This window comes from Pseudophryne corroboree, chromosome 10 (genome assembly GCF_028390025.1).
Source record: "Pseudophryne corroboree isolate aPseCor3 chromosome 10, aPseCor3.hap2, whole genome shotgun sequence".
Taxonomy (NCBI): domain Eukaryota; kingdom Metazoa; phylum Chordata; class Amphibia; order Anura; family Myobatrachidae; genus Pseudophryne; species Pseudophryne corroboree.
Window position 1 is genome coordinate 370,246,271 of NC_086453.1, and position 119,556 is coordinate 370,365,826.

Sequence of the window (119,556 nt, forward strand, 5' to 3'; positions counted from 1 at the left end):
TACTGAGGCTGTAGTGATGTGATTGGTGGGAGCACAGATAGACAGTAATACTGAGGAGGAGATGATGAGATAAGTGCTGTGCACACTATACTGAGGCTGTAGTGATGTGATTGGTGGGAGCACAGATAGACAGTAATACTGAGGGGGAGATGATGAGATAAGTGCTGTGCACACTATACTGAGGCTGTAGTGATGTGATTGGTGGGAGCACAGATAGACAGTAATACTGAGGAGGAGATGATGAGATAAGTGCTGTGCACACTATACTGAGGCTGTAGTGATGTGATTGGTGGGAGCACAGATAGACAGTAATACTGAGGAGGAGATGATGAGATAAGTGCTGTGCACACTATACTGAGGCTGTAGTGATGTGATTGGTGGGAGCACAGATAGACAGTAATACTGAGGGGGAGATGATGAGATAAGTGCTGTGCACACTATACTGAGGCTGTAGTGATGTGATTGGTGGGAGCACAGATAGACAGTAATACTGAGGAGGAGATGATGAGATAAGTGCTGTGCACACTATACTGAGGCTGTAGTGATGTGATTGGTGGGAGCACAGATAGACAGTAATACTGAGGAGGAGATGATGAGATAAGTGCTGTGCACACTATACTGAGGCTGTAGTGATGTGATTGGTGGGAGCACAGATAGACAGTAATACTGAGGGGGAGATGATGAGATAAGTGCTGTGCACACTATACTGAGGCTGTAGTGATGTGATTGGTGGGAGCACAGATAGACAGTAATACTGAGGGGGAGATGATCAGATAAGTGCTGTGCACACTATACTGAGGCTGTAGTGATGTGATTGGTGGGAGCACAGATAGACAGTAATACTGAGGAGGAGATGATCAGATAAGTGCTGTGCACACTATACTGAGGCTGTAGTGATGTGATTGGTGGGAGCACAGATAGACAGTAATACTGAGGAGGAGATGATGAGATAAGTGCTGTGCACACTATACTGAGGCTGTAGTGATGTGATTGGTGGGAGCACAGATAGACAGTAATACTGAGGAGGAGATGATGAGATAAGTGCTGTGCACACTATACTGAGGCTGTAGTGATGTGATTGGTGGGAGCACAGATAGACAGTAATACTGAGGGGGAGATGATGAGATAAGTGCTGTGCACACTATACTGAGGCTGTAGTGATGTGATTGGTGGGAGCACAGATAGACAGTAATACTGAGGAGGAGATGATGAGATAAGTGCTGTGCACACTATACTGAGGCTGTAGTGATGTGATTGGTGGGAGCACAGATAGACAGTAATACTGAGGGGGAGATGATGAGATAAGTGCTGTGCACACTATACTGAGGCTGTAGTGATGTGATTGGTGGGAGCACAGATAGACAGTAATACTGAGGAGGAGATGATGAGATAAGTGCTGTGCACACTATACTGAGGCTGTAGTGATGTGATTGGTGGGAGCACAGATAGACAGTAATACTGTGAAATTATATTCTCACCGGGGTGGAAGCATCAAACTAGTGCTGGATTAACAGAGTGGCCTGGGTGGTTACTGGCCAATAGGGGGAGACAGGAGCGACGCAGACTGCAACAAGTGACATTGACACTGTGAGTGGGAGGAGCTAAGTGGGAGGAGCAAGGAGGAGGAACAAGAAGGTCGCGGGTGGCACCATTGGTTTGACATCGGCATAGCCGATGCTCCTTCAAAGATCCTGTTCCAGTCTGCAGGTTCCAAGATTTGATGCCACATAGAGGTTAGTAGCAGTGGGTATACATAATGTGGGGCGTGAAGGATCTACCAGGGGGTTACAATGGTTTAAGAGAGGTGAGGGCCCGAGCATTGTTCCCTGGGCCATCTTTACTGCGCATGCACAGAGCACTGGGAAAATGTCCATTGGTTGTATGTTAGTTCATTGAATTTAAGGTAGTAGCACTACTTGCACTTTATATACAATATATATATATATATATATATATATATATATATTATGTAAATTTTTTCTATATAAAAGTCTACCATTTATTCAAATGATATGTGATTGATTTTAAATCTATTATATTCTGTTTATAGCGCTACTTTATATAGTTGTTATCGGTTGTATTTTTGGGGGGATTGATGAACCCCTTTCTAAGTAGCTGATTTGGACAAACATAACACATCAGCGCCTGTTAGAACTTTGATTGGTATCTTCTATTTCCTTCTGTCAGAGAACCCTGAGGGTTCCCCAAATGCCGGAAGGGCCGGCGACGGTCACGCAGCGGATCCGGCGTCTACGGACGCAGGGAGGGATCACAAAAGCACTCTTTTTACGCAAGACGCCTCCTGAGGCTTCTGCGCATTTTTTGGGTGGCCGCTGCTGCGTACAAAGACTCGGCAGCGGTGCCATTTGCGTCCACCTCTGAAATCAGCCCCTTATTTCCACTTTCCATTGTGTTAAATTGGACGATGACATTTTTATTTGCGTTGGAGACAGAATCATCGTGTTTTATTCAGACAAAAGAAAGCAAAAATCCGTTATTTCCCCGTTTATTGGTAAAACACAATGCTGCAAGCATTCACCCCCCGCAGTGCGGAAGCAGTAAACCACGTGTGAGCCGTAACAATGACACTTGCCTTGTACCTAAAGAGAGAGTGCTATTATTCGCCGAGCGCAACAAGAACAGCCACAAAAGCAGAAGCAGCGCTGTCTTCAATGACGAGTTTGCGACACGGCAGCGGCAGGCTGGGTCCAGCCATTATTAATTGTTAATGCATTTTGCATTAACCCTGGGAGATGTCAGCTCCTGCGGTTACAGGATTAAAAAATGCTTTCCAGCGTGTTGCTAAAATGGTTTCAGACCAGCAGGACACTATTACCTTCTAAGTAATACACTGCCACTTAAATGGCAATTTAAAATTAGGCCATTAACAATTTGAGGCAATTACAAGGCTCTTTCAATAATATTATTTTACATTTTGAATTAACTCTCAAAATTAGATTAGACATAAATACTCTGCAGATTTCATCTGATACGGGGTTTGTGTGACAGATCCAGTACTATTAGGGGGTTTTAGTATTATTATTTTTTCTTGAATATACATAAATAAACTAAAAATAAGTGTAAAGTAAATGGAAATTTACAATTAAGCTCAGCTTTTCTTTCTTTTATAGGATAAAACTAGGGAGTTCAAAAAGTCCCTCCGCAGTAAACAATCTTTCAACACTTACAGGCATATTCAATTAGCCGCAAGGGTTACCTCGCAGCTAATTGTCGAGTAATTACCCAGTGGCACAGGGTAAAGCTATTCATAAAATAGCATTTTTCCCATGCCTATAACCCACTGATTTTGGTAAACTGCAGAAACAATGGGTTTTTCACGCGCGTGAACCCCGATTGTGCCCTTTTCTCGCTGGCTTTGCCTCACAGCTCCTGTAGCTGAAAGGAAAAGTACACCATCGGGAATTCACGTGCGCGTGAATTCTCCTACTTAAATCACGCTGCCTCCGATAATTAGATAAATATGTAACAAATTCTCTTTTATTTCATGTAAACATCGTGTATAAAAACAATGATGGCGTCATATTACTTGGCACACATTCTCTGCGTGGTGCCTGGCTTAGCACACAGTCACTGCGGAGGGACTTTTTGAACTCCCTTTTTTGTGATTCTTGTTTTGTGATTCTTCTTTAGGTTACTTTCACCAAAATGAATTTGGCCCATAAAATAGACCCATTGTGTGACTGCTAATATTTACATTGATACTGAATGTCTGTACTGTACAATGTGTGTCTGTTTTCTCTTAGGGGGTCATTCCGAGTTGATCACTCGCTAGCTACTTTTTGCAGCGCTGCGAACAGATAGTTGCCACCTATGGGGGAGTGTATTTTCGCTTTGCAAGTGTGCAAACGCTTGAGCAGCCGAGCGCTACAGAAAAGTTTTGTGCAGTTTCTGAGTAGGTCTGAGCTTACTTAGCCGCTGCGATCACTTCAGCCTGTCCGGTCCCGGAATTAACGTCAGACACCCGCCCTGCAAACGCTTGGACACGCCTGCGTTTTTCCTGCCACTTCCAGAAAACGGTCAGTTGCCACCCACAAACGCCTTCTTCCTGTCAATCTCCTTGCGATCGGCTGTGCGAATGGATTCTTTGTTAAATCCATCGCACAGCAATGATCCGCTTTGTACCCATACGACGCGCCTGCGCATTGCGGTACATACGCATGCGCAGTAGTGACTTGATCGCAGCGCAGCAAAAAAACCTAGCGTGCAGTCAGGTCGGAATGACCCCCTTAGTTACTCTATAGTTACTCTATAATAACTCTTTGTACTTTACTTTTAATGAACTCTTAACATACAGTAAAATGTAAAAAGGCAGGAATCCGGGTGGAAGATAGACAGTAAATAGACAGATCAACAGCGGAAGGTTGACAGTCAATAAGTCGACAGGGTCAATATATCGACAGGATCAAAAGGTCGACATGCAAATGGTCGACACAGAAAAGGTCGCCACATTAGTCATGATTTTTTTTAGTCTACTCAGTCCTGTGGTGCACCACCAAGTACTTCTCACATAGAATACGGGGCGTGCTTGCCCCATATTAATAATATTGGTTGGTTACCTGGATGTGATCACAAATATAGGAATTACTCCCTCTCTTGGCAAGTTTCAGTCTCCGTTGAGTCGGACTGCTGTGCTTGCAGGTGACCGTCACCAATCCCAAACCTCATGCGCGCAGAGTACATGGGGAGGCAGCAGCCTAGGCGTTACCAACACATATCCCCGGACATATAACTGCCCACAGCGCAAATATTACTGCGCATATACAGGATCTGTTATACAATGAATGGAAACCAGTAACAAGTCTATCAGTGTTTAATAATCGTTGTTGATGTTATAAAGTGTAATAATAACTTACAAAGCATACGTATCTACAAACATGCAGACAAGTCAATGTAAGTGGCTAGCAGTTACTATAATGTTTAGGCGCTGCCACAGTCACCTTGTGCGTAACTAACTATATACAAAGCATCATGACGGTGCATCGGTCACAATCCTCCTACAGGGCTCCGGGACTGACAAAATAGGTAGGGCCCCTCCCTCCCCCCCAAAAATATTCTGCTGCACGTACTGCTCCACCGCTACATGATGTCATACACCGTGACGTAACATATAGGGGGTGGTCTTCAGTATGCCGGCTGTTGGGATCCTGGCGCACAGTATACCGGCGCCGGAATCCCGACAGCCGGCATACTGACACTTATTCTCCCTCGTGGGGGTCCACGACCCACCTGGAGGGAGAATAAAGTGGCGCGCGTAGCAAGGGGCTCCTTTGCGCTCGCCACACTGTCGGTATGCCGGCAGTCGGGCTCCCGGCGCCGGTATGCTGGTCGCCGGGAGCCCGACCGCCGGCATACCATACTACACCCCATATAGGTGGAGTGTTGCAGAGCTACAGGAACGGTTCACAGAGAGCTGATACGCAGATATGGCTTGTTTTAAGAAGTTCTCCCTGCGCATCAGACTACTGTTGACTCACAGACTGGTGCAGCTCTACAGATGGCAGTAGGAGCCAGAAGTGGGCCCCCCTCTCTGCATGGGTTCTGGACACCAGTCCCCTCAGTCCCCCCCCTGGTGGCTGCCCTGCCCTCCTATATAGTGCTGCGCTGATTGTAGGCCGAGCAGAAGATACAGTAGGTGAGTCTCAAACACGCTACCGCTAATATGTCACCACCGATGTACAAATCTCCGGCATGCTGACAGATCTCCATGGTAAAAGTCTCCGATGTCAGCAGCTGGGCCGCGTCAGGCTGTCATGTGACCCTATATCATAAGGCTTTATGCACATATTATATAGGAGCTATTTGATATGAAGGGCTCTGAGAGAAGCCACCGCCGCTTTCTCTTTCTCGTGTCTGGCCTGCAGCTCTTCCAGTAGTTTTATCTGCGGGAAGAGGGAGTCGTGGCTCATGGCTCGCCTCTCCGGTACCTCTGCTCTCATTTCGTCCGGCGCTTTAGGCGAAGGCTGCGGCCGCGGAACCTTCTTGGCATATTCCAGGCTCTGTGAAGAGACCGACAAACCCAAAATAAGAGCGCTGTAAGAGACACACTCTCTGTATGGTGTCAGATATGTAACGGCCAAGCTAAACTGATGGGATGAGATCGGAAATTCTGGCGGCTGGGATCACGAAGGTCAGTGGGAGGCTGTCAGTGTACGGTTTAGAATATAGTGTTAGCTACGCTCCCTGCCAGTCTGATGTACCAACTATTCACATGGCTGTTTCTCGCCAATTTGTCTCGCAGTGCGAGATGCCCCCCCCCCCCCATAGATATAAAAATAAAGAGCGCGCGCTCCCGGCAAGGCAGAGGTCCTCTTCCATCCTGCTCTTCGGCCTGCGCCTGCCCGCCTCTCCGTCCTCCTAACTTGCCCACCATGTCCTGGCTCCCACACCTCCCCGTCATCAGTACTCCGCTTGGGGACGGAGTTTCGTTTAATGACGCGTTTGCGTCGTGAAGTCACGACGCAAATGTGTCATTACACAAAACTCCACCCCCTGAGCGGAGTAGTAATAAGGGGGAGGAGGGGGGAGCACAAACTGATCCAGCAAGAGCCGCGGCGGGTGCCCCGTGCGAATGCATGCCTCGCCCACCCAAGAAATGGCTCTGACTATACAGACATGACTGTGACACCAGTGGGAGTGGGAGGCTGTCAGTGTACGGTTTAGAGTATAGTGTTAGCTACGCTCCCTGCCAGTCTGATACCGATGACCCCGCCCTGACTACACAGACATGACTGTGACACCAGTGGGAGTGGGAGTCCCATTATTATCAGTATAGCAGGGAGAGGGGATGACACAATTCCGCACCTTTTGCCGCTTTCCTTGATGCTTCTCATTCTGTACAACCGGCATTTCCCGAGCCTTGATTGGTCGGCTCCTGTTACGCTCCTGAATCAGTTTCGCGTATTCCTTTTGTTGTCTGAGCTGTTCTTTCTGAAGGCAATAATGAAATGTGAAGTAATATTAGTGTGACACGTCCCACATGCGGCCTCATTACTCAATAACTGCAGCATAACATCTTTCTTATAATGAACTGAGGGGGACATTTACTAAGCAGTGATAAGAGCGGAGAAGTGAGCCAGTGGAGAAATTTCCTCATCAACCAATCAGCAGCTCTGTATAATTTTATAGTATGCAATTTATAGATGTTACTTCAGTGCTAATTGGTTGCCATGGGAAACTTCTCCGCTGGCTCACTTCTCCCCTCTTATCACTGCTTAGTAAATGTACTCCTGAATCTGCAGACTTGGGGCGTAATTCAGCATGACTTGTAGAAAACACAAAACTACAACTCCTTTCTCTAGCATGAGGGGGGCCGCCCAGCACGGGACAAGGCCGTCCTACATGCCGAGTCCTCCCCCCCACCCCTTCCCCGCTGAAATGCGAGTGCATCGCTATACAGCGATGCGCTTGCATTTTATGGGTTACGCCCTGCCTAGCTGTGAAGGCAGTTGCTGGGCAGCCATGACCGCGTCCCTCACAACGCTGCACGATGCTCCTAAAAACGCTGCTGCAACTCCCCGTCTGTGCTAGGACATAGACTGCGCTTGCGTGGTTCTGGAATATGATGAGCTACCGGAAGAGGAGAGTTATCAGGGAATGCTTGAAGGTTTGGAGACTAGAGGAAAGTCTTGTTGTGCGAGGAAGGTTAAAGCGCGTGGGGCATTCCTGTGAATTAAAGGGGGTGAGCAATAAGGAGGTAGTCAGTGACATATGGATGGGGCGGAGCAGTGTAATGGAGGTAGTCAGTGATATATGGATGGGGCGGAGCAGTGTAATGGAGGTAGTCAGTGATATATGGATGGGGCGGAGTAGTGTAATGGAGGTAGTCAGTGATATATGGATGAGGCGGAGCAGTGTAATGGAGGTAGTCGGTGATATATGGATGAGGCGGAGCAGTGTAATGGAGGTAGTCAGTGATATATGGATGAGGTGGAGCAGTGTGATGGAGGTAGTCAGTGATATATGGATGGGGCGGAGTAGTGTAATGGAGGTAGTCAGTGATATATGGATGAGGTGGAGCAGTGTAATGGAGGTAGTCAGTGATATATGGATGAGGTGGAGCAGTGTAATGGAGGTAGTCAGTGATATATGGATGAGGTGGAGCAGTGTAATGGAGGTAGTCAGTGATATATGGATGAGGTGGAGCAGTGTAATGGAGGTAGTCAGTGATATATGGATGGGGCGGAGTAGTGTAATGGAGGTAGTCAGTGATATATGGATGGGGCGGAGCAGTGTAATGGAGGTAGTCAGTGATATATGGATGGGGCGGAGCAGTGTAATGGAGGTAGTCAGTGATATATGGATGGGGCGGAGCAGTGTAATGGAGGTAGTCAGTGATATATGGATGGGGCGGAGCAGTGTAATGGAGGTAGTCAGTGATATATGGATGGGGCGGAGCAGTGTAATGGAGGTAGTCAGTGATATATGGATGGGGCGGAGCAGTGTAATGGAGGTAGTCAGTGATATATGGATGGGGTGGAGCAGTGTAATGGAGGTAGTCAGTGATATATGGATGGGGCGGAGCAGTGTAATGGAGGTAGTCAGTGATATATGGATGAGGTGGAGCAGTGTAATGGAGGTAGTCAGTGATATATGGATGGGGTGGAGCAGTGTAATGGAGGTAGTCAGTGATATATGGATGGGGCAGAGCAGTGTAGTGGAGGTAGTCAGTGATATATGGATGAGGTGGAGCAGTGTAATGGAGGTAGTCAGTGATATATGGATGAGGTGGAGCAGTGTAATGGAGGTAGTCAGTGATATATGGATGGGGCGGAGCAGTGTGATGGAGGTAGTCAGTGACATATGGATGGGGCGGAGCAGTGTGATGGAGGTAGTCAGTGATATATGGATGGGGCGGAGCAGTGTAATGGAGGTAGTCAGTGATATATGGATGGGGCGGAGTAGTGTAATGGAGGTAGTCAGTGATATATGGATGGGGCGGAGCAGTGTGATGGAGGTAGTCAGTGATATATGGATGAGGTGGAGCAGTGTGATGGAGGTAGTCAGTGACATATTGATGGGGCGGAGCAGTGTAATGGAGGTAGTCAGTGATATATGGATGGGGCGGAGTAGTGTGATGGAGGTAGCCAGTGATATATGGATGGGGCGGAGCAGTGTAATGGAGGTAGTCAGTGATTTATGGATGGAGCGGAGCAGTGTAATGGAGGTAGTCAGTGATATATGGATGAGGCGGAGCAGTGTAATGGAGGTAGTCAGTGATATATGGATGAGGCGGAGCAGTGTAATGGAGGTAGTCAGTGATATATGGATGGGGCGGAGCAGTGTAATGGAGGTAGTCAGTGATATATGGATGAGGTGGAGCAGTGTAATGGAGGTAGTCAGTGATATATGGATGGGGCGGAGCAGTGTAATGGAGGTAGTCAGTGATATATGGATGGGGCGGAGCAGTGTAATGGAGGTAGTCAGTGATATATGGATGGGGCGGAGCAGTGTAATGGAGGTAGTCAGTGATATATGGATGAGGTGGAGCAGTGTAATGGAGGTAGTCAGTGATATATGGATGAGGTGGAGCAGTGTAGTGGAGGTAGTCAGTGATATATGGATGGTGTGGAGCAGTGTAATGGAGGTAGTCAGTGATATATGGATGGGGCGGAGCAGTGTAATGGAGGTAGTCAGTGACATATGGATGGAGCGGAGCAGTGTAATGGAGGTAGTCAGTGATATATGGATGAGGTGGAGCAGTGTAGTGGAGGTAGTCAGTGATATATGGATGGTGTAGAGCAGTGTAATGGAGGTAGTCAGTGATATATGGATGGAGTGGAGCAGTGTAATGGAGGTACTCAGTGATATATGGATGAGGTGGAGCAGTGTAATGGAGGTAGTCAGTGATATATGGATGGGGCGGAGCAGTGTAATGGAGGTAGTCAGTGATATATGGATGGGGCGGAGCAGTGTGATGGAGGTAGTCAGTGATATATGGATGGGGCGGAGCAGTGTAATGGAGGTAGTCAGTGATATATGGATGAGGTGGAGCAGTGTGATGGAGGTAGTCAGTGATATATGGATGGAGCGGAGCAGTGTGATGGAGGTAGTCAGTGATATATGGATGGAGTGGAACAGTGTAATGGAGGTAGTCAGTGATATATGGATGGGGCGGAGCAGTGTAATGGAGGTAGTCAGTGATATATGGATGGGGCGGAGCAGTGTAATGGAGGTAGTCAGTGATATATGGATGGTGTGGAGCAGTGTGATGGAGGTAGTCAGTGATATATGGATGGAGTGGAGCAGTGTAATGGAGGTAGTCAGTGATATATGGATGAGGTGGAGCAGTGTAATGGAGGTAGTCAGTGATATATGGATGAAGTGGAGCAGTGTAATGGAGGTAGTCAGTGATATATGGATGGGGCGGAGCAGTGTGATGGAGGTAGTCAGTGATATATGGATGGGGCGGAGCAGTGTAATGGAGGTAGTCAGTGATATATGGATGAGGTGGAGCAGTGTAATGGAGGTAGTCAGTGATATATGGATGGGGCGGAGCAGTGTAATGGAGGTAGTCAGTGATATATGGATGGGGTGGAGCAGTGTAATGGAGGTAGTCAGTGATATATGGATGGGGCGGAGCAGTGTAATGGAGGTAGTCAGTGATATATGGATGGGGCGGAGCAGTGTAATGGAGGTAGTCAGTGATATATGGATGAGGTGGAGCAGTGTAATGGAGGTAGTCAGTGATATATGGATGGGGCGGAGCAGTGTAATGGAGGTAGTCAGTGATATATGGATGGGGCGGAGCAGTGTAATGGAGGTAGTCAGTGATATATGAATGGGGCGGAGCAGTGTGATGGAGGTAGTCAGTGATATATGGATGGGGCGGAGCAGTGTGATGGAGGTAGTCAGTGATATATGGATGGGGCGGAGCAGTGTAATGGAGGTAGTCAGTGATATATGGATGGGGCGGAGCAGTGTAATGGAGGTAGTCAGTGATATATGGATGGGGCGGAGTAGTGTAATGGAGGTAGTCAGTGATATATGGATGAGGTGGAGCAGTGTGATGGAGGTAGTCAGTGATATATGGATGGGGCGGAGTAGTGTAATGGAGGTAGTCAGTGATATATGGATGAGGTGGAGCAGTGTAATGGAGGTAGTCAGTGATATATGGATGGGGCGGAGCAGTGTAATGGAGGTAGTCAGTGATATATGGATGGGGCGGAGCAGTGTAAATAAGATTTTACTTACCGATAAATCTATTTCTCGTAGTCCGTAGTGGATGCTGGGGACTCCGTCAGGACCATGGGGATTAGCGGCTCCGCAGGAGACAGGGCACAAAAATAAAGCTTTAGGATCAGGTGGTGTGCACTGGCTCCTCCCCCTATGACCCTCCTCCAAGCCTCAGTTAGGATACTGTGCCCGGACGAGCGTACACAATAAGGAAGGATTTTGAATCCCGGGTAAGACTCATACCAGCCACACCAATCACACCGTACAACTTGTGATCTGAACCCAGTTAACAGTATGACAACGTAGGAGCCTCTGAACAGACGGCTCACAACAATAACAACCCGATTTTTTTATTTTTTTTGTAACAATAACTTTGTACAAGTATTGCAGACAATCCGCACTTGGGATGGGCGCCCAGCATCCACTACGGACTACGAGAAATAGATTTATCGGTAAGTAAAATCTTATTTTCTCTAACGTCCTAGTGGATGCTGGGGACTCGGTCAGGACCATGGGGATTATACCAAAGCTCCCAAACGGGCGGGAGAGTGCGGATGACTCTGCAGCACCGAATGAGAGAACTCCAGGTCCTCTTTAGCCAGGGTATCAAATTTGTAGAATTTTACAAGCGTGTTCTCCCCCCGACCACGTAGTTGCTCGGCAGAGTTGTAATGCCGAGACCCCTCGGGCAGCCGCCCAGGATGAGCTCGCCTTCCTTGTGGAATGGGCATTTACATATTTTGGCTGTGGCAGGCCTGCCACATAATGTGCAAGCTGAATTGTACTACTCATCCAACTAGCAATCGTCTGCTTAGAAGCAAGAGCACCCAGTTTGTTGGGTGCATACAGGATAACAGCAAGTCAGTTTTCCTGACTCCAGCCGTCCTGGAAACCGATATTTTCAGGGCCCTGACAACATCTAGCAACTTGGAGTCCTCCAAGTCCCTAGTAGCCGCAGGTACCACAATAAGCTGGTTCAGGTGAAACGCTGACACCACCTTAGGGAGAAACTGGGGACGAGTCCGCAGCTCTGCCCTGTCCGAATGGACAATCAGATATGGGCTTTTTTGTGAGACAAAGCCGCCAATTCTGACACTCGCCTGGCCGAGGCCAGGGCCAACATCATGGTCACTTTCCATGTGAGATATTTAAAATCCACAGATTTGAGCGGTTTAAACCAATGTGATTTGAGGAATCCCAGCACTACGTTGAGATCCCACAGTGCCACTGGAGGCACAAAAGGGGGTTGTATATGCAGTACTCCCTTGACAAACTTCTGGACTTCAGGAACTGAAGCCAATTCTTTCTGGAAGAAAATTGACAGGGCCGAAATTTGAACCTTAATGGACCCCAATCAGAGGTCCATAGACAGTGACACTCCTGTTTGCAGGAAATGCAGGAATCGACCGAGTTGAAATTTCTTCGTGGAGCCTTCCTGGCCTCACACCACGCAACATATTTTCGCCACATGTGGTGATAATGTTGTGCGGTCACGTCCTTCCTGGCTTTGACCATGGTAGGAAAGACCTCTTCCGGAATGCCTTTTTCCCTTAGGATCCGGCGTTCAACCGCCATGCCGTCAAACGCAGCCGCGGTAAGTCTTGGAACAGACATGGTACGTGCTGAAGCAAGTCCCTTCTTAGCGGCAGAGGTCATGAGTTCTCTGTGAGTATCTCTTGAAGTTCCGGGTACCAAGTCCTTCTTGGCCAATCCGGAGCCACGAGTATAGTTCTTACTCCTCTACGTCTTATAATTCTCAATACCTTGGGTATGAGAAGCAGAGGAGGAAACACATACACCGACTGGTACGCCCACGGTGTTACCAGAACGTCCACAGCTATTGCCTGAAAGTCTCTTGACCTGGCGCAATACCTGTCCAGTTTTTTGTTCAGGCTGGACGCCATCATGTACACCTTTGGTCTTTCCCAACGGTTCACAATCATGTGGAAAACTTCCCGATAAAGTCCCCACTCTCCCGGGTGGAGGTCGTGCCTGCTGAGGAAGTCTGCTTCCCAGTTGTCCACTCCCGGAATGAACACTGCTGACAGTGCTATCTCATGATTTTCTGCCCAGCGAAAAATCCTTGCAGTTTTTGCCATTGCCCTCCTGCTTCTTGTGCCGCCCTGTCTGTTTACGTGGGCGACTGCCGTGATGTTGTCCCACTGGATCAATACCGGCTGACCTTGAAGCAGAGGTCTTGCTAAGCTTAGAGCATCATAAATTGCCCTTAGCTCCAGTATATTTATGTGGAGAAAAGTCTCCAGACTTGATCACACTCCCTGGAAATTTTTTCCCTGTGTGACTGCTCCCCAGCCTCTCAGGCTGGCCTCCGTGGTCACCAGCATCCAATCCTGAATGCCGAATCTGCGGCCCTCTAGAAGATGAGCACTCTGTAACCACCACAGGAGAGACACCCTTGTCCTTGGAGATAGGGTTATCCGCCTATGCATCTGAAGATGCGATCCGGACCATTTGTCCAGCAGATACCACTGAAAAGTTCTTGCATGGAATCTGCCGAATGGAATCGCTTCGTAATAAGCCACCATTTTTCCCAGGACTCTTGTGCAATGATACACTGACACTTTTCCTGGTTTTAGGAGGTTCCTGACTAGCTCGGATAACTCCCTGGCTTTCTCCTCCGGGAGAAACACCTTTTTCTGGACTGTGTCCAGAATCATCCCTAGGAACAGCAGACGTGTCGTCGGAAACAACTGCGGTTTTGGAATATTTAGAATCCACCCGTGCTGTCGTAGAACTACTTGAGATAGTGCTACTCCGACCTCCAACTGTTCTCTGGACCTTGCTCTTATCAGGAGGTCGTCCATTTTCTTCGAAGAAGAATCATCATTTCGGGCATTACCTTGGTAAAGACCCGGAGTGCCGTGGACAATCCAAACGGCAGCGTCTGAAACTGATAGTGACAGTTCTGTACCACGAACCTGAGATACCCTTGGTGAGAAGGGCAAATTGGGACATGGAGGTAAGCATCCCTGATGTCCCGGGACACCATATAGTCCCCTTCTTCCTGGTTCGCTATCACTGCTCTGAGTGACTCCATCTTGATTTGAATCTTTGTAAGTGTTCAAATATTTCAGATTTAGAATAGGTCTCACCGAGCCTTCTGGTTTCAGTACCACAATATAGTGTGGAATAATACCCCTTTCCTTGTTGTAGGAGGGGTACTTTGATTATCACCTGCTGGGAATACAGCTTGTGAATTGTTTCCAATACTGGCTCCCTGTCGGAGGGAGACGTTGGTAAAGCAGACTTCAGGAACCTGCGAGGGGAAACGTCTCGACTTTCCAATCTGTACCCCTGGGATACTACTTGTAGGATCCAGGGGTTCTGTACGGCTCCAGCGTCATGCTGAGAACTTGGCAGAAGCGGCGGAAGGCTTCTGTTCCTGGGAATGGGCTGCCTGCTGCAGTCTTCTTCCCTTTCCTCTTTTCCTGGGCAGATATGCTTATGGGGACGAAAGGACTGAGGCTGAAAAGACGGTGTCTTTTTCTGCATAGATGTGACTTAGGGTAAAAAACGGTGGATTTCCCAGCAGTTGCCGTGGCCACCAGGTCCGATGGACCGACCCCAAATAACTCCTCCCCTTTATACGGCAATACATCTTTGTGCCGTTTGGAATCTGCATCACCTGACCACTGTCGTGTCCATAAACATCTTTTGGCAGATATGGACATCGCACTTACTCTTGATGCCAGAGTGCAAATATCCCTCTGTGCATCTCGCATATATAGAAATGCATTCTTTAAATGCTCTATAGTAAATAAAATACTGTCCCTGTCAAGGGTATCAATATTTCTCTAACGTCCTAGTGGATGCTGGGGACTCCATCAGGACCATGGGGATTAGCGGGCTCCGCAGGAGACAGGGCACATCTAAAAAGCCTTTTAGGTCACATGGTGTGTACTGGCTCCTCCCCCTATGACCCTCCTCCAAGCCTCAGTTAGGTTTTTGTGCCCGTCCGAGAGGGTGCAATCTAGGTGGCTCTCTTAAAGAGCTAGTTAGAAAGTTTTTTTTTTTTTTAGGTTTCTAATCAGTGTCTCCTGCTGGCGACAGGAGCACTGCAACGAGGGACTTAGGGGAGAGACTTGCAACTCACCTGCCTGCAGGAGGATTGAAGTCTTAGGCTACTGGACACTGAGCTCCAGAGGGAGTCGGAACACAGGTCAGCCTGGGGTTCGTCCCGGAGCCGCGCCGCCGATCCCCCTTACAGACGCTGAAGAACGGCAGAACGGAGGTCCGGAAACAGGCGGCAGAAGACTTCAGTCTTCATAGAGGTAGCGCACAGCACTGCAGCTGTGCGCCATTGTTGCTACACGGCTCACGGATCTCGGTCACGGAGGGTGCAGGGCGCTGCTGGGGGCGCCCTGGGCAGCAATATAGAGTACCTTAGAGGCAAATAAATACATCACATATAGCCATTAAGGCTATATGTATGTATTTAACCCAGGCCAGTTTATTAAAAAAACCGGGAGAAAAGCCGCCGAAAAAGGGGCGGAGCTTATTCTCCTCAGCACTCGGCGCCATTTTCCTGCACGGCTCCGCTGGTGAGGAAGGCTCCCACGACTCTCCCCTGCACTGCACTACAGAAACAGGGTAACAAAGAGAGGGGGGGCATAAATTGGCGATATAATTATATATTGAGAGCGCATATATAGAAACAACACCTTCTAGGGTTGTTATATACAGTATAGCGCTTTTGGTGTGTGCTGGCAAACTCTCCCTCTGTCTCCCCAAAGGGCTAGGAGGGTCCTGTCTTCAATAGAGCATTCACTGTGTGGCTGCTGTGTGTGTCGGTACGTGTGTGTCGACATGTATGAGGACGAAGTTGGTGTGGAGGCAGAGCAATTGCCGATGATGGTAATGTCACCCCCTAGGGAGTCGACACCGGAATGGATGGCTTTGGTTATGGAATTACGTGATAATGTCAGCACATTACAAAAGTCAGTTGACGAAATGAGACGCCCGGCAAACCAGTTAGTACCGGTTCAGGCATCTCAGACACCGTCAGGGGCTGTAAAACGTCCCTTACCTCAGTCAGTCGACACGGGTACCGACACAGATGAATCTAGTGTCGACGGTGAGGAAGTAAACGTATTTTCCAATAGGGCCACACGTTATATGATCACGGCAATGAAGGAGGCTTTGCAGCTCTCTGATACTACTGGTACCTCAAAAAGGGGTATTATGTGGGGGGTTAAAAAACTGCCTGTATTTTTCCCAGAATCAGAGGAATTGAATGATGTGTGTGATGAAGCGTGGGTTACCCCCGATAGAAAATTGCCAATTTCAAAGAAGTTATTGGCATTATACCCTTTCCCACCAGAGGTTAGGGCGCGCTGGGAAACACCCCCTAGGGTGGATAAGGCGCTCACACGTTTATCAAAGCAAGTGGCGTTGCCGTCTCCTGATACGGCCGCCCTCAAGGATCCAGCAGATAGGAGGCTGGAAACTACACTGAAGAGTATATACACGCATACTGGTGTTATACTGCGACCGGCAATAGCCTCAGCCTGGATGTGCAGTGCTGGGGTAGTGTGGTTGGATTCTCTGACTGAAAATATTGATACCCTGGATAGGGACAGTATTTTATTGACTCTAGAGCAATTAAAGGATGCTTTTCTTTATATGCGAGATGCTCAGAGAGATGTTTGTACTCTAGCATCAAGAGTAAGCGCAATGTCCATATCTGCCAGAAGAAGTTTATGGACGCGACAGTGGTCAGGTGATGCGGATTCCAAGAGGCATATGGAAGTATTGCCAAACAAGGGAGAGGAATTGTTTGGGGTCGGTCTTTCGGACTTGGTGGCCACGGCAACTGCCGGCAAATCCACTTTTTTACCTCAGACTCCTTCCCAACAGAAAAAGACACCGTCTTTTCAGCCGCAGTCCTTTCGCTCCTATAAAAAGCGACCAAAAGGACAGTCTTATCTGCCGCGAGGCAGAGGAAAGGGTAAGAAAGGGCAGCAAGCAGCCCCTACCCAGGAACAGAAGCCCGCCCCGGTTTCTACAAAGCCATCAGCATGACGCTGGGGCTGTACAAGTGGACTTAGGAACGGTGGGGGGTCGGCTCAAAAATTTCAGCAATCAATGGGATCACTCACAAGTAGACCCGTGGGTCCTGCAGATAATATCTCAGGGGTACATGCTGGAGTTCAAAAGGTCTCCTCCTCGCCGGTTCCTAAAGTCTGCTTTACCAACGTCTCCCTCAGAAAGGACGTTGGTTTTGGAAGCCATTCACAAGCTGTATTCTCAGCAGGTGATAGTCAAGGTACCCCTCCTACAACAGGGAAAGGGGTATTATTCCACACTATTTGTGGTACCGAAACCGGACGGTTCGGTAAGACCTATTCTAAATCTGAAATCCTTGAACCTGTATATACAGAAATTCAAGTTCAAGATGGAGTCACTCAGAGCAGTGATAGCAAACCTGGAAGAGGGGGACTTCATGGTGTCCTTGGACATAAAAGATGCTTATCTACATGTCCCAATTTACCCTTCACACCAAGGGTATCTCAGGTTCGTGATACAAGACTGTCATTATCAGTTTCAAACGCTGCCGTTTGGTTTGTCCACGGCTCCTCGGGTCTTTACCAAGGTAATGACCGAAATGATGGTTCTTCTACGAAGAAAAGGCGTATTAATTATCCCGTACTTGGACGATCTCCTAATAAGGGCAAAGTCCAGAGAACAGCTGGAAGCCAGTGTGGCACTATCACAAGTAGTGCTTCGGCAACATGGGTGGATTCTAAATCTTCCAACATCTCAATTGACTCCGACAACACATCTGTTGTTTTTGGGCATGATTCTGGACACGGTTCAGAAAAAGGTATTTCTCCCAGAGGAGAAGGCAAAGGAGCTATCCGAACTTGTCAGGAACCTCCTAAAACCAGGAACTGTGTCAGTACATCAATGCACGAGAGTCCTGGGAAAAATGGTGGCTTCGTACGAAGCGATTCCTTTCGGCAGATTCCATACAGGACTGGGTCCTGGTGACTACGGATGCCAGCCTACGAGGTTGGGGAGCAGTCACAAAGGGAAGAAACTTCCAGGGTGTGTGGTCAAACCTGGAAAAGTCTCTTCACATAAATATACTGGAGCTAAGAGCGATATACAATGCCCTAAGCCAAGCAAGACCTCTGCTTCAGGATCAGCCGGTGCTGATCCAGTCCGACAACATCACGGCAGTCGCCCACGTCAACCGACAAGGCGGCACGAGAAGCAGAAGTGCAATGACGGAAACTGCACGGATTCTGCGCTGGGCGGAGAATCATGTCGTAGCACTGTCAGCAGTGTTCATCCCGGGAGTGGACAACTGGAAGCAGACTTCCTCAGCAGACACGACCTTCACCCGGGAGAGTGGGGACTTCATCCAGAAGTTTTCAACATGATGGTGAACCGTTGGGAAAAACCAAAGGTGGACGTGATGGCGTCTCGCCTCAACAAAAAGTTGGACAGGTATTGCGTCAGGTCAAGAGACCCACAGGCAATAGCTGTGGACGCTCTGGTAACACCATGGGTGTACCAGTCAGTATATGTGTTCCCTCCTCTGCCTCTCATACCAAAGGTACTGAGAATTATACGGAAAAGAGGAGTAAGAACAATACTGGTAGCTCCGGACTGGCCAAGAAGAACTTGGTATCCAGAACTTCAAGAGATGCTCACGGAGGATCCGTGGCCTCTACCTCTAAGAAGGGACCTGCTTCAACAGGGACCTTGTATGTTCCAAGACTTACCGCGACTGCGTTTGACGGCATGGCGGTTGAACGCCGGATTCTAAAAGAAAAGGGCATTCCTGAGGAAGTTATTCCGACTTTAATTAAAGCCAGGAAAGATGTGACCGCACAACATTATCACCGTATTTGGAGAAAATATGTTGCGTGGTGTGAGGCCAAGAAGGCTCCAACGGAAGAATTTCAATTGGGTCGATTCTTACATTTCCTGCAAGCAGGATTGTCTATGGGCCTAAAATTGGGGTCCATTAAAGTTCAAATTTCGGCCTTATCAATTTTCTTCCAGAAAGAATTGGCGTCAGTGCCTGAAGTACAAACTTTTGTCAAAGGTGTACTACATATACAACCCCCAATAGTGCCTCCAGTGGCACCGTGGGATTTGAACGTGGTTCTAAATTTTCTCAAATCTCATTGGTTTGAGCCTTTAAAATCGGTAGATTTAAAATACCTTACATGGAAGGTAACCATGCTATTGGCCCTGGCTTCAGCCAGGAGAGTGTCAGAGTTGGCGGCTTTGTCGTACAAAAGCCCATATCTGATATTCCATTCGGACAGGGCAGAATTGAGGACACGTCCTCAATTTCTCCCTAAGGTGGTGTCAGCGTTTCACCTGAACCAGCCTATTGTGGTGCCTGCGGCTACTAGCGATTTGGAGGACTCCAAGTTACTGGACGTTGTCAGAGCATTGAAAATATATATTTCAAGGACAGCTGGAGTCAGAAAATCTGACTCGTTGTTTATATTGTATGCACCCAACAAGATGGGTGCTCCTGCGTCTAAGCAGACGATTGCTCGTTGGATCTGTAGCACAATCCAACTGGCACATTCTGTGGCAGGCCTGCCACAGCCTAAATCTGTAAAGGCCCACTCCACAAGGAAAGTGGGCTCATCCTGGGCGGCTGCCCGAGGGGTCTCGGCATTACAACTTTGCCGAGCAGCTACGTGGTCAGGGGAGAACACGTTTGTAAAATTTTACAAATTTGATACTCTGGCTAAGGAGGACCGGGAGTTCTCTCATTCGGTGCTGCAGAGTCATCCGCACTCTCCCGCCCGTTTGGGAGCTTTGGTATAATCCCCATGGTCCTGACGGAGTCCCCAGCATCCACTAGGACGTTAGAGAAAATAAGATTTTACTTACCGATAAATCTATTTCTCGTAGTCCGTAGTGGATGCTGGGCGCCCATCCCAAGTGCGGATTGTCTGCAATGTTTGTACATAGTTATTGTTACAAAAATCGGGTTATTACTATTGTTGTGAGCCATCTTTTTAGAGGCTACTTCGTTTTGTTATCATACTGTTAACTGGGTTCAGATCACAAGTTGTACGGTGTGATTGGTGTGGCTGGTATGAGTCTTACCCGGGATTCAAGATCCTTCCTTATTGTGTACGCTCGTCCGGGCACAGTACCTAACTGAGGCTTGGAGGAGGGTCATAGGGGGAGGAGCCAGTACACACCATGTGACCTAAAAGGCTTTTTAGATGTGCCCTGTCTCCTGCGGAGCCCGCTAATCCCCATGGTCCTGACGGAGTCCCCAGCATCCACTACGGACTACGAGAAATAGATTTATCGGTAAGTAAAATCTTATTTTTCAGTCAGGGAATCCGACCAAGCCACCCCCGCGCTGCACATCCAGGCTGAGGCGATCGCTGGTCGCAGTATAACACCAGTATGTGTGTATATACTTTTTAGGATATTTTCCAGCCTCCTATCAGCTGGCTCCTTGAGGGCGGCCGTATCTGGAGACGGTACCGCCACTTGTTTTGATAAGCGTGTGAGCGCCTTATCCACCCTAAGGGGTGTTTCCCAACGCGCCCTAACTTCTGGCGGGAAAGGGTATACCGCCAATAATTTTCTATCGGGGGAACCCCGCGCCTCGTCACACACTTCATTTAATTTATCTGATTCAGGAAAAACTATAGGTAGTTTTTCCACATCCCACATAATACCCTTTTTTGTGGTACTTGTAGTATCAGAAATATGTAACACCTCCTTCATTGCCCTTAACAAGTAACGTGTGGCCCTAAAGGAAAATACGTTTGTTTCTTCACCGTCGACACTGGAGTCAGTGTCCGTGTCTGTGTCGACCGACTGAGGTAAAATGGGCATTATAACGTCCCAGACGGTGTTTTAGACGCCTGGACAGATACTAATATGTTTGCCGGCCGTCTCATGTCGTCAATCGACTTGCAGCGTGTTGACATTATCACGTAATTCCTTAAATAAGCCATCTATTCCGGTGTCGACTCCCTAGAGAGTGACATCACCATTACAGGCAATTTGCTCCGCCTCCCAACATCGTCCTCATACATGTCGACACACACGTACCGACACACAGCACACACACAGGGAATGCTCTGATAGAGGACAGGACCCACTAGCCCTTTGGGGAGACAGAGGGAGAGTTTGCCAGCACACACCAAAAACGCTATAATTATACAGGGACAACCTTTATATAAGTGCTTTTCCCTTATAGCATTTTAATATATGTAGTCATATCGCCAAATAAGTGCCCCCCCTCTCTGTTTTAACCCTGTTTCTGTAGTGCAGTGCAGGGGAGAGCCTGGGAGCCTTCCCACCAGCATTTCTGTGAGGGAAAATGGCGCTGTGTGCTGAGGAGAATAGGCCCCGCCCCCTTTTCGGCGGGCTTCTTCTCCCGTTTTTCTGAGACCTGGCAGGGGTTAAATACATCCATATAGCCCCCAGGGGCTATATGTGATGTATTTTTAGCCATAAAAAAGGTATTATACATTGCTGCCCAGGGCGCCCCCCCAGCGCCCTGCACCCTCCGTGACCGCTGTGTGAAGTGTGCTGACAACAATAGCGCACAGCTGCAGTGCTGTGCGCTACCTCAGGAAGACTGAAAAGTCTTCTGCCGCCTGCATCTGGACCTCTTCCATCTTCGGCATCTGCAAGGGGGGTCGGCGGCGCGGCTCCGGGACGAACCCCAGGGTGAGACCTGTGTTCCGACTCCCTCTGGAGCTAATGGTGTCCAGTAGCCTAAGAAGCCAATCCATCCTGCACGCAGGTGAGTTCACTTCTCTCCCCTAAGTCCCTCGATGCAGTGAGCCTGTTGCCAGCAGGACTCACTGAAAATAAAAAACCTAAAAACTTTTTCTAAGCAGCTCTTTAGGAGAGCCACCTAGATTGCACCCTGCTCGGACGGGCACAAAAACCTAACTGAGGCTTGGAGGAGGGTCATAGGGGGAGGAGCCAGTGCACACCACCTGATCCTAAAGCTTTATTTTTGTGCCCTGTCTCCTGCGGAGCCGCTAATCCCCATGGTCCTGACGGAGTCCCCAGCATCCACTAGGACGTTAGAGAAATGGAGGTAGTCAGTGACATATGGATGGGGCGGAGCAGTGTAATGGAGGTAGTCAGTGATATATGGATGAAGTGGAGCAGTGTAATGGAGGTAGTCAGTGATATATGGATGGGGCGGAGTAGTGTAATGGAGGTAGTCAGTGATATATGGATGAGGTGGAGCAGTGTAATGGAGGTAGTCAGTGATATATGGATGGGGCGGAACAGTGTAATGGAGGTAGTCAGTGATATATGGATGGGGCGGAGCAGTGTAATGGAGGTAGTCAGTGATATATGGATGAGGTGGAGCAGTGTAATGGAGGTAGTCAGTGACATATGGATGAGGTGGAGCAGTGTAATGGAGGTAGTCAGTGATATATGGATGGGGCGGAGCAGTGTAATAGAGGTAGTCAGTGATATATGGATGGGGCGGAGCAGTGTAATGGAGGTAGTCAGTGATATATGGATGGGGCGGAGTAGTGTAATGGAGGTAGTCAGTGATATATGGATGAGGTGGAACAGTGTAATGGAGGTAGTCAGTGATATATGGATGAGGTGGAGCAGTGTAATGGAGGTAGTCAGTGATATATGGATGGGGCGGAGTAGTGTAATGGAGGTAGTCAGTGATATATGGATGAGGTGGAGCAGTGTAATGGAGGTAGTCAGTGATATATGGATGAGGTGGAGCAGTGTAATGGAGGTAGTCAGTGACATATGGATGAGGTGGAGCAGTGTGATGGAGGTAGTCAGTGATATATGGATGAGGTGGAGCAGTGTAATGGAGGTAGTCAGTGATATATGGATGGGGCGGAGCAGTGTAATGGAGGTAGTCAGTGATATATGGATGAGGTGGAGCAGTGTGATGGAGGTAGTCAGTGATATATGGATGAGGTGGAGCAGTGTAATGGAGGTAGTCAGTGATATATGGATGGGGCGGAGCAGTGTAATGGAGGTAGTCAGTGATATATGGATGGGGCGGAGCAGTGTAATGGAGGTAGTCAGTGATATATGGATGGGGCGGAGTAGTGTAATGGAGGTAGTCAGTGATATATGGATGAGGTGGAGCAGTGTAATGGAGGTAGTCAGTGATATATGGATGAGGTGGAGCAGTGTGATGGAGGTAGTCAGTGATATATGGATGGGGTGGAGCAGTGTAATGGAGGTAGTCAGTGATATATGGATGAGGTGGAGCAGTGTAATGGAGGTAGTCAGTGATATATGGATGAGGTGGAGCAGTGTAATGGAGGTAGTCAGTGATATATGGATGGGGCGGAGCAGTGTAATGGAGGTAGTCAGTGATATATGGATGGAGCGGAGCAGTGTAAAGGAGGTAGTCAGTGATATATGGATGGGGCGGAGTAGTGTAATGGAGGTAGTCAGTGATATATGGATGAGGTGGAGCAGTGTAATGGAGGTAGTCAGTGATATATGGTATGGATGAGGTGGAACAGTGTAATGGAGGTAGTCAGTGATATATGGATGAGGCGGAGCAGTGTAATAGAGGTAGTCAGTGATATATGGATGGGGCGGAGCAGTGTAATGGAGGTAGTCAGTGATATATGGATGAGGTGGAACAGTGTAATGGAGGTAGTCAGTGATATATGGATGGGGCGGAGCAGTGTAATGGAGGTAGTCAGTGATATATGGATGGGGTGGAGCAGTGTGATGGAGGTAGTCAGTGATATATGGATGGAGCGGAGCAGTGTAATGGAGGTAGTCAGTGATATATGGATGAGGCGGAGCAGTGTAATGGAGGTAGTCAGTGATATATGGATGGAGCGGAGCAGTGTAATGGAGGTAGTCAGTGATATATGGATGGGGCGGAGCAGTGTAATGGAGGTAGTCAGTGATATATGGATGGGGCGGAGCAGTGTAATGGAGGTAGTCAGTGATATATGGATGAAGTGGAGCAGTGTAATGGAGGTAGTCAGTGATATATGGATGGGGCGGAGCAGTGTAATGGAGGTAGTCAGTGATATATGGATGGGGCGGAGCAGTGTAATGGAGGTAGTCAGTGATATATGGATGAGGTGGAGCAGTGTAAAGGAGGTAGTCAGTGATATATGGATGGGGCGGAGTAGTGTAATGGAGGTAGTCAGTGATATATGGATGGGGCGGAGCAGTGTAATGGAGGTAGTCAGTGATATATGGATGAGGTGGAGCAGTGTAATGGAGGTAGTCAGTGATATATGGATGGGGCGGAGCAGTGTAATGGAGGTAGTCAGTGACATATGGATGGGGCGGAGCAGTGTGATGGAGGTAGTCAGTGATATATGGATGGGGCGGAGCAGTGTGATGGAGGTAGTCAGTGATATATGGATGGAGTGGAGCAGTGTAATGGAGGTAGTCAGTGATATATGGATGAGGTGGAGCAGTGTAATGGAGGTAGTCAGTGATATATGGATGAGGTGGAGCAGTGTAATGGAGGTAGTCAGTGATATATGGATGAGGTGGAGCAGTGTAATGGAGGTAGAAAAGTCAGTGATATAAGGATGAGGTGGAGCAGTGTAATGGAGGTAGTCAGTGATATATGGATGGGGCGGAGCAGTGTAATGGAGGTAGTCAGTGATATATGGATGGGGCAGAGCAGTGTAATGGAGGTAGTCAGTGATATATGGATGGGGCGGAGCAGTGTAATGGAGGTAGTCAGTGATATATGGATGAGGTGGAGCAGTGTAATGGAGGTAGTCAGTGATATATGGATGGGGCGGAGCAGTGTGATGGAGGTAGTCAGTGATATATGGATGGAGTGGAGCAGTGTAATTGAGGTAGTCAGTGATATATGGATGGAGTGGAGCAGTGTAGTGGAGGTAGTCAGTGATATATGGATGAAGTGGAGCAGTGTAATGGAGGTAGTCAGTGATATATGGATGGGGCGGAGCAGTGTAATGGAGGTAGTCAGTGACATATGGATGGGGCAGAGCAGTGTAATGGAGGTAGTCAGTGATATATGGATGAAGTGGAGCAGTGTAATGGAGGTAGTCAGTGATATATGGATGGGGCGGAGTAGTGTAATGGAGGTAGTCAGTGATATATGGATGAGGTGGAGCAGTGTAATGGAGGTAGTCAGTGATATATGGATGAGGTGGAGCAGTGTAATGGAGGTAGTCAGTGACATATGGATGAGGTGGAGCAGTGTAATGGAGGTAGTCAGTGATATATGGATGGGGCGGAGCAGTGTGATGGAGGTAGTCAGTGATATATGGATGGAGCGGAGCTGTGTAATGGAGGTAGTCAGTGATATATGGATGGGGCGGAGTAGTGTAATGGAGGTAGTCAGTGATATATGGATGAGGTGGAACAGTGTAATGGAGGTAGTCAGTGATATATGGATGAGGCGGAGCAGTGTAAAAGAGGTAGTCAGTGATATATGGATGGGGCGGAGCAGTGTAATGGAGGTAGTCAGTGATATATGGATGAGGTGGAACAGTGTAATGGAGGTAGTCAGTGATATATGGATGGGGCGGAGCAGTGTAATGGTGGTAGTCAGTGATATATGAATGGGGCGGAGCAGTGTGATGGAGGTAGTCAGTGATATATGGATGGAGCGGAGCAGTGTAATGGAGGTAGTCAGTGATATATGGATGGGGCGGAGCAGTGTAATGGAGGTAGTCAGTGATATATGGATGGGGCGGAGCAGTGTAATGGAGGTAGTCAGTGATATATGGATGAAGTGGAGCAGTGTAATGGAGGTAGTCAGTGATATATGGATGGGGCGGAGCAGTGTAATGGAGGTAGTCAGTGACATATGGATGGGGCGGGGCAGTGTGATGGAGGTAGTCAGTGATATATGGATGGGGCGGAGCAGTGTGATGGAGGTAGTCAGTGATATATGGATGGAGTGGAGCAGTGTAATGGAGGTAGTCAGTGATATATGGATGAGGTGGAGCAGTGTAATGGAGGTAGTCAGTGATATATGGATGAGGTGGAGCAGTGTAATGGAGGTAGTCAGTGATATATGGATGGGGCGGAGCAGTGTAATGGAGGTAGTCAGTGATATATGGATGGGGCAGAGCAGTGTAATGGAGGTAGTCAGTGATATATGGATGGGGCGGAGCAGTGTAATGGAGGTAGTCAGTGATATATGGATGAGGTGGAGCAGTGTAATGGAGGTAGTCAGTGATATATGGATGGGGCGGAGCAGTGTGATGGAGGTAGTCAGTGATATATGGATGGAGTGGAGCAGTGTAATGGAGGTAGTCAGTGATATATGGATGAGGCGGAGCAGTGTAATGGAGGTAGTCAGTGACATATGGATGGGGCGGAGCAGTGTAATGGAGGTAGTCAGTGATATATGGATGGGGCGGAGTAGTGTAATGGAGGTAGTCAGTGATATATGGATGGGGCAGAGCAGTGTAGTGGAGGTAGTCAGTGATATATGGATGAGGTGGAGCAGTGTAGTGGAGGTAGTCAGTGATATATGGATGAAGTGGAGCAGTGTAATGGAGGTAGTCAGTGATATATGGATGGGGCGGAGCAGTGTAATGGAGGTAGTCAGTGACATATGGATGGGGCGGAGCAGTGTAATGGAGGTAGTCAGTGATATATGGATGAAGTGGAGCAGTGTAATGGAGGTAGTCAGTGATATATGGATGGGGCGGAGTAGTGTAATGGAGGTAGTCAGTGATATATGGATGAGGTGGAGCAGTGTAATGGAGGTAGTCAGTGATATATGGATGGGGCGGAGCAGTGTAATGGAGGTAGTCAGTGACATATGGATGAGGTGGAGCAGTGTAATGGAGGTAGTCAGTGATATATGGATGAGGTGGAGCAGTGTAATGGAGGTAGTCAGTGATATATGGATGAGGTGGAGCAGTGTAATGGAGGTAGTCAGTGACATATGGATGAGGTGGAGCAGTGTTATGGAGGTAGTCAGTGATATATGGATGGGGCGGAGCAGTGTGATGGAGGTAGTCAGTGATATATGGATGGAGCGGAGCAGTGTAATGGAGGTAGTCAGTGATATATGGATGGGGCGGAGTAGTTTAATGGAGGTAGTCAGTGATATATGGATGAGGTGGAACAGTGTAATGGAGGTAGTCAGTGATATATGGATGAGGCGGAGCAGTGTAATAGAGGTAGTCAGTGATATATGGATGGGGCGGAGCAGTGTAATGGAGGTAGTCAGTGATATATGGATGAGGTGGAACAGTGTAATGGAGGTAGTCAGTGATATATGGATGGGGCAGAGCAGTGTAATGGAGGTAGTCAGTGATATATGGATGGGGCGGAGCAGTGTGATGGAGGTAGTCAGTGATATATGGATGGAGCGGAGCAGTGTAATGGAGGTAGTCAGTGATATATGGATGAGGCGGAGCAGTGTAATGGAGGTAGTCAGTGATATATGGATGGAGCGGAGCAGTGTAATGGAGGTAGTCAGTGATATATGGATGGGGCGGAGCAGTGTAATGGAGGTAGTCAGTGATATATGGATGGGGCGGAGCAGTGTAATGGAGGTAGTCAGTGATATATGGATGAAGTGGAACAGTGTAATGGAGGTAGTCAGTGATATATGGATGGGGCGGAGTAGTGTAATGGAGGTAGTCAGTGATATATGGATGGGGCGGAGCAGTGTAATGGAGGTAGTCAGTGATATATCGATGAGGTGGAGCAGTGTAATGGAGGTAGTCAGTGATATATGGATGGGGCGGAGCAGTGTAATGGAGGTAGTCAGTGACATATGGATGGGGCGGAGCAGTGTGATGGAGGTAGTCAGTGATATATGGATGGGGCGGAGCAGTGTGATGGAGGTAGTCAGTGATATATGGATGGAGTGGAGCAGTGTAATGGAGGTAGTCAGTGATATATGGATGAGGTGGAGCAGTGTAATGGAGGTAGTCAGTGATATATGGATGAGGTGGAGCAGTGTAATGGAGGTAGTCAGTGATATATGGATGGGGCGGAGCAGTGTAATGGAGGTAGTCAGTGATATATGGATGGGGCAGAGCAGTGTAATGGAGGTAGTCAGTGATATATGGATGGGGCGGAGCAGTGTAATGGAGGTAGTCAGTGATATATGGATGAGGTGGAGCAGTGTAATGGAGGTAGTCATCGATATATGGATGGGGCGGAGCAGTGTGATGGAGGTAGTCAGTGATATATGGATGGAGTGGAGCAGTGTAATGGAGGTAGTCAGTGATATATGGATGGGGCGGAGCAGTGTAATGGAGGTAGTCAGTGATATATGGATGGGGCAGAGCAGTGTAGTGGAGGTAGTCAGTGATATATGGATGAAGTGGAGCAGTGTAATGGAGGTAGTCAGTGATATATGGATGGGGCGGAGCAGTGTAATGGAGGTAGTCAGTGACATATGGATGGGGCGGAGCAGTGTAATGGAGGTAGTCAGTGATATATGGATGAAGTGGAGCAGTGTAATGGAGGTAGTCAGTGATATATGGATGGGGCGGAGTAGTGTAATGGAGGTAGTCAGTGATATATGGATGAGGTGGAGCAGTGTAATGGAGGTAGTCAGTGATATATGGATGAGGTGGAGCAGTGTAATGGAGGTAGTCAGTGACATATGGATGAGGTGGAGCAGTGTAATGGAGGTAGTCAGTGATATATGGATGGGGCGGAGCAGTGTGATGGAGGTAGTCAGTGATATATGGATGGAGCGGAGCAGTGTAATGGAGGTAGTCAGTGATATATGGATGGGGCGGAGTAGTGTAATGGAGGTAGTCAGTGATATATGGATGAGGTGGAACAGTGTAATGGAGGTAGTCAGTGATATATGGATGAGGCGGAGCAGTGTAATAGAGGTAGTCAGTGATATATGGATGGGGCGGAGCAGTGTAATGGAGGTAGTCAGTGATATATGGATGGAGCGGAGTAGTGTAATGGAGGTAGTCAGTGATATATGGATGGGGCGGAGCAGTGTAACGGAGGTAGTCAGTGATATATGAATGGGGCGGAGCAGTGTAATGGAGGTAGTCAGTGATATATGGATGGGGCGGAGCAGTGTAATGGAGGTAGTCAGTGATATATGGATGGGGCGGAGTAGTGTAATGGAGGTAGTCAGTGATATATGGATGGGGCGGAGCAGTGTAACGGAGGTAGGCAGTGATATATGAATGGGGCGGAGCAGTGTAATGGAGGTAGTCAGTGATATATGGATGGGGCGGAGCAGTGTAATGGAGGAAGTCAGTGATATATGGATGAGGTGGAGCAGTGTAATGGAGGTAGTCAGTGATATATGGATGGGGCGGAGCAGTGTAATGGAGGTAGTCAGTGACATATGGATGGGGCGGAGCAGTGTGATGGAGGTAGTCAGTGATATATGAATGGGGCGGAGCAGTGTGATGGAGGTAGTCAGTGATATATGGATGGAGTGGAGCAGTGTAATGGAGGTAGTCAGTGATATATGGATGAGGTGGAGCAGTGTAATGGAGGTAGTCAGTGATATATGGATGAGGTGGAGCAGTGTAATGGAGGTAGTCAGTGATATATGGATGGGGCGGAGCAGTGTAATGGAGGTAGTCAGTGATATATGGATGGGGCAGAGCAGTGTAATGGAGGTAGTCAGTGATATATGGATGGGGCGGAGCAGTGTAATGGAGGTAGTCAGTGATATATGGATGAGGTGGAGCAGTGTAATGGAGGTAGTCAGTGATATATGGATGGGGCGGAGCAGTGTGATGGAGGTAGTCAGTGATATATGGATGGAGTGGAGCAGTGTAATGGAGGTAGTCAGTGATATATGGATGGGGCGGAGCAGTGTAATGGAGGTAGTCAGTGATATATGGATGGGGCAGAGCAGTGTAGTGGAGGTAGTCAGTGATATATGGATGAAGTGGAGCAGTGTAATGGAGGTAATCAGTGATATATGGATGGGGCGGAGCAGTGTAATGGAGGTAGTCAGTGACATATGGATGGGGCGGAGCAGTGTAATGGAGGTAGTCAGTGATATATGGATGAAGTGGAGCAGTGTAATGGAGGTAGTCAGTGATATATGGATGGGGCGGGGTAGTGTAATGGAGGTAGTCAGTGATATATGGATGAGGTGGAGCAGTGTAATGGAGGTAGTCAGTGATATATGGATGAGGTGGAGCAGTGTAATGGAGGTAGTCAGTGATATATGATGGGGCGGAGCAGTGTGATGGAGGTAGTCAGTGATATATGGATGGAGCGGAGCAGTGTAATGGAGGTAGTCAGTGATATATGGATGGGGCGGAGCAGTGTAATGGAGGTAGTCAGTGATATATGGATGAAGTGGAGCAGTGTAATGGAGGTAGTCAGTGATATATGGATGGGGCGGAGTAGTGTAATGGAGGTAGTCAGTGATATATGGATGGGGCGGAGCAGTGTAATGGAGGTAGTCAGTGATATATGGATGGGGCGGAGTAGTGTAATGGAGGTAGTCAGTGATATATGGATGGGGCGGAGCAGTGTAATGGAGGTAGTCAGTGACATATGGATGGGGCGGAGCAGTGTGATGGAGGTAGTCAGTGATATATGGATGGGGCAGAGCAGTGTAATGGAGTTAGTCAGTGACATATGGATGGGATGGAGCAGTGTAATGGAGGTAGTCAGTGATATATGGATGGGGTGGAGCAGTGTAATGGAGGTAGTCAGTGATATATGGATGGGGCGGAGCAGTGTAATAGAGGTAGTCAGTGATATATGGATGAGGCGGAGCAGTGTAATGGAGGTAGTCAGTGATATATGGATGGGGCGGAGCAGTGTGATGGAGGTAGTCAGTGATATATGGATGAGGTGGAGCAGTGTAATGGAGGCAGTCAGTGATATATGGATGGGGCGGAGCAGTGTAATGAAGGTAGTCAGTGATATATGGATGAGGTGGAGCAGTGTAATGGAGATAGTCAGTGATATATGGATGAGGTGGAGCAGTGTAATGGAGGTATTCAGTGACATATGGATGAGGTGGAGCAGTGCAATGGAGGTAGTCAGTGATATATGGATGGGGCGGAGTAGTGTAATGGAGGTAGTCAGTGATATATGGATGAGGTGGAGCAGTGTAATGGAGGTAGTCAGTGATATATGGATGGGGCGGAGTAGTGTAATGGAGGTAGTCAGTGATATATGGATGAGGTGGAGCAGTGTAATGGAGGTAGTCAGTGATATATGGATGGGGCGGAGCAGTGTGATGGAGGTAGTCAGTGATATATGGATGGGGCGGAGCAGTGTAATGGAGGTAGTCAGTGATATATGGATGGGGCGGAGTAGTGTAATGGAGGTAGTCAGTGATATATGGATGAGGCGGAGCAGTGTAATGGAGGTAGTCAGTGACATATGGATGGGGCGGAGCAGTGTAATGGAGGTAGTCAGTGATATATGGATGAGGTGGAGCAGTGTGATGGAGGTAGTCAGTGATATATGGATTGGGCGGAGCAGTGTAATGGAGGTAGTCAGTGATATATGGATGGGGCGGAGCAGTGTAATGGAGGTAGTCAGTGATATATGGATGGGGCGGAGCAGTGTGATGGAGGTAGTCAGTGATATATGGATGGGGCGGAGCAGTGTAATGGAGGTAGTCAGTGATATATGGATGGGGCGGAGTAGTGTAATGGAGGTAGTCAGTGATATATGGATGAGGCGGAGCAGTGTAATGGAGGTAGTCAGTGATATATGGATGGGGCGGAGCAGTGTGATGGAGGTAGTCAGTTATATATGGATGGGGCGGAGCAGTGTAGTGGAGGTAGTCAGTGATATATGGATGAGGTGGAGCAGTGTAATGGAGGTAGTCAGTGATATATGGATGGGGCGGAGCAGTGTAATGGAGGTAGTCAGTGATATATGGATGGGGCGGAGCAGTGTAATGGAGGTAGTCAGTGATATATGGATGGGGCGGAGCAGTGTGATGGAGGTAGTCAGTGATATATGGATGGGGCGGAGCAGTGTAATGGAGGTAGTCAGTGATATATGGATGGGGCGGAGTAGTGTAATGGAGGTAGTCAGTGATATATGGATGAGGCGGAGCAGTGTAATGGAGGTAGTCAGTGACATATGGATGGGGCGGAGCAGTATAATGGAGGTAGTCAGTGATATATGGATGAGGTGGAGCAGTGTAATGGAGGTAGTCAGTGATATATGGATGGGGTGGAGCAGTGTAATGGAGGTAGTCAGTGATATATGGATGGGGCGGAGCAGTGTAATGGAGGTAGTCAGTGACATATGGATGGGGCGGAGCAGTGTAATGGAGGTAGTCAGTGATATATGGATGAGGTGGAGCAGTGTGATGGAGGTAGTCAGTGATATATGGATGGGGCGGAGTAGTGTGATGGAGGTAGCCAGTGATATATGGATGGGGCGGAGCAGTGTGATGGAGGTAGTCAGTGATATATGGATGGGGCGGAGCAGTGTAATGGAGGTAGTCAGTGATATATGGATGGGGCGGAGCAGTGTAATGGAGGTAGTCAGTGATATATGGATGGGGCGGAGCAGTGTGATGGAGGTAGTCAGTGATATATGGATGGGGCGGTGCAGTGTAATGGAGGTAGTCAGTGATATATGGATGGGGCGGAACAGTGTAATGGAGGTAGTCAGTGACATATGGATGGGGCGGAGCAGTGTAATGGAGGTAGTCAGTTATATATGGATGGGGCGGAGCAGTGTAGTGGAGGTAGTCAGTGATATATGGATGAGGTGGAGCAGTGTAATGGAGGTAGTCAGTGATATATGGATGAAGTGGAGCAGTGTAATGGAGGTAGTCAGTGATATATGCATGGGGCGGAGCAGTGTAATGGAGGTAGTCAGTGATATATGGATGGAGTGGGGCAGTGTAATGGAGGTAGTCAGTGATATATGGATGGGGCGGAGCAGTGTGATGGAGGTAGTCAGTGATATATGGATGGGGCGGAGCAGTGTGATGGAGGTAGTCAGTGATATATGGATGAGGTGGAGCAGTGTGATGGAGGTAGTCAGTGACATATTGATGGGGCGGAGCAGTGTAATGGAGGTAGTCAGTGATATATGGATGGGGCGGAGCAGTGTAATGGAGGTAGTCAGTGATATATGGATGAGGTGGAGCAGTGTGATGGAGGTAGTCAGTGATATATGGATGGGGCGGAGCAGTGTGATGGAGGTAGTCAGTGATATATGGATGGGGCGGAGCAGTGTAATGGAGGTAGTCAGTGATATATGGATGAGGTGGAGCAGTGTGATGGAGGTAGTCAGTGACATATGGATGGGGCGGAGCAGTGTAATGGAGGTAGTCAGTGACATATGGATGGGGCGGAGCAGTGTAATGGAGGTAGTCAGTGATATATGGATGAGGCGGAGCAGTGTAATGGAGGTAGTCAGTGATATATGGATGGGGCGGAGCAGTGTAATGGAGGTAGTCAGTGATATATGGATGAGGTGGAGCAGTGTGATGGAGGTAGTCAGTGACATATGGATGGGGTGGAGCAGTGTAATGGAGGTAGTCAGTGATATATGGATGGGGCGGAGCAGTGTGATGGAGGTAGTCAGTGATATATGGATGGGGCGGAGCAGTGTAATGGAGGTAGTCAGTGATATATGGATGAGGTGGAGCAGTGTAATGGAGGTAGTCAGTGATATATGGATGAGGTGGAGCAGTGTAATGGAGGTAGTCAGTGATATATGGATGGGGCGGAGTAGTGTAATGGAGGTAGTCAGTGATATATGGATGGGGCGGAGCAGTGTAATGGAGGTAGTCAGTGATATATGGATGGGGCGGAGCAGTGTAATGGAGGTAGTCAGTGATATATGGATGAGGTGGAGCAGTGTGATGGAGGTAGTCAGTGATATATGGATGAGGTGGAGCAGTGTAATGGAGGTAGTCAGTGATATATGGATGAGGTGGAGCAGTGTAGTGGAGGTAGTCAGTGATATATGGATGAGGTGGAGCAGTGTGATGGAGGTAGTCAGTGATATATGGATGAGGTGGAGCAGTGTAATGGAGGTAGTCAGTGATATCTGTATCTGGATGAGGTGGAGCAGCGTAATGGAGGTAGTCAGTGATATATAGATGAGGTGGAGCAGCGTAATGGAGGTAGTCAGTGATATATGGATGGGGCGGAGCAGTGTAATAGAGGTAGTCAGTGATATATGGATGAGGTGGAGCAGTGTAATGGAGGTAGTCAGTGATATATAGATGGGGCGGAGCAGTGTAATGGAGGTAGTCAGTGACATATGGATGGGGCGGAGCAGTGTAATGGAGGTAGTCAGTGACATATGGATGGGGCGGAGCAGTGTAATAGAGGTAGTCAGTGATATATGGATGGGGCGGAGCAGTGCAATGGAGGTAGTCAGTGATATATGGATGAGGTGGAGCAGTGTAATGGAGGTAGTCAGTGATATATGGATGAGGTGGAGCAGTGTGATGGAGGTAGTCAGTGATATATGGATGAGGTGGAGCAGTGTAATGGAGGTAGTCAGTGATATATGGATGAGGTGGAGCAGTGTAATGGAGGTAGTCAGTGATATATGGATGGGGCGGAGCAGTGTGATGGAGGTAGTCAGTGACATATGGATGGGGCGGAGCAGTGTAATGGAGGTAGTCAGTGACATATGGATGGGGCGGAGCAGTGTAATAGAGGTAGTCAGTGATATATGGATGGGGCGGAGCAGTGCAATGGAGGTAGTCAGTGATATATGGATGAGGTGGAGCAGTGTAATGGAGGTAGTCAGTGATATATGGATGGGGCGGAGCAGTGCAATGGAGGTAGTCAGTGATATATGGATGAGGCGGAGCAGTGTAATGGAGGTAGTCAGTGATATATGGATGGGGCGGAGCAGTGTAATGGAGGTAGTCAGTGACATATGGATGGGGCGGAGTAGTGTAATGGAGGTAGTCAGTGATATATGGATGAGGTGGAGCAGTGTAATGGAGGTAGTCAGTGATATATGGATGGGGCAGAGCAGTGTAATGGAGGTAGTCAGTGATATATGGATGGGGCGGAGCAGTGTAATGGAGGTAGTCAGTGATATATGGATGGGGTGGAGCAGTGTAATGGAGGTAGTCAGTGATATATGGATGGGGCGGAGCAGTGTAATGGAGGTAGTCAGTGATATATGGATGGGGCGGAGCAGTGTAATGGAGGTAGTCAGTGATATATGGATGGGGCGGAGCAGTGTAATGGAGGTAGTCAGTGACATATGGATGGGGCGGAACAGTGTAATGGAGGTAGTCAGTGATATATGGATGGGGCGGAGCAGTGTAATGGAGGTAGTCAGTGACATATGGATGGGGCGGAGCAGTGTAATGGAGGTAGTCAGTGATATATGGATGAGGTGGAGCAGTGTAATGGAGGTAGTCAGTGATATATGGAGTGGGCGGAGCAGTGTAATGGAGGTAGTCAGTGATATATGGATGAGGTTGAGCAGTGTAATGGAGGTAGTCAGTGATATATGGATGGTGTGGAGCAGTGTAATGGAGGTAGTCAGTGATATATGGATGGGGCGGAGCAGTGTGATGGAGGTAGTCAGTGATATATGGATGGGGCGGAGCAGTGTAATGGAGGTAGTGACACACGGGTGGGGCGGTGCAGTGTAATGGAGGTAGTGACACACGGGTGGGGCGGTGCAGTGTAATAGAGGTAGTGACACACGGGTGGGGCGGTGCAGTATAATAGAGGTAGTGACACACGGGTGGGGCGGTGCAGTGTAATGGAGGTAGTGACACACGGGTGGGGCGGTGCAGTGTAATGGAGGTAGTGACACACGGGTGGGGCGGTGCAGTGTAATGGAGGTAGTGACACACGGGTGGGGCGGTGCAGTGTAATGGAGGTAGTGACACACGGGTGGGGCGGTGCAGTGTAATGGAGGTAGTGACACACGGGTGGGGCGGAGCAGAGTAATGGAGGTAGTGACACATGGGTGGGGCGGAGCAGTGTAATAAAGGTAGTGACACACTGGTGGGGCGGAGCAGTGTAATGGAGGTAGTGACACACGGGTGGGGCGGTGCAGTGTAATGGAGGTAGTCAGTGATATATGGATGGGGCGGAGCAGTGTAATGGAGGTAGTCAGTGATATATGGATGGGGCGGAGCAGTGTAATAGAGGTAGTGACACACGGGTGGGGCGGAGCAGTGTAATAGAGGTAGTGAGTGATATATGGATGGGGCGGAGCAGTGTAATGGAGGTAGTCAGTGATATATGGATGGGGAGGAGCAGTGTAATGGAGGTAGTTAGTGATATATGGATGGGGCGGAGCAGTGTAATGGAGGTAGTGACACACGGGTGGGGCGGTGCAGTGTAATAGAGGTAGTGACACACGGGTGGGGCGGAGCAGTGTAATGGAGGTAGTGACACACGGGTGGGGCGGAGCAGTATAATGGAGGTAGTGACACACGGATGGGGCGGTGCAGTGTAATAGAGGTAGTGACACACGGGTGGGGCGGTGCAGTGTAATGGAGGTAGTGACACACGGGTGGGGCGGAGCAGTGTAATGGAGGTAGTGACACACGGGTGGGGCGGAGCAGTGTAATGGAGGTAGTGACACACGGATGGGGCGGTGCAGTGTAATGGAGGTAGTGACACACGGGTGGGGCGGTGCAGTGTAATAGAGGTAGTGACGCACGGGTGGGGCGGAGCAGTGTAATGGAGGTAGTGACACACGGATGGGGCGGTGCAGTGTAATGGAGGTAGTGACACACGGGTGGGGCGGAGCAGTGTAATGGAGGTAGTGACACACGGGTGGGGCGGAGCAGTGTAATGGAGGTAGTGACACACGGATGGGGCGGTGCAGTGTAATGGAGGTAGTGACACACGGGTGGGGCGGTGCAGTGTAATAGAGGTAGTGACGCACGGGTGGGGCGGTGCAGTGTAATAGAGGTAGTGACACACGGGTGGGGCGGTGCAGTGTAATGGAGGCACTCAGTTGTATATGGGTAGTGTGTAGAAGAAATAGAGCAATATAATGGAGATATTATAGTTTATATTATGTTCTATGAGGCGCAGTAATAATGAATATACTTACTTTCTCTTGGCTCATTGTATACGTGGGTCCAATCCCTCCTAATTTGACCTCTTGTTTCAAATAACCTATTAACATCTGCAATAAATCAGGGAAGAGACCATTACTCTGTGTGATGATAGAGGAACCGGAATATCTGCAGTGCTGCTGTATGACACCGCGCCAGCTCCTAATTCACCATTACACACTATAATCACCCTCTCTTCGATAACACAGCTGCGCTCTCCTCCCCAGCGCCAGACCCCACGGAGCTCCTGGGGCGATCTTTATATGGCCACAGACTGACACGCTATATAATGTACAGTATATAGAACTGGCGCAATAACCATAATACTGTATTATGCCACACGTCAGGGTTTCCAGTGCTAACAACACACAGTATCCACCTTATAGCACAACTCCTTGTATAGGATGCAGGATCAGAGGCTTATATCCTAGGAGATTGCAGTGAGGTATTAATAAAACAATAGTGACTAATGGCTCAGTGAGTATAAAAATAAAATTAATTCTTTAATCATTTAATTTCAGCAAAACAGCGTATTTCCCCGGCTCCCGGCGCAGTGATATGACCTTTCCTCTCATTAGCTATACAAAAGCATTATGCTCGGTAAATGACATTTTATCTCAATGGGAACAAAGTATTTCTCCGTCTTTACCAGGTTGTTCTACAGATATTCATGTTCGGCACACAATCGTTTCCTATTCATTATTCCCAGCTCGGTTATTCGCTGTAGTCTCTCCGTGCTGAGCGTAAAAGGCTCACCGCCGCGCAGAACAAGAAATCCATTGAAAAGCAGCAACAATTTATAACCTGGAACAAGGTTCTCCGCCAGTGGCCGATCAATAGGTGGATGAAAGGCCTGTAGGTTAGCGCACACACGCGGATGAGTAATGCCTGGAGACAAACAGCAAATCTGCCTGTAATAGCATACTTCATCCAAACACTATTGACACTGCGGAGCACTTACATCTGTTTAATCATGTGATACATTTTAATAAAGTGTAATTAATTAGGGGTGGTGGTGGGGGGGGGGTTGCTGGAGGGTTAGTTAAATTCAAAGGACTTTGGGTGTTAGAAGAATTGCAGAGAGATGCTACAGTGTTCTGCCAATAATCTGTATCGAAAAGCCAAATGATTAAGGGAAATGGTAATAATTGGGGATCCTGTATATCGGGGGTGAGGATAGGCTATAGAAGGGGTTCAGTATGATTTCCCAATGGACGGGATGTCGACAGCAGTATCCTGTCCATCAGAATCCCAACAGCCCCCTCTAAAGTACCCTGACCCTCCTCTGCCCCCTACCCTAACCCTTCCTTGTGGGTGCCTAGACCTAACCCTCCCTTCCCCGGCTGCCTAAACCTAACCCTCCCTTCCCCGGCTGCCTAAACCTAACCCTCCCTTCCCCGGCTGCCTAAACCTAACCCTCCCTTCCCCGGCTGCCTAAACCTAACCCTCCCTTCCCTGGCTGCATAAAACTACCCCCCCCTGCTTGGTGCCTAACCCTAACCACCACCCCCTTCTCCTGCCTAAACCTAACCCCCCCCCCCCCCAATGCGGAAGGACGCCAGCGCGTCCCACTGGATGGACGTTCGGGATTCGGCTGGTTGGTATTGTGACGCCAGTATCCCATACAGCGTCGGCATCTAGACGCCAGGGTCAAAGTGTCCTTCGGGATCCCGGCCGTCTGGAAGCTAACTGCTTCCCTGTAGAATCTAGCACATGTGAAAGCTTCGTAAATATCGAGGTTCAGATGGGTGACTTGTATGGTGTCCATTAGCTTTCATTATAGGGGAAACATTGATCTCTGCCTCTAGGAAATAAGAGGGGTGGTCTTCTCCAACGCCGCTGATAAGGTGGCGGGATTCCGGGACCTATTTACATGTCATTGATTATCACTCTATAACTAGTTTTTTAGAGTAATGCTTTGTGTACGTTAGGAGCAAATAATGAGCAGTATATGTTTAAAGGTACGCACAAGGTATATTGTGGACAGTGTCGAATTGGGGCATAAAGGGCCCACCGGGGGGAGTGCGGTGGTAAGGGGCCATGCTATGCTAGGAGTGTGGCCGGTTGCCACGGGGATAGACCAGTCACACAGAGGCTTGGACAGCCATTACAGACCTTGTATCTGATGCTCTAGTAGAGTAACAATGTATAACATCTGGGACCTGACATTAGAGGAAGGGGTGGGGGCCCTCAGGCAGTGGGGCCCATCTGCGATTTCCCCTGTACCCCTGTGGGCCAGCCCAACCCTGAGTGTGGATATTTGGATAAGTAGTACTGTATATGAACTCATTTCTCCGAGCAGGGCCTTCCGACCTCTCTGTCTGTTATCGTGCAGTCTCGTCCTATTACTGTTCTGTTCCCAGTTGTGAAACGCAACAGAATATTCTGGTCGCTATATACATGAATGTAAATGAATAAATAAAATGCTCTCGCCACATACACGATGCGGTATGTTAGTGACGCATATTGGGGGTCCTTTCTGCTTAGTAAATGTCCCCCTTAGGAACAAAATCACGATGCAGATTGGTATCAATAACCTACCGCATTATTGGGGAACTTCAGCAGAAATTATCTAGTACTGTACGACCTACTGACAGCAGCACCTACCTGTACAATGGGGGTCATTCCGAGTTGATCGCTCGCAAGCGGATTTTAGCAGATTTGCTCACGCTAAGCCGCCGCCTACTGGGAGTGAATCTTAGCATCTTAAAATTGCGAACGATGTATTCGCAATATTGCGATTACACACCTCGTAGCAGTTTCTGAGTAGCTTCAGACTTACTCGGCATCTGCGATCAGTTCAGTGCTTGTCGTTCCTGGTTTGACGTCACAAACACACCCAGCGTTCGCCCAGACACTCCTCCGTTTCTCCAGCCACTCCTGCGTTTTTTCCGGAAACGGTAGCGTTTTTTCCCACACGCCCATAAAACGGCCTGTTTCCGCCCAGTAACACCCACTTCCTGTCAATCACATTACGATCTCCAGAACGATGAAAAAGCCGTGAGTAAAATTCCTAACTGCATAGCAAATTTACTTGGCGCAGTCGCAGTGCGAACATTGCGCATGCGCATTAAGCGGAAAATCGCTGCGATGCGAAGATTTTTACCGAGCGAACAACTCGGAATGACCCCCAATATCTACTCTAGGTCCTGGTCAGTCTTATTTAAAGATGAAAAGTAAAAATCCATTCTGCCATCAAAATTGTGGTGTACAGGAAGGTTCCAGATCTGACACACCGCAGAATCTCTCACCTTATCCTGTTCTCAGACTACGGTGCGTGACTCTAGGATTGTCCTCCTGGAATATTTCAGGGTGGTGATTACTGTTTGCGGCAATGACGTTAAGTGCGATTGAGACGTGCGGGAGATTAGATGCACGGCCTAGCTGCCGTTGTACGCAGAGCAGCGATCAGGCTAAAAATCGTCATTTCTGCGCATGCGTATGCACCGCAATGCGCACGCGCGACGTACGGGTACAAAGGCATTTGTTGTACTGCACAGGTTCTAGCGAAGTTTTCAAGCGCACTGACGGTCGCAAGAAGATTGACAGGAAGGGGGCGTTACTGGGTGTCAACTGACCATTTTCAGGGAGGGTTTGCAAAAACGCGGGCATGTCTGAAAAAAACGCAAGCATGGCTGGGCGTTCGCTGGGCGGGTGTGTGACGTCAAATCCGGACACGAATAGGCTGAAGTGATCGCAAGCGCTGAGTAGGTTTGAAGCTACTCAGAAACTGCACAAAATTATTTTGTAGCCGCTCTGCGATCCTTTCGTTCGCACTTCTGCTAAGCTAAAATACACTCCCAGTGGGCGGCGGCATAGCATTTGCACGGCTGCTAAAAACTGCTAGCGAGCGATCAACTCGGAATGACCCCCAGAGAGACAGCCCTTGCTGCTGGGCGCTGAGCTCTCAGGCTGTCAGGGGGCGGAGCCAAGCTCAGGTAGACTTTAGAGACAGAAGGCCCACACTCCGGAGGAGCAGAGGTGACAGGAAGTGTGTAAGTCTGTCTCTCTCTTCCAGCTCTCTCCTTCATCTCTACCTCTGTATAACACTCTCCCCTCTCTCTTATCTTTCTTATCTCTCCTTCTGTGTAACACTCCCCCTACCTTATCTCTCCCCCTGTGTAACTCTCCCCCTACCTTATCTCTCCCCCTTTGTAACTCTCCCCCTACCTTATCTCTCCCCCTGTGTAACTCTCACCCCTACCTTATCTCTCCCCTTGTATAACTCTCCCCCTACCTTATCTCTCCCCCGTGTAACACTCCCCCCTATCTTATCTCTCCACCTGTGTAACTCTCCCCCTACCTTATCTATCCTCCTGTGTAACTCTCCCCCCTACCTTATCTCTCCCCCTGTGTAACTCTCCCCCTACCTTATCTCTCCCCCTGTGTAACACTCTCCCCTATCTTATCTCTCACCCTGTGTAACTCTCCCCCTACCTTATCTATCCTGTGTAACTCTCCCCCCTACCTTATCTCTCCCCCTGTGTAACACTCCCCCCTACCTTATCTCTCCCCTGTGTAACTCTCTCCCCTACCTTATCTCTCCCCTTGTATAACTCTCCCCCTACCTTATCTCTCCCCCTGTGTAACACTCTCCCCTATTTTATCTCTCACCCTGGGTAACTCTCCCCCTACCTTATCTCTCCCCCTGTGTAACTCTCCCCCTACCTTATCTCTCCCCCTGTGTAACTCTCCCCATACCTTATCTCTCCCCCTGTGTAACTCTCCCCTACCTTATCTCTCCCCCTGTGTAACACTCCCCCCTACCTTATCTCTCCCCTTGTGTAACTCTCCCCCTACCTTATCTCTCCCCCTGTGTAACTCTCCCCTACCTTTTCTCTCCCCCTGTGTAACACTCCCCCCTACCTTATCTCTCCCCCTGTGTAACTCTCCCCCTCCCTTATCTATCCTCCTGTGTAACTCTCCCCCTACCTTATCTCTCCCCCTGTGTAACTCTCCCCCTACCTTATCTCTCCCCCTGTGTAACTCTCCCCCTACCTTATCTATCCTCCTGTGTAACTCTCCCCCCTACCTTATCTCTCCCCCTGTGTAACTCTCCCCCCACCTTATCTCTCCCCCTGTGTAACTCTCCCCCTACCCTATCTATCCTCCTGTGTAACTCTTCCCCCTACCTTATCTCTCCCCCTGTGTAACTCTCTCCCCTACCTTATCTCTCCCATTGTATAACTCTCCCCTACCTTATCTCTCCCCCGTGTAACACTCCCCCCATCTTATCTCTCCCCCTGTGTAACACTCTCCCCTATCTTATCTCTCACCCTGTGTAACTCTCCCCCTACCTTATCTATCCTCATGTGTAACTCCCCCCCTACCCTATCTCTCCCCATGTGTAACTCTCCCCCTACCTTATCTCTCCCCCTGTGTAACTCTCCCCCTACCTTATCTCTCCCCCTTTGTAACTCTCCCCCTACCTTATCTCTCCCCCTGTGTAACTCTCTCCCCTACCTTATCTCTCCCCTTGCATAACTCTCCCCCTACCTTATCTCTCCCCCGTGTAACACTCCCCCCTATCTTATCTCTCCACCTGTGTAACTCTCCCCCTACCTTATCTCTCCCCCTGTGTAACTCTCCCTCTACCTTATCTCTCCCCCTGTGTAACACTCTCCCCTATCTTATCTCTCACCCTGTGTAACTCTCCCCCTACCTTATCTCTCCCCCTGTGTAACACTCTCCCCTATTTTATCTCTCACCCTGGGTAACTCTCCCCCTACCTTATCTCTCCCCCTGTGTAACTCTCCTCCTACCTTATCTCTCCCCCTGTGTAACTCTCCCCATACCTTATCTCTCCCCCTGTGTAACTCTCCCCTACCTTATCTCTCCCCCTGTGTAACACTCCCCCCTACCTTATCTCTCCCCTTGTGTAACTCTCCCCCTACCTTATCTCTCCCCCTGTGTAACTCTCCCCCTACCTTATCTCTCCCTCTGTGTAACTCTTCCCTACCTTATCTCTCCCCCTGTGTAACTCTTCCCTACCTTATCTCTCCCCCTGTGTAACTCTCCCCCCTACCTTATCTCTCCCTCTGTGTAACTCTTCCCTACCTTATCTCTCCCCCTGTGTAACTCTTCCCTACCTTATCTCTCCCCCTGTGTAACTCTCCCCCCTACCTTATCTCTACCCCTGTTTAAGTCTCCCCTACCTCATCTCTCCCCCTGTGTAACTCTCCCCTACCTTATCTCTCCCCCCTGTGTAACTCTCCCCCCTACCTTATCTCTTCCCCTGTGTAACTCTCCCCTACCTTATCTCTCCCCCTGTGTAACACTCTCCCCTATTTTTTCTCTCACCCTGGGTAACTCTCCCCCTACCTTATCTCTCCCCCTGTGTAACTCTCCTCCTACCTTATCTCTCCCCCTGTGTAACTCTCCCCTACCTTATCTCTCCCCCTGTGTAACACTCCCCCCTACCTTATCTCTCCCCTTGTGTTACTCTCCCCCTACCTTATCTCTCCCCCTGTGTAACTCTCCCCCTACCTTATCTCTCCCTCTGTGTAACTCTTCCCTACCTTATCTCTCCCCCTGTGTAACTCTTCCCTACCTTATCTCTCCCCCTGTGTAACTCTCCCCCCTACCTTATCTCTCCCTCTGTGTAACTCTTCCCTACCTTATCTCTCCCCCTGTGTAACTCTTCCCTACCTTATCTCTCCCCCTGTGTAACTCTCCCCCCTACCTTATCTCTACCCCTGTTTAAGTCTCCCCTACCTCATCTCTCCCCCTGTGTAACTCTCCCCTACCTTATCTCTCCCCCCTGTGTAACTCTCCCCCCTACCTTATCTCTTCCCCTGTGTAACTCTCCCCTACCTTATCTCTCCCCCTGTGTAACTCTCCCCCTACCTTATCTCTCCCTCTGTGTAACTCTTCCCTACCTTATCTCTCCCCCTGTGTAACTCTTCCCTACCTTATCTCTCCCCCTGTGTAACTCTCCCCCCTACCTTATCTCTCCCTCTGTGTAACTCTTCCCTACCTTATCTCTCCCCCTGTGTAACTCTTCCCTACCTTATCTCTCCCCCTGTGTAACTCTCCCCCCTACCTTATCTCTACCCCTGTTTAAGTCTCCCCTACCTCATCTCTCCCCCTGTGTAACTCTCCCCTACCTTATCTCTCCCCCCTGTGTAACTCTCCCCCCTACCTTATCTCTTCCCCTGTGTAACTCTCCCCTACCTTATCTCTCCCCCTGTGTAACACTCTCCCCTATTTTTTCTCTCACCCTGGGTAACTCTCCCCCTACCTTATCTCTCCCCCTGTGTAACTCTCCTCCTACCTTATCTCTCCCCCTGTGTAACTCTCCCCTACCTTATCTCTCCCCCTGTGTAACACTCCCCCCTACCTTATCTCTCCCCTTGTGTAACTCTCCCCCTACCTTATCTCTCCCCCTGTGTAACTCTCCCCCTACCTTATCTCTCCCTCTGTGTAACTCTTCCCTACCTTATCTCTCCCCCTGTGTAACTCTTCCCTACCTTATCTCTCCCCCTGTGTAACTCTCCCCCCTACCTTATCTCTCCCTCTGTGTAACTCTTCCCTACCTTATCTCTCCCCCTGTGTAACTCTTCCCTACCTTATCTCTCCCCCTGTGTAACTCTCCCCCCTACCTTATCTCTACCCCTGTTTAAGTCTCCCCTACCTCATCTCTCCCCCTGTGTAACTCTCCCCTACCTTATCTCTCCCCCCTGTGTAACTCTCCCCCCTACCTTATCTCTTCCCCTGTGTAACTCTCCCCTACCTTATCTCTCCCCCTGTGTAACACTCTCCCCTATTTTTTCTCTCACCCTGGGTAACTCTCCCCCTACCTTATCTCTCCCCCTGTGTAACTCTCCTCCTACCTTATCTCTCCCCCCTGTGTAACTCTCCCCCCTACCTTATCTCTTCCCCTGTGTAAAGGGGGGTACTCACGGGAGAGATGTGTGCTGAGCGATCTTAACACAGACCGCTCAGCACACATCTCTCACCCCGCTCAGCACAGCGCGATGTGCTGAGCAGGGGGAAAGCCGACGGGGGGCCGCTCACTTCACACAACGGTGAAGTGAGCGACCCGCTAGATTGAGCCTGCATGCAGCTCAATCTAGCATCGGCGATAGCGATGCGCGGGGCCGCGCATCGCTATCGCTGGAGGGCATACACACGGCAGATCCGTGCTTAAAATCTAAGCAATCTAGCAAGATTGCTTAGATTTTAAGCACGGATCTCTCCGTGTGTACCCCCCTTAACTCTCCCCTACCTTATCTCTCCCCCTGTGTAAAGGGGGGTACACACGGAGCGATAATCTAAGCAATCTGACTAGATTGCTTAGATTTTCAGCAGCATCGCTCCGTGTGTAGCCCCCTCAGCGATAGCGATGCGCAGCCCCGCACATCGCTATCACTGCTGCTAGATTGGCCTGCATGCAGGCCAATCTAGCGGGTCGCTCACTTCACCCGCTGGGTGAAATGAGCAGCCCCCCCATATTCCCCCGCACGCTCAGCACAGATCGCGCTGAGCGCCGGGAGAGATGTGTGCTGAGCGGTTCGCTCAGCACACATCTCTCCCAAATCGGGCCGTGAGTACTGGCCTTTACTCTCCCCTACCTTATAGAGATGAGCGGGTTCGGTTTCTCTGAATCCGAACCCGCACGAACTTCACTTTTTTTTTCACGGGTCCGAGCGACTCGGATCTTCCCGCCTTGCTCGGTTAACACGAGCGCGCCCTAACGTAATCATGACGCTGTCGGATTCTCGCGAGACTCGGATTCTATATAAGGAGCCGCGCGTCGCCGCCATTTTCACACGTGCATTGAGATTGATAGGGAGAGGACGTGGCTGGCGTCCTCTCCATTTAGATTAGAAGAGAGAGAGAGAGAGAGATTGACCTGATTTACTGGAGCTTAGGAGTACTGTAGAAGTGTAGAGAGTGCAGAGTTTACTAGTGACTGACCACAGTGACCACCAGACAGTGCAGTTTTATTTAATATATCCGTTCTCTGCCTGAAAAAAACGATACACACAGTGACTCAGTCACATACCATATCTGTGTGCACTGCTCAGCCCAGTGTGCTGCATCATCTATGTATATATATCTGACTGTGCTCAGCTCACACAGCTTATAATTGTGGGGGAGACTGGGGAGCACTGCAGTGCCAGTTATAGGTTATAGCAGGAGCCAGGAGTACAAGACAGTCACATACCATATCTGTGTGCACTGCTCAGCCCAGTGTGCTGCATCATCTATGTATATATATCTGACTGTGCTCAGCTCACACAGCTTATAATTGTGGGGGAGACTGGGGAGCACTGCAGTGCCAGTTATAGGTTATAGCAGGAGCCAGGAGTACATATTATATTAAAATTAAACAGTGCACACTTTTGCTGCAGGAGTGCCACTGCCAGTGTGACTGACCAGTGACCTGACCACACTGACCACCAGTATAGTTAGTAGTATACTATATTGTGTGATTGCCTGAAAAAGTTAAACACTCGTCGTGTGACTTCACTTGTGTGGTGTTTTTTTTTTTATTCTATAAAAAACTCATTCTGCTGACAGACAGTGTCCAGCAGGTCCGTCATTATATAATATATACCTGTCCGGCTGCAGTAGTGATATATATATATTTTTTATATCATTATTTATCATCCAGTCGCAGCAGACACAGTACGGTAGTTCACGGCTGTAGCTACCTCTGTGTCGGCACTCGGCAGTCCGTCCATAATTGTATACCACCTACCCGTGGTTTTTTTTTCTTTCTTCTTTATACATACATACTACTACTACATCTCTTTATCAACCAGTCTATATTAGCAGCAGACACAGTACAGTACGGTAGTCCACGGCTGTAGCTACCTCTGTGTCGGCACTCGGCAGTCCGTCCATAATTGTATACCACCTACCCGTGGTTTTTTTTTCTTTCTTCTTTATACATACATACTACTACTATTACATCTCTTTATCAACCAGTCTATATTAGCAGCAGACACAGTACAGTACGGTAGTCCACGGCTGTAGCTACCTCTGTGTCGGCACTGGGCAGTCCGTCCATAATTGTATACCACCTACCCGTGGTTTTTTTTTCTTTCTTCTTAATACATACATACTACTACTACATCTCTTTATCAACCAGTCTATATTAGCAGCAGACACAGTACAGTACGGTAGTCCACGGCTGTAGCTACCTCTGTGTCGGCACTGGGCAGTCCGTCCATAATTGTATACCACCTACCCGTGGTTTTTTTTTCTTTCTTCTTTATACATACATACTACTACTACATCTCTTTATCAACCAGTCTATATTAGCAGCAGACACAGTACAGTACGGTAGTCCACGGCTGTAGCTACCTCTGTGTCGGCACTCGGCAGTCCGTCCATAATTGTATACCACCTACCCGTGGTTTTTTTTTCTTTCTTCTTTATACATACATACTACTACTACATCTCTTTATCAACCAGTCTATATTAGCAGCAGACACAGTACAGTACGGTAGTCCACGGCTGTAGCTACCTCTGTGTCGGCACTGGGCAGTCCGTCCATAATTGTATACCACCTACCCGTGTTTTTTTTTTCTTTCTTCTTTATACATACATACTACTACTACATCTCTTTATCAACCAGTCTATATTAGCAGCAGACACAGTACAGTACGGTAGTCCACGGCTGTAGCTACCTCTGTGTCGGCACTCGGCAGTCCATCCATAATTGTATACTAGTATCCATCCATCTCCATTGTTTACCTGAGGTGCCTTTTAGTTGTGCCTATTAAAATATGGAGAACAAAAATGTTGAGGTTCCAAAATTAGGGAAAGATCAAGATCCACTTCCACCTCGTGCTGAAGCTGCTGCCACTAGTCATGGCCGAGACGATGAAATGCCAGCAACGTCGTCTGCCAAGGCCGATGCCCAATGTCATAGTACAGAGCATGTCAAATCCAAAACACCAAATATCAGTAAAAAAAGGACTCCAAAACCTAAAATAAAATTGTCGGAGGAGAAGCGTAAACTTGCCAATATGCCATTTACCACACGGAGTGGCAAGGAACGGCTGAGGCCCTGGCCTATGTTCATGGCTAGTGGTTCAGCTTCACATGAGGATGGAGGCACTCAGCCTCTCGCTAGAAAAATGAAAAGACTCAAGCTGGCAAAAGCAGCACAGCAAAGAACTGTGCATTCTTCGAAATCCCAAATCCACAAGGAGAGTCCAATTGTGTCGGTTGCGATGCCTGACCTTCCCAACACTGGACGTGAAGAGCATGCGCCTTCCACCATTTGCACGCCCCCTGCAAGTGCTGGAAGGAGCACCCGCAGTCCAGTTCCTGATAGTCAGATTGAAGATGTCAGTGTTGAAGTACACCAGGATGAGGAGGATATGGGTGTTGCTGGCGCTGGGGAGGAAATTGACCAGGAGGATTCTGATGGTGAGGTGGTTTGTTTAAGTCAGGCACCCGGGGAGACACCTGTTGTCCGTGGGAGGAATAGGGCCGTTGACATGCCTGGTGAAAATACCAAAAAAATCAGCTCTTCGGTGTGGAAGTATTTCACCAGAAATGCGGACAACAGGTGTCAAGCCGTGTGTTCCCTTTGTCAAGCTGTAATAAGTAGGGGTAAGGACGTTAACCACCTCGGAACATCCTCCCTTATACGTCACCTGCAGCGCATTCATAATAAGTCAGTGACAAGTTCAAAAACTTGGGCCGACAGCGGAAGCAGTCCACTGACCAGTAAATCCCTTCCTCTTGTAACCAAGCTCACGCAAACCACCCCACCAACTCCCTCAGTGTCAATTTCCTCCTTCCCCAGGAATGCCAATAGTCCTGCAGGCCATGTCACTGGCAATTCTGACGAGTCCTCTCCTGCCTGGGATTCCTCCGATGCATCCTTGCGTGTAACGCCTACTGCTGCTGGCGCTGCTGTTGTTGCTGCTGGGAGTCGATGGTCATCCCAGAGGGGAAGTCATAAGCCCACTTGTACTACTTCCAGTAAGCAATTGACTGTCCAACAGTCCTTTGCGAGGAAGATGAAATATCACAGCAGTCATCCTGTTGCAAAGCGGATAACTGAGTCCTTGACAACTATGTTGGTGTTAGACGTGCGTCCGGTATCCGCCGTTAGTTCACAGGGAACTAGACAATTTATTGAGGCAGTGTGCCCCCGTTACCAAATACCATCTAGGTTCCACTTCTGTAGGCAGGCGATACCGAGAATGTACACGGACGTCAGAAAAAATAAGAATTTACTTACCGATAATTCTATTTCTCGGAGTCCGTAGTGGATGCTGGGGTTCCTGAAAGGACCATGGGGAACAGCGGCTCCGCAGGAGACAGGGCACAAAAAAGCAAAGCCTTACTAGGTCAGGTGGTGTGCACTGGCTCCTCCCCCTATGACCCTCCTCCAGACTCCAGTTAGGTACTGTGCCCGGACGAGCATACACAATAAGGGAGGCATTTTGAATCCCGGGTAAGACTCATACCAGCCACACCAATCACACCGTACAACTTGTGATCTAAACCCAGTTAACAGTATGACAACAGAAAGGGCCTCTTAAAGATGGCTCCTTAACAATAACCCGAATTAGTTAACAATAACTATGTACAAGTATTGCAGATAATCCGCACTTGGGATGGGCGCCCAGCATCCACTACGGACTCCGAGAAATAGAATTATCGGTAAGTAAATTCTTATTTTCTCTATCGTCCTAAGTGGATGCTGGGGTTCCTGAAAGGACCATGGGGATTATACCAAAGCTCCCAAACGGGCGGGAGAGTGCGGATGACTCTGCAGCACCGAATGAGAGAACTCCAGGTCCTCCTTTGCCAGGGTATCAAATTTGTAAAATTTTACAAACGTGTTCTCCCCCGACCACGTAGCTGCTCGGCAGAGTTGTAATGCCGAGACCCCTCGGGCAGCCGCCCAAGATGAGCCCACCTTCCTTGTGGAGTGGGCTTTTACAGTTTTAGGCTGTGGCAGGCCTGCCACAGAATGTGCAAGTTGAATTGTGTTACAAATCCAACGAGCAATCGACTGCTTAGAAGCAGGTGCGCCCAACTTGTTGGGTGCATACAATATAAACAGCGAGTCAGATTTTCTGACTCCAGCCGTCCTTGCAATGTATATTTTTAAGGCTCTGACAACGTCCAACAACTTGGAGTCCTCCAAGTCGCTAGTGGCCGCAGGCACCACAATAGGTTGGTTCAGATGAAATGCTGATACCACTTTAGGGAGAAAATGCGGACGAGTCCGCAGTTCTGCCCTATCCGAATGGAAGATTAGATAAGGACTTTTATAAGATAAAGCCGCCAATTCAGATACTCTCCTGGCAGAGGCCAGGGCTAGTAACATAGTCACTTTCAATGTGAGATATTTCAAATCCACCTTTTTCAATGGTTCAAACCAATGGGATTTGAGGAAATCTAAAACTACATTTAGATCCCACGGTGCCACCGGAGGCACCACAGGAGGCTGTATATGCAGTACTCCCTTGACAAAAGTCTGGACCTCAGGGACAGAGGCCAATTCTTTTTGGAAGAATATTGACAGGGCCGAAATTTGAACCTTAATGGATCCCAATTTGAGACCCATAGATAATCCTGATTGCAGGAAATGTAGGAAACGACCCAGTTGGAATTCCTCCGTCGGAACCCTCCGATCCTCGCACCACGCTACATATTTTCGCCAAATGCGGTGATAATGTTTCACGGTGACTTCCTTCCGTGCCTTAATCAAGGTAGGAATGACTTCTTCTGGAATGCCTTTCCCTTTTAGGATCTGGCGTTCAACCGCCATGCCGTCAAACGCAGCCGCGGTAAGTCTTGAAAAAGACAGGGACCCTGCTGTAGCAGGTCCCTTCTCAGAGGTAGAGGCCACGGTTCGTCCGTGAGCATCTCTTGAAGTTCCGGATACCAAGTCCTTCTCGGCCAATCCGGAACCACTAGTATTGTTCTTACTCTTCTTTGCCGTATGATCTTCAATACCTTTGGTATGAGCGGCAGAGGAGGAAACACATACACTGACTGGTACACCCAAGGAGTTACCAGTGCGTCCACAGCTATTGCCTGTGGATCTCTTGACCTGGCGCAATATTTGTCCAGTTTCTTGTTGAGGCGAGACGCCATCATGTCTACAATTGGTCTTTCCCAACGGTCTATTAACATGTTGAAGACTTCTGGATGTAGACCCCACTCTCCCGGATGAAGATCGTGTCTGCTGAGGAAGTCTGCTTCCCAGTTGTCCACGCCCGGGATGAACACTGCTGACAGTGCTATCACGTGATTCTCCGCCCAGCGAAGAATCTTGGCAGCTTCTGCCATTGCACTCCTGCTTCTTGTGCCGCCCTTCCTGTTTACATGGGCGACCGCCGTGATGTTGTCCGACTGAATCAACACCGGCTTTCCTTGCAGGAGAAGTTCCGCCTGGCTTAGAGCATTGTAGATTGCTCTTAGTTCCAGAATGTTTATGTGAAGAGACTTTTCCAGACTCGTCCATACTCCCTGGAAGTTTCTTCCTTGTGTGACTGCTCCCCCAGCCTCTCAGGCTGGCGTCCGTGGTCACCAGGATCCAATCCTGAATGCCGAATCTGCGGCCTTCTAATAGGTGAGCCTTCTGCAACCACCACAGAAGTGACACCCTTGTCTTTGGTGACAGGGTTATTCGCAGGTGCATCTGCAGATGCGACCCTGACCATTTGTCCAACAGATCCCTTTGGAATATTCTTGCATGGAATCTGCCGAATGGAATTGCTTCGTAAGAAGCCACCATTTTTCCCAGGACTCTTGTGCATTGATGTACTGACACTTTTCCTGGTTTTAGGAGGTTCCTGACCAGATCGGATAACTCCTTGGCTTTTTCCTCTGGAAGGAAAACCTTTTTCTGAACCGTGTCCAGAATCATTCCTAGGAACAGCAGACGAGTTGTCGGGATTAAATGGGATTTTGGAATATTCAGAATCCACCCGTGTTGTCTTAGCACCTCTTGAGATAGTGCTAAAGCTGTCTCCAGCTGTTCTCTGGACCTTGCCCTTATTAGGAGATCGTCCAAGTATGGGATAACTAATACGCCTTTTCTTCGAAGAAGAATCATCATCTCGGCCATTACCTTGGTAAAGACCCGAGGCGCCGTGGACAATCCGAACGGCAGCGTCTGAAACTGATAGTGACAGTTTTGAACAATGAACCTGAGGTACCCCTGGTGTGCGGGGTAAATCGGAACGTGTAGATACGCATCCTTGATGTCCAAGGATACCATAAAGTCCCCTTCTTCCAGGTTCGCTATCACTGCTCTGAGTGACTCCATCTTGAACTTGAACTTTTTTATGTAGAGGTTCAAGGACTTCAGATTTAGAATAGGCCTTACCGAGCCATCCGGCTTCGGTACCACAAATAGAGTGGAATAATACCCCTTTCCTTGTTGTAATAGGGGTACTTTGACTATCACCTGCTGAGCGTACAGCTTGTGAATGGCTTCCAACACCCTCTCCCTTTCGGAAGAGACGGTTGGTAAGGCAGACTTCAGGAAACGATGAGGAGGATCCGTCTCTAATTCCAACCTGTACCCCTGAGATATTATCTGCAGGATCCAGGGGTCTACCTGCGAGTGAGCCCACTGCGCGCTGTAATTTTTGAGACGGCCCCCCACTGTCCCCGAGTCCGCTTGAGAGGCCCCAGCGTCATGCTGAGGTTTTTGCAGGAGCCGGGGAGGGCTTCTGTTCCTGGGAAGGAGCTGCCTGTTGGTGTCTCTTCCCTCTTCCTCTGCCTCGTGGCAGGTACGACAAGCCCTTTGCTCTCTTATTTTTGTAGGAGCGAAAAGGCTGTGGTTGAAAGTTCGGTGCCTTTCTCTGTTGGGGAGTGACTTGAGGTAAAAAAGTGGATTTCCCGGCAGTAGCCGTGGCCACCAAGTCTGATAGACCAACTCCAAATAACTCCTCCCCTTTATACGGCAAAACCTCCATGTGACGTTTTGAATCCGCATCGCCTGTCCACTGTCGTGTCCATAAGGCTCTTCTGGCTGAAATGGACATAGCACTCACCCGAGATGCCAGTGTGCAAATATCCCTCTGTGCATCACGCATATAGATAAATGCATCCTTTATTTGTTCTAACGACAGTAAAACATTGTCCCTATCTAGGGTATCAATATTTTCAATCAGGGATTCTGACCAAACTACTCCAGCACTGCACATCCAGGCAGTTGCTATAGCTGGTCGTAGTATAACACCTGCATGTGTGTATATATTCTTTTGAATAACTTCCATCTTTCTATCTGATGGATCCTTAAGTGCGGCCGTCTCAGGAGAGGGTAACGCCACTTGTTTGGATAAGCGTGTGAGCGCCTTGTCCACCTTAGGGGGTGTTTCCCAGCGCGCCCTAACCTCTGGCGGGAAAGGGTATAATGCCAATAACTTTTTTGAAATTATCAACTTTTTATCAGGAGCAACCCACGCTTCATCACACACGTCATTTAATTCTTCTGATTCAGGAAAAACTGTTTGTAGTTTTTTCACACCATACATAATACCCTGTTTTACGGTATCTGTAGTATCAGCTAAATGTAACGTCTCCTTCATTGCCAAAATCATATAACGTGTGGCCCTACTGGAAAATACGTTTGAATTTCTACCGTCGTCACTGGAATCAGTGCCCGTGTCTGGGTCTGTGTCGACCGACTGAGGCAAAGGGCGTTTTACAGCCCCTGACGGTGTTTGAGGCGCCTGGACAGGCATTAATTGATTGTCCGGCCGCCTCATGTCCTCAACTGACTGTTTAAGGGAAGATAAACCATCACGTAATTCCACAAATAAAGGCATCCATTCTGGTGTCGACCCCCTGGGGGGTGACATCTGCATATTTGGCAATTGCTCCGCCTCCACACCAATATCGTCCTCATACATGTCGACACCACGTACCGACACACACCGCAAACTCACAGGGAATGCTCTAATGAAGACAGGACCCACTAGCCCTTTTGGGGAGACAGAGGGAGAGTCTGCCAGCACACACCACAAAGCGCTATATATACAAGGGATATCCTTATATTAAGTGCTCCCTTATAGCTGCTTTAATATATATATATATATAGCCATTAATGTGCCCCCCCTCTCTGTTTTACCCTGTTTCTGTAGTGCAGTGCAGGGGAGAGACCTGGGAGCCGTTCTGACCAGCGGAGCTGTGACAGAAAATGGCGCCGTGTGCTGAGGAGATAGGCCCCGCCCCTTTTTCGGCGGGTTCTTCTCCCGCTATTTTTCCAGTCAGGCAGGGGTTAAATATCTCCATATAGCCCCTATGGGCTATATGTGAGGTATTTTTAGCCTTGTATAAGGTTTATATTTGCCTCTCAGAGCGCCCCCCCCCAGCGCTCTGCACCCTCAGTGACTGCCCAGTGAAGTGTGCTGAGAGGAAAATGGCGCACAGCTGCAGTGCTGTGCGCTACCTTATGAAGACTGAGGAGTCTTCAGCCGCCGGTTTCCGGACCTCTTCACGCTTCAGCATCTGCAAGGGGGTCGGCGGCGCGGCTCCGGGACCGGACTCCACGGCTGGGCCTGTGTTCGATCCCTCTGGAGCTAATGGTGTCCAGTAGCCAAGCAGCAAATCCACTCTGCATGCAGGTGAGTTTACTACTTTCCCCCTAAGTCCCACGTTGCAGTGATCCTGTTGCCAGCAGGACTCACTGTAAAGAAAAAAACCTAAACTAAACTTTCTCTAAGCAGCTCTTTAGGAGAGCCACCTAGATTGCACCCTTCTCGTTCGGGCACAAAATCTAACTGGAGTCTGGAGGAGGGTCATAGGGGGAGGAGCCAGTGCACACCACCTGACCTAGTAAGGCTTTGCTTTTTTGTGCCCTGTCTCCTGCGGAGCCGCTGTTCCCCATGGTCCTTTCAGGAACCCCAGCATCCACTTAGGACGATAGAGAAAGACTCACCAGTGTCCTAAAAAATGCAGTTGTACCCAATGTCCACTTAACCACGGACATGTGGACAAGTGGAGCAGGGCAGGGTCAGGACTATATGACTGTGACAGCCCACTGGGTAGATGTATGGACTCCCGCCGCAAGAACAGCAGCGGCGGCACCAGTAGCAGCATCTCGCAAACGCCAACTCTTTCCTAGGCAGGCTACGCTTTGTATCACCGCTTTCCAGAATACGCACACAGCTGAAAACCTCTTACGGCAACTGAGGAAGATCATCGCAGAATGGCTTACCCCAATTGGACTCTCCTGTGGATTTGTGGCATCGGACAACGCCAGCAATATTGTGTGTGCATTAAATATGGGCAAATTCCAGCACGTCCCATGTTTTGCACATACCTTGAATTTGGTGGTGCAGAATTTTTTAAAAAACGACAGGGGCGTGCAAGAGATGCTGTCGGTGGCCAGAAGAATTTCGGGACACTTTCGGCGTACAGGCACCACGTACAGAAGACTGGAGCACCACCAAAAACTACTGAACCTGCCCTGCCATCATCTGAAGCAAGAAGTGGTAACGAGGTGGAATTCAACCCTCTATATGCTTCAGAGGTTGGAGGAGCAGCAAAAGGCCATTCAAGCCTATACAATTGAGCACGATATAGGAGGTGGAATGCACCTGTCTCAAGTGCAGTGGAGAATGATTTCAACGTTGTGCAAGGTTCTGATGCCCTTTGAACTTGCCACACGTGAAGTCAGTTCAGACACTGCCAGCCTGAGTCAGGTCATTCCCCTCATCAGGCTTTTGCAGAAGAAGCTGGAGGCATTGAAGAAGGAGCTAAAAGGGAGCGATTCCGCTAGGCATGTGGGACTTGTGGATGCAGCCCTTAATTCGCTTAACAAGGATTCACGGGTGGTCAATCTGTTGAAATCAGAGCACTACATTTTGGCCACCGTGCTCGATCCTAGATTTAAAACCTACCTTGGATCTCTCTTTCCGGCAGACACAAGTCTGCTGGGGTGCAAAGACCTGCTGGTGACAAAATTGTCAAGTCAAGCGGAACGCGACCTGTCAACATCTCCTCCTTCACATTCTCCCGCAACTGGGGGTGCGAGGAAAAGGCTCAGAATTCCGAGCCCACCCGCTGGCGGTGATGCAGGGCAGTCTGGAGCGACTGCTGATGCTGACATCTGGTCCGGACTGAAGGACCTGACAACGATTACGGACATGTCGTCTACTGTCACTGCATATGATTCTCTCAACATTGAAAGAATGGTGGAGGATTATATGAGTGACCGCATCCAAGTAGGCACGTCACACAGTCCGTACTTATACTGGCAGGAAAAAGAAGCAATTTGGAGGCCCTTGCACAAACTGGCTTTATTCTACCTAAGTTGCCCTCCCACAAGTGTGTACTCCGAAAGAGTGTTTAGTGCCGCCGCTCACCTTGTCAGCAATCGGCGTACGAGGTTACATCCAGAAAATGTGGAGAAGATGATGTTCATTAAAATGAATTATAATCAATTCCTCCATGGAGACATTGACCAGCAGCAATTGCCTCCACAAAGTACACAGGGAGCTGAGATGGTGGATTCCAGTGGGGACGAATTGATAATCTGTGAGGAGGGGGATGTACACGGTGATATATCGGAGGGTGATGATGAGGTGGACATCTTGCCTCTGTAGAGCCAGTTTGTGCAAGGAGAGATTAATTGCTTCTTTTTTGGTGGGGGTCCAAACCAACCCGTCATATCAGTCACAGTCGTGTGGCAGACCCTGTCACTGAAATGATGGGTTGGTTAAAGTGTGCATGTCCTGTTTTGTTTATACAACATAAGGGTGGGTGGGAGGGCCCAAGGACAATTCCATCTTGCACCTCTTTTTTCTTTTCTTTTTCTTTGCGTCATGTGCTGATTGGGGAGGGTTTTTTGGAAGGGACATCCTGCGTGACACTGCAGTGCCACTCCTAAATGGGCCCGGTGTTTGTGTCGGCCACTAGGGTCGCTAATCTTACTCACACAGCTACCTCATTGCGCCTCTTCTTTTCTTTGCGTCATGTGCTGTTTGGGGAGGGTTTTTTGGAAGGGACATCCTGCGTGACACTGCAGTGCCACTCCTAAATGGGCCCGGTGTTTGTGTCGGCCACTAGGGTCGCTAATCTTACTCACACAGCTACCTCATTGCGCCTCTTTTTTTCTTTGCGTCATGTGCTGTTTGGGGAGGGTTTTTTGGAAGGGCCATCCTGCGTGACACTGCAGTGCCACTCCTAGATGGGCCAGGTGTTTGTGTCGGGCACTAGGGTCGCTAATCTTACTCACACAGCTACCTCATTGCACCTCTTTTTTTCTTTGCGTCATGTGCTGTTTGGGGAGTGTTTTTTGGAAGGGCCATCCTGCGTGACACTGCAGTGCCACTCCTAGATGGGCCAGGTGTTTGTGTCGGCCACTAGGGTCGCTTAGCTTAGTCATCCAGCGACCTCGGTGCAAATTTTAGGACTAAAAATAATATTGTGAGGTGTGAGGTATTCAGAATAGACTGAAAATGAGTGGAAATTATGGTTTTTGAGGTTAATAATAATATGGGATCAAAATGACCCCCAAATTCTATGATTTAAGCTGTTTTTTAGGGTTTTTTGAAAAAAACACCCGAATCCGACAAAAAAAATTCGGTGAGGTTTTGCCAAAACGCGGTCGAACCCAAAACACGGCAGCGGAACCGAACCCAAAACCAAAACACAAAACCCGAAAAATTTCAGGCGCTCATCTCTACTACCTTATCTCTCCCCCTGTGTAACACTCCCCCTGCCTTATCTCTCCCCCCTACCTTATCTCTCCCCCTGTGTAACACTCCCCCTACCTTATCTCTCCCCCTGTGTAACACTACCCCTACCTTATCTCTCCCCCTGTGTAACACTCTCCCTACCTTATCTCTCCCCCTGTATAACACTCTTCCCTATCATATCTGGGTGTGAATCATTAGATCGACAGTGTCTGGGTCGACAATGTTTAGGTCAACCACTATAGGTCGACAGGGTTGGAAGGTCGACAGGGTTTCTAGGTCGACATGTGCTAGGTCGACAGGTCAAAAGGTCAACATGAGTTGTTGTTGTTTTTTTGGGGGGGGGTTTGGGGGGGGGGGGGGGTTTGGTGTCGTTTTCTCCGTACAGTGACCGGGAACCCCAATTAGTGCACCATGTCCCCTAGCATGGCGAGCGAGCTTTGGGCAAGGTGCCTCGCTCCACTACCGCTTCACTCGGCACAGATTACCGTCTCAGTCGTAGTCCACGTGGATCGTTAAGTATGAAAAAGTAAAAAAAAAGATTTTTTTTTTTAAAAACTCATGTCGACCTTTTGACCTGTCGACCTAGCACATGTCGACCTTCCAACCCTGTCGACCTAGTGACTGTCGACCTATAGTGGTCGACCTAAACATTGTTGACCTAGCTAGTGTCGATCTTCAGACCGGATCCCATCGTATCTCTCCCCCTGTATAACACTCTCCCCTACCTTGTCTCTCCCCCTGTGTAACTCACCCCTACCTTCTCTCTCCCCCTGTATAACACGCTCCCCTACCTTATCTCTCACCCTGTATAACACTCTCCCGTACCTTATCTCTCACCTTCTTGTATAACACTCTCCGCTATCTTATCTCCCCCCTGTATAATAATCTCCCCTATCGTATCTCTCCGCCTGTATAACACTCTCCCCATCAAATCTCTCCTGCTATTATAACACTCGCCCCCACCTTATCTCTGCCCCTGTATAACATTCTCCCCTATCTTATCTCTCCCCCTGTATAACATTCTCCCATATATTATCTCTCCCCCTGTATAACACTCTCTCCTTCCTCCTCGTTCCCTCTGTATAACACCCTCTCCTTCCTTCTCTCTACCTCTATATAACACTCTCTCCTTCCTCTTCTCTCCCCCTGTATAACACCCTCTCCTTCCTTCTCTCTACCTCTGTATAACACCCTCTCCTTCCTCCTCGCTCCCTCTGTATAACACCCTCTCCTTCCTTCTCTCTACCTCTGTATAACACCCTCTCCTTCTTCTTCTCTCCCCCTGTATAACACCCTGTCCTTCATCCTCGTTCCCTCTGTATAACACCCTCTCCTTCCTTCTCTCTACCTCTGTATAACACCCTCTCCTTCCTCCTCGTTCCCTCTGTATAACACCCTCTCCTTCCTCCTCTCTACCTCTGTATAACACACTCTCCTTCCTCCTCGCTCCCTCTGTATAACACCCTCTCCTTCCTTCTCTCTACCTCTGTATAACACACTCTCCTTCCTCCTCGTTCCCTCTGTATAACACCCTCTCCTTCCTTCTCTCTACCTCTGTATAACACCCTCTCCTTCTTCTTCTCTCCCCCTGTATAACACCCTGTCCTTCATCCTCGTTCCCTCTGTATAACACCCTCTCCTTCCTTCTCTCTACCTCTGTATAACACCCTCTCCTTCCTCCTCGTTCCCTCTGTATAACACCCTCTCCTTCCTCCTCTCTACCTCTGTATAACACACTCTCCTTCCTCCTCGCTCCCTCTGTATAACACTCTCTCCTTCCTCTTCTCTCCCTCTGTATAACACTCTCTCCTTCCTCCTCTCTCCCTCTTTATAACACCCTCTTCTTCCTCTTCTCTCTCTCTCTGTATAACACTCTCTTCTCTCTCTCTCTGTATAACACTCTCCGCTATCTTATCTCCCCCCTGTATAATAATCTCCCCTATCGTATCTCTCCGCCTGTATAACACTCTCCCCATCAAATCTCTCCTGCTATTATAACACTCGCCCCCACCTTATCTCTGCCCCTGTATAACATTCTCCCCTATCTTATCTCTCCCCCTGTATAACATTCTCCCATATATTATCTCTCCCCCTGTATAACACTCTCTCCTTCCTCCTCGTTCCCTCTGTATAACACCCTCTCCTTCCTTCTCTCTACCTCTATATAACACTCTCTCCTTCCTCTTCTCTCCCCCTGTATAACACCCTCTCCTTCCTTCTCTCTACCTCTGTATAACACCCTCTCCTTCCTCCTCGCTCCCTCTGTATAACACCCTCTCCTTCCTTCTCTCTACCTCTGTATAACACCCTCTCCTTCTTCTTCTCTCCCCCTGTATAACACCCTGTCCTTCATCCTCGTTCCCTCTGTATAACACCCTCTCCTTCCTTCTCTCTACCTCTGTATAACACCCTCTCCTTCCTCCTCGTTCCCTCTGTATAACACCCTCTCCTTCCTCCTCTCTACCTCTGTATAACACACTCTCCTTCCTCCTCGCTCCCTCTGTATAACACCCTCTCCTTCCTTCTCTCTACCTCTGTATAACACACTCTCCTTCCTCCTCGTTCCCTCTGTATAACACCCTCTCCTTCCTTCTCTCTACCTCTGTATAACACCCTCTCCTTCTTCTTCTCTCCCCCTGTATAACACCCTGTCCTTCATCCTCGTTCCCTCTGTATAACACCCTCTCCTTCCTTCTCTCTACCTCTGTATAACACCCTCTCCTTCCTCCTCGTTCCCTCTGTATAACACCCTCTCCTTCCTCCTCTCTACCTCTGTATAACACACTCTCCTTCCTCCTCGCTCCCTCTGTATAACACCCTCTCCTTCCTTCTCTCTACCTCTGTATAACACACTCTCCTTCCTCCTCGTTCCCTCTGTATAACACCCTCTCCTTCCTTCTCTCTACCTCTGTATAACACCCTCTGCTTCCTCCTCGTTCCCTCTGTATAACACTCTCTCATTCCTCATCTCTCCCTCTGTATAACACTCTCTCCTTCCTCATCTCTCCCTCTGTATAACACTCTCTCCTTCCTCCTCTCTTCCTCTGTATAACACCCTCTCCTTCCTCTTATCTCCCTCTGTATAACACTCACTCCTTCCTCTTCTCTCCCTCTGTATAACACTCTCTCCTTCCTCTTATCTCCCTCTGTATAACACTCACTCCTTCGTCTTCTCTCCCTCTTTATAACACCCTCTTCTTCCTCTTCTCTCTCTCTCTGTATAACACTCTCTTCTTCCTCCTCGCTCCATCTGTATAACACTCTCTCCTTCCTCTTCTCTCCCTCTGTATAACACTCTCTCCTTCCTCTTCTCTCCCTCTGTATAACACCCTCTCCTTCCTCCACGCTCCCTTCGTATAACACTCTCTCCTTCCTTCTCTCTCCCTCTGTATAACACCCTCTCCTTCCTCCACGCTCCCTTCGTATAACACTCTCTCCTTCCTCGTCTCTCCCTCTGTATAACACCATCTTCTTCCTCCTCTCTACCTCTGTATAACACTCTCTCCTTCCTCCCCACTCCATCTGTATATCACTATCTCCTTCCTCTTCTCACCCTCTGTATAACACTCTCTCCTTCCTCTTCTCTCCCTCTGTATAGCACTCTCTCCTTCCTCTTCTCTCCCTCTGTATAACACTCTCTCCTTCCTCTTCTCTCCCTCTGTATAACACTCTCTCCTTCCTCTTCTCTCCCTCTGTATAACACTCTCTCCTTCCTCTTCTCTCCCTCTGTATAACACTCTCTCCTTCCTCCTCTCTCCCTCTTTATAACACCCTCTTCTTCCTCTTCTCTCTCTCTCTGTATAACACTCTCTTCTTCCTCCTCTCTTCCACTATATAACACTCTCTCCTTCCTCTTCTCTCCCTCTGTATAACACTCTCTCCTTCCTCTTCTCTCCCTCTGTATAACACTCTCTCCTTCCTCTTCTCTCCCTCTGTATAACACTCTCTCCTTCCTCTTATCTCCCTCTGTATAACACTCTCACTCCTTCGTCTTCTCTCCCTCTTTATAACACCCTCTTCTTCCTCCTCTCTACCTCTGTATATCACTATCTCCTTCCTCTTCTCACCCTCTGTATAACACTCTCTCCTTCCTCTTCTCTCCCTCTGTATAACACTCTCTCCTTCCTCTTCTCTCCCTCTGTATAACACTCTCTCCTTCCTCTTATCTCCCTCTGTATAACACTCTCTCCTTCCTCTTCTCACCCTCTGTATAACACTCTCTCCTTCCTCTTCTCACCCTCTGTATAACACTCTCTCCTTCCTCCTCTCTCCCTCTGTATAACACCCTCTCCTTCCTCTTATCTCCCTCTGTATAACACTCTCTCCTTCCTCCTCTCTCCCTCTGTATAACACCCTCTCCTTCCTCTTCTCACCCTCTGTATAACACTCTCTCCTTCCTCCTCTCTCCCTCTTTATAACACCCTCTTATTCCTCTTCTCTCTCTCTCTGTATAACACTCTCTTCTTCCTCCTCTCTTCCACTATATAACACTCTCTCCTTCCTCTTCTCTCCCTCTGTATAACACTCTCTCCTTCCTCTTCTCTCCCTCTGTATAACACTCTGTCCTTCCTCTTCTCTCCCTCTGTATAACACTCTCTCCTTCCTCCTCTCTCCCTCTGTATAACACTCTCTCCTTCCTCCTCTCTCCCTCTGTATAACACTATCTCCTTCCTCCATGCTCCCTCTGTATAACACCCTATCCTTCCTCTTCTCTCCCTCTGTATAACACTATTTCCTTCCTCCATGCTCCCTCCGTATAACACCCTCTCACTTGTCTCTCCCTCTGTATAACACCCTCTCCTTGCTCCGCGCTCCCTCCATATAACACTCTCTCCTTCCTCCGCGCTCCCTCCGTATAACACTCTCTCCTTCGTCTCTCCCTCCGTATAACACTCTCTCTCCTTCGTCTTCTCTCCCTCTTTATAACACCCTCTTCTTCCTATTCTCTCCCTCTGTATAACACTCTCTCCTTCCTCGTCTCCTTCTCTGTATAACACTCTCTTCTTCCTCCTCTCTCCCTCCCTCTGTATAACACTCTCTCCTTCCTCCTCTCTCCCTCTGTATAACACTCTCTCCTTCCTCTTCTTTCCCTCTGTATAACACTCTCTCCTTCCTCATCTCTCCCTCTGTATAACACTCTCTCCTTCCTCTACTCTCCCTCTGTATAACACTCTCTCCTTCCCCCTCGCTCCCTCTGTATAACACCCTCTCCTTCCTTCTCTCTACCTCTGTATAACACTCTCTCCTTCCTCTTCTTTCCCTCTGTATAACACTCTCTCCTTCCTCATCTCTCCCTCTGTATAACACTCTCTCCTTCCTCTACTCTCCCTCTGTATAACACTCTCTCCTTCCTCTTCTCTCTACCTCTGTATAACACTCTCCTTCCTCTTCTCTCTACCTCTGTATAACACTCTCTCCTTCTTCGTCTCTCCCTCTGTATAACACACTCTTCTTCCTCGTCTCTCCCTCTGTATAACACTCTCTCCTTCCTCCACGCTCTCTCCATATAACACTCTCTTCCTTGTCTCTCCCTCTGTATAACACTCTCTCCTTCCTCTTCTCTCCCTCTGTATAACACTCTCTCCTTCCTCCACGCTCCCTCCATATAACACTCTCTTCCTTGTCTCTCCCTCTGTATAACACTCTCTCCTTCCTCCTCTCTCCCTCTGTATAACACCCTCTTCTTCCTCCTCTCTCCCTCTGTACAACACCCTCTTCTTCCTCCTTTCTCCCTCTTTATAACACTCTCTCCTTCCTCCACGCTCCCTCTGTATAACACCCTCTTCCTTGTCTCTCCCTCTGTATAACACTCTCTCATTCCTTCTCGCTCCCTCTGTATAACACTCTCTCCTTCCTCCACGCTCCCTCTGTATAACACCCTCTTCCTTGTCTCTCCCTCCGTGTAACACTCTCTTCCTTGTCTCTCCCTCTTTATAACACCCTCTTCTTCCTCTTCTCTCTCTCTGTATAACACTCTATTCTTCCTCCTCGCTCCATCTGTATAACACCCTGTCCTTCCTCTTCTCTACCTCTGTATAACACTCTCTCCTTCCTCTTCTCTCCCTCTGTATAACACTCTCTCCTTCCTCTTCTCTCCCTCTGTATAACACCCTGTCCTTCCTCTTCTCTCCCTCTGTATAACACTCTCTCCTTCCTCTTCTCTCCCTCTGTATAACACTCTCTCCTTCCTCTTCTCTCCCTCTGTATAACACTCTCTCCTTCCTCTTCTCTCCCTCTGTATAACACCCTGTCCTTCCTCTTCTCTCCCTCTGTATAACACTCTCTCCTTCCTCATCTCTCCCTCTGTATAACACTCTCTCCTTCCTCTTATCTCCCTCTGTATAACACTCTCTCCTTCCTCTTCTCTCCCTCTGTATAACACTCTCTCGTTCCACCTCTCTCCCTCGGTATAACACTATCTCCTTCCTCCATGCTCCCTCTGTATAACACCCTGTCCTTCCTCTTCTCTCCCTCTGTATAACACCCTCTTCTTCCTCCTCTCTCTCTCTGTATAACACTCTCTCCTTCCTCTTCTCTCCCTCTGTATAACACTCTCTCCTTCCTCTTCTCTCCCTCTGTATAACACCCTGTCCTTCCTCTTCTCTCCCTCTGTATAACACTCTCTCCTTCCTCTTCTCTCCCTCTGTATAACACCCTGTCCTTCCTCTTCTCTCCCTCTGTATAACACTCTCTCCTTCCTCCTCTCTCCCTCTGTATAACACTCTCTCCTTCCTCTTCTCTCCCTCTGTATAACACTCTCTCCTTCCTCCTCTCTCCCTCTGTATAACACTATCTCCTTCCTCCTCTCTCCCTCTGTATAACACTCTCTCCTTCCTCTTCTCTCCCTCTGTATAACACTCTCTCGTTCCACCTCTCTCCCTCGGTATAACACTATCTCCTTCCTCCATGCTCCCTCTGTATAACACCCTGTCCTTCCTCTTCTCTCCCTCTGTATAACACTCTCTCCTTCCTCTTCTCTCCCTCTGTATAACACTCTCTCCTTCCTCCTCTCTCCCTCTGTATAACGCTATCTCCTTCCTCCATGCTCCCTCTGTATAACACCCTGTCCTTCCTCTTCTCTCCCTCTGTATAACACCCTCTTCTTCCTCCTCTTTCCCTCTGTATAACACTCTCTCCTTCCTCTTCTCTCCCTCTGTATAACACTCTCTCCTTCCTCTTCTCTCCCTCTGTATAACACTCTCTCCTTCCTCTTCTCTCCCTCTGTATAACACCCTGTCCTTCCTCTTCTCTCCCTCTGTATAACACTCTCTCCTTCCTCTTCTCTCCCTCTGTATAACACTCTCTCCTTCCTCTTCTCTCCCTCTGTATAACACCCTGTCCTTCCTCTTCTCTCCCTCTGTATAACACTCTCTCCTTCCTCTTCTCTCCCTCTGTATAACACCCTGTCCTTCCTCTTCTCTCCCTCTGTATAACACTCTCTCCTTCCTCCTCTCTCCCTCTGTATAACACTCTCTCCTCCCTCTTCTCTCCCTCTGTATAACACTCTCTCCTTCCTCCTCTCTCCCTCTGTATAACACTATCTCCTTCCTCCTCTCTCCCTCTGTATAACACTCTCTCCTTCCTCGTCTCTCCCTCTGTATAACACTCTCTCCTTCCTCTTCTCTCCCTCTGTATAACACTCTCTCTCCTTCGTCTTCTCTCCCTCTTTATAACACCCTCTTCTTCCTCTTCTTTCCCTCTGTATAACACTCTCTTCTTCCTCCTCTCTCTCTCTCTCTGTATAACACTTTCTCCTTCCTCCACGCTCCCTTCGTATAACACTCTCTTCCTCGTCTCCTTTTCTGTATAACACCCTCTTCTTCTTCCTCTCTCCCTCTGTATAACTCTCTCCTTCCTTGTCTCGTTCTCTGTATAACACCCTCTTCTTCCTCCTCTCTCCCTCTGTATAACACTCTCTCCTTCCTCCCCGCTCCCTCCGTGTAACACTCTCTTCCTCGTCTCTCCCTCTGTATAACACTCTCTCCTTCCTTGTCTCTACCTCTGTATAATACTCTCATTCCTTCACGCTCCCTCTGTATAACAGCGCCACCTTTCCCCTGGATCTGATGCTCCGCCCCCTGCAGTGTCTCAAGGGAGAGACATGATAACATGGGGGTTTGAGGTGGAGGCATTCCAGCTCACAGTGCAGCAGCAGCCGAGCGAGTCCGGAGTCTGACCTCCGGTGACCTTTTCCCCACCGTCAGTCACAGAGCTTGGGGTGGTGAGTGATGTTTAAAGCGAGAATGTTATTTTATATTTCTCTACCTGGAGTAATGTGTGATAGGGACTCTACCTGGTGTAATGTGTAAGTGGAACTACTGTGCGGTGTAATTTGAGTACTGGAGACTACTGTGCAGCGTAATATGAATTGGTATTATTTTGTGGTCACACCCTTTCCCCTAGAAGCCATGCCCCTATAGTTTTGGCGTGCACCTACGATGCGCACTGGCCCTGTTTTAAATATTGGGGAGGGGGGGGGGTGCCGATGCTGTTTCTTGCACACAGCGCTAAAATGTCTAGTTACGGCACTGATCAAAATAATATTAATTTGATTGTGAAAATGACAATCACACTTTCTTTCTTTCGCCTGCCTTGGGTTTAGTCCGGCTACTCCGTCCGCTTCTGTAAATATAAGTGGCCGTAATTGCAAAACGCACCCAAATCCGTGGGAGTACACATGCGCAGTAAGAAATTACAGTACATCCAACTCTACATCAGGTCTTGAGACAAGTAACGTATATACTGTATTAAACCTGTTTGCATATATAATATATATAATGTATACACACTCTTTGTAAGTACGTACGTATGTGTACATGTATATATTGACAGTATATTATATATGCATACAAGCTGAATAATGCCAGTGTGTCAGGCGTTCCCTGCAGCTAGATGTAGAGGATTAGGGCTATTCCTCTGTCATAGAACCTAGAATTAGATGTGTGTGATCACTGCGCTGCAGATTACAGTCCATCATCTCATCAGTGGCGAGGAGCTAATAGCTGTAATGTCACAATGTACAGAGAGGACTTACTGTAATGTCTCCTAGTTATACCTAGTATAAAATACCGTAACGCAGGGACGGCTATTCTTTATTTAGCGACACTTTCTATTTTTTTTATTACTTTTTTTCACAATACAAATGTAAACACATACTGTATACAGATGGAGCCATCTTTATCTTGGCCTTTAATTGGATTCATTGAGCCAGGGCAGTCGAATTTAATCCCCTGCTGTAATGAATTAATCCCTTGCTGTATTGCTGTCTCTGTATTGTATTGCAGCTGAGATCAATAGATGAAGGGTTTATGCTAATAAACCTTGGTGCACCTAGGTGCAGCAGAGAAACCAAGATAAGCGTGGCTCCAGGGACACATAATCCATGTATGTTACTTTCTAGAACACCAGTGACAGTATATGGCAGGTGCGTGACCTCGGGAACTCTGTGTGTTGGTCAGTACATGAGTAGGCAAGTATAAGGAGAGTAGTAGGAGGTGAGGTGGAGGGGGGGGGGGGGGGGGTAAATGGGAGGACCAATCACAAGCCTCAATCTCTTAGGTTTCTACCCACTTGTACTGCATTTCAGCAAATAGAGTTGGGGATTTGGCCAGGATTAATGGTGTCCTCAATGCTGAGAAATACAGGCAAGTGCTTATCCATCATGCCAATGTCATTAAGAACTATCTTCAGCGTAAAGAAGAACAAGGAGTCCTGTGACAAAGCCTATATATTTATCCTATTTAAAACACTTTAAAAGGTTAAGAGACACAGTACGCAATTGGCGCAAAAGGTACCGCAAGGGTACGCCCTTAACTATACCTTAAGGAATGTACTTATACTGTAAACATTTGTGCAGTGATAATGTGTAGATGTAATGCAGTGTAACCTTGTTAGCTTAAAAGCTGTATGAGCGACTATGACGCTCTGAGAACCTTTGTGCAATATAATAATCAATCAAATACCGGTCTTAGGATCTAACACCTTAAATGAACGTTCTATTGCAAAAGAATAAACAAATACAAGTTATACACTACCAAAATAACATAGAATACCTAACCGAATTTCTACACATAAAATACAATAAAAGGCACAAGTACTTTTAAGGGGAAGGAGAGAGAGAATGGCTTATAACATTAAATAAGAGACAATATGGTTGCAGAGAAACCTACACATGTGAGAAACAATCGCTGCGCAGTTAGTCAATGCTGAGAATCTTTGTGGAGAGAATACTTGAGCTTACCCATACTGGCTGTCCCTATATACACAACACCCAGCAACAACACAATGGTACCGCATGGGACAGAAGCTAGACTCCATTTTGGGAAAACTCCCATGATTCCAAAGACTGCAACACATGGTTCAAAGGGGGAGGAGAAAACACCCAGCAGCAGCCATCTTCTACAAACCAACTAATTATATTCCACATTCCAATCCAACTTCCTAGAACCATCTTATTCAATTTCACATTCCAAACAACTTCCTAGAACCATCTTATTCACTTTCACATTCCAAACAACTTCCTAGAACCATCTTATTCAATTTCACATTCCAAACAACTCAGTATCTCAATAACCAGAGCATATGGTATGCTGGCTATGCTATATGAATCATCACAAGACCAGATCACAATGTAACCACACATCCCAGCATGCCATTGCTACAAAACCCATATTCACAAGTAACTGCATGGCGGTATTCATGATTGACAAGGTATATTATAACAAACCAGCACAATCTATTTTAAATCACCATAGGCAAACAAATACCACAAATGCTATGCTACAGGTTGTCTAATGTCCCAGCTACCATCACAGATTCCCAAACAAGTTACAATATCCTAGTTAAACCAGCACCATTGACCTTAAAGCCATCTGTCTATATTTCCTTATCTAGCCATGTGAATTCAATACTTAGCCTTTCGCTTGGAGGTCAGTCCTGGGGATGAACCAGCCATGCTGCTGGGTGCTAGCTTAGTTCTGAGTGTAGCTACAGTACATCTGTCCTCTGAGATCACAAGCAACTGAACCCTGACCTCTTCTCTAGCCAGGAACTACTTTCCTGTTTGACTAGTTCCTGGGGGAGGGGTCTCTCTTGCACAATTCAGTTACTATTCTCTTATGTATATGCTGATCAGGTTCAGCCCTGAAAACTGCCAAAAGGGTTGGCTTGAGTTCCCTGTTCATTGTATCATTCATTGTTCTAACAAAGTGATTTTTAGCTTTTATACATATAATCATATCTATCCGCTGCAATGTCCCACAACTTCACAACAAGTATCAAATTAATCTACACACCAATCTGCTTGTTTCAATAGTAAACATGACGGGTTTATCTGGTTCGGTTCAAATAATACACATTCATGACATTAATTCATTAGCTAATTTTAAATCTCCATGATGTCTGGTGCTTGATATTATTATAATTATGTACTGTATGAAATAAGTGTCGAATCCATCTCTGTGCCATGTCCGTGTAAATGCGTGTGTTACCATATATTGCTGTGCTCGCTGCGCATATTTGCAAGTATAGCGACTTAAATGTGTGCAGTTTGTTTCTCTCTATGTAATATTTTTGACTTTGACACCTGGAAGTGATGATATGGCCCCCGCAGAGCCCTGATCTCAACGTCATCAAGTCTGTCTGGGATTACATGAAGAGACAGAGGGATTTGAGCAAGACTACGTCCACAGAAGATCTGTGGTTAGTTCTCCAAAATGTTTGGAACAACCTCCCTGCCGAGTTCCTTCAAAACCTGTGTGCAAGTGTACCTAGAAGAATTTACGCTGTTTTGTAGTAAAATACTGATTTGAATTAGATTTCTCTTCTGTTCATTCACTTTGCATTTTGTTAATTGATAAAAAATAAACTATTAACACTTTATTTTTATACTTAATATCTTGGAACCCCACCGATCCCTTAATAGTAAGAGCTATAATAATATTTTACCTTCTGATGTTTTTCATCCATTTGGGTATTCTTTATCATTTGATTCTGAATCACCCCGGAATGACGGAGTCCACCATCACACTCACTTTTATCGGAGAGGGAGCTGTCGGTCGCAGCTTGGAGATCATACCCCTCGTAAGGCGTCTTTTTCGGCTGGATAATCTGGTTTGGCATGGAGATGTAATGGTCAGCGATACATTTCACTGAAGACGGGACACTCGGCTCCTGTAGTGCCTGAACATCGGTTTGTGATAACCTTTATGCGGAAGAGACGACAAAGTTGAAAGAAAGTATAATTAGTGCCTCAGTCATTTGTATTTTACCATCTGAGCTCAAACATGGATATCCTTAAAACCTGCTTGTTAGGGAGCCTTGAGGTCCGAGCTTGGGAAACATTGATATACTGTTATGGACAAATGTGTTAGTATCCTTACAGCTTTTGCAGTGGCAAACGCAGGATTTCTAGAGGGGGGGTTCCAAATGCAGACCACAATCTCCCGCTCTGCGGAACATTGGAGCAAGTGCAGGAGTCTGGGGGAGTGGTAGAAGAGCCTAGTAATGACTCTGGACATTAATGTAAACATTGGTCTTTTTATACAATGGATACTGTATAGAATACAGTATTTATATTAACTACCATAGATGGTCTTAGTATAGGCTGTATCAAACATTTAAATAATATAAATAAGTGGCCAGGAAAAGGTTAAACATAGCATAATAAATAAATACACAAATATTATAGAACCGGTACTGCACTTTCTAAGCTCACATTCTCCCACCTCATGGTAAGGCGCCTGTCTCTTCTTCCTGGTAGCTACTCTCTTGTCCAGTTCACTGATTGAGGACTCAGATACACACACACACACACACACACACACACACACACACACACACACACACAGCAAACTTGGTAGAAGAAGCTGCTTCCACTGGGCGTGTGCAGCAGCTCTGCTCTGTCCCTTAAACTGCAAGTTGTGGCAACAGCTCTAGTAATCGTGTTATATACCATTGCTGTTGTAGTCATAATTTGAGCCACTTGCCAAGAGGAGGGGGGTTTCCAGGCAACCGGAAATCCCCCCTGTGTTTGCCTATGGCTTTTGGAAACAATGCTTCATTCCCACAAGTCCCGCAGCAGTGGCAGTGACAGGGACTCTGAGCATTAGGTGGTGCATAGATCTCTGGGAAAAATGCGTGGCGGACTTTTTCTTGGTGTTTTGCGCACGCGCAGTAGAGATAAATAGACAGGAAAATGGCCGCCACGCCATTTTTTCCGGAGACATACACACAAGCTAATGCCCAGATTAAGTGTCACTGCTGCTGCCTGCTAGAGAGGTGTGGGCCCGAACTGAGACTGCAAACGGGCCGCCTCCTCTCTTAATACGCCCCCTGCCTGCACGTCTTTGCTATTTCATAGAATACAGCAAAGAAACAGTGAAAATAGATAAAATATTGCTTATTCTCCATAGAAATTCTACAAACGAGGACAGATTTGGTGATACCCCTTATAAATAATAATAATAAACAATTGGATTATAGTGATATTCCAAACTTAGCGCACTTTCTCCAGTAGGACTCCAGATGCTTACCAGGTAATAAGAACACGAACGTCCCATCTCCTTACCCTGAGTAAGAACAATGGTCCCACGTGTCTCGTACAGTTTCCAGCTTCTCATTCGTATTCCGGTCATGGTATAACCTCTGTGATATTATGTGGGGGTGCAGTGACGCCTTACGCTGGACCTGGGGTTCCTCTGCTGACAAATAAACATCCTTCGGTACTCCTGGAGAATAGACATGTCTGTGAGGATAGGTGGCAGCAGCCGGACATTCATTGGCTGGCGGTCCGGATGAGAAACCCGTTCTCTCCTGTTGTGTCACATCGGTGCCCGTAGAAGTATTCGCCATATTTGTACTTATTGATACTGTCTGTTTTACATTGTTATTTGGAAACCCTACTTCTGTAGTTCCCGGAATATCGTGCGCATTGTGTTTCATTTCCGTCACTGGCTGGGATGCACTGTTGGACTTTCCACTGCCCTAAAAGAGATAGTATATATTATTTTAATACAGTCATATAGCACTTAAAGATCATCTCTCAACACAAAGAGTAACTCACAGGCACACGCAATGGGCTGAATCAATGTAGTGAGTAAGTGGGAGTATTAGTCTGTGCGTGGTGTGATAATACTCAGGGGAAAGGGTGGCAGCAGGGCCCATTTTTCCTCAGTAGCGGATGAGTGGTAAACGGACTAAAAAGGGCTATGTAACTGTAACAACACTTCTTAGCTTACACCATGATATATGAAATATAAAGAACAAAGTTCCACAGCAACTAACAAAAAAAATCCTAAATAGAAATGGCATGTACATACCTCCCAACCATCCCTCTAAAGTAGTCCGTGTTCAAATTACCAGGGGACTCTAGAGAGCTGCAGAAGTGTGTCTTTACTAACTGCAGTCATGCTGGACAATGGCTGCAGAGGCACTTCCTGTATAGCAACTTCCGCCATCCACATACAGTATAATTCTATCCTGCTGTTGAGGGGCTGTCACAATTCTGTAAGGCTGTCCGGCTACCCCGCTATCAGGAGAGTGGGTTATGACGGAGTTGTTCCATTGCTGTAAACCACATAGGCAGGTCCTTCCATGATATGGGTGATTTTTGGGAGAATACAGGATTACAAGGGAAGGGGGCATGCGTACTCCTCTCAGTGTGCTGCGGCCATACTCTCATCCAATATGGAGACATCTAATGTTAGGAGGGAAGCATATAACGCAAACACACAGGCAACAACTGTTGGTTTTTAACCTCTTCCAGGGAATGGAAACTAGCAAATTGCATAGACGTTCTGCAGCTGAATGCTTCTACACTTTGGTGGTGGGGCTGTGTGCATAATTGCACAATAATATGCTGCTTAATGATGGATTTTATCCTTCAGTCCCACTTTTCTGTGGATGGGATCATTATAAAACATCAGGGGCCACTGACAGATCTAGCATGGGTGTGCAGTGCACATGGGTGCGTGAATCACACAGGCATTGCATTGTACAGTTGTCTTGTTGCCCCCCTGCACCCAATGTTGTCCCCATATACCCCTGCAGGCAGGACTGTGCCAGTCTTCTCCTCGTCTCATCCCCTATTCGCACGATATATATCAAATCGTTTCCATGTGCTTTCGTATTTACAGCATGTCAGTATGATATGGAAGTATCAATGTACCCCAAGGGGCTTATGTACAAAAATGCATCATGTGCATCAGAAAAAAATGTTTAAAAAACAGAAACTTAAACTATTAGTGATGTTAGTGAGCCCCTGCTGACTGTGTTTCTGGTAGCAGTGGTGTTGACTGTGTTTTTGCTAGCAGTGATGTTAGTGAACACCTGCTGACTGTGTTTCTGCTAGCAGTGATGTTAGGGAGCACCTGCTGACTGTGTTTCTGCTAGCAGTGATGTTAGGGAGCACCTGCTGACTGTGTTTCTGCTATCAGTGATGTTAGTGATCACCTGCTGACTGTGTTTCTGCTAGCAGTGATGTTAGTGAGCACCTGCTGACTGCGTTTCTGCTAGCAGTGATGTTAGTGAGCACCTGCTGACTGTGTTTCTGCTAGCAGTGATGTTAGTGAACACCTGCTGACTGTGTTTCTGCTAGCAGTGATGTTAGGGAGCACCTGCTGACTGTGTTTCTGCTAGCAGTGATGTTAGTGAGCCCCTGCTGACTGTGTTTCTGCTAGCAGTGGTGTTGACTGTGTTTCTGCTAGCAGTGATGTTAGTGAGCACCTGCTGACTGTGTTTCTGCTAGCAGTGGTGTTGACTGTGTTTCTGCTAGCAGTGATGTTAGTGAACACCTGCTGACTCTGTTTCTGCTATCAGTGATGTTAGTGAGCACCTGCTGACTGTGTTTCTGATAGCAGTGATGTTAGTGAGCACCTGCTGACTGTGTTTCTGCTAGCAGTGATGTTAGTGAGCACCTGCTGACTGTGTTTCTGCTAGCAGTGATGTTAGTGAGCACCTGCTGACTGTGTTTCTGCTAGCAGTGATGTTAGTGAGCACCTGCTGACTGCGTTTCTGCTAGCAGTGATGTTAGTGAGCACCTGCTGACTGCGTTTCTGCTAGCAGTGATGTTAGTGAGCACCTGCTGACTGCGTTTCTGCTAGCAGTGATGTTAGTGAGCACCTGCTGACTGCGTTTCTGCTAGCAGTGATGTTAGTTAACACCTGCTGACTGCGTTTCTGCTAGCTGTGATGTTAGTGAACACCTGCTGACTGCGTTTCTGCTAACTGATGTTAGTGAATACCTGATGACTGCGTTTCTGCTAGCAGTGATGTTAGTGAACACCTGCTGACTGCGTTTCTGCTAGCAGTGATGTTAGTGAGCACCTGCTGACTGCGTTTCTGCTAGCAGTGATGTTGGTGAACACCTGCTGACTGCGTTTCTGCTAGCAGTGATGTTGGTGAACACCTGCTGACTCTGTTTCTGCTATCAGTGATGTTAGTGAGCACCTGCTGACTGTGTTTCTACTAGCAGTGATGTTAGTGAGCACCTGCTGACTGTGTTTCTGCTAGCAGTGATGTTAGTGAGCACCTGCTGACTGTGTTTCTGCTAGCAGTGATGTTAGTGAGCACCTGCTGACTGTGTTTCTGCTAGCAGTGATGTAAGTGAGCACCTGCTGACTGTGTTTCTGCTAGCAGTGATGTTAGTGAGCACCTGCTGACTGTGTTTCTGCTAGCAGTGATGTTAGTGAGCACCTGCTGACTGTGTTTCTGCTAGCAGTGATGTTAGTGAGCACCTGCTGACTGCGTTTCTGCTAGCAGTGATGTTAGTGAGCACCTGCTGACTGCGTTTCTGCTAGCAGTGATGTTAGCGAGCACCTGCTGACTGCGTTTCTGCTAGCAGTGATGTTAGCGAGCACCTGCTGACTGCGTTTCTGCTAGCAGTGATGTTAGTTAACACCTGCTGACTGCGTTTCTGCTAGCTGTGATGTTAGTGAACACCTGCTGACTGCGTTTCTGCTAGCAGTGATGTTAGTGAACACCTGCTGACTGTGTTTCTGCTAGCAGTGGTGTTGACTGTGTTTCTGCTAGCAGTGATGTTAGTGAGCACCTGCTGACAGTGTTTCTGCAAGCAGTGGTGTTGACTGTGTTTCTGCTAGCAGTGATGTTAGTGAACACCTGCTGACTGCGTTTCTGCTAGCAGTGATGTTAGTTAACACCTGCTGACTGCGTTTCTGCTAGCTGTGATGTTAGTGAGCACCTGCTGACTGCATTTCTGCTAGCAGTGATGTTAGTGAACACCTACTGACTGCGTTTCTGCTAGCAGTGATGAAAGTGAACACCTGCTGACTGCGTTTCTGCTAGCAGTGATGTTAGTGAGCACCTGCTGACTGTGTTTCTGCTAGCAGTGATGTTAGTGAGCACCTGCTGACTGCGTTTCTGCTAGCAGTGATGTTAGTTAACACCTGCTGACTGCGTTTCTGCTAGCTGTGATGTTAGTGAACACCTGCTGACTGCGTTTCTGCTAGCAGTGATGTTAGTGAACACCTGCTGACTGCATTTCTGCTAGCAGTGATGTTAGTGAGCACCTGCTGACTGTGTTTCTGCTAGCAGTGATGTTAGTGAACACCTGCTGACTGCGTTTCTGCTAGCAGTGATGTTAGTGAATACCTGCTGACTGCGTTTCTGCTAGCAGTGATGTTAGTGAGCACCTGCTGACTGTGTTTCTGCTAGCAGTGATGTTAGTGAACACCTGCTGACTGCGTTTCTGCTAGCAGTGATGTTAGTGAATACCTGCTGACTGCGTTTCTGCTAGCAGTGATGTTAGTGAGCACCTGCTGACTGCGTTTCTGCTAGCAGTGATGTTAGTGAACACCTGCTGACTGCGTTTCTGCTAGCAGTGATGTTAGGGAGCACCTGCTGACTGTGTTTTTGCTATCAGTGATGTTAGTGAGCACCTGCTGACTGTTTCTGCTAGCAGTGATGTTAGTAAGCACCTGCTGACTGTGTGCATGGAGTTTGAGATAGTACAGATAAGAATGCAGATTTCAGTTCACTAGAACCCAGTGCAACATTCATTTTAGACATGCCATACCTCAGTGATGTCACTGGTTCCTACTGGAGTAACAGCTGTATTCTTATAAAGATTAGCTCAGTAAACAGATATATAAAAAATGAAAAACAACTGTTGGCCTGATTCAGAGATAGATGCAGAAGATACAGCGCTAATGCAGCAGGAGGTGTCTTGTGTAAGTAGGCGACTCCTGCAGGTGTCTGTCATCCGCTGCTCTGTCCAAAGATGCAGCATCAGATCATCTGCATGTCCATCAGTCATCTGAGTAACCCTCCGGATTTCCTGAGATGAAGCTGTGCCTCAGGATTTCCTAAAGCTGTGACTTTAGGTCTTGTCGTTACTCTACCCCACCCAAATATACATACAATAAAGAATCCAAGAACCTCAGGGGCAGAAGCTATTCCTTCTGCTGCACTCAGAAAAAAAAGGAGAGCTTCCATAGTATCTCAGAGAAAAGGAAAGAGCTTCCATAGTGTTTCAGAGAGAAGGAAAGAGAGCTTCCATAATGTCTCACAGAGAAGGAAAGAGAGCTTCCATAATGTCTCAGAGAGAAGGAAAGAGAGCTTCCCTAGTGTCTCAGAGAGAAGGAAAGAGAGCTTCCATAATGTCTCAGAGAGAAGGAAAGAGAGCTTCCTTAGTGTCTCAGAGAGAAGGAAAGAGAGCTTCCATAATGTCTCAGAGAGAAGGAAAGAGAGCTTCCCTAGTGTCTCACAGAGAAGGAAAGAGAGCTTCCATAATGTCTCAGAGAGAAGGAAAGAGAGCTTCCCTAGTGTCTCAGAGAGAAGGAAAGAGAGCTTCCATAATGTCTCAGAGAGAAGGAAAGAGAGCTTCCCTAGTGTCTCAGAGAGAAGGAAAGAGAGCTTTCATAGTATCTCAGAGAGAAGGAAAGAGAGCTTCCCTAGTGTCTCAGAGAGAAGGAAAGAGAGCTTCCATAATGTCTCAGAGAGAAGGAAAGAGGGCTTCCATAGTGTCTCACAGAGAAGGAAAGAGCTTTCATAGTGTTTCAGAGAGAAGGAAAGAACTCCCATAGTGTCTCAGAGTGAAGAAAAGAAAGCTTCCATAATGTCTCAGAGAGCATGAAAGAGGGCTTCCATAGTGTCTCAGAGAGAAGGAAAGAGCTTTCATAGTGTCTGAGAGAGAAGGAAAGAGAGCTTCCCTAGTGTCTCAGAGAGAAGGAAAGAGAGCTTCCATAATGTCTCAGAGAGAAGGAAAGAGAGCTTCCCTAGTGTCTCAGAGAGAAGGAAAGAGAGCTTTCATAGTATCTCAGAGAGAAGGAAAGAGAGCTTCCATAATGTCTCAGAGAGAAGGAAAGAGGGCTTCCATAGTGTCTCACAGAGAAGGAAAGAGCTTTCATAGTGTTTCAGAGAGAAGGAAAGAACTCCCATAGTGTCTCAGAGTGAAGAAAAGAAAGCTTCCATAATGTCTCAGAGAGCATGAAAGAGGGCTTCCATAGTGTCTCAGAGAGAAGGAAAGAGCTTTCATAGTGTCTGAGAGAGAAGGAAAGAGAGCTTCCCTAGTGTCTCAGAGAGAAGGAAAGAGAGCTTCCATAATGTCTCAGAGAGAAGGAAAGAGGGTTTCCATAGTGTCTCAGAGAGAAGGAAAAAGCTTTTATAGTGTTTCAGAGAGAAGGAAAGAGCTTTCATAGTGTCTCAGAGAGAAGAAAAGAAAGCTACCATAATGTCTCAGAGAGAAGGAAAGGGAGCTTCCATAGTGTCTCAGAGAGAAGGAAAGAGAGCTTCCATAGTGTCTCAGAGAGAAGGAAAGAGAGCTTCCATAGTGTCTCAGAGAGAAGGAAAGAGAGCTTCCATAATGTCTCAGGGAGAAGGAAAGAGCTTCCATAGTGTCTCAGAGAGTAGAAAAGAAAGCTACCATAATGTCTCAGAGAGAAGGAAAGAGAGCTTCCATAGTGTCTCAGAGAGAAGGAAAGAGAGCTTACCTAGTGTCTCAGAAAGAAGGAAAGAGAGCTTCCCTAGTGTCTCAGAGAGAAGGAAAGATGGCTTCCATAGTGTCTCAGGGAGAAGGAAAGAGAGCTTCCATAATGTCTCAGAGAGAAGGAAAGAGAGCTTCCCTAGTGTCTCAGAGAGAAGGAAAGAGAGCTTTCATAGTATCTCAGAGAGAAGGAAAGAGAGCTTCCCTAGTGTCTCAGAGAGAAGGAAAGAGAGCTTCCCTAGTGTCTCAGAGAGAAGGAAAGAGAGCTTTCATAGTATCTCAGAGAGAAGGAAAGAGAGCTTCCCTAGTGTCTCAGAGAGAAGGAAAGAGAGCTTCCATAATGTCTCAGAGAGAAGGAAAGAGGGCTTCCATAGTGTCTCACAGAGAAGGAAAGAGCTTTCATAGTGTTTCAGAGAGAAGGAAAGAACTCCCATAGTGTCTCAGAGTGAAGAAAAGAAAGCTTCCATAATGTCTCAGAGAGCATGAAAGAGGGCTTCCATAGTGTCTCAGAGAGAAGGAAAGAGCTTTCATAGTGTCTGAGAGAGAAGGAAAGAGAGCTTCCCTAGTGTCTCAGAGAGAAGGAAAGAGAGCTTCCATAATGTCTCAGAGAGAAGGAAAGAGAGCTTCCCTAGTGTCTCAGAGAGAAGGAAAGAGAGCTTTCATAGTATCTCAGAGAGAAGGAAAGAGAGCTTCCATAATGTCTCAGAGAGAAGGAAAGAGGGCTTCCATAGTGTCTCACAGAGAAGGAAAGAGCTTTCATAGTGTTTCAGAGAGAAGGAAAGAACTCCCATAGTGTCTCAGAGTGAAGAAAAGAAAGCTTCCATAATGTCTCAGAGAGCATGAAAGAGGGCTTCCATAGTGTCTCAGAGAGAAGGAAAGAGCTTTCATAGTGTCTGAGAGAGAAGGAAAGAGAGCTTCCCTAGTGTCTCAGAGAGAAGGAAAGAGAGCTTCCATAATGTCTCAGAGAGAAGGAAAGAGGGTTTCCATAGTGTCTCAGAGAGAAGGAAAAAGCTTTTATAGTGTTTCAGAGAGAAGGAAAGAGCTTCCATAGTGTCTCAGAGAGAAGAAAAGAAAGCTACCATAATGTCTCAGAGAGAAGGAAAGGGAGCTTCCATAGTGTCTCAGAGAGAAGGAAAGAGAGCTTCCATAGTGTCTCAGAGAGAAGGAAAGAGAGCTTCCATAGTGTCTCAGAGAGAAGGAAAGAGAGCTTCCATAATGTCTCAGGGAGAAGGAAAGAGCTTCCATAGTGTCTCAGAGAGTAGAAAAGAAAGCTACCATAATGTCTCAGAGAGAAGGAAAGAGAGCTTCCATAGTGTCTCAGAGAGAAGGAAAGAGAGCTTACCTAGTGTCTCAGAAAGAAGGAAAGAGAGCTTCCCTAGTGTCTCAGAGAGAAGGAAAGATGGCTTCCATAGTGTCTCAGGGAGAAGGAAAGAGAGGTTCCATAGTGTATCAGAGAGAAGGAAAGAGAGCTTCCATGGTGTCTCAGAGAGCTTCCATAGCATTTCAGAGAGAAGGAAAGAGAGCTTCCATAATATCTCAGAGAGAAGGAAAGATCTTCCATAGCATCTTAGAGAGAAGAAAGAGCTTCCATAGTATCTCATGGAGAAGGAAAGAGAGCTTCCATAGTGTCTGAGAGAGAAGGAAATAGAGTGTTCATAGTGTCTCAGACAGAAGGAAAGAGAGCTTCCATAGTGTCTGAGAGAGAATGAAAGAGAGCTTCCATAGTGTCTCAGAAAGAAGAAAAGAGAGTTTCCATAGTGTCTGAGAGAGAAGGAAAGGGAGCTTCCGTAGTGTCTGAGAGAGAAAGAGAGCTTCCATATTGTATCAGAGAGAAGAAAAGAGAGCTTCCATAGTGTCTCAGAGAAAAGGCAAGAGAGCTTCCATAGTGTCTCAGAGAGTAGGAAATAGAGTGTCCATAGAAAAGAAAAGAAAGCTTCCATAGTGTCTCAGAGCGAAGGCAAGAGAGCTTCCATAGGTCTCAGTAGAGATGAAAAGCGAGCTTCCATAGTTCCAGGATGACTGTCTCCACTGTAACAGCAAATGATGCCCTTTATATTGAACATTAACTTTACTCATACTCACTTAGTTTTGACATCACATTTTATACTGTATGTTGTCTGTCTCAACAATGAGCAGAAGTAGGAGGATCTTGAAGATACTCCTGAGGAACAGAATGTAATTAAGAATCAGCAGGATCGATTTTTGAGTAATTTAATTTACATATCAGCCATTAAAAATGGTTTATCTGCTGGAAGTTTAGATCATGATATGGGTTTCAGGTGACACAAAATGTCCCATACCGAAAACCCATTTCACCTTTCTTATTGCTCTCCAATGCAGGTAGGTTCTATTTTTGGGGTGCAGTAGGAAAAGCATTGACTGTCATGTGCCCAGAAGTGTTTCCTGCTACATAGCAGCTACTTACATGTATATTGCCCCAAGTCAGTAGCTTAAGAGCCAACAAACTGCCAATACTATGACTCCAGGGCTTATGTAATAGCCTGTGAAATGCAGGCTGTTCAGGAATTCTGGCGGGTATACATGTAGTTTCAAAATGGCAAACATTTACTAGGCAAAACCAACCTGGTCTACCTAATAGCAGGAGGGGACTACAGGTTACTTACTCTCCCACCCCTGTACTTTGTCTTCTCCCGTTATCAGTCACCGCACTCGTCACGTGCCAAGTGCGGGATGAAGCACAGGGCGATACTACTTGTCACTGCTCCACTTTTGTGACCCAAGTATGAGGTTATGAAAAGTGAGAGAAGGTGGACAGGGTTAGCGGCTGGATGGCGTCCACAGTCAGCCAATCAAGCTTTTCTTATACTCTACTGCACGCATGTCCAAAATGCGGCCCTCCAGCTGTTGTGAAACTACATATCCCAGCATGCCCTGACACAGTTTTGCTGTCAGAGAATGCTAAAGCTGTGTCAGGGCATGCTGGGATGTGTAGTTTCTCAACAGCTGCAGGGCCGCAGTTTGGACATGCCTGCTCTACTGTATGTCTAAAAACCCAACATGTATTAATTCCTTGAATATGAATAACTTTATTTTTTACTGAACTTTCCGATTATGACATCATTATTTTTTCCCCTATTAAAAGCTGATTTTGTGAATGAGCCCCCCACCGGTCTTCCTCCAGTCTCCGCGACGGACCCGGACACCAGCGCCCTGAATGAGCTGTGATTCCCTGCAGAAGCAGGTGGGCTTAACAAGAGACACAGGCAATTAGAAGGCCCTCATTATACATTAAGCGATTCCAGTGCGCTCTGGTAAACACAATCTATTTACCTGGAATAAAAAGAGACGTCTCCCTGCATTGTTTGCCTGGGTCTCTCAATGGTTATGTTGTTGTGGAGTACGCATTGTATACGCGCAGACAGAGTTTACTGGGCCAGCGAAACATGCTTCTACATTACCCCTTAGAAAGAGGAACAGGACACAACCTCCTGGCTGCCTGTTTGGTGAACTATTCTATTAATACCAATCAAATTGAGAAAATGATCAAATGGAATTGCATTTTGAGCATCATAAGCTGTGTAATGTCTATTCTGTTAAATTGAGGCCTATAATTGCTTCTCTACAGAAAAGGTACAACAAAGACAGCAATCATTTCTTGTCATTATCCCAGACTAGGAAACGGCCTCAGCAGCCTCAACATCAAAGACTTCTGCTTTCTCGAATTGCATTTGGCTGCTATTGGCGAAGCGCAGACAATCTTGATGAGGTGTTTATACTGAGGCAAGCCTAGTGCACAGGCAGTCTGAGTGCCCTGGTCTAGAGCCATTAAAAAATTGTACATTATGTCCCTGCCTTTGAAGTGATGGTTGTAGGCAGGGAAGCAACTCACATCGAGTACGCCTGAGTGAGATTGCTCCTCTACTTGTGATTCTCGCTCAAAGACACAGAGAAGGTTCTTGGACAATATGAAAACACTAAAAAGTTCATATTATGGGGAATATTAGGAGCTAAAAAACAAACCCACAAACACACTTAGCGTCGGAGAAGCGTAAAGTGGAAGAAACAATTATGCTTTTGTGGAATTTGGGTAATCTTGTTATTAGCAAATATTAAAGAGATGGTAAAACTGTGAGGCATGGGGCTAAGAGAGGTCTACAGAGGTCTTGGGGTTGGAGCACACTGATAGTAATCATTACTCACTTTGCACAGGGGGGTTCAGCCAACATGAGAATGCCGACACGGTCCAAATGTCAATATGTAACAGAGCCAGCCTAACCCTAATGTCAACATTTAGCAGCAGATCAGAATTTCACATGTTGACATTGTAAATAGGTCAAGGTCAAATGTTGAGGAACGTCGGGGTCACATCTTGTATTTAGCAACAACATAAACAGCAGATCCAAAGTGACCAATCGTTATTGATAGAGATGAGAGGTTCGGATTTACTTGGTTCTTTTTGTCAAACTAGAGCAAGTTCAAAATACAGTAAGATGTCGTTTTGAGATCAGCATGAAATAAAGTAAATCTGAACTGCTCATCTCTAGTTATAGGGGACAACTTTCAAAACCAGAAACTGTGGGTCAAATCCACGTCCAACAGCATTACACAGCTCTGCCCGATGGATGAGACAAAGACGTGGATGAAAGGTACAAAGGAAGTTAAACATATTTGTAGAGACTTACCTGATCTGATTTACTCTCATCCGCTTTCCTTCTGTGCATGTGAAGATAAGAATGAGATTTATGGGAGCGTACCCCCAGAGTAACTTTGTTTTTCTCTATGAAGTCGTTCTGCGCTGCCTCTTGCTGTGCCAAACTTCTGGCCTTGTTTACGTCGAGGTGCCACTCATCATTCCTGGCACCTTTGCTGTGGACAGGCTTCATGGTAGCTGGGTTCCTCTTGGGTTTGGGGGGGACATCACTGAGAGGTTCCGGATTCTGGGGAACAGTAATAAGTTCTTCCCTCTCTGCTGACTTGTTGAGTAGAATTTCATCTGGTGACAGACGACCTGAGAAACTGAAGGACACGTCCAACAGATCCTCGTCATGCGGGGGAGATGTATTTAGTAGGATCTGGTGTCTTCTCCAGTTTGGATCATACCTTAATTCAGAGTAAGTACTGGGTGTGTCCTGGGACCTACAGACAAATATAACAAGACATTACTTATGTGTGATCTGTCTAATAAGTAATGGTCAAGAAGATTATTTTGTAATTTGTCGTACACGAGGGTTGGGTATAAAATGCCGGCATTCGGGATGCCAGCGGTCACATGGCCAACCATGGCATCCCAACAGTGAGAAACCCGACTCCGGACGGGGGTAAGTATTTTACCCCTCTCTCTCTTCCCTGGGGTGTTGGCTACGGCTACCCCCTACCCTACCTAGTGTCTAACCCTCACCCCCCCGGTGCCTATCCCTAACCCTCACCTGGGCCCTATCCCCGACCGCAATACTCACCTTGTCAGCCGTCGGTGTCCTGGTGCCGGTCTCTTGAGGGGTGTCAGGAATCCGGTGTCGGTCACATGACCGCCGCCATATTTTGTGCCATATCAGAGAGGTTTTGGCAGTCTTATTGGTTTCTTGTAAGAGATTGTGGGGCAGATGTATTAAGCCTGGAGAAGTGATAAAGTAGTGATAAAGGCAAGGTGATACGGCACCAGCCAATCAGCTCCAATTTGTAAATGAACAGTTAGGAGCTGATTGGCTGGTGCGTTATCACCTGGCACTTATTACTGCTTTATCACTTCTCCAGGCTTATTACATCTGCCCCAATGTTTGTTGCACATTAAATAAATAGTGTCCAACATGGACACAAGTGCACTCGGCGTAAACTAGGCGCATGAGCTACTGCTACCAGCTGGAGCGCACCCAGAGCCCTGGACAAGGGCGGAAATGTGAGTTTTGTTTTGTGCGTGTGACTGTTCCAACCACTCATTTTACATCCGATTCTGCATCAGCAGCTGATCTGCACCGAGGATATATAAGTAAAGTTTAATGCCATCACTTAATATTTTAGAGATTAAATTGTTACATTTGTACCCGCACAATCAGATAGTCGCCGCCCATGGGGGTCATTCCGAGTTGATCGCTCACTGCAACTATTACAGCCCATGCGATCCGATAGTCGCCACCTATGGGGGAGTGTATTTTAGCTGTGCAAGTGTGCGATCGCATGTGCAGGGGAGCGGTACAAAATCATTTTGTGCAGTTTCTGAGTAGCTTTGAACTTACTCAGCCGCTGCGATCACTTCAGCCTGTTCATACCCGGAATTAACGTCAGACACCCGCCCTACGTTTTCACAGTAGCATAAGATCTGGTAGCATAAGATAAGGGCACTTTGGGGGTCATTCCGAGTTGATCGCTAGCTGCTTTCGTTCGCTCTGCAGCGATGAGGCAAAAATACGGCACTTCTGAGCATGCATATGCGGCGCAATGTGCACGCGCGTCGTACTATTGCAACAAACAATGTAGTTTCACACAGGGTCTAGCGAAGCTTTTCAGTCGCACTGCTGGCCGCAGAGTGATTGACATGAAGTGGGCGTTTCTGGGTGGCAACTGACCGTTTTCAGGGAGTGTTAGAAAAAAGGCAGGCGTGCCAGGAAAAACGCAGGCGTGGCTGGGCGAACGCAGGGCATGTACGTGACGTCAAAACAGGAACTGAACAGCCTGAAGTGATCGTAAGCACTGAGTAGGTTTTGACTTTGAGCTACTCTGAAACTGCACAAAAAAAACTTTGCTGCCGCTCTGCGATCCCTTCATTCGCACTTCTGCTAAGCTAAAATACACTCCCAGTGGGAGGCGGCATAGCGCTTGCACGGCTGCTAATAACTGCTGGCGAGCGAACAACTCGGAATGACCACCTTTGTGTCCGACTCAGAATCAGCCTGCAACTGACACACCCCTTAGAGCAGGCCTGGCCAACCTGTGGCTCTCCAGGTGTTTTTGAAACTACAAGTCCCAGCATGCCCTGCCACAGTTTTACTATTAGAGAATGCTAAAAGTTTGGCAAGGCATGCTGGGATATGTAGTTTTGCAACAACTGGAGAGCCACAGGTTGGCCAGGCCCGCCTTAGAGGAAATAGTGGCGGGACAGCGCAGCTGCGGTCTCACCCTCCTGTACCTCGGATTCAGGTCCTCTCTGTATCATGTAAGCTTGCACGCTGCAGTTACCGGTGAGCCTGTTGTACGCACACTCACATCCAGTGTCACTTTCTAATTGTCCATTGTTGTGATGATGTGAGTGAGCGGAGCCTGCGTGGTGCTGCAGCCATTAGGGGAAATTATGGTTTAATCGGACGTAAGAACGGGATTTGATGCCGTGTGAGAAATATTGGATTTTACGCGTCACACTGTTTCCTCTCTGTTTCACTCAGAAATTAATTTTCTTCTTAATAACCTTATAGATTTTATACCTTTCTCTTATTTTCTTTTGTATCCCGCACACTACTGTATATTATCCGCTTCACGGCTACAGGATAATAACAGTGATTATTTTATACTGCAGGGCGATTATGATTAACGGTGAGCGGCTGCTGTCATGTGGCGATTATTACAGACGTAACCTGAGTAATCCCAAACTGAGCCGCTGTAGGGGCATAAGTAGCAAAACGTATATGTGGGATATCCTCCAAAAACAACTTTTTGGAGGGCTACCCCGCGATGCTGTCAGATTTACGAAGCATTCCCGAGCTTGGACCTGCAGCTGAAGATGGCGTTACACCATTGTAGCCTATGGTCTACCGGGGGTCATTCTGAGTTGTTCGCTCTGTATTTTTCTTCGTATCGCAGCGATTTTCCGCTAACTGCGCATGCGCAATGTTCGCACTGCGACTGCGCCAAGTAAATTTGCTATGCAGTTAGGTATTTTACTCACGGCATTACGAGGTTTTTTCTTCGTTCTGGTGTTCGTAGTGTGATTGACAGGAAGTGGGTGTTTCTGGGCGGAAACAGGCCGTTTTATGGGAGTGTGTGAAAAAACGCTACCGTTTCTGGGAAAAACGCGGGAGTGGCTGGAGAAACGGAAGAGTGTCTGGGCGAACGCTGGGTGTGTTTGTGACGTCAAACCAGGAACGACAAGCACTGAACTGATCGCACTGGCAGAGTAAGTCTCGAGCTACTCAGAAACTGCACAGAGAAGTCTTTTCGCAATATTGCGAATGTTTCGTTCGCAATTTTGATAAGCTAAGATTCACTCCCAGTAGGCGGCGGCTTAGCATGTGCAAAGCTGCTAAAAGCAGCTTGCGAGCGAACAACTCGGAATGACCCCCACCGACCGCAAACATAGCCGGAAGAGCGTTCCCACAGAGCCCTCTATGGCAATAGCCACCGCACATGTGCAGGATTCCCACCGCCACGCTGAGCACATTGCAGGGACGGGTTCCTGTCGCTGCCGGTGTTCCTTGATATGTCGCCGCTATAATCATATACTGCATTGCGAGTTTGGGCACTAATATCGCACCCAGATCACAATGTATTGACTATTGATAAATGGGCCCCTAAAAACAGCTAGACCCAGTGTCTGGGGAGCCTGAGGCGTGGGAGAATTCAAGGCTCGCAGACATGTTGTGCAGCCTCCACAAAACAGGACGCAGCCCTATAAATGCCAATTGGAGTGCCCCCGTACACTGTATGGGTTCAGTATGATTTCCCGATGGACGGGATGACGGCGACCAGGATACCGACAGCGGCATCCCATCTATCAGAATCCCGACAGCCCCTTCTAAAGTACCCTAACCCTCCTCTGCCCCCTACCCTAACCCTCCCTTGTGGGAGCCTAAACCTAACCCCCCCCCCCCGGCCAGTGCCTCACCCTAACCCTCCCTTCTCCACTGCCTAAACCTAACCCCCCCCCCCCCCCCCCCCGGGCGTTGCCTCACCCTAACCCTCCCTTCTCCGCTGCCTAAACCTAACCCCCCCCGGCGGTGCCTCACCCAAACCCTCCCTTCTCCGCTGCCTAAACCTAACCCCCCCGGGCGGTACCTCACCCTAACCCTCCCTTCTCCGCTGCCTAAACCTAACCCCCCGGGCGGTGCCTCACCCTAACCCTCCCTTCTCCGCTGCCTAAACCTAACCCCCCCGGGCGGTGCCTCACCCTAACCCTCCCTTCTCCGCTGCCTAAACCTAACCCCCTTGGGCGGTGCCTCACCCTAAACCTCCCTTCTCCGCTGCCTAAACCTAACCCCCCCCGGGCGGTGCCTCACCCTAACCCTCCCTTCTCCGCTGCCTAAACCTAACCCCCCCGGGCGGTGCATCACCCTAACCCTCCCTTCTCCGCTGCCTAAACCTAGCCTTCCCGGTTCTGCTCCCTAACCCTAACCGCCCTTCTAAGCGCCTAAACCTTACCCTCCCTCCCCGGTACCTAACCCTCCCTCCCTGGTACCTAACCCTAACCTTCCCGGCCCTGCTTCCTAGCCCTAACTGCCCTTCTAAGTGCCTAAATCTTACCCTCCCTCCCCGGTACCTAACCCTCCCTCCCCGGTACCTAACCCTCGCTCCCCCGGTCCCTAACCTTCCCGGCCCTGCTCCCTAACCACCCCTTCTAAGTGCCTAAACCTTATCCTCCCTCCCCGGTACCTAACCATCCCTCCGCGGTACCTAACCCTAACCTTCCCGGGCCTGCTACCTAACCCTAACCACCCCTTCTAAGTGCCTAAACCTTACCATCCCTCCCCGGTACCTAACCCTCCCGGCCCTGCACCCTAACCCCCTTCTCCTGCCTAAACCTTACCCTCCCTCCCCGGTCCCTAACCCTAACCTTCCCGGCCCTGCTCCCTAACCACCCCTTCTAAGTGCCTAAACCTTATCCTCCCACCCCGGTACCTAACCCTCCCTCCCCGGTACCTAACCCTAACCTTCCCGGTCCTGCTCCCTAACCCTAACCACCCCTTTTAAGTGCCTAAACCTTACCCTCCCTCCCCGGTCCCTAACCTTCCCGGCCCTGCTCCCTAACCCTAACCACCCCTTCTAAGTGTCTAAACCTTACCCTCCCTCCCCGGTACCAACCTAACCCTCCCTCCCCGGTACCTACCTAACCCTAGCCTTCCCGGCCCTGCTCCCTAACCGTAACCCCCCTTCTCCTGCCTAAACCTTACCCTCCCTCCCCGGTACCTACCTAACCCTCCCTCCCCGGTACCTACCTAACCCTAGCCTTCCCGGCCCTGCACCCTAACCGTAACCCCCCTTCTCCTGCCTAAACCTAACTTGTAGGGATAAACATTTCGAGGGACACATCTCAATAATCCAGGTCAGTCCCGGGTAGAAAGGGAATTAGGGTACTGAACTACAGAGTTCCACCCAGACTACAGCCCGGTCCCTGGTGAATCTACATGGGTGATGACAGTTCTTAGCATGTTACTGCGATGGAATAATGGGAAATTGTGGATGAGAATGGCAGATCCGTGTACGTATTGCTCTGATGTACAAAAGGGAGAGCAGAAAAATTACCAGATGGTTTTACCGACAGCATCTGCCGCTCCCGGATGAGAATCATGTTCAAGGGCCGCAGTAAATAGGAGTAAGCAGTTGCAAGACAGGCCTGCCAGATGCTACAATGGAGAGATCCGGCCTTTCTTTGCCAAACTATTGAAGAATCCTATTTAATCATTTAGTGCGATTTAATCTTTATGTGTTTGGCATTAGATGGGACGTATTTATATCACTTGTGTGTCATTTGTTCCTCGTTACTGCTTATTTCTGTCTGGGGAATCAGATGCACGATTCTTACTAGATTATCAAGAAAGTAACTTCTCCGACAAGTTATACTACTCTGGGGGTCACCGCATAGCGGCGGGTCTAGGCCCGGGAATAACATGAACACGTCACAGTCTTCTCTTGGTTCATACTTGGAGACGTGTGAACCGGCCAAAATTTCGCTTTCAACCAAACGTGGCAGAAAGAGCAGTGCAGTGCATCCGGAAAGTATTCACAGCGCTTCACTTTTACCACATTCCTGACAGAATTTGTATATTTCTAATGGCGAGTGGCCGGAATCCAGCCATAATTTGCGCTGCCTGCTTCAAGTTAACCATCTTACTGTGAGCCTCATTCAGGTTTGTTAGCAAACCAAAAAAGCACATTAATGGGCAAAACCAGGCTGCACTGCAGGTGGGGCAGATGTAACATGTGCAGTGCAGGTGGGGCAGATGTAAAATGAGCAGAGACAGTTAGATTTGGGTGGGGTGTGTTCAAACTGAAATGCACAGAAACAATCTAACCCACCCAAATCTAACTTTCTCTGCACGTGTTACATCTGCCCCACCTGCAGTGCACATGGTTTTGACCATTAGTGTGCTTTTTTGGTTTGCTGACGAACCTCAATAACCCCCTTTCTCTGACGTCCTAAGTGGATGCTGGGGACTCCGTAAGGACCATGGGGAATAGCGGCTCCGCAGGAGACAGGGCACAAAAGTAAAAGCTTTAGGATCAGGTGGTGTGCACTGGCTCCTCCCCCCATGACCCTCCTCCAAGCCTCAGTTAGGTTTTTGTGCCCGGCCGAGAAGGGTGCAATCTAGGTGGCTCTCCTAAAGAGCTGCTTAGAGTAAAAGTTTTGTTAGGTTTTTTATTTTCAGTGAGTCCTGCTGGCAACAGGCTCACTGCAACGAGGGACTTAGGGGAGAAGAAGTGAACTCACCTGCGTGCAGGATGGATTGGCTTCTTAGGCTACTGGACACTAGCTCCAGAGGGACGATCACAGGTACAGCCTGGATGGGTCACCGGAGCCGCGCCGCCGACCCCCTTGCAGATGCTGAAGAGAGAAGAGGTCCAGAAATCGGCGGCTGAAGATTTCCCAGTCTTCTTAAGGTAGCGCACAGCACGGCAGCTGTGCGCCATTGCTCCCAGCACACTTCACACCAACGGTCACTGAGGGTGCAGGGCGCTGGGGGGGGGCGCCCTGGGCAGCAATGAAAGTACCTATGCTGGCTAAAAATACATCACATATAGCCTCTGGGGCTATATGGATGTATTTAACCCCTGCCAGGTTGTCAGAAAAACCGGGAGAAGAAGCCCGCCGAAAAGGGGGCGGGGCCTATTCTCCTCAGCACACAGCGCCATTTTCCTACACAGCTCCGCTGCTAGGAAGGCTCCCAGGCTCTCCCCTGCACTGCACTACAGAAAGTGAAACAGGGTTAAAACAGAGAGGGGGGCATTTTGTGTGGCGATATTATAATATATTAAGATGCTATAAGGGAAAACACTTATTATAAGGTTGTCCCTGTATAATTATAGCGTTTTGGTGTGTGCTGGCAAACTCTCCCTCTGTCTCCCCAAAGGGCTAGTGGGGTCCTGTCCTCTATCAGAGCATTCCCTGTGTGTGTGCTGTGTGTCGGTACGTGTGTGTCGACATGTATGAGGACGATGTTGGTGTGGAGGCGGAGCAATTGCCTGTAATGGTGATGTCACCCCCTAGGGAGTCGACACCGGAATGGATGGCTTATTTATGGAATTACGTGATAATGTCAACACGCTGCAAGGTCGGTTGACGACATGAGACGGCCGGCAAACCAATTAGTACCTGTCCAGGCGTCTCAAACACCGTCAGGGGCTTTAAAACGCCCATTACCTCAGTCGGTCGACACAGACACGGACACTGACTCCAGTGTCGACGGTGAAGAAACAGACGTATTTTCCAGTAAGGCCACACGTTACATGATAAGGGCAATGAAGGAGGTGTTACATATTTCTGATACTACAAGTACCACAAAAAAGGGTATTATGTGGGGTGTGAAAAAACTACCTGTAGTTTTTCCTGAATCAGATGAATTAAAAATTGCTAATATCTAAGAAATGATTGGCGTTATACCCTTTCCCGCCAGAAGTTAGGGCGCGTTGGGAAACACCCCCTAGGGTGGATAAGGCATTCACACGCTTATCAAAACAAGTGGCGTTACCGTCTCCTGATACGGCCGCCCTCAAGGAACCAGCTGATAGGAGGCTGGAAAATATCCTAAAAAGTATATACACACATACTGGTGTTATACTGCGACCAGCGATCGCCTCAGCCTGGATGTGCAGCGCTGGGGTGGCTTGGTCGGATTCCCTGACTGAAAATATTGATACCCTTGACAGGGACAGTATTTTATTGACTATAGAGCATTTAAAGGATGCATTTCTATATATGCGAGATGCACAGAGGGATATTTGCACTCTGGCATCAAGAGTAAGTGCGATGTCCATTTCTGCCAGAAGATGTTAAATGGACACGACAGTGGTCAGGTGATGCGGATTCCAAACGGCACATGGAAGTATTGCCGTATAAAGGGGAGGAGTTATTTGAGGTCGGTCTATCGGACCTGGTGGCCACGGCAACAGCTGGAAAATCCACCTTTTTACCCCAAGTCACCTCTCAGCAGAAAAAGACACCGTCTTTTCAGCCTCAGTCCTTTCGTCCCCATAAGGGCAAGCGGGCAAAAGGCCAGTCATATCTGCCCAGGGGTAGAGGAAAGGGAAGAAGACTGCAGCAGGCAGCCCTTTCCAGGAACAGAAGCCCTCCACCGCTTCTGCCAAGTCCTCAGCATGACGCTGGGGCCTTACAAGCGGACTCAGGTGCGGTGGGGGGTCGTCTCAAGAGTTTCAGCGCGCAGTGGGCTCACTCGCAAGTGGACCCCTGGATCCTACAGGTAGTATCTCAGGGGTACAGATTGGAATTCGAGACGTCTCCTCCTCGCAGGTTCCTGAAGTCTGCTTTACCAACGTCTCCCTCCAACAGGGAGGCAGTATTGGAAGCAATTCACAAGCTATATTCCCAGCAGGTGATAATGAAAGTCCCCCACCTACAACAAGGAAAGGGGTATTATTCCACACTATTTGTGGTACCGAAGCCAGACGGCTCGGTGAGACCTATTCTAAATCTGAAATCTTTGAACACTTACATACAAAGGTTCAAATCAAGATGGAGTCACTCAGAGCAGTGATAGCGAACCTGGAAGAGGGGACTATATGGTGTCCCTGGACATCAAGGATACTTACCTCCATGTCCCAATTTGCCCTTCTCATAGGGTACCTCAGGTTCGTGGTGCTGAACTGTCACTATCAGTTTCAGACGCTGCCGTTTGGATTGTCCACGGCACCCCGGGTCTTTACCAAGGTAATGGCCGAAATGATGATTCTTTTTCGAAGAAAAGACGTCTTAATTATCCCTTACTTGGACGATCTCCTGATAAGGGCAAAATCCAGGGAACAGTTGGAGGTCGGAGTAGCACTATCTCGGGTACTGCTACAACAGCACGGGTGGATTCTAAATATTCCAAAATCGCAGCTGATCCCGACGACACGTCTGCTGTTCCTAGGGATGATTCTGGACACAGTCCAGAAAAAGGTGTTTTTCCCGGAGGAGAAAGCCAGGGAGTTATCCGAGCTAGTCAGGAACCTCCTAAAACTAGGAAAAGTGTCAGTGCATCATTGCACAAGGGTCCTGGGAAAAATGGTGGCTTCTTACGAAGCGATTCCATTCGGCAGATTTCACGCAAGAACTTTTCAGTGGGATCTGCTGGAAAAATGGTCCGGATCGCATCTTCAGATGCATCAGCGGATAACCCTGTCCCCAAGGACAAGGGTGTCTCTTCTGTGGAGGTTGCAGAGTGCTCATCTTCTAGAGGGCCGCAGATTCGGCATTCAGGACTGGGTCCTGGTGACCACGGATGCCAGCCTGAGAGGCTGGGGAGCAGTCACACAAGGAAAAAATTTCCAGGGAGTGTGGTCAAGTCTGGAGACTTCTCTCCACATAAATATACTGGAGCTAAGGGCGATTTACAATGCTCTGAGCCTAGAAAGACCTCTGCTTCAAAGTCAATCGGTGCTGATCCAGTCGGACAACATCACGGCAGTCGCCCACGTAAACAGACAGGGCGGCACAAGAAGCAGGAGGGCAATGGCAGAAACTGCAAGGATTCTTCGCTGGGCGGAAAATCATGTGATAGCACTGTCAGCAGTGTTCATTCCGGGAGTGGACAACTGGGAAGCAGACTTCCTCAGCAGGCACGACCTCCACCCGGGAGAGTGGGGACTTCATCTGGAAGTCTTCCACAGGATTGTGAACCGTTGGGAAAGACCAAAGGTGGACATGATGGCGTCCCACCTGAACAAAAAACTGGACAGGTATTGCGCCAGGTCAAGAGACCCTCAGGCAATAGCTGTGGACGTTCTGGTAACACCGTGGGTGTACCAGTCGGTGTATGTGTTCCCTCCTCTGCTTTTCATACCCAAGGTACTGAGAATTATAAGACGTAGAGGAGTAAGAACTATACTCGTGGCTCCGGATTGGCCAAGAAGGACTTGGTACCCGGAACTTCAAGAGATGCTCACAGAGGACCCATGGCCTCTGCCGCTAAGAAGGGACTTGCTTCAGCAAGTACCATGTCTGTTCCAAGACTTACCGCGGCTGCGTTTGACGGCATGGCGGTTGAACGCCGGATCCTAAGGGAAAAAGGCATTCCGGAAGAGGTCATCCCTATCCTGGTCAAAGCCAGGAAGGAGGTGACCGCACAACATTATCACCACATTTGGCGAAAATATGTTGCGTGGTGTGAGGCCTGGAAGGCCCCCACGAAGAAATTTCAACTCGGTCGATTCCTGCATTTCCTGCAAACAGGAGTGTCTATGGGCCTCAAATTGGGGTCCATTAAGGTTCAAATTTCGGCCCTGTCGATTTTCTTCCAGAAAGAATTGGCTTCAGTTCCTGAAGTCCAGACGTTTGTCAAGGGAGTACTGCATATACAACCCCCTTTTGTGCCTCCAGTGGCACCGTGGGATCTCAACGTAGTTCTGGGATTCCTCAAATCACATTGGTTTGAACCGCTCAAATCTGTGGTTTTGAAATATCTCACATGGAAAGTGACCATGCTGTTGGCCCTGGCCTCGGCCGGGCGAGTGTCAGAATTGGCGGCTTTGTCTCACAAAAGCCCATATCTGTTTTTCCATTCGGACAGGGCAGAACTGCGGACTCGTCCCCAGTTTCTCCCTAAGGTGGTGTCAGCGTTTCACCTGAACCAGCCTATGGTGGTACCTGCGGCTAATAGGGACTTGGAGGACTCCAAGTTGCTAGATGTTGTCAGGGCCCTGAAAATATATGTTTCCAGAACGGCTAGAGTCAGGAAAACTGACTCGCTGTTTATCCTGTATGCACCCAACAAACTGGGTGCTCCTGCTTCTAAGCAGACGATTGCTCGTTGGATTTGTAGTACAATTCAGCTTGCACATTCTGTGGCAGGCCTGCCACAGCCAAAATCTGTAAAAGCCCATTCCACAAGGAAAGTGGGCTCATCTTGGGCGGCTGCCCGAGGGGTCTCGGCTTTACAACTTTGCCGAGCAGCTACTTGGTCAGGGGCAAACACGTTTGCAAAATTCTACAAATTTGATATCCTGGCTGAGGAGGACCTGGAGTTCTCTCATTCGGTGTTGCAGAGTCATCCGCACTCTCCCGCCCGTTTGGGAGCTTTGGTATAATCCCCATGGTCCTTACGGAGTCCCCAGCATCCACTTAGGACGTCAGAGAAAATAAGAATTTACTTACCGATAATTCTATTTCTCGTAGTCCGTAGTGGATGCTGGGCGCCCATCCCAAGTGCGGATTGTCTGCAATACTTGTACATAGTTATTGTTACAAAAATCGGGTTATTATTGTTGTGAGCCATCTTTTCAGAGGCTCCGCTGTTATCATACTGTTAACTGGGTTCAGATCACAGGTTGTACAGTGTGATTGGTGTGGCTGGTATGAGTCTTACCCGGGATTCAAAATCCTTCCTTATTGTGTACGCTCGTCCGGGCACAGTGTCCTAGCTGAGGCTTGGAGGAGGGTCATAGGGGGAGGAGCCAGTGCACACCACCTGATCCTAAAGCTTTTACTTTTGTGCCCTGTCTCCTGCGGAGCCGCTATTCCCCATGGTCCTTACGGAGTCCCCAGCATCCACTACGGACTACGAGAAATAGAATTATCGGTAAGTAAATTCTTATTATCTCTGTAGGAGAACAAAATCAGAGCTAGATGGGCTGGTTATCAACTAACATATAGGGGGCGGGGTGTACTAAAGGGAAAATGCGGTAAAACCCCGTTTTACCGCATTTTCGTATGTACTAACCCCCGACCGCCGCATTTTCGCCCCTTAGGGTATCGCCATTTTTTTATGGCGATACCCTATAGCATGCGATAAACAAACAAATGTTCCCGCACAAGTTCAAATCGACGGTTACCTCCCATTCACAATGTCAGCCCCAAAAAAATTGTAGCCATGTATGGGGGCGTGCTACCGGCTACCTATTGAGCAATTAAGTTGCAAACAGGGGAAAGGTGGTAACATTATGGTGCACAACGTCGACTGAAGCTTCACAATCAGTATCAAATATATATTTAATAAATATATATAGTTAAATAATGAATTAATTAAATATTCCCCACCTACAACAACACTCTAATTTAATGATCAATTATAAAACATAACTTTTATTTAGATATATGCAATTAATAAATCCCCATCTATTGAAGCTAAAAAGGCGAAATATTAAAAGATAGATATAAAGTAATGAAAAAAGTATTAAAATATATAGCACCGGGATGTCAATGAACACTCCTGCTAATTACTTAATTAATGATTCAAAATATCGATAACTATACTGTCAATCACAAAATTAATGTATTTAAACTCTATTATTTGCTGTAATATCAGCCTAATTAGAATGTATATAAATCAGTTCTCTTGCAGTCTTAATTTTTAATAATGACTGTTCCCAGGAGTCAGATTCTTAATATCAATCTCGTGCTGTCAGTGTGGATACAGCTGCTCATATCCTTATGAAGATATCAAGTAATTAAAGTTAGCTGTGTAGATATGGTTCAACAATCCTCTGTTCTCTGAATTCTATAATATATTGCCCACACAAGCCAGTTTGTATACAAATGTATCCATGTTGTATTTTGTCACAGTAGAATTGTGCCCACTTTAATTGTTACTGGTTATTTCAATGTAAACAAGTTGTTAATAACGCTCCATGACAGGGCGTCTCACTGAATTATTGCCGCATTGTCCAGGATAAGCGTCATACTTTCAGTGTGAATACAAATGCTCATCAGGGCCGTTTCTTGGGGCAGGCGAGCAGTGCAACCGCACTGGGCGCCCGCCGCGGCACTGACTGTGGCTCCCTGCTTCCCCCTCCTATTTCTCCCCGAGTAACCTGCTCGGGGGGCGGAGTTTCACTGAATGACGCGGTTGCATCGTTACGTCACAACGCAACCCTGTCAACCCGTTTCTTGGGGCAGGCGAGCAGTGCAACCGCACTGGGCGCCCGCCGCGGCACTGACTGTGGCTCCCTGCTTCCCCCTCCTATTTCTCCCCGAGTAACCTGCTCGGGGGGCAGAGTTTCACTGAATGACGCAGTTGCATCGTTACGTCACAACGCAAACCTGTCACTCCGTGAAACCCCCCCCCCCCCACGAGCGGAGTACAGGGGGGGATCCAAGTTAGGAAGAGAGAAAAGCCTGGCGCGAGGAGCGACTGGTGAGGCGGGCCGAAAAACGGTAATCGCCTCTGTAAGTATTCTCTCTCTCAATGTGTAAATGTGTGAAATAGGGACTCTTGCCTGCCGTAGTGTGGGGATTTAATGTATCAAGGGCATTGCGGTGTGTGGCATAATATGGTGCAGGGGGCATTACTGTGTGGGGCTTAATATGGTAGAAATTTTTTTTCCTGTGGTGGTCGTGATCTGTTGGAGCAGGGTCAAAAACTGGATTGTGAGGTAGTCTTTTCAGACGAGGCCATGCCCATTTAAATGAGACCACACCCATTTAGACGAGACCACGCCCCCTTGCCGTGTGTGCGCGCAAGTTGTTGTTTTTTAATCTAGGTGTGTGGGGGGGGCACATTTTTTTATGTCATGGGGGGGGCGCATTTTTAAATCTCGCACTGGGAGCCAAATTGGCTAGAAACAGCCCTGATGCTCATCAGATTATACAAATAGCCAGTGATTGCAATAAGCTACGCAGTTATGATTTAACAATCGTGTATTCTCTGAGCTCTGCACAATGTTACCCACGTAGGCCAATTTATAGACAAATGTATCCCTGTTGCATTTAGTCACATTAACAATGTATCTTTCTTAGTCTAATTCTCAAAGTGTCAACAATAGGATAAAGTCTCGTGAGTGTGTTACTCAGACTGCCTCAACAATACACCCCTCATATATTTCTGATGTGTGGGGTTCGATACTGATTCAATGATACATGTGTACGCAATTTGAAATGCTGTGGATGGCCGCCAATAATAGTTGTCCTCAGGCTAAACACATTCTCCGCACAATTCTCACTTTAATTGTCACTGGTTGTTAAAAATGGGATCCGGTCGTTTTATCGACAGTGTCTAGGTCGACAATGTTTAGGTCGACCACTATAAGTCGACAGTCACTAGGTCGACATGGATGGAAGGTCGACAGGGTTTCTAGGTCGACATGTGCTAGGTCGACAGGTCTAAAGGTCGACATGAGTTTTTCGCTTTTTTGGGGGGGGGGGGATTTTTTCATACTTAACGATCCACGTGGACTACGATTGGAACGGTAAAGTGTGCCGAGCGAAGCGAAGGCACCATGCCCGAAGCATGGCGAGCGAAGCGAGCCATGCGAGGGGACGCGGTGCACTAATTTGGGATCCCGGTCACTTTACGAAGAAAACGACACACAAAAAAATCCTCATGTCGACCTTTAGACCTGTCGACCTAGCACATGTCGACCTAGAAACCCTGTCGACCTTCCATCCATGTCGACCTAGTGACTGTCGACCTATAGTGGTCGACCTAGACACTGTCGATAAAACGAACCACACCCGTTAAAAATATATACAGGCTGTTAACAGCGCTCCATGACAGAGCGTCTAACTGTTGCCACGCTGCCCAGGACAATCGTCTATGTTTCCTGCTCACAGAAGCCCTAACATTATGATCTAGAGTCTGGGTACATTGATTTATAAAGCCTCAATTATTCTCAAGAACCATATGATACAATAGTGACACCTTCAAAGTCTGTAAGATTGATATGAAAATGATTGACAGTAATGCAGGAGTGCACACTTTACTCCCGGCGCCTCACTCCGATGCGCATTTCACCCGTGGCTTAATCATGGAGCCAAACCCCATGAACGGGTCTGCTATGTTTAAATAGGGTTGTCCCACAATTCAAATCTAAGCTGGCCAATAAGAAGGCAAAAGGATCCAAAACGGCTCGTTCAGTGCAGACCGGTCACCCGTCATTAGACAGGGATGGCTAGTCAATTACCTATTCTCACCGTTCACTTTATACGGGGATATACAGGATCTAATGTAATACCTGGCCATCTGAGATTGCTACAAATGGCAAACGTGGCAAATAATGTATCACGTGCATTTGATATCTGGATTACTGCTACGATAATGTTCCTAAAGAGATACCCCTTGTTACTAACCACCCCTCTTTAATCAAAAATGTATCTATATATATCTAAATCGACCACCATTCCCTTCATGTCACAAATTCCATCAAAAACAAAAAAATTAAAAATAACATAAAGTAACTATAAGCTGATGCTTAGTAACTAATTGGAATTTATATATAGTTGTTTAATTAGTTGATCCCTTACGATAACATATATTCTTTCGTTGTATATATTTATCTATATTAATGTGGCATAATCTGATACATGTAGTTCTATTAATTAAATACCCTAATATCCGACTCTTAACATATATAGTAGATCATACCCAATTCAAATTCCCAATTAACTACTAACAGTACATTAAAGGTGACAATTATGATTATGATATATTAAATTTGGTAAATTCTATAAATTATGATCAAATACATTTCTTAATAAATTCTATCTAAGAACAGATATGTGCATAAGTAGGTTAACACATTGGCCCTCATTCCGAGTTGTTCGCTCGCAAGCTGCTTTTAGCAGCATTGCACACGCTAAGCCGCCGCCTACTGGGAGTGTATCTTAGTTTAGCAGAATTGCGAACGAAAGATTCTCAAAATTGCGAATAGAAATTTCTTTGCAGTTTCTGAGTAGCTCCAGACTTACTCCTACACTGCGATCAGTTCAGTCAGTTTCATTCCTGGTTTGACGTCACAAACACACCCAGCGTTCGCCCAGACACTCCCCCGTTTCTCCAGCCACTCCCACGTTTTTCCCAGAAACGGCAGCGTTTTTTCACACACACCCATAAAACGGTTAGTTTCCGCCCAGAAACACCCACTTCCTGTTAATCACATTACGATCACCAGAACGAAGAAAAAACCTCGTAATGCCGTGAGTAAAATACCAAACTTCTTAGCAAATTTACTTGGCGCAGTCGCAGTGCGAACATTGCGCATGCGCAATTAGCGGAAAATCGCTGCGATGCGAAGAAAAATAATTAGCGAACAACTCGGAATGAGGGCCATTGTGCGGTGAATACCTTATATTTAACAAGTGAACATCTTCAATAATTGTGATAATAAATTTATAAAGCGGATGTTAGAGGCTCTTTTACCGCATTTTCGTATGTACTAACCCCCGACCGCCGCGTTTTTGCCCCATAGGGTATTGACATTTTTTTATGGCGATACCGTATAGCAGCCTATGGGTTTCTTACCGCCGCATCCCGCTGCTCCCCCCCGCGCCGCTCACGATGACCCTTCTCCCCCCCAGCATACCTGTGTGTCACTGAGCTGCTGCGGCCCCCCTCCTCCTTCTCCCCCGCAGCTCAACCTTATCTCTTTCGGGCATCAGGGGGGAGGAGGAGGAGCCCGGGGACTCCCTGCACACGTCACCTCCCAGGTCTGGGAGGTGACGGAGACCCGTGCTGACCCCCACCGACCCCTGCACACATCATCATTGGGGCCTCCTATACCGCATTGCGATACTAATCACATATGTTAGTACATATGCTATTAGTACAGTAGCGGATCTTGCCACGGGCAAGCAGGACTTTTGCCCGGGTTGCCGCCTTCTGGAGGGCGCCGGCGACATTCGGAGGGCGCCGCACCATGGCAAGATCCGCTACTGTACTGTGTGTACTGTACACAGCCAGGAGGAATGACTTTATGATGGCTACCTGCAATCTGTACAGTGCCGAGGAACTGTACGCTGGGAAGCACCTCCATCCGATACCAACACCTACAGTATGTGAGAGGCACACAATGGCGCTAAGGCCGGTCAGGGTCCAGTGGTGACTGTAGAGTTCCTGCAATACGCCATCTAGTGCTCCATGTGATAGTAACACCAGTTGCAATGAGGCACCTGTTATCCCTTGCAAAAGTTTAGCTCTAGTTTCCCTGTAGGAAACTAGGGACAAATCCCAAAACCCCTGAGCAGTCCCAGGAAATGAGGGGACTAGACAACCGTACTACAGAGTTAGATCTAGACTAGAGCCTGGTCCCTGGACAGTCTACATGGATGCCAGGAGTTCTTAGCATGTTAATGCAATGGATTACTGGGTGAATGCACTAGGTCAGTGTAGGATCATGGTGCTGGGTGAATGCACTAGGTCAGTGTAGGATCAGGGTGCTGGGTGAATGCACTAGGTCAGTGTAGGATCAGGGTGCTGGGTGAATGCACTAGGTCAGTGTAGGATCAGGGTGCTGGGTGAATGCACTAGGTCAGTGTAGGATCAGGGTGCTGGGTGAATGCACTAGGTCAGTGTAAGATCAGGGTGCTGGGTGAATGCACTAGGCCAGTGTAGGATCAGGGTGCTGGGTGAATGCACTAGGTCAGTGTAGGATCAGGGTGCTGGGTGAATGCACTAGGTCAGTGTAGGATCAGGGTGCTGGGTAAATGCACTAGGTCAGTGTAGGATCAGGGTGCTGGGTGAATGCACTAGGTCAGTGTAGGATCAGGGTGCTGGGTGAATGCACTAGGTCAGTGTAGTATCAGGGTGCTGGGTGAATGCACTAGGTCAGTGAAGGATCAGGGTGCTGGGTGAATGCACTAGGTCAGTGTAGGATCAGGGTGCAGGGTGAATGCACTAGGTCAGTGTAGGATCAGGGTGCTGGGTGAATGCACTAGGTCAGTGTAGGATCAGGGTGCTGGGTGAATGCACTAGGTCAGTGTAGTATCAGGACGCTGGGTGATTGCACTAGGCCAGTGTAGGATCAGGGTGCTGGGTGAATGCACTAGGTCAGTGTAAGATCAGGGTGCTGGGTGAATGCACTAGGCCAGTGTAGGATCAGGGTGCTGGGTGAATGCACTAGGTCAGTGTAGGATCAGGGTGCTGGGTGAATGCACTAGGTCAGTGTAGGATCAGGGTGCTGGGTGAATGCACTAGGTCAGTGTAGGATCAGGGTGCTGGGTGAATGCACTAGGTCAGTGTAGGATCAGGGTGCTGGGTGAATGCACTAGGTCAGTGTAGTATCAGGACGATGGGTGATTGCACTAGGTCAGTGTAGGATCAGGGTGCAGGGTGAATGCACTAGGTCAGTGTAGGATCAGGGTGCTGGGTGAATGCACTAGGTCAGTGTAGGATCAGGGTGCTGGGTGAATGCACTAGGTCAGTGTAGTATCAGGACGCTGGGTGATTGCACTAGGCCAGTGTAGGATCAGGGTGCTGGGTGAATGCACTAGGTCAGTGTAAGATCAGGGTGCTGGGTGAATGCACTAGGCCAGTGTAGGATCAGGGTGCTGGGTGAATGCACTAGGTCAGTGTAGGATCAGGGTGCTGGGTGAATGCACTAGGTCAGTGTAGGATCAGGGTGCTGGGTGAATGCACTAGGTCAGTGTAGGATCAGGGTGCTGGGTGAATGCACTAGGTCAGTGTAGGATCAGGGTGCTGGGTGAATGCACTAGGTCAGTGTAGTATCAGGACGATGGGTGATTGCACTAGGTCAGTGTAGGATCAGGGTGTTGGGTGAATGCACTAGGTCAGTGTAGGATCAGGGTGCTGGGTGAATGCACTAGGTCAGTGTAGGATCAGGGTGCCTGGTGAATGCACTTGGTCAGTGTAGGATCAGGGTGTTGGGTGAATGCACTAGGTCAGTGTAGGATCAGGGTGCTGGGTGAATGCACTAGGTCAGTGTAGGATCAGGGTGCTGGGTGAATGCACTAGGTCAGTGTAGGATCAGGGTGCTGGGTGAATGCACTAGGTCAGTGTAGGATCAGGGTGCTGGGTGAATGCACTAGGTCAGTGTAGGATCAGGGTGCTGGGTGAATGTACTAGGTCAGTGTAGGATCAGGGTGTTGGGTGAATGCACTAGGTCAGTGTAGGATCAGGGTGCTGGGTGAATGCACTAGATCAGTGTAGGATCAGGGTGCTGGGTGAATGCACTAGATCAGTGTAGGATCAGGGTGCTGGGTGAATGCACTAGGTCAGTGTAGGATCAGGGTGCTGGGTGAATGCACTAGGTCAGTGTAGGATCAGGGTGCTGGGTGAATGCACTAGGTCAGTGTAGGATCAGGGTGCTGGGTGAATGCACTAGGTCAGTGTAGGATCAGGGTGCTGGGTGAATGCACTAGGTCAGTGTAGGATCAGGGTGCTGGGTGAATGCACTAGGTCAGTGTAGGATCAGGGTGCTGGGTGAATGCACTAGGTCAGTGTAGGATCAGGGTGCTGGGTGAATGCACTAGGTCAGTGTAGGATCAGGGTGCTGGGTGAATGCACTAGGTCAGTGTAGGATCAGGGTGCTGGGTGAATGCACTAGGTCAGTGTAGGATCAGGGTGCTGGGTGAATGTACTAGGTCAGTGTAGGATCAGGGTGTTGGGTGAATGCACTAGGTCAGTGTAGGATCAGGGTGCTGGGTGAATGCACTAGATCAGTGTAGGATCAGGGTGCTGGGTGAATGCACTAGGTCAGTGTAGGATCAGGGTGCTGGGTGAATGCACTAGGTCAGTGTAGGATCAGGGTGCTGGGTGAATGCACTAGGTCAGTGTAGGATCAGGGTGCTGGGTGAATGCACTAGGTCAGTGTAGGATCAGGGTGCTGGGTGAATGCACTAGGTCAGTGTAGGATCAGGGTGCTGGGTGAATGCACTAGGTCAGTGTAGGATCAGGGTGCTGGGTGAATGCACTAGGTCAGTGTAAGATCAGGGTGCTGGGTGAATGCACTAGGTCAGTGTAGGATCAGGGTGCTGGGTGAATGCACTAGGTCAGTGTAGGATCAGGGTGCTGGGTGAATACACTAGGTCAGTGTAGTATCAGGGTGCTGGGTGAATGCACTAGGTCAGTGAAGGATCAGGGTGCTGGGTGAATGCACTAGGTCAGTGTAGGATCAGGGTGCAGGGTGAATGCACTAGGTCAGTGTAGGATCAGGGTGCTGGGTGAATGCACTAGGTCAGTGTAGGATCAGGGTGCTGGGTGAATGCACTAGGTCAGTGTAGTATCAGGACGCTGGGTGATTGCACTAGGCCAGTGTAGGATCAGGGTGCTGGGTGAATGCACTAGGTCAGTGTAAGATCAGGGTGCTGGGTGAATGCACTAGGCCAGTGTAGGATCAGGGTGCTGGGTGAATGCACTAGGTCAGTGTAGGATCAGGGTGCTGGGTGAATGCACTAGGTCAGTGTAGGATCAGGGTGCTGGGTGAATGCACTAGGTCAGTGTAGGATCAGGGTGCTGGGTGAATGCACTAGGTCAGTGTAGGATCAGGGTGCTGGGTGAATGCACTAGGTCAGTGTAGGATCAGGGTGCTGGGTGAATGCACTAGGTCAGTGTAGTATCAGGACGATGGGTGATTGCACTAGGTCAGTGTAGGATCAGGGTGTTGGGTGAATGCACTAGGTCAGTGTAGGATCAGGGTGCTGGGTGAATGCACTAGGTCAGTGTAGGATCAGGGTGCTGAGTGAATGCACTTGGTCAGTGTAGGATCAGGGTGTTGGGTGAATGCACTAGGTCAGTGTAGGATCAGGGTGCTGGGTGAATGCACTAGGTCAGTGTAGGATCAGGGTGCTGGGTGAATGCACTAGGTCAGTGTAGGATCAGGGTGCTGGGTGAATGCACTAGGTCAGTGTAGGATCAGGGTGCTGGGTGAATGTACTAGGTCAGTGTAGGATCAGGGTGTTGGGTGAATGCACTAGGTCAGTGTAGGATCAGGGTGCTGGGTGAATGCACTAGATCAGTGTAGGATCAGGGTGCTGGGTGAATGCACTAGATCAGTGTAGGATCAGGGTGCTGGGTGATTGCACTAGGCTAGTGTAGGATCAGGGTGCTGGGTGAATGCACTAGGTCAGTGTAGGATCAGGGTGTTGGGTGAATGCACTAGGTCAGTGTAGGATCAGGGTGCTGGGTGAATGCACTAGGTCAGTGTAGGATCAGGGTGCTGGGTGAATGCACTAGGTCAGTGTAGGATCAGGGTGCTGGGTGAATGCACTAGGTCAGTGTAGGATCAGGGTGCTGGGTGAATGCACTAGGTCAGTTTAGGATCAGGGTGCTGGGTGAATGCACTAGGTCAGTGTAGTATCAGGGTGCTGGGTGAATGCACTAGGTCAGTGTAGGATCAGGGTGCTGGGTTAATGCACTAGGTCAGTGTAGGATCAGGGTGCTGGGTTAATGCACTAGGTCAGTGTAGGATCAGGGTGCTGGGTGAATGCACTAGGTCAGTGTAGGATCAGGGTGCTGGGTGAATGCACTATATCAATGTAGGATCAGGGCGCTGGGTGAATGCACTAGGTCAGTGTAGTATCAGGGTGCTGGCTGAATGCACTAGGTCAGTGTAGGATCAGGGTGCTGGGTGAATGCACTAGGTCAGTGTAGGATCAGGGTGCTGGGTGAATGCACTAGGTCAGTGTAAGATCAGGGTGCTGGGTGAATGCACTAGGTCAGTGTAGGATCAGGGTGCTGGGTGATTGCACTAGGTCAGTGTAGGATCAGGGTGCTGGGTGAATGCACTAGGTCAGTGTAGGATCAGGGTGCTGGGTGAATGCACTAGGTCAGTGTAGGATCAGGGTGCTGGGTGAATGCACTAGGTCAGTGTAGGATCAGGGTGCTGGGTGAATGCACTAGGTCAGTGTAGGATCAGGGTGCTGGGTGAATGCACTAGGTCAGTTTAGGATCAGGGTGCTGGGTGAATGCACTAGGTCAGTGTAGGATCAGGGTGCTGGGTGAATGCACTATATCAGTGTAGGATCAGGGCGCTGGGTGAATGCACTAGGTCAGTGTAGGATCAGGGTGCTGGGTTAATGCACTAGGTCAGTGTAGGATCAGGGTGCTGGGTGAATGCACTAGGTCAGTGTAGGATCAGGGTGCTGGGTGAATGCACTAGGCCAGTGTAGGATCAGGGTGTTGGGTGAATGCACTAGGTCAGTGTAGGATCAGGGTGCTGGGTGAATGCACTATGTCAGTGTAGGATCAGGGCGCTGGGTGAATGCACTAGGTCAGTGTAGGATCAGGGTGCTGGGTGAATGCACTAGGTCAGTGTAAGATCAGGGTGCTGGGTGAATGCACTAGGTCAGTGTAGGATCAGGGTGCTGGGTGAATGCACTAGGTCAGTGTAGGATCAGGGTGCTGGGTGAATGCACTAGGTCAGTGTAAGATCAGGGTGCTGGGTGAATGCACTAGGCCAGTGTAGGATCAGGGTGCTGGGTGAATGCACTAGGTCAGTGTAGGATCAGGGTGCTGGGTGAATGCACTAGGTCAGTGTAAGATCAGGGTGCTGGGTGAATGGACTAGGTCAGTGTAGGATCAGGGTGCTGGGTGAATACACTAGGTCAGTATAGGATCAGGGTGCTGGGTGAATGCACTAGGTCAGTGTAGGATCAGGGTGCTGGGTGAATGCACTAGGTCAGTGTAGGATCAGGGTGCTGGGTGACTGCACTAGGTCAGTGTAGTATCAGGGTGCTGGGTGAATGCACTAGGTCAGTGTAGGATCAGGGTGCTGGGTTAATGCACTAGGTCAGTGTAGGATCAGGGTGCTGGGTTAATGCACTAGGTCAGTGTAGGATCAGGGTGCTGGGTGAATGCACTAGGTCAGTGTAGGATCAGGGTGCTGGGTGAATGCACTATATCAATGTAGGATCAGGGCGCTGGGTGAATGCACTAGGTCAGTGTAGTATCAGGGTGCTGGCTGAATGCACTAGGTCAGTGTAGGATCAGGGTGCTGGGTGAATGCACTAGGTCAGTGTAGGATCAGGGTGCTGGGTGAATGCACTAGGTCAGTGTAAGATCAGGGTGCTGGGTGAATGCACTAGGTCAGTGTAGGATCAGGGTGCTGGGTGATTGCACTAGGTCAGTGTAGGATCAGGGTGCTGGGTGAATGCACTAGGTCAGTGTAGGATCAGGGTGCTGGGTGAATGCACTAGGTCAGTGTAGGATCAGGGTGCTGGGTGAATGCACTAGGTCAGTGTAGGATCAGGGTGCTGGGTGAATGCACTAGGTCAGTGTAGGATCAGGGTGCTGGGTGAATGCACTAGGTCAGTTTAGGACCAGGGTGCTGGGTGAATGCACTAGGTCAGTGTAGGATCAGGGTGCTGGGTGAATGCACTATATCAGTGTAGGATCAGGGCGCTGGGTGAATGCACTAGGTCAGTGTAGGATCAGGGTGCTGGGTTAATGCACTAGGTCAGTGTAGGATCAGGGTGCTGGGTGAATGCACTAGGTCAGTGTAGGATCAGGGTGCTGGGTGAATGCACTATATCAATGTAGGATCAGGGCGCTGGGTGAATGCACTAGGTCAGTGTAGGATCAGGGTGCTGGGTGAATGCACTATATCAGTGTAGGATCAGGGCGCTGGGTGAATGCACTAGGTCAGTGTAGGATCAGGGTGCTGGGTTAATGCACTAGGTCAGTGTAGGATCAGGGTGCTGGGTGAATGCACTAGGTCAGTGTAGGATCAGGGTGCTGGGTGAATGCACTAGGTCAGTGTAGGATCAGGGTGCTGGGTGAATGCACTAGGTCAGTGTAGGATCAGGGTGCTGGGTTAATGCACTAGGTCAGTGTAGGATCAGGGTGCTGGGTGAATGCACTAGGTCAGTGTAGTATCAGGGTGCTGGGTGAATGCACTAGGTCAGTGTAGGATCAGGGTGCTGGGTGAATGCCAGAGCCGGCCTTAGGCATAGGCAAACTAGGCAAATGCCTAGGGCATTTGGTATGCTTAGGGGCACCAGCAGCTTCTGCTGATTAAAATGATATGCGGCATGCCTATATTCTGTGTGTGACTGCGGCTGTATCTGCATACGAAATGCTACGTTTCAGTGTATTCCTGGAAATCACTGTAATGTAGCATTTCGTATGCAGATACAGCAGCAGTCGCAAAAAGAATATAGGCTTGCTGCATATCATTTTAATCAGCAGAAGCTGCTTGTGCATCCCAGCCACATAGTAATGCAAATAAGATGCATTTTCATAACAAAAAGGCCCACAACGTTAGCAGAGCTGCCAGCTGACTCATGCCAGGCATCTCCTGCAGAACTAGCGGCGGTGCTAGGGGGCACCAGCCAAAATCTTGCCTAGGGCATCATACTGGTTAGGGCCGGCTCTGGTGAATGCACTAGGTCAGTGTAGGATCAGGGTGCTGGGTGAATGCACTAGGTCAGTGTAGGATCAGGGTGCTGGGTGAATGCACTAGGTCAGTGTAAGATCTGGGTGCTGGGTGAATGCACTAGGTCAGTGTAGGATCAGGGTGCTGGGTGAATGCACTAGGTCAGTGTAGGATCAGGGTGCTGGGTGAATGCACTAGGTCAGTGTAAGATCAGGGTGCTGGGTGAATGCACTAGGCCAGTGTAGGATCAGGGTGCTGGGTGAATGCACTAGGTCAGTGTAGGATCAGGGTGCTGGGTGAATGCACTAGGTCAGTGTAAGATCAGGGTGCTGGGTGAATGCACTAGGTCAGTGTAGGATCAGGGTGCTGGGTGAATGCACTAGGTCAGTGTAGGATCAGGGTGCTGGGTCAGTTTAGGATCAGGGCGCTGGATGAATGCACTAGGTCAGTGTAGGATCAGGGTGCTGGGTGAATACACTAGGTCAGTGTAGGATCAGGGTGCTGGGTGAATGCACTAGGTCAGTGTAGGATCAGGGTGCTGGGTGAATGCACGAGGCCAGTGTAGGATCAGGGTGCTGGGTGAATGCACTAGGTCAGTGTAGGATCAGGGTGCTGGGTTAAAGCACTAGGTCAGTATAGGATCAGGGTGCTGGGTGAATGCACTAGGTCAGTGTAGGATCAGGGTGTTGGGTGAATGCACTAGGTCAGTGTAGGATCAGGGTGCTGGGTTAAAGCACTAGGTCAGTGTAGGATCAGGGTGCTGGGTGAATGCACTAGGTCAGTGTAGGATCAGGGTGCTGGGTGAATGCACTAGGTCAGTGTAGGATCAGGGTGTTGGGTGAATGCACTAGGTCAGTGTAGGATCAGGGTGCTGGGTGAATGCACTAGGTCAGTGTAGGATCAGGGTGCTAGGTGAATGCACTAGGTCAGTGTAGGATCAGGGTGCTGGATGAATGCACTAGGTCAGTGTAGGATCAGGGTGCTGGGTGAATGCACTAGGTCAGTGTAGGATCAGGGTGCTGGGTGAGTGCACTAGGTCAGTGTAGGATCAGGGTGCAGGGTGAATGCACTAGGTCAGTGTAGGATCAGGGTGCTGGGTGAATGCACTAGGTCAGTGTAGGATCAGGGTGCTGGGTGAATGCACTAGGTCAGTGTGGGATCAGGGTGCTGGGTGAATGCACTAGGTCAGTGTAGGATCAGGGTGCTGGGTGAATGCACTAGGTCAGTGTAGGATCAGGGTGCTGGGTGAATGCACTAGGTCAGTGTAGGATCAGGGTGCTGGGTGAATGCACTAGGTCAGTGTAGGATCAGGGTGCTGGGTGAATGCACTAGGTCAGTGTAGGTAAGGGTGCTGGGTGAATGCACTAGGTCAGTGTAGGATCAGGGTGCTGGGTGAATGCACTAGGTCAGTGTAGGATCAGGGTGCTGGGTGAATGCACTAGGTCAGTGTAGGATCAGGGTGCTGGGTGAATGCACTAGGTCAGTGTAAGATCAGGGTGCTGGGTGAATGCACTAGGTCAGTGTAGGATCAGGGTGCTGGGTGAATGCACTAGGTCAGTGTAGGATCAGGGTGCTGGGTGTATGCACTAGGTCAGTGTAAGATCAGGGTGCTGGGTGAATGCACTAGGTCAGTGTAGGATCAGGGTGCTGGGTGAATGCACTAGGCCAGTGTAGGATCAGTGTGCTGGGTGAATGCACTAGGTCAGTGTAGGATCAGGGCGCTGGGTGAATGCACTAGGTCAGTGTAAGATCAGGGTGCTGGGTGAATGCACTAGGTCAGTGTAGGATCAGGGTGCTGGGTGAATGCACTAGGTCAGTGTAGGATCAGGGTGCTGGGTGAATGCACTAGGTCAATTTAGGATCAGGGTGCTGGGTGAATGCACTAGGTCAGTGTAGGATCAGGGTGCTGGGTGAATGCACTAGGTCAGTGTAGGATCAGGGTGCTGGGTGAATGCACTAGGTCAGTGTGGGATCAGGGTGCTGGGTGAATGCACTAGGTCAGTGTAGGATCAGGGTGCTGGGTGAATGCACTAGGTCAGTGTAGGATCAGGGTGCTGGGTGAATGCACTAGGTCAGTGTAGGATCAGGGTGCTGGGTGAATACACTAGGACAGTCTAGGATCAGGGTGCTGGGTGAATGCACTAGGTCAGTGTAGGATCAGGGTGCTGGGTGAATGCACTAGGTCAGTGTAGGATCTGGGTGCTGGGTGAATGCACTAGGTCAGTGTAGGATCAGGGTGCTGGGTGAATGCACTAGGTCAGTGTAGGATCAGGTTGCTGGGTGAATGCACTAGGTCAGTGTAGGATCAGGTTGCTGGGTGAATGCACTAGGTCAGTGTAGGATCAGGGTGCTGGGTGAATGCACTAGGTCAGTGTAAGATCAGGGTGCTGGGTGAATGCACTAGGTCAGTGTAGGATCAGGTTGCTGGGTGAATGCACTAGGTCAGTGTAGGATCAGGGTGCTGGGTGAATGCACTAGGTCAGTGTAAGATCAGGGTGCAGGGTGAATGCACTATGTCAGTGTAAGATCAGGGTGCTGGGTGAATGCACTAGGTCAGTGTAAGATCAGGGTGCTGGGTGAATGCACTAGGTCAGTTTAGGATTAGGGTGCTGGGTGAATGCACTAGGTCAGTGTAGGATCAGGGTGCTGGGTGAATGCACTAGGTCAGTGTAGGATCAGGGTGCTGGGTGAATGCACTAGGTCAGTGTAGGATCAGGGTGCTGGGTGAATGCACTAGGTCAGTGTAGGATCAGGGTGCTGGGTGAATGCACTAGGTCAGTGTAGGATCAGAGTGCTGGGTGAATGCACTAGGTCAGTGTAGGATCATGGTGCTGGGTGTATGCACTAGGTCAGTGTAGGATCAGGGTGCTGGGTGAATGCACTAGGTCAGTGTAGGATCAGGGTGCTGGGTGAATGCACTAGGTCAGTGTAGGATCAGAGTGCTGGGTGAATGCACTAGGCCAGTGTAGGATCAGGGTGCTGGGTGAATGCACTAGGCTAGTGTAGGATCAGGGTGCTGGGTGAATGCACTAGGTCAGTGTAGGATCAGGGTGCTGGGTGAATGCACTAGGTCAGTGTAGGATCAGGGTGCTGGGTGAATGCACTAGGCCAGTGTAGGATCAGGGTGCTGGGTGAATGCACTAGGTCAGTGTAGGATCAGGGTGCTGGGTGAATGCATCAGGGAATGATCTAATAATTGTGTTGTGTTATTGTTCGCACTTAGCCCCTAATTAAATCATTTACATGCACTCCATAAATCTACATAAGCATTCATATAGAAACAATTGGCCATTTTATTTATTATAATAAACATGGTTAGCTAGTAATTAGCAATCATCGTCTTCGCTCAACTACCAGGCATATTAATCACTAAATTGAATTCTGTCTTCACTATTCATAATTGCCTTGTGCAGCGTGGCCTGGAGTAAGCTGATTGCACTTCATATGTTCTACATCTGCTATTCCCCATTTACACTTTGTAGATTATTATTATTATTATAATCATTGTACATTTTGTGTTCTAGCTACTAGAACAAAAAAACAACAAATTCCACCCAGTATCACTCATTAAATAAAGAACAATTATCTCTCCTTGACGCTTTCCTACAGCGGAGAATACTACAGATGCTCCTCTTCATGGTATTAAAGAAAGTTATATATTGTAACTGAAGATAAATAGATGAAATCCTGGGTACTCAGAACCCCCCCTGCGTGCGCCACTGAACTCCATAATGGATGCCATTTTCCATGCAAATGTATCCATGGTACCCAGGCCAGACAGTTTTTTAGTTGTAATTCTCGCAGCTAAAGCGAGGAAACGTTGGCACTTTATTCACCCCCAGGGCTATTATATATGGCCCATAATCTTTGCAAAATTCTTGATCTCTATAAAAGGATGTAATGACAGAAAGCATATATATCTGAGAATGCCAAAGGGACAGCTGACGGGACTATGTAGAGAAATATACATTCTCAGTGTTTTTCTGCGTGTTAACAGACTTGTTAACCATTGAAGTGTCCATTATCAATAAGACCTACTTGACTTGTCGCAAACTAATTAAAAATCCACCTTATCAACCCCCCCCCCCCCCCAGTGCATCTTGTGTGCAGTGAATAAATCCAGCCTCATTTGCATATTGACCTTCCTGCCAGAGGTCGCGGGTGTCACACAATACACACTGACTTCTATTCAGAGCATAACTGGAAGAAAACAGCAATTTCGTGGCGGTCGGACAAGTGTCACCAACCGCGCACAAGCCGCGTATCACTCACTAAATAAGTCTTCCATTTGCTCTTCTAATACCTGGTAGCAAACATCGTTTAATGCAGAATATGTGATTAATGTCCTATCCGAGGCCTTTCACAGATTATGTAATAGCTCAACAGGCAGAGAAAATGGATGCGTAAGTGATCATTGCGAGCTGGGCGCCCTGCCGATATTTTTATTATTCCCTTCCATTAGTTTTCATGAGAGCAATGCCGCCCTGCGGGTGTCCTTACAGCCGAGGTCTTTTATATGGGTCTATTCTACACTTAGAGCGCTGGGAATGCGGCTCACCGAAATAGAAATCTTTTCTGCTGCAACTCACTCGACAAAGGTTTATTTATTTATCTTCCATGATAAAGCGCTAAAGTCTTATCCGGCGTATTGTATTACTAGGGCCGGCTCAGAAACCAACTTTACCTCTCTGCACATCTGCAGAACATTACTTAGCTCTAATTACCCCCTGATATAACTTTATAGACTTGCAGAGCGTCTCTCAAAGTGCATACGCACTTGCCGATAAAATGAACGGCGTCGCTCATTTAACCCCCTTCCTGAGCGACGTCGTTCACGTTCCTCGGCAAGTGTGTATGCCGGCAACGATGACCGATGCACAGAACCACGGGTCGTTAACGACCCTCGGTGTCAGCAGTGCATGCATGCTCTATCTGGACTGTCGTCCAGGAGCTGCCTGCACGGCCGGCCGCTGCGTGACGTCACTGTGCGACATGAACAGTCGTATCGCTCAGTGTGTACGGGTGGCCGCCGACCGCCCGGCTTGGGAGGGGAAACACTAGCCGACGTCGCTCGTCTAGTGTGTCTGCACCTTTAAACACCTGTAGTAACCAGTTCGCTCTAATCTAGACCTTTCAGTCTGTGAGGTGGGCAAATACAACTCGGGGGGTCATTCCGAGTTGATCGCTCGCTTGCAGTTTTTAGCAGCCGTGCAAACGCTATGCCGCCGCCCACTGGGAGTGTATTTTAGCTTAGCAGAAGTGCAAACGGTTGTATCGCAGAGCGGCTGCAAAAAATTGTGTAGTTTCAAAGTAGCTCAAAACCTACTCAGCGCTTGCGATCACTTCAGACTATTCAGTTTCAGATTGACGTCACACACCTGCCCAGCGTTCGCCCAGCCACGCCTGCGTTTTCCCTGGCACGCCTGCGTTTTTCTGAACACTCCCTGAAAACGGTCAGTTGCCACCCAGAAACGCCCTCTTCATGTCAATCACTCTGCGGCCAGCAGTGCGACTGAAAAGCTTCGCTAGACCCTGTGCAAAACTGCATCGTTCGTTGTGCCCGTACGTCACGCATGCGCATTGCGGCGCATACGCATGCGCAGAACTGACGTTTTTTAGCCTGTTCACTGCGCTGTGAACAAATGCAGCTAGCGATCAACTCGGAATGACCACCTAGTAAGCGGAAGTGGGTAGTAATCCGCAGGTAACTGGATACCCCCTTAATCTGGTAAACAGTATTATGATTATTATGTATGTATTTATTTATTAGTGAGGCGACACAAATTTCGGCAGCACAGTACAGGCCAAAAATGCAAAACAGGGGAAACAGAATAAGTCAGAATAACATATAAACCTAGAAGTGTAGGTGTACAGAACTTACAGAGATTGCCGTTTTATCGCAGCTTTACTGCTGTGAAAACGGGCTTTTCATGGGTTTGCACGCTCCCGCAATTTGCCTATTCAATTACAAATTCGCGAAAAACGGGATTACTGTGAAAATTGTTGCCGGCAGCGAAAAGTGAAAAATGGGTAAATCTGTAAAAAATGGGTAAATCTGCCTGTACACCCCTAAACTAACATCAGATAACAGGATAGAAGTTTATTAGTGGTTATAATAAAAGTAAATGGGGTACTTAATCGGGTCAAATGGGTTATATGCATTTTGTTTAGTGAAAAAAATATAGAAAGCACGTGTTTTTCATTAAAATAAGTGCTACATTTAAATTGGGGGTACATAAAAATGGGTATAAGTATATATTGGTCATTTTATGACATTTTGAAAAAAGTTCACACCCAAAAAAACCAACTACTCCCACCTGCAAGCCTAAAAACACTTGTCCCACTCATAAAACACCCCAATATCATAACTCCCAACTGTCCCGATTTTCGCGGGACAGTCCAGTTTTTTGGGGACTGTCCCGCTGTCCCACCCGCGGGCTGCAGTGTCCTGCGGTGAGGGGGGGGCAGTTGGGAGTCTCTGTCTGTCGCTGCCCTGCTTAGCAGAGCAGCGTTGAATAGACGCTGTGCGCATGCGCACAGCGTCTATTCAGGGGAGTCAGAGGGAGAGGGGGCATGCCAGCGGCTCACAGAGCGCTGGGCATGCCCCCTCAGTGACGAAAACGGGGGCGTGGCTCGCGAGTGCGGGTCCTCCTGTGAAGCCACGCCCCCTTTTCTTAGGCCACGCCACCTTTTGGGAGCGCACACGGCTTCGCCGCGCGTGTGTCCCTCTTTGGAAAAACACAAAGTTGGGAGGTATGCAATATACCTGTCCCATACCTTGTACCCCAATTTCCATCATCGTGCACTTTTTCACCCCTCAAAGGATATGTCATTACTAGCCAATTAAAAATACTTAAAAACTTCTAAGTGCCTAATTAGTCATTCTAGGGGTGTCCCAGGGGTTCTGAACCAAATCCCAACATTTTTACCTTAAAATAGGGATTTTTCCCAACTTTTTACCTGCTCGGAGGTAGTGAATTGAAATTTGTGGTAAAATTAATGCGAATCCGTTTTTGCGGACAATTGAATGACCACTGTTCTGCGATTTGCAGTAAATTCACATTGTGTGCGCACACACACCTGGAGGCTTATCTAGAACTCTGCAATAAATATAATTATTAATGTTGTTACCCATACAATATAATCCAGAGAACATTCTGCATATAATGAATGGTACACAAGGACATTAAATGACCTGCTATCCCAGTGCGCTGTCCTCTCATCCGGGGGAGATGTGCCTTGTACCTCAGTATCTCCTAGCTTTGGGTCGCCATGGCTGGACCCTTCAGTGGTCTGGAAGACAGTCTCCTCATTATTACTTATCCAGTTCTGAAGCTCAGACTGGTATTTTCTCTCCTCAGATAAACTGTCGGTATCAGAGTCCTCCAAACTATCCAGACTGAGGTTTAGGTCTATTCCACGGCCATAGATAGAACCATATAAAGACGGAGGAACTGTGTCAGGATCCATCATGGATGATAGAAAGTAATCAGGTCCCGGTTCCACCCTAAACTGGATGAGAAAAGTTTTCAGCATCTTTTCCAGGACAGAATGATCTGAAGACGACTTATGAGGGGAGAGACATCAAATTCGGACTGATGCCTACTTCAAAGTGGTCCTAATGCCTACAACTAATGGTCAATCCCATAACTGATCTGAGTCACTGACTCTCGAGTTGTCTAACCACATGCACTGTCATGTTACAGTATGTGCAGGCCTACCCAGAGGTGCTCGATGAGAGGGTGGTACTCCGATCGGTATCCGGACTCCAGGTCGACAGCAAAAAGGTTGACACACCTTAGGTCGACGCCAATTGGTCGACACGCCTTAGGTCGATATGGACAAAAGGTCGACATGGACAAAAGGTCGACAGGAACAAGGTCGACATGGAAAAAGGTCGACGTGAGTTTTTCACTATTTTTTTCTTTTTTTGAACCTTTTCATACTTAACGATCCACGTGGACTACGACTGGAATGGTAATCTGTGCCGAGCGAAGCGGTAGCGGAGCGAAGGCACCATGCCCGAAGCATGGCGAGCGAAGAGAGCCATGCGAGGGGACGCGGTGCACTAATTGGGGTTCCCGGTCACTCTACGAAGAAAACGACACCAAAAAAACATAAAAAACTCATGTCGACCTTTTTCCATGTCGACCTTGTTCCTGTCGACCTTTTGTCCATGTCGACCTAAGGTGTGTCGACCAATTGGCGTCGACCTAAGGTGTGTCGACCTTTTTGCTGTCGACCCTCAGTCCCAGACCCCTCCGATCTGGGAGTGACACTGATGCCAGACTATACAGCCCAGAACACCCCATGGTTTCTAAGATTCATACTCCCTCACACTAAGGAGGGGTCTATAGGGGTATAATGCTCTGATTATCTAGAGCAGACCTGGCCAACCTGGGGCACGCCAGCTAAGTGAAACTACCAGTCCCAGCATGCCCTGCCACAGTTTTGCTATAAGGGAATGCTAAAACTGTGTTAGGGCATGCTGGGACATGTAGTTTCACTACAGCTGGAGAACCACAGGTTGGCCAGACCTGATCTAGAGGCTCCAGGGACTTCAGCTGCTATCAGGGCCTCTCTGCCTTGGACAGCGCATCTTACCATGAATGCCGACTAAAACCACCAGACACTCAAGAGTCATATTCCTGTGGAGCTTACACTCTATATTCTCTGTCACATGGACACACACACACACTAGGTTTAATTTTTTCCGGAAGCCAATGAACCTACCGGTATGTTTTTGGAGTGTGGGAGGAAACAGGAGTAAGCCTACGCAGGCACTGGGAGAACATGCAAACTCCACACATATGCAGCCATTACAGGATTAAATCCCATGACCTCTGTGCTGTGAGGCAGCATGCTAACCTTTGCACCACCGTGATGCCCTAGCAAAGCGCGTGTGATTGCCCGTTTGGAAATGCTCTGCGGCTGTGATTTCTTTGCCGTTCCAGTGTATATTGTGCTTTGTGTGCGTGGTTTTGCCACAACTTTGCTTTTCTTAGTTGTACACAAATTGGAGAGTTGTTTCTGCTGTTTACGCTCAGCTATTGCATAGTAGTGAATATGTCTAGTGCACGTGAAAGAAACGTGCGCTTAAGGGTGTGTGTGCCACCTGTGCCTGACGTAAACCAAGCATGTATGCCACTGCGGCAGACTGGCACGCATCACTGGAATTGTGGCTTTTTCAGCTAACCCAAGTTACGTTGGCGCAACTGCGGCCATTTCTGTCTCAGGCCACTGACTCTGTATCCTATGAACGCTAGTTACATTTACCTAGTGGTAACCTGCAATAGAACACTTGTCCTCAATGTTTGCATTGGTCTTTAACCCCTTACTGGTTAGCATGTTCCTGTGAGTCGCTGGTCCTATATCTGACACCTGACCGGTCAGCGGGAAGAGGAATGTCCACTGAGCTGCGGTCACAGCGGCCTATGATATTCACAGTATAGTCCCACCTATATCGCTGTCACCCTGCCACGGGGGGAACACAAAGGACGGGCGGCTACAGACAGCAACATGATACTGTTGTACTGAGCGTTGCACTAAGAACTCTGCTGAACTAAGAAAATTATTAATAATAATACGTAATAATAAATATAATAATATGTAAGAAAATAATAAAAATTCGGACAATAATAAAGTTATGTGACAATATCATATAAAAACATAAAACCGACATTACACCATAAAGAGGTGATACACGCCATATAATACAACACAATCACATATACATTCATTAGTGGATACACAATGCATACTCCTAGTGTAACAATGTAACACGGCTGCGAGTGATAGAACTGCGGGATTGTGCTTTGTTTGATAAATAAGATTATAAAACAGGACTATAATGATTATGGGTAGTTAACCCCTTGCGTACCTGTCAGGGCAGCCCTGCCTGCTGCTGCTGCTGCTGCTATAGAGCCGTCTGCTCCCGGCTGCTCCTGTTGTCACAGCGACCAAACAGAACAACAATAACTGCCGGCAACAAAGGCCTCAGTCTGTCCTGTAGGCCCCAGCCTGGCAGCACTGCACCGCAGGGACCCTACTCGCCCAGCCCTGGGGCCCCACACACACACACACACACACACACACACACACACACACACACACACACACACACACACACATATCACAGTCTAAGCTGGTAAAATATGTTGCATCTTGTATAACATAAGCAGTACAACGTCCATATATTTAGATATGTATATATTGTTTGATAAAAACAGCTGGAAGTATAAATATGTCGCTAGATGAAGATTAACGAGAACAATAACATTCAGGAACTATGTAAATATAAAAAAAACCACACTACAGTATATAAATTATATATATATACACAGTATATATATATCACAGGGGCTCTGCACTCACTATATTAACTAACAATAATATTAAACAGTAGAACTTTAGTTCATGTAATGATCTATGCATTTAAGCCTGCAGCCCCCGACAAGAGACCCCACTATACTGCAGGTCCTACTCTACTGCTCAAAATAATTATCATGAAAATAGCCATCACATGAACTATAACTTTTTTATTATTAATTATTATTATTATTATTATTATTATTATTCTTAGTTAATATAGCAAGTGCAGAGACTCTGTGGTTTCTATTTAAACAATGTGGTCACAAATCATGTTGCACCCCAAATCTAAGAATAGGTGAGTGTCGTGGAATAGTGTTTTATATATATATATATATATATATATATATATATATATATATATATATATAAAATATATATATACAGGATAGATAGATAGATAGATAGATAGATAGATAGATAGATAGATAGATAGATAGATAGATACAGGAGACCAATGGCGGAATCCCGACAGCCGGTGAAATACCGCCAGACGTTATCCCGACCTCTGCATGGTATTCCCACTCGGTTGCTGGGTCCACGCCACTAACCGAGTGGGAATATAACCTGTGGCGTGCAAAGCGCGCCACCGGGCCCGAAGCATGGTGAGTGCAGCGAGCCTGTATGGGGACTCAATGTCTCGCTGCCGGGATTCTGACAGACGGGATGGTGCTGTCAGTTTATCTACAGCTGTCATCCCTTCTGTCTGTAAAAGACACCAATTCCTCTCTCTCTCTCTCTATATATATATATATATATATATATAGCAGCGATGGCTGATGAGAGCTGTGTGACACATGCCACCAGTCACACACAGCGGGTTTGTGTCACATCGGGATAATTAGGGGTTTGCAGATCACCGATTACAGGCTTTGTGTCACACAACACAATACTATACATCTAGTGATTGCAGGGGTGGGGAACACACATGCCATGGGATCAGGCGTGCAGACACAGCCACATACAGAGTACACGTGATGCAAGACTGATCAGCAATTACTATACAGGTATGCCTGAGCACTGTGCCGCTGCTGAGCCGGGAATGGATAAAGGGGCCTATTTATTAACATGGTGATAAATGCCCCTAAAGCTAGCGTTACTTATCGCCGTTATTGTCAGTGATCTCAGAACGTGTTTCGGGGCTATTTATCATTCCTGGGTCACAGCTGATCCGATAAGTAGCTCTCCCAGCAAACCCAAAAAGCGACACTTTTACCGGTAATGACAGCAGTGGAAGTTTGCGCTGCTGGGTTGTGTAACGTCAGTGTTGGATCAGACTGTACCTGTCCACTTACAGTACGTGGTAAGGTGGACGCATACTGGTTCGTCGGAGAGTCGTGTCATAAAATTGACTGTAAGCAAGCAAGCCCCAAAGCAGTTATAGTTTAGTATATACTGGAGATAGATTAGATAGATAGATAGATAGATAGATAGATAGATAGATAGATAGATAGATAGATAGATAGATAGATAGATAGGTAGATAGGTAGATAGACCTATTATTGCTCAGTAAGATCTAAATGATGAAAACGGGTTGGGTTTGATATGTCGGCAGTCGGGATGACGGCAGTCAAAACACCGACCGTGGCATCAGGGTGATGACAATCCCGACAACGGTAAGGTAAGTATACTTACCTTTCTCCAGTGCCCTCCTAACCCTCCCTTTCCCGCAGCCTAACCCTAACCCACCCCCTGCAGACTAAACCAAACCTCGCCCCACGGCTTACTTCTCCGGTGGCCCAGCAAACACACGTTCGGGGTTCCGGCGGTCGGGATTCCGGTGCCGGCATTCTGACCAGTGTTGGGATTCCGTCGTCAGTATTTCGCCCGCCGGGATCCGGTGAAAACACGCTGATACTTTTTGGTAGGCTTACAATACTATCCCTTTAAACCGGGACACTTTTGAATTACACAGGTTCTGGGGCTGAATACAACCAGGAGAAATGCAAGCTTGAAGTCAGCAGCCACAGAACCTGTGTAATTGATGAGTGTCCTGGTTTAAAGGGATGGTATGGTAAGAAGCGGCAGACTATTGTTCATGTATTCTGTAGATCTGGGTATATATTTGTTTCTGGAGATTTGAGGTTCTGCACTTACTTTGTTTTA

The 119,556-nt window shown here is 48.2% G+C and overlaps 1 protein-coding gene across 1 annotated transcript; it reads right to left on the reverse strand.

Moving 5' to 3' along the window:
- Window positions 1–5,380: 5,380 nt before the first annotated feature.
- Window positions 5,381–117,063, reverse strand: JHY (junctional cadherin complex regulator). The gene is made up of 8 exons (XM_063943720.1): window positions 116,963–117,063; window positions 114,278–114,594; window positions 82,371–82,824; window positions 71,357–71,772; window positions 69,736–69,991; window positions 37,141–37,215; window positions 6,823–6,948; window positions 5,381–6,017 (listed from the first exon to the last, which is right to left on the reverse strand). Exons 2-8 carry the CDS (start codon window positions 114,553–114,555, stop codon window positions 5,817–5,819), a joined length of 1,806 nt encoding a protein of 601 aa, XP_063799790.1. The 5' UTR covers window positions 114,556–114,594; window positions 116,963–117,063; the 3' UTR covers window positions 5,381–5,816.
- Between the last annotated feature and the right edge of the window lie 2,493 nt (window positions 117,064–119,556).

Excerpts from the sequence above, each read along its gene's own strand:
- JHY (XM_063943720.1), bottom strand. The coding sequence starts at position 114,555 with ATGATGGATCCTGACACAGTTCCTCCGTCTTTATATGGTTCTATCTAT. Across the intron at positions 69,992-71,356 it reads GACCATTGTTCTTACTCAGG|GTTATCACAAACCGATGTTC; the intron begins GTAAGGAGATGG and ends TTCCGCATAAAG. Across the intron at positions 6,949-37,140 it reads ATACAATGAGCCAAGAGAAA|AAAGAACAGCTCAGACAACA; the intron begins GTAAGTATATTC and ends TATTGCCTTCAG.